This window comes from Athene noctua, chromosome 11 (genome assembly GCF_965140245.1).
Source record: "Athene noctua chromosome 11, bAthNoc1.hap1.1, whole genome shotgun sequence".
Taxonomy (NCBI): Eukaryota; Metazoa; Chordata; class Aves; order Strigiformes; family Strigidae; genus Athene; species Athene noctua.
This window is the reverse complement of record NC_134047.1, coordinates 12,985,781-13,127,321: the sequence shown is the minus strand read 5'-3', so window position 1 is coordinate 13,127,321 and position 141,541 is coordinate 12,985,781. Positions and strand designations below refer to the sequence as shown.

General features: G+C 45.1%; 5 protein-coding genes across 17 annotated transcripts; 2 read left to right on the top strand and 3 right to left on the bottom strand.

Moving 5' to 3' along the window:
- The first annotated feature begins 12,856 nt into the window (after positions 1-12,856).
- Positions 12,857-21,252, top strand: LOC141964417 (endothelin receptor type B-like). The gene is made up of 7 exons (XM_074914765.1): positions 12,857-13,570; positions 16,736-16,848; positions 17,329-17,533; positions 18,237-18,386; positions 19,148-19,281; positions 19,928-20,036; positions 20,970-21,252. The coding sequence occupies exons 1-7, from the start codon at positions 13,073-13,075 to the stop codon at positions 21,117-21,119; spliced, it is 1,359 nt and encodes a 452-aa protein (XP_074770866.1). The 5' UTR covers positions 12,857-13,072; the 3' UTR covers positions 21,120-21,252.
- A 5,729-nt stretch (positions 21,253-26,981) lies between these two features.
- On the bottom strand, positions 26,982-35,620 carry LOC141964418 (DNA-directed RNA polymerases I and III subunit RPAC2-like). The gene is made up of 5 exons (XM_074914766.1): positions 35,552-35,620; positions 30,422-30,519; positions 28,676-28,752; positions 27,513-27,595; positions 26,982-27,178 (listed from the first exon to the last, which is right to left on the bottom strand). Exons 1-5 carry the CDS (start codon positions 35,588-35,590, stop codon positions 27,131-27,133), a joined length of 345 nt encoding a protein of 114 aa, XP_074770867.1. The 5' UTR covers positions 35,591-35,620; the 3' UTR covers positions 26,982-27,130.
- A 32-nt stretch (positions 35,621-35,652) lies between these two features.
- VAMP7 (vesicle associated membrane protein 7) lies at positions 35,653-59,555 on the top strand. Of its 2 annotated transcripts, XM_074914763.1 has the most exons (8): positions 35,653-35,733; positions 42,655-42,813; positions 45,992-46,049; positions 46,637-46,774; positions 51,666-51,756; positions 52,359-52,426; positions 54,417-54,509; positions 55,212-59,555. In XM_074914763.1, exons 2-8 carry the CDS (start codon positions 42,668-42,670, stop codon positions 55,278-55,280), a joined length of 663 nt encoding a protein of 220 aa, XP_074770864.1. In that variant the 5' UTR covers positions 35,653-35,733; positions 42,655-42,667; the 3' UTR covers positions 55,281-59,555. The 2 variants fall into 2 exon arrangements, with proteins under 2 accessions (XP_074770864.1, XP_074770865.1); XM_074914764.1 differs by lacking the exons at positions 35,653-35,733; positions 45,992-46,049 and having other exon boundaries at positions 42,668-42,748.
- A 121-nt stretch (positions 59,556-59,676) lies between these two features.
- Positions 59,677-84,043, bottom strand: LOC141964415 (SLAIN motif-containing protein-like). 3 transcript variants are annotated; one of them, XM_074914759.1, is made up of 8 exons: positions 83,339-84,043; positions 72,527-72,663; positions 69,782-69,931; positions 65,659-65,799; positions 63,281-63,598; positions 62,934-63,071; positions 62,462-62,780; positions 59,677-60,824 (listed from the first exon to the last, which is right to left on the bottom strand). In XM_074914759.1, the coding sequence occupies exons 1-8, from the start codon at positions 84,037-84,039 to the stop codon at positions 60,758-60,760; spliced, it is 1,971 nt and encodes a 656-aa protein (XP_074770860.1). In that variant the 5' UTR covers positions 84,040-84,043; the 3' UTR covers positions 59,677-60,757. The 3 variants fall into 3 exon arrangements, with proteins under 3 accessions (XP_074770860.1, XP_074770862.1, XP_074770861.1); XM_074914761.1 differs by lacking the exon at positions 62,462-62,780; XM_074914760.1 differs by lacking the exon at positions 69,782-69,931.
- Positions 84,044-88,543: 4,500 nt separating this feature from the next.
- On the bottom strand, positions 88,544-138,670 carry ZNF185 (zinc finger protein 185 with LIM domain). Of its 10 annotated transcripts, none has more exons than XM_074915041.1 (33): positions 138,560-138,670; positions 123,326-123,401; positions 120,609-120,747; positions 119,962-120,021; positions 118,368-118,406; positions 117,665-117,739; positions 116,768-116,842; positions 116,047-116,127; positions 114,924-115,007; positions 113,682-113,720; positions 112,996-113,079; positions 111,316-111,390; positions 110,584-110,664; positions 110,057-110,125; positions 108,438-108,521; positions 106,781-106,825; positions 106,236-106,391; positions 105,351-105,428; positions 104,735-104,833; positions 102,889-102,987; positions 102,169-102,282; positions 101,812-101,907; positions 100,139-100,219; positions 99,823-99,924; positions 99,199-99,357; positions 97,762-97,875; positions 97,397-97,492; positions 96,163-96,264; positions 94,610-94,678; positions 92,429-92,509; positions 91,983-92,085; positions 91,313-91,411; positions 88,544-90,484 (listed from the first exon to the last, which is right to left on the bottom strand). In XM_074915041.1, exons 2-32 carry the CDS (start codon positions 123,348-123,350, stop codon positions 91,313-91,315), a joined length of 2,703 nt encoding a protein of 900 aa, XP_074771142.1. In that variant the 5' UTR covers positions 123,351-123,401; positions 138,560-138,670; the 3' UTR covers positions 88,544-90,484. The 10 variants fall into 10 exon arrangements, with proteins under 10 accessions (XP_074771142.1, XP_074771143.1, XP_074771144.1 ...); XM_074915042.1 differs by having other exon boundaries at positions 105,351-105,434; positions 106,287-106,391; XM_074915043.1 differs by having other exon boundaries at positions 99,199-99,354; positions 105,351-105,434; positions 106,287-106,391.
- Between the last annotated feature and the right edge of the window lie 2,871 nt (positions 138,671-141,541).

The window sequence follows — 141,541 nt, the reverse complement described above, 5'->3', positions numbered from 1 at the left end:
GACAGAGATGGAGGGCATGGGGAGGCAACCAGAGCACCACAGAAGAAGAGGAGGGCAAAGAAAATGGGAGAGGAGAGATGATGCAAAGGAGCTGGAACAGGCAATGAGATGGTCACTGTGGCAGACTCCCATTCCTTCCTTAAGGTGAGCTCAGGAGCAAACTTGGATGTAGCTTCTCCCCATAGAGATAGGTCCATTCCCCCACCCCCTGATGTAGCCACAAAGTCCTCTGCCCCCTCCCTGCTCCTAGAGGCACACTTCTACCACAGGGCACCAGCCCATCATCAGGGCACCACAAAGACCAGCATCTCCCCCAAGCACAGGGAGCTAAGGGGATACCCCGGCCACCAGGACAGAGCCTCACCAGCCAGGGCCTGTCCCACAGTACCTGAGCAAGGTGAGTAAAGCAGAACAGAGAAGGCAGACAGATTCAACCAAGAGTTGAAATAATTGGGTAAGCTCATGGTGACAAGGCACAGCTTGAGATCAAGTCAGCCCATAGGCCAGGCTATGGCTCATAGCTAAGCAGTAGCATAGCTAGGACTGAGATAGAGACCTGAACTCCTAGAGCTGAACTGAAATAGGGCTCCCGGGCCTGTGGGTGGGGGGTGGAGGTCTCAGGTGAGGCTGATCAGGACCATTGAGACCAATTAGTGCCCTAAGGGTCCTGACAGTCACCTCCAGCCCAGGCTTGAATACGTTTCAGGGTAACCAGCTGCATTCATTTTGCAGGAGGACAAATGAGTGTGTACATGTCCATATACAAGGGGGGTGTAAGATGAGCCACTTAAATGATTCTTCCAGACATTTCTCTGCTGTATGACCATACCTGTATGATCTGACTCCTCTCATCTGATCACACACAAAAAAACAGAGCACAAGTAACTCTTTGTGGGATAGTTCCAAACTATCTTATTTATCTGCAGGTGATTCAGTGCTTGAAGCAGAAGTGATTATTTTTCTTTATCAGAGCTTTAAATACTACTGTTCCAGTGGCTTTGACTAGGAAGCCATCAACATGCTCTCACAGTTAGCAAAGCTATGAGGGATGGATGTCCTAATCAGTGCCTCTCTCCAGACCACAAAGATATGCTGATCACCCCAATAAGATGATTTCTTGCAGTGACACAATATCATGGGACTTCACTTTACTTTGCAGCATTAAGAAGTTAAAAGTTAGCTCCCAGGCAAAGCCATGCACTGGGATGACTTACTGCAAGATGAACAGGAAGGCTGCAAATCAAAAGCCAGGAGCAAACTCAATTTTAGCTTGGAGCTCTGGAGAATGACTTCCTATGAGTATCTCAAACTGGGAATGCTGGACCTAAAGTTACTGGTCAAAGACAGTCCCAGAGTGCACAAAGAGCCCAAAACTTGGTTGCCATTCACTTCATCTTGGGCTGACCTCTTCCATCATAGTAGCACTCTTTTGATTATACTCATTCACAAGATCTTTGCTATGCTCGAAGAAATCCATGCTTCTTAGGTTTTACCTATTAGCCTTTTCTCTTGATACTATTTGAATATTGCATGGACAGGAATAGGTTAAGTAGGAACAGGAAGGAGCAAAGGGCTGTTGAGGTTGATGACCCCTAGCTGATCCAAAGTCTAGCTAAGAGGAACAAAGGGATGTAAGAGGATGAGCCTTGGACAAATCAAAGAGATTAATCAGGTACTCAAGACAGCTAAGCTCAGTGCAAAAAAGTGATTTTTCCACACCTTAGCTTCTTGCATAGAAAATAAATTGTAGAAGCCATTAAAGTTTAGCTGCAGAGGTAAGTTTTCAGAGTGCATCCTTCCAGCAGCTCACTAAGGTAAAAGCAAAAGCTATGTGCTCTTTCTTGTGATACCATAAGGCTGTGGTATTTTGTTTCAACACAGATCTGTCTTTCTTCTCAACAAATATGATTGAAGCATTAGCAGAAGATGCTGACGGATGGTGGTCTTCAGCAGGATCTCATCCAGATGCTCTCTCAAGGACTGAAAAGTATGTCTGATTTCGAAATGAAATCTAAACTCCAGGCTGCAAATCAATTGACCAGGCTTAAAGGCAGTGTGAAGACAAAGTATCAGTCTCCTTCTCATCGATACATCAATGAGGAGTCAGTGTTTTTCTGAGCTATGGCTCCTCTGAGCTTGCCATGCACAGGACTAGTCAGTCTTGCCAAGCCACGTTCTGTGCTGCTTGTATGGAAATCAGTTAAGCACAAATGGCAGCCAAAAGCCAAATTAATTATACTGGACATGTCATCTTTAAAATGGAAGGGCAGTCTGTGAAAAATGGATCCCATGAAGCTGTTGCTTGCCTGTATGATGCTGCATTGCTGGTTGCTGCTGGATTGTACCATGGTTTAGTTCAGTAGTTTCTTCATTCTATAATTTAAGTGACCCTTAATATCAGCCTTGAAACTGAATTATGATTCAAGGACACTAGTTGACTGTACAAGAAGACTGCTATTTTCCTGGGGGTCTCTGAAGGGGGCTGGAGCCACCCTTTGTCTCCAGCAGAACAGAAAGGCCCATTCATCCCTCCGTCACATGCAGAAACATGACTGTCCCAGAATAGTGCTGCAGGATGCCTCCCCAGTGGAGTCGGGAGGAGAGGTGCCATGCGGACTTGTGTGCTCTAGGAAGAGAGCCAAGGAAAAGCTGCAGCCCTCCAAACAAGCCAAAGGGTTAAAGAGGCATTGACCGATACATTATGATTTCTGCCCTAGGCAGAGATGAGCTATTTGAGGTGCGTATTTCCTGATCTTTCTGGGTAGTTTAAGTGTGCAGAGGGGCAGACTCACTTAGGTAATGGGAGGAGGTCACTTCCCAATGCCCTTCAAAGACACCAGCTGGTAACGAACTTGTTCACTCCCACCCTGGCCCAGACCAAAGTCCCAGCCTCAGTGTCACAGTCATCTACCAAGGCATAGAAATACTTCACTGAGGTCCAGAGTTAACTTTGTGACACATGCTTGCAAGTTGGAGACATCTATACACATTACTGACCAAAACAGGGGACTACAAGCTGACTGCCCCTGAAGCAAGGTCAGAGACAGGCTGTACCCAGCCAGCCCAGCCCACCAGCTGGCTTTACCCTATCTTTCCACCCTCAGAAGCTCATGTGATCTGCCACACACTAAAGTGAAGCTGGAGAAAAAACAAGACAGCAAAACGTCCAAGTCTAATCACTACATGGCAATTTCAGCAAAGAAAGTGAGAAACAGGATCCTCAAGCAGGCTCCATAAGCAGCCTTCTCCCCCCCGAAAAGCATAAAGTAACACTTACAAATAAAACATTAAGCTTAAAAATATAAGCAAAATAAGAAAACTATATGCCTCAACAGCTGCTCATGACCTGTGTTGCTTCTGGCACCGGATCTGGTTAGAACAAAGTGCTATGGGAACATGTCTGTCCGTGTGCTATCACATCTCTATCTGCAGAGCAGACAGGTGCCAAGACTTGAGAAGCCACAGAAAGATGGGGAGGGTAACGGATCCCTAAGATGGACTCTCCAATTTGGGATGCTTAATAGGATGAAGAGAGAAGAGTCTGAATGGAGGTTTTTCTTCTCTGATCTTCTGAGTGATGAATCATCTCCAGTAAAAAAGAGTATGCAGTAAATAAAGACGTAACTTTTCTGTGGATTATCCACAGCTCTGATTCATCAAACCTTCAAGGAGTCATGGAAATGATTCTGTGGAGAAACACAGCTAATAATTTGCTTTCACACAAAGAAGGAAGAAAGTTCCCAAACAACCAGTATAGATTATCTCTACACTATTTACAAATCTTCATCTTTGAGAACAGCTAGGCTGGTCAAATTCTTATTGGCATCTTTGGCCAAATCTCAAGACAGGAAGGAGTCTAATCCATTCTTGTGCTTGGATCCACTCAGAAAAAAAGGCTGTAACAGGGTATACATATAACAGTATTTTATTGTGAACTTCTGCAGTTCTGCCATAAGTAGCAGAGATCCTACACAAATTCACTCATGATCCCTGTGAAAAGGGCTGAAAATGGATAACCACAAATGTGAATGTGTTGGAGTCAATTCTAACCCAAGGCAAATGTAGCATCTCTTCTATCATATTGCCTGGCAAATGCCAACAATAATGCTAGAAAGTTTTTCCTGCTAGGAGTCATCTAATTGTCATGGTCTTATCTTCATTACCTCTTGAAATTACGTCCTTCATTAATTTCAAGATATGTTCCTCATTGACTGAGTTCTGCTTATGCTTCAGCACTAAATTATTTTGTTATTTTCTCATATCCCAAGGGATCACTTCTGTCTTCTCACTTTACTTAGTTTAAAGACTAAGATCTATATCCAGACCAGGACAAAGTTTCTCAGAAGAGATTTACTTGCACATTCCACATTAATGAGGATTGTTTTGTCTGTGCCTCCAAGGTATCTTTGAAAAATTTCATCTTACAGGTTGGATAGAATCTCCCCATTTTGCTGTGAGGTGGTTTGTTGAGGTTGCAGTCAGGTCAGGAGTCCTTGTTGGTGTGTGGCACAGCACGATGGACTGAGCTGATTTGAGGAGTCTCTGAAGGGAGAGTTTAGGAAATAGCATTGATTTTATGAACTCTCTGAATCTTGACATCTAACCCCCTAATCCCTCTGACAAGGCAGGAAGCAGACACCGCACACAGATGCTATTGCAGCCTGGCTGGATCTTCTCCCCAGAGAGCAACAAACTTGTCCCATTGCGGGAGAGCTGAGCACGCACACGACCAATGTGATCAAGCAATGCCTGTTTATTACAACTAAGAAAGCCCTTTTATAATGTTCTCCCGCACACGTGAGCACTATGCAGTACAAGTCCTCAAGACTGGACAGTTAACTTAGCCCGTGCTTTAAACCTTCTTATGATTGGATAAAAAGTGCCACATCAACCTTGCCAGGCTTCCTGCCTTGTGTAACGTCCTCTTCCATCCCAACCCCTTCTGGGGGTTATTTGTCTCGTCGGGTTTCTCCCTCCTCATTCAGGGTCACATCCTTAGCACATTCTTGCTTGGCTGAGGCTCTTATCAGTCTTGTTCTCATGCAGGATTGCTCACATGGCCATTCTCTCGCAGAAAGTCCTCTTGAATCCCAACAGTCCCATGAATAATGTGACAAACCAAACCTGGGTTCTTACTGGTTTCTGCTCCTACCCCTGCATGCTCCCATCACATGAGTGTTTGCCAGGGTTATTTCTGGATACAGACAGGCACATACCCCAGCACTGACCAACCAGCCGGTTGGCCCCAGCAGTGGCTGAGTTCCCCTTGCCTTCCTGTTACTGGTGGTACTGGTTTGGGTTTGTCCTCTGTGGTGTGCTGCTGGGAATGCAATGGAAGATGTGTTATCTCAGAGATGTTTTTCCTTTTGAAACATTTGATCAAAACCAAGACTAAACTCACTGGAAAGAAGGAAGCATGACACAATCACACAAATCTAATTTCTTTAAAGAACAGACCAGAAATAACTATTGTAACCTCGGTTTGCCCACTTGTAGTCTGGAAATTGCTAAGGTTTGAAAGCCTGGAATTACCCCAGATGTTAGTCAAAGAAACCAGATGCTACTCCAGGATCTTAGGAATTCACAAAACCCTCAGGACAAAGGATGCTTGGGCAGCACTGGGAGAAGAAGGCACACCTTCCTAACAGAGGGGCTCTTCTTTAGCTGAGGGAGCAACTGAGAGAGAAATTTATAGCCATGAGATAGAGAAAAACAGAAAGTCCATAATTTTGGAAGCAAGAGTGTAAAGTCTCAAGATATGTCAAAAACAAAGGAAAATCAGCAGGAGAAATGCATCCAGATATTTTACCACTGTGAGTTAATCTACCCATTTCTTGTGTTACCTTAAGAGTAGTCATAATTTCCTCAAAATTCTCACTAAGAGCTTTGACTATTCTGTGTCATCAGAGTACTAAACAGTCAAATATCTATGAAAACATATTTTAAGATATAGTAACTGAAGACCAACAATGACCAACAGGGCTGAAAACATCTGGACTCCAACCTGCCATTTCCGATAGCAAGCAGCAGAAATATCTGTGCTCCAAACACAGTAAATAGGTCCCATAAACTGTGCGGGCATCTGCTCAACTCAGAAGCTTACAGAGGGTCTAAACTCAGCAATCCTGTGATTGTCCAGGAGGAAAAGTATTAACTGGGGCTGCAAGGAGGTCTGCAAATCCAGGATGGATACTGGCCTCTCCTGAGTTACACTGCCCAAAGTGATGCTTCCTGGTGTGAATGCAGAGTTTGCAGTGAAGCACAAAAATGTTGTTTCCTGTGGAAACTTGTTAATCCATGTGCTGTGAATATCTCTCCCCGTGTGCAGTTACGCAGTCAGCCCCAGTATCCCCAGCCTCAGGGTGATGGCAGTCATTTGTTTGCCTCTGAGTTTTGATGAATCGAAATTATTTGTCAGTGTTGTATTTGTTGTTTGTTTGTTGTGTAAGCTTAAGTGGTCTGTAGTCAGTCAGACAAAATGAACACATAATGCAGAAGTCTGTCTCTAGAAGTGGATCACAGCAGATTTGCTGCAAAAATCCTTCTACATAGGAGTACCTTTGCATGACTTCGCTGGCTTTTGAACTTACTAGGTTATTATAAAAAAAAAAATAATTTAATAACTTACTGCATACGCCCCAAAGTTTAAAACTTTCAATCAAGGAGTAAGAAAAAAGAAGAATAGAGTAGAAAGGAAGAAATGCTTTATCTGACATTTCTTGGGCATACTTAGTTGGCAATTACAGTTTGAAGACTGGTAATCAAAAATATAGTAAGAAAAAAGATTAGACAAGATTATGGCTTGAAGATAAAACAATATACAAATAACATGATACAACTGAGAAAAGTTCAGAGATGGACAACAAGGGTGAGCAAGGCTGTGAGATGGCTTCCTACAAGAGATCTACATTATTCCTCCCAGGGGCAGGACGCAACAGTTCCCTCTGTTGAACTTCATGAGGTTCCTGTGAGCCCATTTCTCCAGCCTGTTGAGGTCCCTAAGAATGGCAGCACAACCCTCTAGTGTATCAGAGAAACATGATCTCATTTCACGTGAGATGTCTTCAATTTGGGAAGGAGTCTGAACCTATTCCTTCTGTCCTTGTTTTGGGGCTAGAAGGGCAAAGAGATTCCTGCGTCAGAGTGAAGCTGCCTTGACTTACTATAGTTGCACCATGCCAACATGTTTCTGAGCCATCAAGGAACCCAGAGCAAGGTGATTTGGCATTTTTAAAAATAAACAGCCTGCCACATACTAAATAAATCTCCCATTCCTAAGAAGAGCTGGGTTTACAACATGTTGAGGCAAGAAACTTTCCTCTCCAAGTAGATGAGCCAAGGATGTTGGGAGAGGTTTTGTCCACAGGGGAAGAGACAGGCTGTGCAGCAACACAAATTGTGTACAGCTTTATATAGTTTGGAGAAAGACAGAAGGAGTCTCATGAAAGCAGTGCTCATGATTTTCTTTTCAAAAGCAGGTGAAGGGGAGAGGGGAGTCTCTGAGCCTGGCTGATGGGGGACTCTGGTGTGACCCTGCGGCAGCACTGGCTGCTCAGACATGAAGTGTTGTGCTCTGCACCTTGAGCAACCAGATGCTGCTCTTCAGGCAGTTCAGGATGCTCAGAAACCACAGCAAAATAAAAACAGAGCTGGCATGTGAAAAGGCACCAGTGCAACTTCTTGTAGATGGGAGCATGGTCTGAAACCTGTCCCCAGCCTGCTTCACCTAGATCAGGTCTTGGGGAGGCCACATTGGAGGGAAAAGTGTGGCTTCCCCAGCACCTCCGTAAGGATTTCTTATACAGTTTTCTCTGCTAGAAGGGAAACAGCAGCTCCCCTCTGCCTTGCTTGCAGTACTCATCTTCCTCCTGAACATTTCCTCAAAAGCTCCAGGTGGAGCAGCTGGCTTTATACACTGGGCAGAGAAGGCTTTGATGCCTCTTTTCCCCAGAGGTAGTCAGGGCTGCAGCTTCCTTCACCAAAGCAGAGCTACGGGGCTCCTCCAAGCCCATCACTACAGCATGCCAAGCAGGCACGCTGCTCTGCGGTCAGCAGCCTTCCCACAGCTCCTTCCCTCCCCCTCAAGCTTTATTTGTTTATCATTTTCATCTCCTTCACAGAGCTGTCCTGCGTTTCTCCTGCTTCGCCCTCCTCCTCCATCCCTGTCCCGCGCTCTGCCTATTGGTTGCAGGGGCTGCGCTCAGGGGGAAGCCCTGTCATTTTCTATATAACTAACTGCTCCATTCGGAGAGACCTCAGCAAGTCACGAGAGGGAAGAACCATTCCCCTGAGCACGAGCCCATACACAAAAGCAAACTCCAGGACCTACAACACTGCAGTTCTCCCAGGGCCTGCAGGACATGCCCAGCCGCCCATGCAGTGGGAAGGAGCCGTGAGAGGGAAAGAAACCGATCCCAGGAGCATCAAAAGTTTGTGGTCACAAGGAAGGTAATGCAACTCCAATGAAAAGCTTTGCTGTTCCATGCACTAATTTGCAAACAAAATGATTTCTTGCTTCAGGGTGAGGTTTTTGCATGTTTTTCAGATCCCTGCCCCCCCGCCTCTAGCCCCACTCTGGTGGAGGCGTTGAATGGACCACGGTGCCTGAGTAAAGTCCATGTGGGCAGGGAGAGGGTGCATGGGAAGAAATCCAGCACACCTCTGGGGGGAAGGTCCTTCTGCTTATGGACCAGGTTGGGTTCAGGTTAAGAAAGCAGCTGGGGATGTGGTATTATCATCTACCTTTCTCCTTTCTTTCCCCCACCCATAGCATTTTTGCTGCAAGAGATGTTTATCTGCAGAAAAGGTCTCTTTTATGTTTGGCAATGCTAGTCTGGCAGGAGAGCACAAGAGGAACTGCTCTTCAAGGCAGCCTGCCTTGCTGCAGGCAGGACAGCAGGCAGTGTGCCGTGGTGGGAGAGGCTGGCTGGAGATAAGGACTCCGCCTGGGATGTGGTCGGCTCTCCTGGGCTCCCCAGCAAGAGGAATCCTGAGCCTCCCAGCCCGCATATGGCACCTTTCAGAGAGCAGCAGGCTGTGGAGGGTTATGGCAGTGGTTTTCAGTCTTGTCTTCTCTCTGGGAATCATTCTCTTGTGTACATGTCATGAATCCAGTGGTTTCAGCTGCAGTTTGGACTCAGGACAATGTAAAGGGCATTTCCAGTTTCATGCATCTACGCTATTTGCTAACAGAAGGGCCCCAGCCAGGCAGGTGGCATGGGGATGGCCCCTTCAGGCAACAAGTCACTTTCCCAGATGATCAGCAACATAAGCAAAGCTCAGAGGATTTTGGATCTAGCAGTGCAAGCTTTGGCTTCACATCTGCTAGGCACTGAACAAATTTCTTGATGCTCCCTTGCCTCAGTTTCCCCCACAACTGAGGAAGGGTTATGCTTTCAAGCACTCTGAGATGTGAGAGGCAGCATGGAGGGCAAGAAGTAAATGGACTGTTTAAGAGGAGAAAGCAATGCTTTCCTTTTACTGAATTGCTGGATTTTAAGGCAAGATGGGGGAGAAGTGTTTTTTTTCTCAGTGCTTTACAGCTGCACTGTGGAGGGGATGGACAGGATCCAGTGAGCTGTGTCCTGTGATACTCACATGAGTTCTTCTGCCAAATACCCAGGGGCTGAACAGCCACATCAGGATCTGTAGTCCCACATTGGGGACAGCAGGTAAGAGCAGCCCACTGCTGCAGAGTGCACAGGACAAAACTTTCCAGGGATGCTCTGGTATCCTTCTGTCAGCTGCCAACTCGAGAAGCCACCATCTTTCTCCAAGCCCCTGGAGACCCCCGAGTGGCACACACTGCCATCCAAAGATGCTCCCTGTAGGCTGTCCAGACCCTCATGGATCCCAGGCAGGAATTCTGAGCTGGGTCCACACTCTACTATAAGCTGCAATCCTGTGGGCATAGTGGGGAGGAGAGGAGGGCGTTGGCCAGGGCAGTCACCCATGAGAGCCAGGGGCAGGACAGAGGTGAGGAGCTTAGCAAGGGTGCAGGCTAAAGTCCCTGCACTGAGCCAGAGCAGGGATTTGCACCCAGAGTCACGTTTGTGGTCCTTGAGGTTATTTGTCCATTCTCTCCCTTCCTTTCTACCCCCCATTCCCAACATAGCTGGGTGCCCAGCACCTGAGCAGGAGTCACAGCTGAGAATAACATCAAAACAGGTCAGAGCAAAGTCCACCGTGACCAGCTGTCTCCAGGACAGCAGTTGGAGCAGATGCTTAGGTATAATAATATCAGGAAGAAGGTGGTGTCAGAGAAGTTTCTCTTCTCACAAGGTCCCACATTTGGCAATTAGCTGATTAGGGATGTGCTGAGATCAGGCAGGGTACCAGGACTTCTGTAGCCACCAAGGACCAAGATTGTTCCAGTAAGCATTCCTCTCCACACACTGACTGGTGACAACTTTGTGAATCCTCAGCTTTGATCAGTGTGTCTCTAAAGGGTCTTTTGTGGAAGGAGGCTTCTCCTTGTCTAGACTCCTTAATAATCAGCTATTCTAGTGCATAGCTTAGTCCTTTCTCATAGTATTTTATACTGGTTATCCAAGGCGACAAGCTGGCATCCCACCATCCCCTCAGGAAATTAGCTCTGCCCCTGCAGGAGGGACAGTGTGGGCTGAGGGTTTCCCCAGTTTTCAGATCTCATACACCTGCAGGTATCCCTCAGTGATGGAATACCTACATACCTCTGAGAAAAGGGTGTTTACAGGCCAGATACGGGTTGTTCCCCAACCACCACATGGAGACTCCTTTAAATGCTCTTCAAGTCATTGAAAACTGCTCTTTTTCTTTCAGCCAGAGGCAGGCAGATAACTTAATAGTGCCTGTTCTGGCTCACACCAATGCAGCTTGTCCACAAGATAAATTAGCAAAGCTGTTTGAGTCTGCACAGATAAAAGGCACAGAGAAAACACAAGATTGCTAAGCACCAGGCATGAATATTTTAGCAGATAGAAGCATGCTTATAGTGAGCTGAAAAGTGATGTGATCTTTAACTTTCCTGTGGTGAAACCGTATCTAAGGTGCCATTATAAGGATTCAAACTAGAAAAGAAACATCTTTAATTAAAATGTGGTTGTTTTAACAGAACTGAAAACTTAATTCTCTAGTTCATGAGGTCTAAACTGTGATTGAAGGGATTTGGTTATTTTATCGCCTATATTTATTTGACATGTAACTGGGAATAAATTTTAGGCTTCCTTCTAATGCTGCTTGTTTACAATGTAAAGTACTAAGGACTTGACCGAAGGACATAAGAGGGTCAGGAAGGTCTAAGCCTGATTTAGATTTTCTGGCAAGAGAAGCAGGGTGAAACTGAGAAAAGAGTAGGTCTGTCTAGGTTGGTTTGTTGGAAAAGAATCCAACTTCATGCTGAGTATACCTGAAGTCTTCCAAACAAGCAGAAAGGCACAGACATTTCTACAAAGTCTGGCCTGAGCCCATGTACATGAGGAATGCACAGCTCTATCTAGAGAAGCTGTGATTATACCTGGTAGGACTCATGGTTGGCTTGGCCATGCCTTCCCAGAGTGGGAACAGCACGCTCCCACTGTATATGCATTGCTGGTCCTGGGGTCCCCCCAGTCCTGGGCAAGGGGAACTGAACTACAACCTAGGAGTGCCTTGGTTGAATGGTCCTGGGGAGCAGATCCCCAGGGTACAGCTAATTTGGGCTCAGATCCGAATTCTGCCTGGTGGAGTCAGAGTGGAAGATGAAGTCCCATCTCTAATCCCAGACAGGCACCCTGATCCCTGCCTAACTGGCTCCTCTGGAGCAGAGCACAACCCAGGGAAGCCCCAAAAGGCTCCTGTTTCTAGTCTAGGCACATTAATTTTTTCTTCCCTTCAAAGCTATAAAGTTTCATAGTTTGAGAAACATGTTCTTCATCCGCTCTAACTAGGAGACTCAAGATCAGTCACTGTCTGGGGCACAGACAGTGCTGGGACAGACTGGCAGGGTACTGACAGCTTCTACTCCCTCTCTGGGCTCACTTTCAACTGGTGGCCATGTCTGAATCATCTAGAAGCCCCTTCCACAAATACACATCATGCCAGGACAGGGCTACAGCCATCCGCAGCTTTCTCATGTGGTTGTTGAGCAGCAGCTTAGCTAGTCCTGCCTGAAAGCATTGCCTGAGATTTGCAAAGCAGAACCCACTCTGGTGATATTTATTAGTAGTGCTCCAGCCTTGGTGAGCTTGAGAGACTTTTTACTGTCCTCAGCAGTCAAAACTGCAAAGAACACAGGGAGATTTATATCCCTGGGTATTACGTTAAATGGGCACAGTGGATACGGAAAGGAAGTGGTTCAATTAACAATGATAAGGATGGGAAAGGAGGGGCTGTACTTCTCGAACATAAATTGGAATAGATGTCAGGTATCAATACGACATTTCTGGAAAAACCCTTGTAGTATTTTCCCATCATGGTTCCCAGCAAGAATGCGCTGAGCCTTTTCACTTTGCACTGAAAGATGGCACATGGCAGCCCATGGGATCTGCTGCAGATTGAGATGTTAGCGTGGCTCCAGTTTTCTCACGGCACAAACTGGAAGAAAAGGTCTGCTGGTTCTGTGGACCCCAAGACAGGGTTTGCAGAATCACCCAGATGTGCAGGTGTCAGCAGGGCAGGTGCTACTTCAGACAGTCAGGAACTAAATGACAAGTGCAGTGAGGGCATAAAAGTCAGGTTTGCCATGTGAGCAGCAATGCCAAGTTCAGAAGGTGCAGTAGCTGATTCAACACCCCTATTTGAGAAAAGGCAGGTGCCCTCATTTGCTGAAATACTATGTAAGAGGCGTAAGAGACTGTTTGTTTTCCTTTTAGTTTGTTTTACAGACAAGCATGTTTAATTTTAGCAGTAAAGACTCCCACCCACAGGGATCAGTTGCTTTAGACTGGGTAGGATCTAATCTGGCGTTATTTCTGAATACTGTGATGACAGACTTCCTCCAACAATTCCTTGCATTCAGTCTCATCTTGTTCCTCCTTTCCCTGCTTACCAAGTGCTCTCCATTTTCCCTTTCTTCATCTGCAGATCCTGACCAAGACCCAAGCAAGGACGTCCCATGAGCATTATGAGGACTTCCACAGCCAGCTTTGCCGTTCGGTCCTCCATGGCCAGAATCCCAGCTCCCACTGCTCTAGCCATTTTCCTGACTTGCCTCTTCTCTGCGGCACACAGCCAGACTCCAAGGGCTTTCCAGGAGAGCACTGTCCCCTTTGAGGTGCTTAGCCAGGAGCAGGCTTACAGTCTGGTCCATTCAAGCCTGTTACAGGATGCCAAGCTGTCAAACCACTCGGAGAGCCTCCCCAGGAGCACCAGCTCTGAGCCACCCCTGCTGCCCGTGTGTGTGAAGCCTGCAGATATCAGACACATCTTCAAGTACATCAACACCATCGTGTCCTGCACCATCTTCATAGTAGGGATCATCGGGAACTCCACGCTCCTGAGGATCATTTACAAGAACAAGTGCATGAGGAATGGGCCAAATGTCCTCATTGCTAGCTTGGCACTTGGAGACCTTCTCTACATCCTCATTGCTCTGCCCATCAACGTATATAAGGTACGAGTGCTGCGGCCACCTGGCGATTGCAGGGATGGTGTCTGCTCCCACCTGCCTTGGTGCCCTGAGGGATATCTATCCTCTGTTCTTTATTGAAGGCCCTATTTTTGCAAGGGAGAGGGGGAGGGTGTTTCTGATCTCCAAAGGAGGATGAAAACAGACAAAAAGCTCAGAGTACATTCTTGGGAAAGCAGAGGTGTTCTCAGCTACAGCTGTGTTATGCACATGAACACACAAGCACACAACCTTCCAGATCTTTTAAATCTCATCTAAAATCACAAGAAAAGAATCACTTGCAGTCTCCTAACATTACAACCTGATGTTTATTTCATCTGAGCAAATTATTGTTCTTGTGCACTGGGGACACTTCTGCCAGCACAGTTCACTTGATCAGCCTCAAGGAAGTCTTTTTTATTCTAGCTAAACATGAAGACTCATCCAGGAACAAGGAAGAGGGTTGTATTATAAAATGGGGACTTCTTTCAGAGACACTGTCCCCTAAAATAGAGAGAAGAAACACAACAAATAATGAGGAGAACCTGAGCTCTGCATGGTGCACTGGGGCAGAGAGTGCCAGGCAGATGTGAGCAGTACACCTGAGACCCCAGTTAAGAGCAGAAGGTGTGTTATGACACCTGGGAGGTGTCTCTGGGATATTGCAGATCTTTCTCACCCGCTGCTTGTGACAGGTTTTGGTGGGCTGGAGCCAGAGGTTTCTATGAAGGGTTGGAGAGATGCTGTGGGGTGAAGGAGTTGGAGCTCAGCCAGATTTGTTTGTCAAAGGGAAACTTGAGCTTGAAAAGTGCCAAGGGGGTCCTGGGTTGAGCAGGCTGGGTGGAGTGGGAGAAGTCAGAGAAATCTGAAGTAGGAAGAAGGTGCATATAATTAGACAGTGAGAACAACCAGGTGTGTCTGGCAGAGGGTCTCGAATCACTGACAATAGATACACTTCGAGTGAAAATGGACTGAAAACTATAAAGGGTTTTTAGCTCAAAACAAACAGGTTCTCCATGATCCCAACAGTCCCCACTGTTACAAGAATACGGATCCATGCAGAGGGTTTCACTCACGTGCAAGCAAACAGACTAGCTTGGGGCCAGCAGCACTGACACTGTGTAGGTTGTAGGTGTAGGTTGCCCCCCTACACCCACAGGGTACAGCCCATCTCTGCTTTCACCCAACGGGCCCCCTTTGCTTGGAATAAGGCACAATTTGTTCTGCCTGAGAGAACAGTCTGGGAAACACAGCTGCAATGTTAGCAGCTCTCCCAGGGATCACCTCTACTCTTCACCCGTTGCACAGGCAGAGGTTGTAGACGCAGCCCAACAAGCATGGTCATAGCTGAGCCCCTCAAAAACTTGAACAGCAACGCTCCTCCAATTTGTCCTCAGTCAAAACCAAGGCAGGAAAGATTCCCATTTTAATCCTGCTTTTGCCACACTTGATGGAAAATGCACCATCTGGCCAGGGAAAGAATTAGGGTTGTGCAATGTACGTTTAACAAGAACAGAGTAACATCAACAGCAAAATATCTGGCAGATCTCCATGAGATCTCCATGAGATCCCCATGAGATGCAAATGCTTCTCCACTTCGGGGGATCTGGACTGCAGAGTCCATCCATCATGTTTATATCACCCACAGTATTGGGGCGGTTGGATTGGTTTTAGCCTGGGTTCTCAAAGAAACAAGGCTTATAAAACAGGACTGTGAGGACATAGGTCTGACAGCCCTTCCCTTCAGGATCTGCTTGCCCACTTCTGTATTTCACAAGTCTCTGTTGTAGAAAGGTCCTATGTATCACAAAACAGGGGCATGTGGGAGCAGATGGAGGTGTGGGAATGAACCCATTGAGGAAAGCTGGCAGATAAACCAGTCACAGGCTCAATACCCAGCTCTGCATCCTGGTCAGCCAAGAACTGGGGTTGCACTGAGCTTTGTGCAGAGTTCATGGCTTAGACCAAAGGCCTCATCTACAGGACACCTGCTGTTAACACAAGCTGCTGGCTTGGAGACACACACTTGACCGTCTCTGGGAGCTGCAACTAGCACAGCTTGCTTCCAACAGAAAGAAAAGTCAAGATATTTTGTCCAGGCTAAGGACAACATCTTGCATTGGTGCTGCCTGCCTGGTCAAACCTCAAGGGCTGGGACTGCCTGCTCTGGCCACATCTACACTGACATTTTCTGATTGATGTTCAGGATTTCCCCAGGCCACCTGAGCAACCCCTCTCCCTTCTGCCCCTTTTGCTTCCAGCCACCTCCTGGAGGAGAAACTGTTGCTTGCTTGAGAAGCCCAAACTGACTATGAGCAACCTTGTCCTAAGAGTAGCCCCGTTTCCCCATGGTGTCTCAGCAGCAGATGAGAGGTGGGTGGACTCCCTGGGTTTGCAGACCAAAAAAAGGGTAGTGTTTGTTGGCTGCCTTCACTTAAGACCCTGATTTCCAGGAGAGCTTCTGTATCGATTTCTCTTGCTGCTGAGGCCAAACTAAAAAGCTTACACAGGGGGTGGTTCTGAGTAGGGGTAACCATAGGATGGGCTCCAGGTGTCATAAAAGTTGTGAACCCAGGCTCACTTTCATTCTCATGAGCGAGTGGCCTGGATTTCTCCTGCCTCTATGGCATCTTGTTCCTACCAATACCCTCAGCTTGCCCCAGCTGAGCTTGGGGCCACAGTGTATGTGTTCTATAAGAAATCTAAGTGTGGTAGAGGGTCAAAGCATGGTGAGGGCTTAGGACTAACTGGCTTTGAAAACCACCTGAAAGAAGCTGTCCCTGCTGGATTTTGGCTGTTTCAGAGAATGACACCCATTTTCCCTCTGAAAGTGATCCAAAGCCCATTGCAACATTTAGGATTCAGACTCACTCAAAACCAGCCAGGGCCTGGAGTCAAGACCCCGTGTCTGGAGTCAGGACCCGGTGTCTGGACCATCCTTCCATCTATGTGTCAACTCATCTCACAGTGAGCCCTTTGGGAAACAAATGATTCCCAGTACAACACAAAATACCGGAGAGCTCACACTGTATAATCCCATCGGAGGTAACCTCAGAGTGCTTTCAGCTGCTCTTTGTGGGCTTCTCACACACTGTGGGTAACCACCCGATATTACGGGAAGCCGGACATGCTTTCCCGAAGCAGCCTGTTAACCCTGTGGTTCTTCCCCAGCTCTTGGCAAAGGACTGGCCCTTTGGTGTGCAGGTGTGCAAGCTGGTCCCCTTCATCCAGAAGGCCTCAGTGGGCATCACAGTCCTCAGCCTTTGTGCTCTCAGCATCGACAGGTAAGAAACAACTTCTACAGCTGCATTGCCCAGCCTGACCCATATTTGACTATAGCATGACCCCTCATTGTAACCAAAAGGCAGACTGCAGAGTGGCTTGGTCCTAGGGCAAATTCAGAGATGGGGACAGCGTGCCGTCATGCAGAGTTGAAGTCCAACAGGAACTGACTCTGGTGACAGTTTAAATCCTGCTGGAAAAGGTTGAGGGGAGGATCATGATGTGCTTGAACAACTGCTGGGTGGTGGGGAAGGATGGCACCTCCTCAGTGGCAAGTGGACATTGGCCAAGGATAGCTACCATCACATTCAATCACTGAACCCCTGCTTCTTTCCCATTCCACCGAAGAGAAAGGGTCAGGGGTGGTGGAGGAAGACGTAGAGGAAAGGGCCTTTGGGGACAACTCTAACCTGCATCTTCTCAGCCCCCTCCTGACAGTTGCTTTTCTCACTCCAATCTGTTCCTGTTGGCACACTGGGCAGGTACCGAGCAGTGGCGTCCTGGAGTCGGATCCAGGGGATAGGAATCCCCATGTGGAAGGCAGTGGAGGTGATGCTGATCTGGGTGGTGGCCATTGTGCTTGCAGTCCCTGAAGCTATAGCCTTTGACATGGTGGAACTCAACTACTGGGAACGACACCTGTGGGTGTGCATGCTTGCCTCCGAACAGAAATCCAGCTTCATGATGGTATGTACTCTGCCCCACCCCAGCTGCAGCGCAAAGGAGAGGGACACAGGCAACCACCGCATCCTCCCTCCTTGGTTAGAGGCTTAGATGCTTCAGTAGACATTGTCTTCTAGTCATCAGGGTGAACACAGGGAGAGCAGTATCAGACAAAGCACAGAACACCCAGCATTGCAGCGACACGGGGCAGACTTGCTTTGAATGTGGGGCCAGAAAACAGGCAGCTGGTCTTTAAGCTGTGTTGTGTTTTCACCATTCACATCAGAAGGTCATGACACATCTCAGGAAGCTTCAGAACTTGCCATGCTGCCCCAGCAGGCCAAAGAGCATCTCCACAACCAGTCTGCATGGGTAACCTTTATCACAGGGTCAGCTAAGGGTGAGCAGGGAAAGAAGACCCTTACAAAGCATCAGAATTTATCCCACTGTGTCTGCTAAATAAGCTCCCTGCTACTGTTTCTTGCACAAGAGTGTAGATTGGACTGACAGACAGATGTACACTAGCTTTGACTTCTTTAGGTTAAACGTGTATCAGCCTCGGGGGAAGATAATCCCATGTGCACAGGAGCTGTTACACTTTCACACATCAGAAGTGTCTGATACAGACCAGCATCAGTGTCAGGGACTGGGTCAGTTCACGCCCTGGTTATGCCCCCCACCTTTCTCCAGTTTCCAAGTTTCCAGTTGCTCTTTCTTTTGCACGCAGTTCTACCGTGATGTGAAGGACTGGTGGCTTTTTGGCTTCTATTTCTGCCTCCCCTTGGTATGCACTGGCATCTTCTACACCCTCATGTCATGTGAGATGTTGAGCAAGAGAAATGGCATGAGAATTGCTCTGAATGACCACATGAAACGGGTAAGAAAACCAGAAAGGCAGAAACTCTGATATTTCCCAAAGAGGAGGGAGTGCTGTCAAAGGGGAGAACATGTATCTGTCCCTGTAAAGGATACATAGGAGCTGACACAGCCTCACAGTGGTTACTGTGCAGACATTGATGCAGACACATGCATTAAACCAGGGAGATGGGCCTTCAGCTCTACAATCTCCAGCCTCGCAGACAACCAAACCACTAGCCCAATGGCCATGGACCAGCTTGATTTCCAGTTTCTTATGACCATTTATCTCTGGCTGTGCTGTGCCAGCCCAGATCACACCAAACTGGACCAAATGCTGAAAGTGCCACATCACAGACAAGAAGTGCAGGGAAATGACTAGTTCACTGTCCCCTCCCACACTTTGCAGAATGATCCCCTGAGGCACACCAGCTGGTTGTCACAGTAATATAATGTGAAGAGTGGATGGATGAGGCCCCCATGTCCCAGAGAGTACCACCCCAGCAAAGTCACCAGAAGCAATGGTGGGAAGGGGTGTGAAGGAGTCTGGTCCATATTGTGGTGCTGGTACCCTACCCCTTTCTGAAGCCTCGATCTCTCATCATGCAGGACTTGGGACCTGCTGTTACTGCTTTTGACGCAAAACACGTGCCCAGCTGTCATCAGATTGCACAAATTACTTGAAGTGCCCTTGCTCAGCATGAGGAGATGGTGCTTTGCACCTCCCACTCTCCAATACTCAGCCAGACTATCTCTTCTCTCCCACCCACCTTCTCTTTGCAGCGTCGGGAGGTGGCCAAGACTGTGTTCTGCCTCGTGGTAATCTTTGCACTCTGCTGGCTGCCTCTCCACCTCAGCCGCATCCTCAAAAAGACCATCTATGACCAGACAGACCCCAACAGATGTGAACTGCTCAGGTAGGGGCATCAGCAGGAGGGCACCGTGCTGGGACCCTCTGTGAGCATGGGCAAAGGCTCTGCTGGGCTCATTGCTAGCTGGTGGAGTTGCCTTCCAAACACCTCGTTTCAATAGCTCCTTTCTAGATGGCATTGCTCTCCTGACAGGTACAGAAAAAGGGTGTGGGGGACCATAAGAAGAGAAAAAAATAAATTTTGAAATATATCTCTAAAGCTATGGGTTAAAGAGGTCTCCTGGGCAGAGAAACATTCTCTGTAGGGCTAAAGGGACTGTAGCAACTCTGATGGCTGTGCACGCTTTCTGCCATGTTGTAGGTGTCTGTCTCCCCCTCTCCTCTTTACCCATCATGCCAAAATCCAGTTCAGGCCAGACACCACTACTCTGCTTGAGAACATCAGAGTCACCAAGGAAAATCAGATCTCACGGTCCTGGTTTCCTCAGGAAATGCTCCTCACAAGAAAAAGTGTTGGGCAATTGTCTAGCTGCAGGAGGGCCTTCTCTGTACTCACCTCTGTGTTATCAGGCACTGGCCCTCTGTGGAAGCAGGTTTCCAGGCCAGGCAGTTGGCAAGCATTTTGGCAACCCTCCCTCACTTCTCTGTAAGCTTCCAACATGTCCACCCTCTTCTCTCCCCTCCTGCCTCAGTTTTCTCCTAGTGATGGATTACTTTGGGATCAACATGGCCTCCCTCAACTCCTGCATCAACCCTGTGGCTCTCTACTTCGTCAGCCGGAAATTCAAGAACTGCTTCCAGGTAGGGTTCACCCCTCCAGAGCTCCTGGCTACAGTGACTATTCTCAGACACTGGTCCCAGGGGCACAAGCTCTCACAGACCAGGCACAGTGCAGCCAGAGGCAGCCCCATCACCGTGGATTTCTGTGCTTACGAGATGAGGGGGAAGATGGAGAGCAGTTTGGCAAACACACCCAGCAAGCAGCAACAGAGACAGGTCTGAACCTCACAGCTCCTAGCTCCCAGACAAATGCCCCATCAGGGACACACTGGGGCTGCCAGTAACCCAAACGATTCCCCTATTTGCTCATATGCTGATCATATTTCCCCTCTCAAATTTTCCCCCTGCTACATGCCTCTCTTCCCAGCTTCAAGTACACTAGAGCTCGCTGTCCTGACAGCGGGAGGCTTTTGCCGATGCAGGACCTAGGGCACACCAAAAAAGTTCCCATCATTCTGGATCAGAAGCATCCTCACAAACCATTAGACCAGGGACTGGGATTGCTTTAAACTTCAAGACCAGGTTATTAACAGATAATTTTCAGGAGCAGTGGAACCCTGAGAAAGGAAGAGGAAGGGAAGGGAAGGGAAGGGAGGGGATGGGATGGAATGGGAAGTGATGGAAAAGGAATCACCTCCCAGCTGCTGTGGCATAAAGAAGAGTTGAGCCCAGCTAAGCACTACTTGTATTTTCTGTCCCCCAAGGACAAGAAGCCACAACTGCAAAAGGTAACCACGATTTCAGTATCTTCATTTCCAAACCACACCAGCTCTGTCTTAGAAAACCTGCTCCCAGCAGGTCTGAAGGACAGCAAGGCTCAGAAGTGCAGGCTGCATCTCCCAGTCTGGCACTGTGCAGGTTGCCTTTTCAGCATCAGTAAGAGAATAAATCCTCCTCTTTTACCCCATAGACCACACTTGTAACCTCTCTCCCCACCCTCTTGTCTCTTTGCAGTCCTGCCTGTGCTGCTGGTGCCAGAGACCAGCTCTGAGCATCACGCCGACAGATGAGAAGGGCTCTGTTGGAAAGTGGAAAGCCAACGGGCAAGAGCTTGGGCTGGACCGGAGCAGCTCCCGCCTGAGTAACAAGTACAGCTCTTCCTAAAGCCATGCTACCTGCAGGGCCGAGAAGAGAAGGCACTGTGCCAGGACAGCAGGACCCCTCCATTTCTCCCACACGGCCATTTTCTGGCTGGGCCTGAATTGTTTTTGCCTTCGTGTCATAACCCACCTGGAAGGAGCTGCAGCATTTCACAGACCCTGGGACTAGCTCTGAACACAGCCTCCGAACCATGCCGATCCGTCCTCTGGTCCAAGTCACCTCTGGAGGAGGGGGAAAGGGATTCAGATCCTTGTAGGATTTTTCATTTCCTCACAGGAAACCCAAGTGACTTATGGCTATTTTGTCTCAGGTGGAAACATGGGGCGGGGAGATGTGTGTGAAATGGGAAGGAAAGTTGAGATGCAGTCACTTTGAGGTGGATGTGGGATGAGGAGGAGAGGGAAAGGACCATGAACAACAACTTCCAGCTGAAAAAGCCAAAGAAAAGCTTTGATAACATCCCTTATCATCTCCCTCTGTTGCTGGAACAGTTTGTCTCTGGGCAAAGAGCCAGGATAAGATTCAGGCACCGTGTATGTCTGGTAGACCATCAGTGGTGTGAAATCTCCTCCTCTTCACGGTAGGGAGAACTGGGCAGTAACTTGTCTTCATTGTGTGACCAGTCTGTCCTGGGGAGCCCTAAAAGTTCCCATCTTCTTCACCTTTACCTGGGAAATCTGCCCCAGGCTCCCCACCCAGGACTGATGTTCACTCCACCTGTGTACAGCACAAGAAAGTGATTGTATGTGACCACATGGCTTAGGGGACCAGATATCCTTGGCAGAACCTAGTGACAGCATCCAGCCAAACCATTGGCTCCAGATTCCCCCTCCCCAGGGACAGGGCTAGCCAAGTGAACTCCTGGCTAGCCAGGCACCATTGCTGGCCCAAGGGGCGATCTTTCCAGGGAAGAGTTAGTAAGCCCAGGAAAGGGAAGGCAGAGGTGGCTCAAATCTGGATGAGGTTGTGACCAAGGAACCAGCCCTCACCTTTCCAATGCCCTGTATAACCTGGAAGCAGCTAATTCTGTGCCTGACATAGGAGCAAGGGAGAGGATCCAGGAGATGCGCCCTTCCAGAAGAGCATCCAGCCTTGATCCGAGGTCTCTGACAGCTGGGAAGTCCACAGCCTTCTTCAGCCACTGGCTCCTGGGAAGGGGATCCCCTGCAAGACCACAGCTCTGAAGGAAAAAAGGGGTGTCCTGCATTGTGATACCTGTAGTCTGTCTTCCCCCTGCCAACAAGGCTGAGCTCCAATGGGGCAGCGGGGCTGGACCCCCATGTGTCTTGGCCATGGCACCATGACACCAGGGTTCATGGCATTTGTAAGGGGACAGAGATGCTTGTCCTCATGGTCAAATTAAGGTGGAAAAGGCAATGGGAAAGGTTCAACCTCAGCTGAAATAGCCGGTGGAGCTATCGAACATGTGGCAAAGAGCTTTCACAAATCTACTCTTTAAAATAATCAATCCCTGAGTGCTTTTCCAGCATGTTTTTCTAAAAATCATGCTTGCATCTCTTGCCAAAACTTTAAGAATACCTGTATGAGAAAGTTTTAGTTACCAAGTTTTTGATTATTTTTCTGTTGTTTTTGAATTCTTTTCCCTCTCTTTCTTTCTTCTTTCACCTTTTCATCTTGTCATGGGAAAAAATGGAGAGGAAAAAGGGAGAAAAGACCTGCAAATAAAGCAAAATATTTTCCATGTGTTGGGGATTTTTTAGCTTAGTTTTCACTGAAATGCAAATGTTTTACAAAGAAATCACATTTCTGAAAGACAAACAGGTTTCAATGAAAACAGAAAGAATATCTAGACCAGCCCATTTTCTGTAAACTTACCTACCCACTAGAGCAGATTTCTGTATCAATTGCACAGCGTTGCTGCTGTGCTCTGCCCTAGAGCTGGCTGCATTTTGTTGGTGGACAAATGAAGTCGACAGAGAAAACTGATAAAGACTGAAATGTTCCAGCACAAACATCTTAGTAGAAGGGTATATTTAATGATTTTGCTTATAAAAAAATCTGAATTCTATATATTTCTGTATTTGTCCACATTTACAGACAAATGGATTCTGCAACTTCAAATCAACATCTCATACCACTCCAAGGATGCAGCAGTGGGTAAGCCAGTGGCACATCAAGCCCCAACACAATGTTTCACTCACATTCTGCCTGACCCCGAATTGTGGCAAATCAGTTCCAGATGGCCCTGCTCCTTGGGGGCCTCCTGCCGGGATGAGGTGAGCCCTCTCCTATGTACCAGGGCCTGCACTGCCAAGCTGCAAGCAGCTGCTACAGAGTGGTTTGCTTCAAGTTAACATCTCCACCATTGCACCTCTGTTGGTACTCCCTAAAATTCATGCACCCACCTGAGCTCTGGGTTTAGTGTGCTCAAGGGGTGCCAGGGCAGCTGTGCCGTGCTGGTGGCTGAAAAGGAAGGTGGGAAAGTCCCGTAACAGGCAGTAGTTAGGACTCTAGCAGCTAACTGGGGTCCTCTGACCCTATGGCTACAGTTTTCCTCCCACTCATCTGAAATGGCTGGTGCTTTAGTCACAGGTTGAGACAACATCTTTCTCTCTTGGGGTCCTCATTGCATTGCACAGGCCTGGAGTGCAGCCCTGGCTTGTGGAGACCCCACCATGAGAGTTACATAGGTGAGAAACACTGTGTAAGCAGGGGACTTTGCTTGCTGGGGGCTGATTTGCGTCAGTGCCCTTATAGCCTGGACAACCTGGAGAAGTCTGACAACTCCAGCGAGCAGAGGATTCTGTGGGTCAGATCTAGAGATGTGTCAGGTAAAGCTGGTAAGTCTGGGTCACAGTAGGTAATTCAAGGCCAACAGACACACTGAGCAGGGACAGCTTCAGCCCCAAATCAGCCTGGAGACAAGCTGAGGATGAGCACCCACACATGCAAGGAATGTGATTTCCTCTGTCCTGTCCACCTGTGCCCTCCTGGCACATACGTTGTCCCTCTGCTAGGCCAGATGCCAGTTTTCAGGTGGTTTGTTTCAACCTGACCCTGAAACAGCAGCCACATGGCTGCCCTTAATTAAAAAGAAATAATGCCAAATGAACTGGAGTTGTCAGAAGACAGGATCTCTTGGGCAGTGAGTCAGGAGAAGCAGCTTTCTTTAGAAACAAGATCATTCCAGATCCAGGAGGGATATGGACACCAGTTCATTGTACCAGGACATAGGGGAGGAACATTCTGTTCTCTAGAGGACTGAAATACTTGGGGACACAGGAGCCAGCTAAAATGCACTCAGTGCCCCTAAGAAGCAGAAGCATCAAACTCTGCATGTCCACAAGAGCCAAAAAGGTGAAGTAGAAAAGAAAGAAGCTTAGGAATTTAAAGCTATGGACCTGTCCCTGGCTGTTGCCATCCTCCTTGCTGCAAAATAAAGTTGGTCCCAACTGGTAAAAGTCAGCCATATCATGTTAGAACACAAGCAAAGCCTGCAGTCATGCAGTTTAGCACCTGCCAGAAGCTGAGCAAGGGTTGTCCTGTCTTTTTTACTTGCACAGAACATGGGAACTAGCATATTTAAATGCACAGCTCCCATTCATTTCAGTGAAGATTGAACCATCTTGACAATTTCCCAGTAGTGACCTTTGGTAGTGTCATAAGGAGCAGCACCCCAAACACTGAAGAGCCAGAATCCTCTCCTAAGGACAGGCAGAACAGCCAGGACCTGCTAATATTCACAAGACAGACACCAATTACAGGCACACAGGGGAATCCTTTTACCTTACTTAACCTCCTGAGCCCCAAGAGGCTAACATCTCTTTATGCTCCAAGAACAGATTTAATCACTCCTACATTAGCAGCTACACTCAGATCAACATTTTAGCCTTAAATGGTTCAAAACCAGTCTCAGATCTGCACATTATTAATATTGCAACAAACAGTCTGACATGAATTCATCCCAGCTCTGGACATTGCTATCACTTGCTGCATGTCTGTTTAACAGTGACTTCATCCTCCTTTGGTATAGCTTTCCCCCTGTGTTTTCCTCACAGACATCTTCTATTAAAACCAACATCATGAAGTTTGACCAAGTGTGAGAGGAGGGAGAGGAGAAGAGAGCTGAGATATCAGCAGCAACAGTACCCTTTTCAAGTTCTTCTACTGCACCAGCATCCAAATGGCACTTTCCCATCCCTAGAAGGTCTCCCTTAGGCTACAACCAAGACCAGGACCAGCATGTTTCAGCTCAAGGGGACAGTACTGACTATGAGACAAGAAGTGCACGTACAGCCTGGTTTTAGCCACTCATGGACATGAGGATGTGAAGACAGGTCCCTGCTGCCAGCTCCTATTGCCCTTCACAGGGGAGAACCGTACAGTTCTGGGCATTCACATGTTCCCTTGCTTTCCCAGGCACAGGAGGTCCAGAAACAGTGGTCCTTGTGGTGTGGCACAGCACGGCACGGCACAGCCCAGCCCAGCAAACATGCAGCTGGCCCATAGCATCCCCTGCACAGCGGAGGAAGTGACCAGCAGGTCAATGACCAGCTGGATTTCAAGACCTTTTTAAAAAGCTATTCTCCAAGGCACCGGGGCTGAGATTGAGCCCAGGCGCATTAGTCAGCTCCTGGTTTATTCACCCCTTCACCCTCTCCCTCCTGCCCTGGGGAAACTGCTTTCCTGCTTTTTTTATATCTCACTCTTGCTTGGACTAGGGAATTCTCCAACCAGAAAGTCCCCAGGCCTGTGCGTGCTCCTATGCAGTGGGGTGAAACACACACCGACACCCACCATGAATAGCTCCTCTTCCCCATGTGCAAGCACGCTTTAACCACCCACAGGATTCAGCATGAAGGAACCAGGCCAGACAGGATTAGCCAAAAGCAAATCCACAGCAGCTGCCTAGTATGGATGTGGGACCATGTTGGCATGGGCAGGATGAACTCTTTGCAGCAAACTGAAAGGCAAAGGAGCTTTATTATGAAATGTCAGGTTCAGCTGGCTTCTTGGCCTAACACTTGTGAACACAAACTCAGCATCAGCCTGTCAGGGAGACCAAGTCTGTGAATTTATATTTGAAAGAGTGATTTTTATAGAGAAAACCTGACATTTTACATCCTCCCTCTTATTCCTCTGTATGTTAATAAAACATGTTGGTGTCTGAAACTAAAATCTTTAGGTGTTTCTTATTAAGCAGCAGGGGGCCTGCAAAGTCTGCTAAATACTTAATTGAGTGTCAGCAGGTTCCTTTGGTAACTGCAGACCTCCAGTGAAGAGACAAGAGGTGTCCCCCCTGTGCAGAGCAAACCGGAAAGGTTCACAATCCTATGCCTGGCATAGAGCAGAAAACCCCTGCAATTTCATGCCACATTACACTCAACAAAAGGCTTTCACTTGGCTGGTTGCCAGCAGATCTGCACAAGGCCAGGGTTTCAGTGCTGTACCCTTTAAACCTGCTCACGAGGAAGTGGTCTGGGCTTGCCTTTGTCTGCATTCTTCAGGGGGTTAAAAAAGGCAAGTGTTTTTTTACTCATCGCACCCCTCAAATGAGCAGAGTATCATTTTATAGTGGTCTGCTTAAAAAGGAAGGCTGGCTATAGCTGCTGAAGTCAACTACACTGGTGCCAGTAACACAAAGGTTTACATCTGGAAAGGGTGCTGCCTCTCTAAAAGCTTGATTTCACACCACACTGAATCCCTCTGCTCCCTGTGGACTCTGGGAGAGACAAATTCTGTGCACCAGACTATCTGCAAACTCTGTCATCTGAAAATCCTGGGCAGGAAACAGCAACAACTCTTGGAGAGGGGAAGAAATAAGATGGAAGAGTGGAAGAGCTGCCTTCTAGCTAAAATTTTCCATACCCATGCTGAGCTGCACGCAGTGTCAGCTCTGCAGCATCAAACTTCGTAAACTTTATTATTAGTGAAAATACAGGTTTGCATCAAAGCGGTCATAAAAAAAGAATACAAACAAAAAAACCCACTTGACATGGGGAATTCAACACACAGAAATTACACACATCCATGGGGGCTGCCATCCCCAAATGCTACTGCATCTCTTCCTCCCTCTGGGCCCTGTATTCCTTCATGCTCTTCTGCAAACAAGAGCAAAGGACAAATGTTAAAAGCATATATGTGAGCGGCTCATATAGCACAGTGCCACCACCCTGGTCTGTGCTGTGACTTCTCCGCCCAGTGCCTGAAGTGTTGAGGGACCCGAGAAGCTCTGACAAAGCTCCAACTACTTTCAGAAGTGACTGAGCTTTACAGTCACTCCATTCCAGGCCATGCCACAGGTCAGAGAATGTCTAAAAAAATTATTAAGTTTTTCATGTCAAAAGTGCCTACAATGCAGGTCTCAGCCCATTCTTCTCCCCTCCGAGACCAAGAGATAGAAAAGGCCCCTGAGCTCTTCAGAAATAGTCTCACCTCAAAGGTGTTGAGCACGTGTTGGCAAACACCCATCAGATCGTTCAGCCCTTTCCGGAATGGCTCAACAGCAGGAAGGGCCCCTTCAGGAAAGAAAATGCGTTAGTGAAATGGGAGACAGCTTCCAAAGGGGCTGGTAGCCCTCTCCTTCACCAGTCTGAGGCAGCATGGTTGTTACCACCAGGCCCAAGGGCAGTCACCATGACGGGGAGAGGCTCTTAGACCAGGTATGTCCCTACACACCTCCCTCCTCCCAGCACACCACCAGCAGCCCAAGAGTGTGGTGTGTGGTGGTTCAGGCTGTGGCACAGGATCAGCAGACACCCTGCAGTTAGTCCTATGGGGAAGGGGTTCCCTTGGCAAGGCATGCAGCCTGAGCACTAACTATTTTTAGGAAGTTAAAGAGTCAGCAACCACCAATTAGATACTTGCTTCCAGGAAGTGGCTTCTATGTATCTGATGCTCAAGGGAACAGCCCCATGAGGAAGGAATGAAATAACACTGTCCCTCTAGGCAGCAAAGCAAGCTGTGGTGATTGCAGAGCCTGGATGTAGGGCAGTGACTGGGCATGGTGTACTGGGAGGAGCGAGTGACTCCAAGAGCCTCAGACCTGTCAGTACTATCTATTATCAGGGAACAAAGTCATCTTTGGGAGGCACGTCAAAAGATGTCACAGACTGATGGGGCTTTTCAAAAGAGCTTCACGTCATAGCCTGATGACCAAAGCTGCAAGACAGCTGAGAAGGAGAAACAGAAACAAATGATCTCACTGCAGCTATATATGTCAGGACATTCTAGCTTTGCTTTCCAATCCCCGTGCTGATTTCAGGGCAGCTGGAGCACCCATCACCTCTGTCAGCAAGCAGCAGACCTACTCTACCCCAGCACTACAGCTCAGTGCCTGCTGCCAGCCAATACAGATACCTGGGACGAGGCAAAGCTGTGAGCTCCTCAGGCCTACAGCTGGGAAACAGAAGAGCTGTAGTATAATGGCTCAGAGCAGCCTCTCTGGCTGAGAACAGGGCACAGCAGTTGCAGGTGGCTAGCAGAGAGAGAAAAGTGCTCTTCTTTATTTAAGTGACTCATGGTGAAAACCTGACATGAAAAGGGGGAATTACACAAAAAAAGGGCCCCAGACACAAAGGAAACGTGCACATCCATACCTCTGGTCTGGATCCGGAAGTTGATCTTGCTTTCAGAAGGGTGCGTGATGCAGTAGCCACAGAACTCCACATCAGGGCTGCAGGAGGGGAGAAATGAGGAGAGAGCAATGAAACCCAGGCCAGTACACAGTAAATCTTGGAAAGTCAGAGACTCAGGCCACCTCAGACCTGCGGGGGCTTAGGATGTTTCTAAAATGACTGAGGGGCTTATGGGAGGGATATGCCGAAGGAAAACTATCTGTGTAACCGTATTCACGACCCCCATCTATATCTGAGCTACAGCTAGAGATTTACAGGGGAAAGACATGGCTGGAAAGATCATAGGCACCATCCTGGCACCACCAGCAGTCCACTGACAGGTCTGCAGACTTCAAGCAGGGGATCCTGGCTGCTTGGAAACCTCACCGTACACAAACCTGTTGCAGTTCTGCTGGGCAAAAGAAGCTGACACGTCTAGGGCACTGCAAGGATTTACCAAGGTGTTTTGCAGGCTGCACAGCATTTGCCTTCATAAGCCAAGACATTGGTGAACATTTGTGTGCCCAGCAGAAAGAACAGCCCTTTGCAAGAAGCCTGCTGTTTTTCTTGTCACGGTGATTTATCAGAGGAATTCACATGACATTTGCAATGCAACTGTCACTTGAAACTGAACACTACACGGAACTTCCTGCTGTAATTCTCAGGCTTTACCAGTAGGTCTTCACAAACCCTCAGTGCTGCCCTGTTCAATAAAATCAGGCAACCAGGGTGAACCTATTTGTATATTTTGATGGAGGCATCAGAATAATTAATTACTGGCACCAATTCCTGCATCTCCATGCAAGCATCAGAGATGATCAATTTGCTTAATACTGGCTGCTCCTACCCTCTTTTCTGACAGTGCTTGTCCCAGAGGAGACACAGATACTAACCACGTGTACTTACATGGAGATGTGCACTGTTTTACCTGAAAGGGCCAAATAAGACATTCAGAAGTCTTTCACATATCAGACATTAAATTTCCTCCATAACTAACCATCAAGGAGCAGTGAGGGCTGGCTGCTCCCACAGGATGAGGAGCTGGAAGCCATGAATAGTAAGAGCTGACAGGGCAGAGGCCTCACTAGTTAGCCCTGTCCCACAGCACCCAAACAAGGGAGTAGGGGGGGGTACAGAGGTGGTAGTCAGGGTCAGTCAAGCGTCCAGATAATGAGGCAGGTTTGTGGAGATGAAGCAGGTCTGAGAACAGGCCAGGAAGTCAATCTGCAGGTCAGTGACAGGTCAGGTGAGGGTAACAAGGGTCAGATACTACCCAGTGATCACCAAACAATGGCAAGGAAGGACTGATGTCAGGTCAGAAAGTCAGTCCATGGGTCAGCATCCAGATGGAATCCACTGCCCAGTAGGCTGTACTGAAGACCCGTACTCCTACAACATAGCTCAGGAGAGACTGAAAGCCCTCCTGAGGCTTTCAAAGGGGCTCCTGGGCCCATGGGCAGGGTGTGGCTGGTCAGGCCCATTAACACTTATTTGTGCTCTCAGGGTCCTGACACTAACAGCACAAGGAAAAAGTTAATCCTATGAAGAAAAGTAGGAGGAGTCTTTGACACCATGTCTGATATAAAGACTAAGAGGGGTGCACAGAGGTAGTTTCTGATCATTTGCATTGTTCCAGCAACAACTGAGGTGCAGATCAGTAAAGAGAAGGCTAGAAAAGGAGACAGAGGTACCCTCAGTGATGCCAGATACTGTAGAGGCTCCACTTACTTCTTCATGACCATATATCGAAGGGAGTTGCCAAGTGTGTGGTCCTCATCATGCAACACAAACGTGACACAGTTTCCATCTGTTCCATCTGCCTGGACCTGCCACAAATTGGTAAAGAAAAGATGATGAGGTAATGAACACTAGCACTCGGGTGAAAAATAAACTATTGTGCTCAGCTTCACCAGAGTAACTTGGAGGGCTTGTAGGTCTGGCTGGGCCATCTCTGTGGCTCAAGTCTTGGGAACCACAGTGTAACCAAGAGCACCTTCACAGTGGAGGGAAAGTGGCAGAATTACAGACCTCAGAGAACCCTCTCCCTGGTTATCAAAGTGCCTGCACAGCCTTTCTCTTCACGGGAGAAGAGAAGCGCAAAGTAAACTGAGGCTTCAGGACCCAGGGTGGAAAGAAGCTGGGAGTGACTGCGTTGGTGTGATCCCAGGTCCCACCATCAGCCTGTGGCTAGACATGGAGAGGGACAGTCAAAAAATCCACAGGGAGGAATGCTGCCTCTCAGCAGAGAAATCTTATTGCAGCTCAAAACCAAAAAGAGCTGTAAGCCCAGATTCACACCTAGGATGAGCCTGGGGAGCCCACCAGCAAGCCTCAGGCTGCTGAGTCCCACATGTACTGAACCCCACAACGCCAGCAGCCAGCCCCTAATCTTCCTGCTGCTTTTGGCTCACGTGTCCAAAAAGAGCTTTGACACCTAATGCTTCCTGAGAAGACTGGTTTGGAATCCCCTCCAAAACCAACAAGTCACCTAATTAATTGCTTAGTTGTTAGAGGACTGCTGAGCCTCTGACCTTTCACCAGGCTCAGCGTAGGCTCTGTGGAGCCCGACATGCCCAGACAGCCCCCAGCCGCCTCCTCTCTCCGCAGCAGAGGGAGGTTTCAAGGTTAAGTGTGGAGCCAGGCTAAGATGAGTGCTGATCTCTTCACATCCTGCCTGTGGCCAACTCCTCAACCACTCCAGGAGTTTTATGACCCCTCAGTACTATCCCACTGGCAGTCCCGGGGAATTGACTCAGCAGTTCAGAAGAGAAACGCAGACTGATTTCTGCAGAGGAAGAGATCACCGAGACCTGCAGCACAACTCAAGGGCAGGCTCCCCGTGCACCAGCTATCACAGAAGGGTAGGTGTGGTGCAGCAGCCTTATTTGCTAATAAGGGAAATAAACTGAGTTGTGAATTCCAGTTAAGGCAAAAATACTTTAATGAGCTTTTCAATTCTGGGTCAGCTCTGGAAGATCATGCAAAGCCTTGGCCCCTTTAGAAAAAGTATGTCAATCCCCTTCTCATAATTTAGCATGGTTATGTCAATCCCCTTCTCATAATTTAGCATGGTTTTCCTATTTTACACTAACACCAAGAAATGCAGCCACTGTAGACCTGAAAATTAAAATTCAATTTCTGCTTTATCTAGAACCTGGTCTTCCTCTGTTTCAAAAGTCAGGACCAAGATAACTCACACTAAAAGGTGGTGAAGGGAATTGAGCAAGTCTACATCTTAAAGAGAAGGAATAGGACAAGAACAATATCAACTATGGGGTGAGGGTCTCCCTCACCTCTCAGCATCTCACCATCCACAACCAAAGTAGCGAGTCTTGGCCAGGAGTTAAAATAAGGCAGTGAGTGGCAAAACCACCTTCCCTTGGTGCGGAACAAAAATGTGTGATTTGACATGGGTCAATTGGGCAGCTAGTGGCATGGATAAGACACCCTGCCTGCTCTCCTGCTTGCCTCACCCATCACCCTCCTCCCTCTTCCCAGTAGCAGCTACTGGCCTCAGTCTCTCCTACTGTGAGGCCTTGCAAGGAAGTATCTATTAAAATTATAAGCACTAGTCATACTCTAAGATCTTGTTTTTTCTGAAGACTACAGGCTTAAACAAACGCAGACTAACTCAGGAGGCACCCACATGCCAACACAGGTCATCTGGCCCCCAGTCTGCTCCCTGAATCCAGTTGCAGGGTTAGAACTGTACCCAGGCCCCAAAATCCCAAGTTTCCCCCCCCCCCCCCCAAGACAGGTACAGCTCTGTTCATTGGGACAGTGATGCTCTTTCAAATTTGGTCACACAGCAGGAGTTATACTGTAGCTCAGGTGTAGCCCTGTGCACACAGGGGCGAAGAGGTGCTTTTCCAGACAGAGAGCAAATATTTACAGCTGAGTTACAAATGCTGCATAAAAACGATTCGAAAAATATCATAACTGGGATTTTAACACACAGTGCTGGGAGTTGCAGTGCCTTCAGACTCCTTCCCGAAGCTAAAGGAACATGTGGGTGTAGGAAGGAAGGGACAGACACACCTCTGGCACGGTGGCTGGGCCACGTTGTCAGGCTGCAGCAAGTGCCTCAGAGCAGCAATCCAGTGAATTTAAGCTGTCCCTGCCTCCTTAGGATAGTGTAAGTACCCAGGGCATTGATCTGGCAGATGAAAGCCAGAGCAGTTTTTTCACACAGACATAAGGAACACATTGTGCTGAACCTGTCTACTTCACAGAGACTCAATTTCTCTCTCCTCTTTTCTGTGAAGAGTCCTCAGATACAATTCTGGATCTCAGCAGGACCATAAGCTTTTCCACTTCTCATCAAGCCACTGGCCACCTAGTCAGGCATCCTACCTCTGGCACAGACCTGTCTGATGCTTCCGAGGACAACTCACAGATTCACCTGAAGGACAGATTCCTCCCCTGTCCCTGCAGCAATTGGGTCTGTGCCCTGAGGCAGAGGGCTGAGATTTCTCAGGGTGTTTCCAAGTCTCATCTCAGAGGTGACCAGGTATCAAACTATTCATAAAATCAGACTGGTCTGTGTTGGAAGGGACCTTGAAGATCACCTAGTTCCACCCCCCTGCCATGGGCAGGGACACTTTCCACCAGACCAGGTTGCTCCAAGCCCCGTCCAACCTGGCCTTGAACCCTGCCAAGGAAGGGGCAGCCACAGCTTCTCTGGGCAACCTGTGCCAGTGTCTCTCCATCCTCACAGGGAAGAATTTCTTCCTTATGTCTAATCTAAATCTGCCCTCTGTCATTTTAAAGCCATTACTCCTTGTCCTATCATAACATGCCCTTGTATTCATCACAAGAAAACCTGTTCACCTATGAGCCAGCTTGTAAAAAAAAACCCCTGATGCCCTGGAGTAAGGAATTCTGCTCATCTGGCATTTTTTCTCTTTGGTTACACACTGATTTGCTAGACTCTTTACCAAATTGTCCTTGTTCTTGTATTATGGTAGAGGCAGAAGGAAAAGCTGATGAAAGCTCGAGGAAGCTTCAGGGTTGATCAAATTCACTTGAGTCCCTCAGAGACAACAGAAATGGAAAAGTCTGCATCTCCCCTAAGACGATCTGGGGTACACCCTCTCAGCAAGGTCAGGAGAGGGTCCCTGTGACCTGGCCACCCATGCATCAGTCACCCTCCTCCTCTACCAGCTACATAAGCATAAGAGCTGCAATCTCGCATCATCCAGAAGCTTTCCTGCTTAGAGGGGCTGTGATTTATGATGATGAATTATTTAATGTTGTATTTGGTGTCTAGGTAGTGCTTTAGCGGAAACATTAGCACAAAACTGAAATAGATGGGATCAGCTAGACATGAAGTGGGTGGGGAACAGTCCTACAACTCACTTGTTCCTACACTGACTGCATTTCATGCATAACTTGCCCTTTCTGTCAGAATACATAGACCTTTGCTGGCCCTCATGAGTCAGTATCGCTTTCTACACAGCCTCCTGTTTTCTGTATGGTACTGCATTCCTCATCAAGCAACCTGTTGGTTTGTTGCCAAGGGACTCTTCAGTAACTGCAGGTCTTCAAAGGTGAATTTCATTCATCACATCAGACTTGCAGGATTAGGATTGGGCTTTCTAGTGCAATTGTGACTTTCAGCCTGTGGCTGGCACAACTGGGGAGAAGAATATGGCTCTAGAGAGCCTGAGAAAAGTAACTAGCAGAAGCCAGACTATTGCTAAAAGACTCTTGTGCCATTAGGAAATGTATAGGAGCTGTGGATTGAGAGACTATGGAAAACTGTTGTATTAAGCCTTCCCCAAAGGCAGCTTTTAAAACCAAGCAACTTACAGAGCCAATTTGTTTCTCCTGTACAGCTATCCTGGTGTTCAGCTCTCTCCATTTTCCACTGACAGACAGACACAGAGCAGCCGATGACCCTGTGCCAGGTCTCCCTGTCATCGTGTCTTGGTGTAACTGCCAGTGGTGAGCCTGCAACCCTGTTAGCGTGAAGCGCAGTGCCATCTAGTGCCTTCTGCTGTCTGCAGTGGCTACTGGGGATGGAAAAAGGGTCCATAAACTCCTGCCACAGGGCTCAGCAACCTGAAACAGGTCAAAGAGAGGAGAAGAGGCACACCGCGGGGCCTCCAGCTAAAAGGCAAAGCCACTCAAGGTCTGTTGTTACACACTGAGAAGCAATCATATTTAAAAAGCGAATCTTGTTTTAAAAGATGTTAGCCCTAACTAGTTTTAAAATAGGTTAATCCTGACCTCTAGCCGCATTGGTTCCCTATAGGACAACCTCAAACATCTAAACTTCAAGAAATTCAACTAAATACGTATGTATTCCTCTCTCTCCCTCCTATAGCAAGAAAGACTGCTAGCTTTCCTCAGCTTTTCTCCCCCTGCTGTTAGCAGAGACTGCAACAGAGCAGCCGCTCCATGTCAGGTAAAATCAAAATGTTTTATGGGTTGAAAAAAGCCTGGCAGGGCTGCGCGGCTCTCTAAGGGGCGACAGCTGAGGAGGGTTTAGGTTCGGATAGGAGAGGAAAGGCTGTAACGCGGGCAGGCCGCAGCGTGGGCTCTGTTTGCAAAGGGATCTTTGTGATTTCCCGCTGCCGGCACGAAGCGTCAGCCCGGGGATGCGGCTTTCCCTTGGACCTACCCTCACCGCCACCATTTACCCCGACGCCAACGCCGCACCACCCCCCGTGCTGAGGGGACCCTGCCGCTGAGCCAGGCCCGGGAAGCAGCAGGGAGGCCCCGGCTACCGCTGCCAGGGGAGAGCAGCGCCTCGGCCGAACAGGCCCGGCCCGACCCTACCCCGTCCCCCTCAGCCGCAGGCCGGCCGCACGCACCGCTCCGTCCGTTCCCTCCTTCCCTCAGGCCGTCCCTTACCGTCTCCAGCGCGGCCTTCCTCTCGCCCTCCTCCGCCATGGCCGCCGGACTCCAGCTCCCAGCAGGCACCGCGCGGCGGGGCCCCGCCGGAAGCGCGTCGCGGCGCCCGGTGCCGGGGGGCGCTTAACCGAGCGCGGCGGGCGGCGGCGCCCTGGGAGCGCTCCCTCCTGCCGCGGCGGCAGGTGAGCGGCGCCGGGGAGGGCTCTGCGGGGGGGCCCGGCCGCTTAGGAGAGCCGCCTGGCGCGCTGAGGAGAGCGGCTCTGCCGCCGGTTCCCCCCCCCCTCCCGGGGGCGGTGAGGCTGGGCCCGTAAGGCCGGGAGCGGGTGCGGTGAGGGCGGAGGAGGCTGCCCCGGTGCCGGGCCGCTGCCCGGGGGTGCTGCTGGTCGGAGGCCTCGTTCGGTGTCAGCGAGGCGAGGCGCGGCCTGGGGCTGGGTGGTGGGGGCTCGGGGGGCCGGTTGCTGGAGCGCGGGTTAGGGGGGGAAAGGCCGTAGCCGCTGCGCTGCATTAACCCCGGCGTTGCTGGTGTCACTCGAGGCAAAGGCTTGCGTGGATTTTTAAGGACTGGATAGTGATAAATCGTTACAGTTAGGCTTGCGATGGGGGGCGCTGTAAGTAAGCGTGCTTTAGGGTGTACATGTTGCCTCTCTAGAGAGCTGTGTGTTCAATAGCTGTCATATTCTGTTTCTTTTACCCTTCTAAAACATGTTATGCAGCCTTCTAGAAAAGGTGATGCAGCTGGAGGAAAAACTGGGTTAATCTTACCTAGCGATTTGGTTCTGTAATGATGAAGTGGAGGTACCTGAAGTAAGCTATGTAGACGAGAGGAAGCAGAACTTCGGTTAAGTTGGTGCAGGAATGCCGTGCTTCGCAGGCTTAAAATGAACAAATAAACTACAAGGCTTAACGTTGGGATATCCTTTAAAGTAATAGTAATTTGCAGATGCCGAGCAAGGGTTAAAGGGAAGTCTAGACTACTTTCTGCTGAAGTCACGATACTTAAACGATCTTACTGCAGTCTGGCAGTTTGCAACTTGTAGGGTTGCAACACCTACACGTATTTCATGTTTAAAGCCACTAGTAATGTGATGCCCCTTGCTTTCCATAAAAAAGGATTTCTGGAAGTATAAGCAGGAACCTCCTTCATCACTTGTTGGCACTGAGGCTGTGAATCTTCTGGTCAAGAAGAAGGACTGATGAGTCCCCCTTGGCTACCAGGGGCTGACAGGATGGGCACAGTTTTCTGGGTTCAGTTCTTGCCCCAGCTGTCTTAACTGACATCTGATAGTTTATTCTAGATTTTCAGTGAAGTCAGAGCAACAAACAAGGGATTTTGTGTCTTGCTTGAAAGTAATAAATCATCCCTACTGAGGTTTTAAACTTAATTTTGAAGACAGCCTGTGTTTCTGACATGCTTTAAGATGCTGCAGGTTTTTCTGTGCCCTTCTGTTAAATGCCATGAGAGACTGTAGGCAGCAGAATGCTGCATCTTGCAGTGTGACTTGCAATGAGTAAATAGTCATTGTGATACAAATGCAATACTCACCTTTGTGCTTCATCTCTGTTAGCTGCTTCTGGCACTGCTTAAGCAGCTCTTTGGATCCGTGGTGATTTTTGAGTGGCTGAGGAATGCAGCCTTTTCCCCCTTTCCCTCCTGATTTGGAGCCTTTCCATGCAAGGCCTACCCGATATCTCTGAGTTTTTCGTTTAGGAAAGTTTGGTGTTGACTATTTCCAGCTATTCCGTACTGTAAGTTTAGATAGGAAGACAGTTGTGATCCCTAGGTTATACAAAGGGGTGGTTTTAATTCCTGACTCTCTTGTAACTTCCGAGGAGAGATGTTCTCTAGCAGTTCAATGGATTTCTATCGCTAACAAAAGTAATACACGAGTGTTAGAGGGCTGCATGGGATACTGCTTATAGAGAGAACTATACTCCTTGTTAAATCTATTTTGTTTCATTTAATTCATTCTGCTCAAAGCTGGGGGCAGGTTCATTGCAAAGTACATGACTATTGTCTCCTAAGTAAAGCTGAGGACTGTGAATTCACTGAGTTGATTTCCTTGCTGCTGCAGGACTGTGGGATCCCACAGCGTCAGGGAGTGTCACCTTACTTGTGGTACTGTTGAACTCTCACCTCACTAATGTGAGTTCTGCAAATGTCCAACACTAAAAGAACAGAGACTTTTAGAAGTTGTCTAAACCACTTAATCCTCAGTTTAAACTTGGAGTTCTTCTACTCTGGAAATTAAGGTGTCTCTTTGCTTGAGTGGGCAGGGGGAGTGTTTGGGAATGTTTTTTTTTTTCTTTTACAGCTGTGCCTTTACGTTGGTCCTGTTCATTGAGTGACTGCAATGTGAAGAGATTGGTTCCTTGATACTGGCCAGTCACCTGATTGCTCAAGGGACTTAGTCGTGTTTGTTTATTCCTGGCTATGACCTGGTGTTGCACTGACACAGTTCTGGTTCAGTTGTTGGACTGGCCAGAGCATTGCAGATGACTGTATCTTGGTGGATCTGAAGGGATGTGATTGTATGTAAATTCCTCTTGGTTTTGTTAGCATTGGGGCAGATCAGTGTGCTGTTGCAATTGCTCACAAATTCTTTGACATGCTGCTCAGCAGATCCTCGTTGTTAGTAACACCTGAAGAGATAAGGTGTTGAGTGAGTAGAAAACAGAATAAAATGCAGTTTGTGGAGTTTGCATCTTCTGGCTAAATTAGTTGAAGCTGAAGTGTAGGATAGGGAATGACTCTAAGCTTGTAGAGAATCACTTCCTGTCCAGTGAAGGACTGGACAGTTGAATATTATTTTTCTAGTTTTTGGCTATAGATATTATTTTTTGGGGGGGAAATATTTGTGTTCTCTGCAGCCTTCTCAGACAGGAGTGAGTTTCTGTCTCTTTAATTAGGAGAAACTAGGAACAGTTGCATGGCAGTTAATAATTTCTTTTTACAAGATCAGAATCAGCTGTGTGGCTGCCCTTGTCTCTGGTGTGATAAGCATTTAACTCGAGTTATCCAAGGTTTAGTTTTGTTTCATCTTTGTCTATAAACATGTTGAGTTTGGTTGTTTGCTTGCCTTCCTTTCTGCTTCAGCTTCTTCAGGTGGAGGTAGTGGGTCCTGCAGGAAGTTCCAAGGATTTACTCATTCCTTTATGTTTTAGCTCTGAGTAGTCCCCCTTCTGCTCCGTGTCCATCTGAAATGATGTTGTGAGCATTAGGCTAAAGCTCTTGGTCTCTTCAGGGCTGTGGAGGGGGAACTTGTGATTAGTAACTTACTCAGCTTGTGTTTAGCTAGGGGTATGTAAGTCTTGGCTTAGAGCACTGGAGTCCCACTTTGACCCTCAGACTTGCACATCTGTAGCACTGTGCTTTGAAGAGCTGAGAGCAGCTTTTTAAGGCCAGAGGCAGCAAAGTATCACTGGAACCTGTGACTACTTTTCCTGCTCTAATGCAATCAACATGTGATTGATACAGCTATTTAAGGCTGGCTTAAAAAAAAAAAAAAAGGCAAGCTCTGCTAAATTGGCCATGTAAGTCTTCTGTGGCAGGATGTCAGTGCTGGAAACACTCCCAAATGGGTTTTGTCTATGCAGGTTCACCAGTCTCCGGGCTTTTCTAGATACTGCTTTCTGGAAGGCAGTTTGGATTTTCTGTAGTGGGGCAGCTCTAAAACAGTCATAAAGAAGTGATCAGGCAGGCTGGTTCAGTGGTGCTGGAGGGAGAAGGCTGTGGTTGGGCTTCTGAGAAGCTTTGCAAATGACTTGGCTCTCTGCTTGTCATGTGATGCTCTTGGTAGTTCAAGAGTTGGAAGAGATGATAGGATGCCTTGGAAGCGTGTTTTTAAACTGCTTTAAGGCATTTGCTCTGAACTGGGAGTGCTGGGACTTAGCAGGCTGTTGTATGACCCTTAATTACTCCTGTAGGAGAAGAGCAGTGTGGTGAGCAAAAGCAGCCCTAAAGCTCAAGTACTGTGAGAGTCATAACCTTGACTGGGGCTGGACAATGGTTCTGACTTGGTGGGATGTCAGCTTTGCTTCTTGAAAATATTGTTTGCTCTTCATAGTATTTCTACCTGGAAAAGAGATCCTGAACTTCTGTGAAGTGATTTCTCAGTGTTATGAATTACTTTATTGAGTCAGACTGAAGGTGGGTCTGGCTCTGTGGTGGCTGGTGGGATGCCTGAGCAAGAGTGGAAGAATAGAAGAAACTCGTGATAAAACCCTTAGGCTCCAGCAAGTGGCTGCTTGGGTAATAATTTGTTTAACAGTGATTCTTTTTCTCCATAACCTTGTGAGTTACTTTCTGAACTCATGTGAACTTTTCCTCCATGAAAACACATGCAAAGGAGCTTCAGAAGGTGCATTATGTGAAGAACTACTTCCTTCTGCTGGAACCTGTTCTTGAACTTTCTTTTAATTTTTTTATTAGTGAGTAATCACGACTTTCTTCTTTGCTTTTTATTCTTTCTCCTTGGCTATCTTTGCACTGAGGAGTTTCTTTAGTGTGAAAGGGGGGAAAACTGTTACCCTTGCTTTCCCAGATTAGGTAACTTCAATATTTTTCTTTAGGTAGACACAGACACTACTTGAGTGTAATAAGCACCACCTGTCCTTATGTTTAAAGATCATCTCCTCTTAGATGTAAAAGAATTTGGTTTTCTTCTGCAATGCTGACAGGCTGGATGCTGACAGGCCAGTTGTGAGCCTGCAAACCAGCATACCTGTAACTGTGGGAGGAAGCAAAAACAAACCTAGCTGTTTGTCACTGTTAGTACTGACATTTTTAAATGAGCTGGAGCTTGCTTCAGTCTGGAAGTGAGGGGGACAAGGCAGGGGAATGGCTGCTTGCAAACCCCAATTCCTTCACTATCTGCTGGTCTGGGCACTCTTCCCCTCTCTTCTTCCTAACAGGCTTTGTGCAAACATGTCAACTGGATATAAATCCTGTTATTTAAATCCCTGAGCCATGTAGAGGTGAGGCTGGCACCAAGGTGGGAGTGGTGGATGGGAAATGAGGTGCATGAGAACTTGGACACAGTAATTAAGGACAAGGGAAGCTGTCATACCAAAAAGAGCAGCAGGTAAATGCAACAAGTTGCCTTTGTTCTGAAAACTGGTCTTGCTCTGAGACAGTGTAAACAAGAAACAAGCTGTGCAAAGCAGCACGAGGGGCTTCCCTATCCTTGGTAGAAATAAAGGGGCATGTGTATGGGTCGGAGGAGTGCCAGTCAGGAGGAAGCAAAAGCAGAAATCTGTTTGGGGGAGCTGCTGCTGAGTGATCTGGTGTTTCCTCCCCCCTCCAGTTACTGATGCCCTTTTGTTGTGTTACTGATCAGGAAGAGCAAAGGAGAACAGCTTCTCTGGGAACTTGCATCTTGCATGGTACTATGAACTCTCTCAGGTTTTATAGAGTGTGCCTGGCTGGCTGCTCTCCTTTGAAGCAGTGTCCTTTGAGACCTCTTATTGTTCTGCCGCCCCCTTTGCTTGCTGTGATCCTTTGTCAAACTCCTCCTTTGCTGCCTCCTCCCTTCAGCGGTGCTGGCTCTGAATACCTCAGTGCTCCCAGGTAGTTGTAGCTTAGCCGTGGAGTCTGTTGTTGAGCTCTTAAAGCTGTGGAGGGTTTGGGACACTACCCAATTGTTGCTGGCCAAGCCTGAATCTGTCAAGCTCAGATGGACAAAGTGAGCCCTGATGCGGTGGGGTAGTGATTGTAGCTCAACTTCATGGCCTCATTAACAGCTCTGCATTCCTCCATCACCTCTTCCACTGTTGCCGTGATCATTTGTGCATCAGTTTGCATGAAAGCATAAGCTCTTCAGGGCAGATCTGTCCGCACAGTGCTCAGTAGGACCAATGCCTGATACAGAAGAGATCGATAGGTCACTTCAGTCGGTGCTGGAAGGGTGGAAAGTCTGGCTGGGCATAGCCTGTGTTCAGTCTTTCTGCCTGTGGTCTTCAGATCCTAAAGCTAAACCGTTGCTTTTCTGCTGTTTGTACTTATTTCTGGAAAGGTCTCCAAGCTACTTGGTTGTATTGAAATAGGTGTGTGATCTTTCCAGCCAGAATGCAGACATTTCTAGACACAAAACAAGGCAGGCAATATGAGGGCGGTCAAGTGCAAAGTGAAAAATAAGATTTTTGGGTATTGCAGGGTCAAAAGTCTTACCTAAGCCTTTCCTAAGCAGAAAAGAGGCTTATGGATGTACTGGATCAGCCAAGCAGATGTCACAGCTGTGGTCTGACATGTGGTTTCACATGTTAAGTCTTGGGTCTGTCAGTAGATTAATGTGGTGATACTTGAGCTGATCAAGTGTGTCCCTTTATATGACAGCAGGTGTGTTTTTCCAACTCTGGATACTTCACGGAAGTCTGGCCCTGAAACACACACACACTGTAACCTGTCCTGTTTGATATGTATGCAAGAGTGCTGGCTTGTAGAAATGGTGTGTTGCTGAGGGTAATCAGTTTGCAAATGTGCTGTCTTGCTTTGAGAAGTGCAGATTATTACAGAAGTCTTGGGACAACATGCACTTAATGAGTGCCTAGACTGTTAAAAGGGGATGTGTATGGTGTGACTCTAAGCAAGTGGTGGTTTTTCTACTTCAGTTTGATAGCAATCAAAGCAAAGGCCTTACCCCTAAACAGTCATGTGTTGGAGGTGGTGGGCTTGGTCTGTATAATGAGCTGCTGTTAACATAGCTGCAAGACAGTTACTTCCTTTCTGAACTGGAACTTACTGGTCACAGGCAGCTTTTTCAGTAGCAAGAAAAAACTTAAGGTCAGTTGAAGAGCAAAAAATTGTACTAATAGCTGGAAATCTAGGTGGAAACAAGGTAGGCAAAATTCATTATGGGATCACTGACTGTAGGACACAATGCAGTTGCAGTAAGAAAAAACCTTCTAGCAGTTATTGTAGTCTTGGTGTCATTCAGAACAGGGTGTCATTCAGAACAGAACCTAAAAGAGGAAATGAGAGAAGTTTTCTGATAATGGTATCCTCTCAAAGTATTGAACAAGCCTATGCCATGAGAGAATACTGTTAAGATTATGATGCTTTTTCTGCCAAAGAACACGAGTAATTCTTGCAGTGTTTTTATTTCCAGGTACTGTGAAGTCATGGCTATCCTGTTCGCTGTTGTGGCAAGGGGCACAACCATCCTTGCCAAACATGCCTGGTGTGGAGGAAACTTCCTGGAGGTGACAGAGCAGATCCTGGCGAAAATACCATCTGAAAACAACAAACTGACCTATTCACATGGGAAGTGAGTAATGTTTCTCTTCTGGGTATGGGAGGAGAGACTAGTGAGCATGCACGAGGATACGAATAAATGGAGTGTAGCCAGACTCGGATTTGGCTGTGTTAGTATGCTGATTGAATGTGCAGTCAGCACAATAGCTATTTTTTCCCCCCCAGAATTTTGCAGCATAACCAGGATTTGAATTTGGATTAAGAGGTTGATATGAAATCAAGTTTTCTATTTTTATACAACTCCAAAGTGAGTTGGAGGGTGCTCAGCTGTGAATATTAAACTGTTGGGAGTCTTTGGTATTTGGCTTGTGGAGTCTTTTGCTGTATTTCCTGAGGCTTGAACATGGCTTTAGGTAAAAATATCACCTTTCTCAGATGACTTGTGGATCCTGGTTGCTTTGAGTCATGCTGGCATATGTTATAGAGTCATCCTGAGCTATCACAAATCCTGTCTGTGGGACAGAAGGATTTTTCCCAGGCTTGCACAGATCTCGGTCAGTGTTGATAGAATGGAGGGATTAGGTGTTATATTGCCTGAGACTGTTGACTGACTGCACATGTAAAGTAGGTAAGTCAGTGTGCTGGTGTGCAAACTAAAGAAAGAACTGTGGAGAAAGCAAATTTAGAAGCGTTGGACCCTACTTCAGCTCCATCTTTGGAATTGGCAGTGTGGTTGGATTCTCACTGTTGCTCAAGCTGTTGTGTTAAAGCTGATTTGGCTGCCTGAGGATTCAAGAGATAAAAATTGGTGTAGACTTCCTGCATCCTTCCCTGGCTTGGGAGTACTAAATGTCCCTGGGGGAGAACTTTCTGAGGAGGCTGCCTGCCCTGAGGTCTAAAGTACTTTGGATGTTGTATTTTTTTTTCTACTGTAATTTTAAGGGTACAGTTATTTTCTTTTGTTTTAACTTTGTTTTGAGTGCTGTTCAACCAACTGCAGAGTTGAGTTTCAGGAGTGCCATAGTGCTATTTTTATAGGTGAACACTTGAATTGTGGTAGAGATGGCTTTGCTCTTCATTGGGGAGCACTGAGATAGGTAACTAATGCATCTGTACTTGCAAAGTATGCTGCAAAGTGTACAATATTTTTCTTGTTACTGTTTCCTTACTGAGGATTTAACAAATGTAGCAGATGATCACTGCCGTTTGTGGTTGTTCTGCTTTGCATTGTGCTGTTAAAACATACAGGTGCCATTCTGCAGCTCTGGGCACTGAGCTTAGCATCAGTGTGTCTCCTCTGCTAAAGTTAGTCTCTTCTGACAAGTCTTATATTGGTACTTTTTCTGTGATTTGGACAACCACCTCTTTTATCAGAATCTGCCAACCCTGCCTTCCCTCTAGGAGATTGGTAGGAAGAGTTCCTAGCCGTCTGTCTGGGGGATTGAATATTTTCACACACCCATGCTTGGAGCTGGCAACTTCTTCCTCCTGTCAGAAAGTAAAGTTTTTGGTTTGTGGAGCTACAGAATAGCTTTATTCTTTTTCCTTTGGCTGTGATAACTGGGGAAAACGTGAAAGCCGTGAAGCTGAGCACAAGGAGTTGTTTTTCCTGTCTGTAGGGTTTCAGGGGTTGTCCTGCCTTGCCAGGGTCCCAGCCTGCAGGGTGGAGAATTGCCCTGTTATCTGTCTGTCTAGGATCCCTTGTCCTTTTCTGAAACAGGAAAAAACTTGAGTTTCTTTTAACTTTGTTTGGACTACTTAAACTCATTTAATGACTTCTTTTTGTTTTTAAGAAAAGCTTCTGTGTCTTTTATAGAATCTTAAAGGAAAACCAGTCCTCTAGCATCAGGAGTTCTTGGGGTTATTCTGTCTCGGTTGTTAAGATTCTTCTACAAGCCACTGGGGAGCTTGTAAGGTAGTACCAGGCAAGCTTTATCTCTTTCCTCCAGGAAGGAGGGGCAGTAGTTGTGGATATGCAGGGATTTTTTTTTTTTTTTTTTTGTGAGAACAGACCTTCAGGGCAGTAAACTCTACTTCTAGCCCATCCCTAAAGCTTAATTCAGTGTTGTCTTATTTATATAATACAAAACCTGAGTTTGAAAGCTACTGAGCTGTGCCCACAGAGATCTGTACAAGGCAACTGCTGTGCAGCATGTTCATTAACTTGCTTTTATTCTGGACTTTGTACAAGGGTCTGCATGCTTACTGGGAAAACGTTTTGGAAATACACAAATGTCAAAGTGAAAGGATACACAGGTTTTTTTAGAGAAGAAAAAAGAAGTATTCATGTGGCCTTTTTGCAACTCTATTCCTATTCTGTCCTGCTGTACTTGTCAGAAGAATACATCACCTACTGGAGCATCAAATAGTGGTGAGGGGGCAGTATAATAAAAGCAACAGCTAAAGCCAGTGAGTTGAACTAGAATGCTCTGATCAGTTCTGGTTTGGGTTTAGTTGTGTATAAACTGAGGGTTGGGGTTTTTTTTCTGGTGGGCCTAAAATAACAACTTGAGATAGGAAAATACTTCTTTGAACTGATTTGCACTGTTTTTCAGGATACTGAGGGTTGCTGTTAACTAACGTTGGTGTTCACTCAGCACCACCAAAGGCATCTTCACAAGAATAGTTAACCTAGCCACATGATTTGAGCCTGTTAACGTGATTATTGTTCTAATTAATTTTCTACTGTGGTTGCTTTTGTCTCTTAGCCTTTGCGTTGAAAACTGAAGGCAGCGCAACCCACTGGTTATACAAAGAAGGCTAAAGAAGCAAATCACTGTGCCAGTGGGGGTCACTTAAAGTATTATCTCTCTGGTCATTCTGACTGCAGCTCTCGTCACATGTGAATTAGTGCATGCATGCTTGTATGCACATTGATTAGGATTAGATAAAAATCTTACCCCTGGGTATCCTGTCAAGGTTTGATTCTAAGTAGCTGGAAGAACATGGAACTAAGGTAGTTTAACAACTAAATGTCCCACAAAGTTTTTGCTAAGCATGGCATGCTGTGCAGTATGTGAGGCCGGTGATTCTTTAACATGTAGGCGGTCTCTAATTCAGTGTAGGTTATAGGAATGGAGACATTTACCTGAACAAAGGGGTATGCTGGCATCTGTGTCATTTGCTGTAGAGTAACTGGAATTTGCTCTTGTACTTCTCCAGCCCTTGAAGGCCCTGCAGGCAGCAGTGTGTTCTAGATTAGTCCTGTGGCAGTTCCAAATGACCTTTTTTCTTTCCTTTCTTCTCTGCAGTTATCTGTTTCATTACATCTGCCAAGACAGGATTATATACCTCTGCATCACAGATGATGTAAGTATTTTGGTTACAGGTGTTGCACACACAGGCTCTTTGAAGGTTTTGGCTTTTTTTGTAACTGTGTCTGTCAAAACAAATCAATAGTGGGTGCTAATCTGAGGTGTCTTTATTTCCCATTGGAATTACTGCTTGTGTTGTCATTCACATCAGTTATAGCTTTGAAGTCTAAGCCTGGAACTCAAATGCATATGAGTAATTTTGAGGTTAAGTTTCTCTCTTAGCATCCCCAGTGCAGTAGAATCTAGATGTAGAGGCTAGCCTTTAATTGTCAGTGAAATATGCATAATACTCCTCAATTCTGGAAGTGTTGAAGCAAAAACATCTCCCTCCTTGGAAGAAGGTACCAGGAACAGAATTAGAACTATGGATACCCCAGTAAAGTCTGCTGCCAAAGTCCAGGATGCTGAGGCTGAAACCTGGCTGCTGTTCAAACCCCAGGATGACCAGTCAAATCCCACAGTGCAGCGTGCCTGCTAAGAACTGATAGTTACAGTTTCTCTACAGCTGGCTACATACCCCATTATACTTCATTATTTGTGACTTGATACAGCTCTGGACATGGTCTGTTCTCTTCCTTCCAGGACTTTGAACGATCCAGAGCCTTCAACTTCCTGAATGAAATCAAGAAGAGGTTTCAGACCACATATGGCTCAAGAGCACAGACAGCCCTTCCCTATGCAATGAACAGCGAGTTCTCAAGTGTCTTAGCTGCACAGCTGGTGAGATCTGTTGCTAAATGGGATTTCCCTAACAAACCAAACTTCTCCCCAGAAATTCTTCTTTTATTTTCTTACTTGGAACTGAAGCACCATGCTGAGTCTGGGTATAAAGCCAGGGGAGTTGGCTGTTCTCCCCACACTTACCCTTCAGCTGGGTTGCTTCACAGTTTTGGTGTTAAAAATGAGTTGGGGTTAATAGTGATGCATTAACTGTTTGTACCAGGTAGCTGTGCTGGAGATTAGATCTTAACAGTAACATTTGAAATGTCAGCCTTAGTTGGAATTGCCCAACCAGTGTGAGCTAACATCACTGTTGCTAAGAGCAAGACAAACACACGTTACTGTTTCTGTTACACTCAAGTCCTGAAGTTTAGTTTCTAGTAAACCCTATTGTTTAGCTTCTAGTAAACCCTAATGGCCTTTCACTTCTCTCCTCCTTTCTTCATAGTAATTTCAGTGGCATACTGATGGAGTGTGACAGAGTGTTTGTTTGTGGTACTGCCTCATTTTCAGGAGGAAAGAAAACTGGGCTTGGATTACAATCAAGTGCTGTATACAGAACCATGGTAGACTCCAGCTTGCACAGAGGCTCTAAGGGTTTCCATTCCTGAGATAGGCAGGAGGTTAAAGAGCAAGATAAGTGACATGTGAAAGGTCCCACATTCTCTGAGTTGAAAATAGCCTTGGACCCTTCCAACTGCAAAATTAAAAGTGTGAGGGTTTTACAAAAGTGAGAGGAATATCTATTTCACCCTCAACTTGCCCTTTTCAGCTGTGGCTTCAGTGGTGTTTAGGGTGATGATGGATTCCAAGTCTGGGGGCTGCAGGAACTGTAGTCTTTGCAAGATGAGTTCCTCCACTGGTATGATTCCAGTCTGGAAGGAAGAGGAAGCCCATGTCAGTGGGGTTTGTGCAGGCACTGAACAACAGCCTCTGAAGGGTGGGGGGATGGAGCTGTGGTACGGTGCAGCGCTGCAGGCTCAGGTGTGCTGAGGAAAGCTGCTGCCAGGGAGCTGCCTGCAGCAGGACATATCTTCTTGCCCACTGCTCTCATGGGGCCTGTACCAGGTAACAGCTTGGAGTCCTGGCGGGGCTGTAGTGGCACCCCTGTCCTGTGGTGTGAGACGGGAGCAGACTGTCCTGCCTTTCCCACTGGCATCGTAGCATGTTGCTTTCAGTTGCTGGAACTGGATGGCACCGCTGTCCTGATGTGTTCTGGCTTGTGCTGTCTGATTTTGTCTCTGTTGACAGCTCAGCTAGAGCCAAGTTCTGACTGTTGTTGTTAGGGCACATACAGAACATTGTCCATCTCCTTTTTAAGAAATTTCCAGGGTTCAGAAGACTCTATTCTAGCTTCTCTCAGTCTGTTCTTGGACTCCTGAAAGGAAAGATTGGGCTGGAATCTGATTCAGATGCAGAGTGTTACACACTTATTTTGCTTCCCGAAGGAATCTGATAGAGCCTTGATGCTACCATCCCATTTTCACAGAAGAGCTTTGCTTGCTGTGTATTCCGTTTGAGGTGTGACAAAGCTCATAGCTGCCAGATGTGAGAGATTTGAAATAGTTGTATTGCTTTGTATACGGGTAGAACTTCTGAAGTATTGAAGTGCACAGCATAGTGTTTGCATTTCCCTTCAGCCCTCTATAGAAAGATGCATTTCTTAATGCGGTGTTGACTTGATGTGTAACTTGGGTCTGCAAACAACACCCTGCCTTGCTTCAGTGGGTTTTTTTTTGTGGGGGAGAGGAGGAGAAAGCAAAGAGCAGTTGCTCTAGGTGTGGAATTGGGCTACTCTTAAAATATGAGCTGTTCACGTAGTAGTGGGTGTGTTGCTGTTCGCACTTTTCCCTGGTGTTTGGTCTGCAGTGGTATACTTACAGCACCTGCAGAGAAAACAGACCTGGGGAAAGTGCAGGACTGTTGCTAGATGTAATGTCAAATTTAAATTAATGAAGTCAGATGGAAGATAGAGAAGGAATAAATAACTGCTCTGCAACTCATATTATTAATAGATTTATTAGTGCACAAAACCTCAGGCTATACTGTCTACAAGGAAGTTGTTTTGAATCTTCTGTTGAAGACTCTTAAGAGTCCTTAATTGACTACAAACAACTTCATAGCCTGAGCAATGTTGTTTTGGGGTTGTGTTTTGGGTTGGGTTTTTTTTTTCTGAGACCTCCCTTGAATTAAAGATGTCATGTCTTTGGAATACTGGCTTTCAGAGCTTGTACACAATCTGTATCAGGGGCAATGACCACTGGTGCTGTACATGTGGTGTAGGAGGTTCTCAATTTGCTTTGCTGTGGCTGGTGAGCATGTTAGTGCTGTTGCTGTTCTTTGTGAAGGGCTTGGCTTTTTTCCTGCTGGATCTACTGAAAGTTTGGTGATACTAAAGGCACAGCTGGAGAGATCCTTTGCTGGTGACCCATGAGCATCTCTTGCCTGTAAGTGTAGGTTGCACTACGGTGCAACAGTGCTGAGGTGCAGGGTGAAGCCAGGACTCCGAGGTGGGTGAAGGATGTGCACTTGCACTGTTGCTGTGTGAAGTTTGTAGTGGAGTTTTGAAAGGAGCCATTTGGTGCCCTCAGTGACTAGTGGACGTGATTTGGAGCATGTAAAGTTGCACATAGTTCATTGCAGAAACTGTTCTTCAGCTTATGCAGCAGATAGAAAGCAATGAATAATAATGCTAGTCTGGCTCCAGAAGGGCCCAATGCATTGTGTATAATAAATTAGATTAACTTCCTATGTGTGATAGGACTGAGTTTTTCTTCTCCGCCAGGCTTTGATATGTGGAGATTGAAACTTTATGAAGTGATGACTCATCAAATTGTAAACTGTTCATGGTGGGAATAAGCTTAGTGAAATTGCCTTATCGGAAGAGCCAGGCAGTCTTCAGAGCCATGGTGCTGATATTCCTCTATAAATCCCAGCATTTACATTTCTCTATACCATAAGAGGAGCTGCCTACCTTGGCTTTTGCATATTGATGGAAATCCAGGCATCAAATAATAGAAGTTAAGTGATGACAGAAAGCTCTTCCCTCAAATGGCTCTAAAACTTGCTGAGCGCCCTGCTGACCAAACTTTACATGTAGTAGAAGAGCAGGACTGTTATCTTAAGTGATTCCTATAATTTAGAGTTGAACTAGTGTGAAGCTGAGAGTGAAGGAAGAGATCATGTGGCAGTTCAGAGATCATGCTACAACTCAAGTGTAGCACACAGATAATACTGAAAAGGGAAGCTACACTCCCAGTAAAACCAGTGACCAGTTTTGATAGCATGCCAGTTCTGCACCTTTCCCAAAAAGAATAATCTCTGAGGAGAAGGGTCAAAGGAGCTGTCACATTCAGTGCTGTAACGATTAATTATGACCTGAGTATGTGGGTGATGTTAGTGTTAGAGACTCTTGCTTCCCATGTTGTCAGAAATGGGTGCAAATCAAACACTTATTCAGAAGAAAACTGTGGTCTAAGTAGCCATGTGGGTGGTTATGAAGTAGGGCAATCGGGATCTTGTCCTGGCTTCTGCTGTCAGTCTCCTTAGATGGTCTCTTGTTAAAGTGGAGATGCTTTGTGAAGGTCTTCAGATGTGATTGTAAGGGCTACAAGTTTGGAGGTAAACAATGGCTTATCTGTGAGTTTTGATATGGAGACCTATTTCCCTGGGTGAAGGTGACTTAAAGGGAGCTGGGGCTAACAGTGTTTGGCTGCAGAGGACCTGTGATGAGAGCAATGACTTAAAATCAATCCAGGAATAGCAAAACTTGGTTATTCAATGCTGACAACACCTCAGTTTTCCTGCCTTTGATTCTGCAAACACTGTGAGACTCCTTTTAACCTGGGGATGTTGGTAGTGCTTCTCTTGCCCAGCAATCTGAACTGTGCAGTCACCGAAGGTTTGCTTGTGATCCCAAAACCTGAAGAACAGTCTTTGAGCAAAGTCCCTGTTACTTCTGAAGGGAAGAGAATGAAGGGGAAGGGCTGACAGGAGTTGTGCACAGATTAGCAACATGTCCTGGTTTTTGGCTTTCTTGTATGAGACTGCAGAACAGAGTGTGCTTCTGTGGGTATCCAACAAGCTAGCAGGGGAGCTTGCTCCATACAGACACCAAGCATGCCACTGGGGTATTTAGTGTGTGCTTTTCCCACTTGCTGTGATGCACCAGAGGGATTCGATACCAGCAAAGCCGTCACACTGTAGCTAGGAGGTGGGATGTGACATCCTTCTGGGTGGGTCTTGTATGCAGCAGACTGGCTCCTGGCTGCTTGTATCCTCTCCACAGAGAGCAATTAGGCAACTCAAACTGGCTATCTTCCACATCTGCTGTGGTGTTTCCAGCTCACAGGCCCTCCTCACCTTTGCTGGAACTCCCTCTGATGCTCACCCATGGAGATGGCTGCGTGTTCTCTTGCTTGTGAAGTTGGAGGGTGCTCTTGACATGTTCTAGAGCTAAGTAGAGAAGGTCATGGAAGTGTGCTGTCTTCATAAATAGTTCAGAAATTATGTGTGAGAGTGGGGCCACTGATAGTAGCCAAGGCATTTAGTGAACCATATCTCACAGATGCTTGTCTTAACTTTCCTTCCTTGCTGCCAGTTGCTTAGACTTTCAAAGGGGGTTGTTATTTCTGGGCACTCTGAAAGTTGCAGGCACTTGGCTGCCTTTCAGCTCCTGCAGAGCAGGAGCAGGTGGGCATGTGTGATCTGTAAGTGGCTGAGAGGGGCAGATTTGTGTCTACTACCCACTTATAAATGTCTCTGGTAATTTGAAAACTCACATTTATGTCTGTGCTGTCCTGCAGTGACCAGGAGTTGCCTCTTTTTGTCTTAAGGAACTGAAGTGCAATGTCGAGGGTCTGTGTTTTCACTGACTATTCATTTGTTACAGAAATACCACTCGGAGAGCAAGGGCACTGACCAGGTGGCAGAGACGCAAGCTCAAATCGATGAACTTAAAGGAATCATGGTTCGAAACATAGGTATCTGGCTTCCCTGCGTGCAGAGCTCTGGGCCAGAATGGCAGTCCCACAGGGAGAGTTACCAAGAGCGAAGCTGATGGTGGGGCAGCTTCTCTTGCCAAAACGAACTGGTGAAGAAGGGGCTGGGGAGCTCTGAGTTTGCAAACTCGCTTGCATTGAGCTTGGCTGAGGGTGGCGTGTGGGTGTGAGGAGCACTGTTTGAGATGAACTTCCACTGCTTGTGATGGGGTGAAGCACACTCTGAATTTGGTCTGTTGGTTCACTGTGGTTCTCCTGCAGCTGATGTGAGGAAAATGCTCCTCAGTAGCTTTTTCTTTTTGGTCTGATTCTGGTTTGGATTTTGACAAGTCTGACCACTTAAAATCTAGGGTTAGATCTGGAATTGATCAGAACCGAGTCGGGTCAGTCCCAAAATGTAGCCTGTGAGATGTGAGACTGTTCCTTAAGTACTGTACCTGGCAGTCTCTGAAAGGCTGAGAACTACTTGATGTCCAATAAGCCCCTGCCAAGAGTTCCTGGCTTGCAGTTGGGCTTGGGTATTGGAAGCAGCTTTTTGCACTGGGATTCTACCTACAGATTTAGATTTTTGTCTCTTTCTCCAGACCTTGTGGCACAAAGAGGAGAGAAGCTGGAGTTGCTGATAGATAAAACAGAGAATCTTGTGGATTCGGTAAGTCTGGGGAAGAACTCAAAAATGGGAAATAGTGTTATTGCATCACTTGTGCTCATCAGGGAGCAGTGGAGGTGAAGATCAGCATCTAGAGCCACTTTTTAACAGACTGAAGCATTTAGATCTACAGGTAATCCTTCCCTGTGTCAGACACAAGTCCTGTCTTATTCCCCCCACTCCCTATTGCTGTTTCACAAGCTGCATCCTGGTCCTGCAGCTCCTTTAAGAGAATGTAGGTATCCCCTGTGTCTCTGTCCTGCTGGTACTGGTGGGGTTTGTGGGTGACTTAAATACTAGGCTGTACTGCTGGCCAAATGCTTTGCTCCCAAGGACCCACTGCCTGCTGCCCCATCCTGTTAAGGGACAATCTTCAACTTGCTCCTGTTTGCTACAACTAGGGCACAGGCTAACATGCTGCCAGCACGAGTGGTGGTGATTCTTGTCCTCATCTCTTGTGCCCAAGGCAAGGAAAACCCACTCTGTCTGGAGTAATAGGAAATCCAAACGTCTCTAAGCTGGCAAAAAGTATTCATGCTTTAGAGAGGTAGTAGAGATGCTGGAGCTTACCCAGTAGGGAATGCTGTCCTCCAGCTATCAGGTGTTTAAACCTTACTGTTTCCTCAGGGGGTGGAAAGAAGCTGTCTAACCTCAGGTAATGCTTTAGACAAATGGTCTGGAATTCCTTCAGCAATTAGGCTGAATTCCTGTATGAGCTCTCCCAAGGTGTGTTGATTCTTGGAAACCATGTAGAAAAAATGAAGGAATGGCATATGCCTCTAGTGTGAATGTCTTACAGCCTGATGGCAAGCGTCCTACGAGATCCAGGGCTGAAGGTCTCAAACATCAGAGTAATGGACTGGTTTATCACTCCTGTATGAGCTCTGACCACCAGAATATTGTACATAAACCACATGTTAGAACCCTCCTAGCAACAGTGGCAAGGGCCCCCTTTTGGGAGGTCAGTCTGTAGAAGCTGGTGGTCAGAGGAGAACTAGCCTGGGCTGAGGTGAGGGGTGTTTGTATCCAGAAGTCTGCTTCCATGTCTAGAAACTGCACGGCTGATCAAGAGAAGTGCTCCCGAAGTACAGGTGGTGGCTGAGCATGGGAGTCGGCTTGAGGTCAGAATTACAGTTCGTAGGGATGCAGTTCTGCCTGGTGGAGCCTTGTCTGGAAGAGTTGAGGGCTGGTTTGTGGGGAAAACCTGAAAATAACCACCAGAGTGTGCTGCTGAGTTGGCTTGCCGCAGCCTTTCTCCAGGCAGGCATAGCCTTGCATGAGCTGCTCGGGGAAAGCATGTGAAAATAGGTGCACTGATACAGCTTGGTGGGTGTTTGAGGTCATTGAGTGACCAAAACCTGTTTGGAGTGGGTAGAACTGGAGGATGCATAGAGGAGACTTGCAACAGGACAACGACAAGCTTTCCATAAAATGCAGCAAGCCTAAATACTGAAGGAGAGTTCTAACGTTAAAGGACTTGTCTCTGTGGGGCTTCTGTGAAGAGTAACAGTGTGGGTTGTCTCACTTTGGCAGGTGTATTTACGCTAATCAAGTTGCATGTAATGTGTTGGTGATTAGATCAGTAGTTCCATAAATATTTTGGAGTGCTTCAATTCCCAAAAGGTTGGCAGTCAAATGAGAACCCAACCAATTGTACTCTAAGGTAAACTAATCCTTGTGGGCAGCCTACTGACCTGGTGGTCTTCTGTGTTTAATTCTCCCAAGCTGAGCATGGGAAGGCACAACCCTGAGCTGGTTCTGGATTTACTCTTACACTTATCTTGCCTCTGAAGTAGTGTGGGAGAACTTTCTCTTGATGCCTGTTCAGTTTTGTTTTAGTGTAACTGCGGGAGTTAAATGGCTCTGGAAGAGGTAACGGCAGTGGTTTGGGTTATTAGGGTGGTAGTAGCTGGGAAAAGCCTCTTCATCTTTGGCTGTAGCTTCCTCTGCAGCAGGTTCAGGAATTAATTACTTGTTTTACTTTCTCTTGTAGTCAGTCACTTTCAAAACTACCAGCAGGAACCTTGCTAGAGCCATGTGTATGAAGAACCTCAAGCTTACCATCGTCATCATCATTGTATCAATTGTAAGTATGGAGCACAATAACCTTTAGCTCTTAAGTCAGGCTTAACTACTGGAAAGTGCCAATAGCATATTGCTGTCTTTAGAACTGCAGTACTCATCTCTGTGCCTGGAAGGGCCTTAGCTGTAAAACAGGTGTTTTAATGGTCTTGTGTGAGGAGAGACAAGCATTGTGCCAGGCAGCTTTTCTTGTCAAGGCAATAGGAAAAGCTTCCCAGACAGTTCTGTCTGCCTTCTACATGCCTTGTCATAGGCAGCTGCCTTGCTAGCTCTGTTAGAAGCGGAGGTATTGGGTGTATGGCTACTCTATCTGTAATGGCTTTTTAGGCCTTAGTCCTTTTGGTATCGTGTTACTTAACTTTGAGGTAGCTTTTCTCGCTGTGACGATGTACCTCCAGCCTGTAATCAGTGCAAACAGCGCTAATGCGAGGCTGCTGAAGTGTAGTTGCAGGTTAGATCTGTGAAGTGCTTTGTCACCACCAAACTCTCATTTGTGTCTTGCTGGAGGACAGTTCTCATCCCCACATTGCTGCAGGATGTGGAGGAAGTGGCACTGGCACAAAGTTCCGTGGGGCATTTGATGAGTTATTTAGGGCTTTGATAACCGTGGGCTTCCAAGCTTGTGTTTGGATTGCCAGGCCAGTCAGCAGTTGACAGAGTGACAGAAGTATAATTCTCTACTGAAGTGGCTGCTTTCTTTCTCCAGGTTATCATCTATATCATTCTCTCAGCTGCCTGTGGTGGGCTTGCATGGCCAAGCTGTGTGCAGAAGTAACTGGAGGCAGCTGGTGCTGGTCACTTGGAGATGAGAATCACAGGAGTGTGAAGAAGCAACCTACAGATAACTCTTAATCTTTCACTACTGACACCTTCTCATTCTTCCATCCCTCCAGGACTTCAGACTTTTTTGCCTTATCACCCTGAACAGGCCCAGCTGGTCACTGCTCTGCAGCTGGACCCTCAAGAACGGGCTGGTTTAAATTACTTGAAGGGATGTTTTTTGTTTATTTTTCTGTCCCAACTACAGCCTTCTCAGCTGGGTGGGCAGTACGTCCAGCTCTGGAGGGTTATGTGCATGCTCGTCCGTGTAGCTTTGCACTTCCATGTGAGCGTGCGGGTGAACAGCATTGCTAGCAGCTGTCCTACCCTGTGGATGGTGGCAGAGGGTCGTTCAGGGTGGGCTGAGCCAAATAATGGTGGAGGTACAAGATAAGTGTATGTGAATTTCCACTATCTACAAATATTGGAGATCCAGGTGCCTCTCCCTGCATGTCTGGCCTCATGTAGTGTTTCAATACATAGAGGTTGCAAGTGTAATAGTGGTAGCACCAAAAAGAATGGCTTTTGGGCTGGGGCTTTGGGCACTGTGTGATGGGGGTGCTGTTTCTGGATGAAATCTCCCTGTTCCTGGAGGTCTTTCTGCAGGCGGTAGGAGGGTGTTGGGTCACCTCAGCATTTTGAAATGGCTGCCTCTTCATCCTCACTTCTTCCTCATCTCCCCCCGCCTTAATTTGTGGCTAAATCAATACAGTAAAGGAGATGGTTGTGTATAGTTAAGGTTGCAGTAATGTATCTGCTTTCTCATGTTATTTCTCCTCTTCTTCTTTTGAGGGTGGACTAAAATGAATACTAATGTTATCACTTTGCTAAGGTGACATTGGGGGCCAATCTGTTGATCTGGCTTGATAAGGTGTCAGGTAGCTGCTGCTTGTGCCTCTACTCAGAAGGTGTGTGCTAAAAACTGAGGACAGAAGGGACAAAAGGTTGGAGCTGAGGGATGGTTACTTTCTCTATTGTCTGAAGAAAGGTTCTTTCAGAGGGTGTAGTAATGTTTACTCCTCTGAAAAGAAAAAAACCAAACCCCAAACCAAACCCAAGGCTAATAACCAAATGTAGGATCAGATGTGCTGATGACATGTGGCTATTGGAGGATGGGCTCCTTGGCCTACTTCTGGAAGCAGCGACTGCTGTATTTCTGTCCCAGGTGGACATCAGCCATCAGGCCAGTCCTGGTGGGCAGGAGCCAAAGCTGCTGTTGTGAGGGGTGTAGGGACTTCTGTCTCGTATCTCACAGGCTTTGTCCAAGAGAAGGAACGGAAACAACTGAAAGCTCATAAAAGCCTCAGATGCTCTCTAAAGGAAGCTGCATCTCCTTGGCCCAGGGAAGTGGCTTCTGATGGTGGAAGCTGCCAAGGTAGGGGAAGGGGAGGCTTCGATGGTGACTCGACTGAAGCATGGGGTTGGTGCCATGGGCTCACATGTGCCCTGCAGCATGGGCTTGCCCCAGGCTATGATGCAAAGCTGCTGCTCCTTCACATGCTTTTTTTTCTTGGTGTGTTTTGTTGACCTTGGAGCTTTCCAGCAGCTGCCAGATAAAGAGTTCTTCCACAAACATGCTTATTTGGATTTGTCTTCTGCTAGGCTGAAATTTAACTAAGAGTAACCAGATCTTGATATCCAGAAGTGTCAGTGGTTCTGCTCAGCACTGTGGGCACTGGCCTCTGTTTCCCTTTGTGTTAATTGAAAGCTTAGAGAAAGACATCCTTCCTCTTACCTCCTCCTCCTCCCACCATCCCCAGTTCAGTGTACAGTTGTGCATGTTTTAGGAATTGTTGATGTTACTGTGTTCATTTCTATGATTTGTCTTATGTACAAATAATTTTTAAAGAAAATACTTCCTTTCCTTTTAAAGGATGCACTGAGGCATTAGTGTAAAAACAAAGGTAACTTGATTTAAATAAAATTACTGTACAGAAAGATTTCCTTAGTTTTGTGAAAAGTGGGTCTAGCACTAGATGTAGTTTAGGAAAAAAACAGTGTGTAGCTGGGGCTATGGGTCACCCTGTATAACACTGTGCTCCAGGCTTGGTGTCACCCTTCATGGCTGCTTGGAGAGGTCACGGGTGGAAGTCCTGCTGTGGAATCGTTTCCATGATGGCCATGTAAAACCTCTCAGCTTTGGGAGGCTTTTGACTTTGTTTCTTGTGTCATGACTTGACAGCAGCCTGTTTCTGGTGGTGGAAAGAATCTGCTTCTCCCTGGTGTGGACTCGGTGTCTGTGAGTGCCTGGGACAAAGGGATGCTGAGGGACACAGGGGACATGGTGTGAGTGGGGAGGATATGAAAGGAGGATTGAGGACACAGGCAGGGAAGGGTGTTACTACTGGGAAGCTTAAGGAAAGTCTATGGAAAAACTTTTAAAGGCACTTTTCAGTGATATAAAACCCATCTTGAGGGAAATCCCCAGTGCTGGATGCCTTTCCTCTTTGCTAGTTGTAACTGGGAAGAACCTGCTTTGCTAGAAGAGGTTATTGCACAGACTGATTCACTGCTCCCTGTCTTGCACTGGACTCTCGCTGTAAAAATGCTGTAGCCTTTCATCTACCTCAGGAATGTTAAATACTGATGTCGTATTAGGTTTTTGAAGCAGGCTGATGCATCACTATGAGGGAATTGGATTTCCTCTTAAACTTGTGGAAACTGAGTTCAGTTGATTGTTATCTTGGTTTGAGGCAAAGCTGCATTCTAATGATATCTGCTAGGGCTCAGGATGATGTAGAATATAAAAGTCTGATGGAAGGTCACTTGGTGTGAGAACAGCTTAGAGAAATGAAACGATAAAAATTTAACATCTCATTAGTATGATAGTTCTTGCAGAGCTGGGTTTTGCAATTAATGTTCCTGATCTATGGCCCAAAAGCAAACAGGTGGCCCTCTCCCCAAGGGGGACAGCCATCTTCAAGTGCTTGTCCCTCTCAGATTGGTATTTGAAATGCCCAGGTATTCAAGCAGAAGAGCTAACCTTGGAAGAAGGCCCTGGTTAACCTTGCTGCTTACTTTTAAGCCTCTGTGTATCCAGATCTGTATTGCTGTAGACATCCCTTCTGCAGTTCTTCATAGAAACAGGATCACATGCCTGATAAGCTTTAACTGGAATACAACCTTGAACTATTTAAACATTTTACTTTTCCAGACAGTTTTTGTTCTTTACATAGCATTAAATATCTGTTAGGCATCCATTAAATAGTAGCAGCTGTCTCAACTTAGGAGGCTGCAGAGAAATGCACTGCCTGGAAAATGTACCTCTGGAATATAGACCATATAAAGACAAAACTCTTAGAGAATAAACTCAAATAGAGAAATCAATCTGAAGTGGGGCTGGTCTTTCCTCTTTCTGTACATAGGGAAGGTAAATAAGTTCAATGGGACTAGGTTCCAGCTCTTCCACAGGCAGGAATATTTGCCAAGAACCTTCTCCATAAAGAAAAAGCCTCACCAGGACAGTGCTGTAAACCTGCAAAGCTCTATCAGGGGGTAGCAAGAAGCCTATTGGTGTAAAACTGGTTATGTCTGACACTTGCTTAGGGGAGGGAGGTGTTTATATAGCCCCAGTTCCATCTCTGCCTCTTCTCTCAACTGTAATGGTGCTCATAACCTTGGCCCTTTCAGCAAGATTTACAAAGCTGAAGAGGGTTATTTCAACTTCAGGAAAATAATGGTATACAGCTCTAAGAAGTTTGTAGTAAGATACTGATATTCCTTAGAATGAGCAAATGGAATTTGACAGGAGAAACCCTTGCTACTTTTCAGTTACTGGCTTACAGGTGCATCTCTTGAGGTGACCAACCCCACCCTTGGTCTCAAAGCTTCCACACCCGGTGCTGAAAGCTCCTGTGGTGTGATGACTACTGCACACAGGGCTGAGAAGAGTCAGCTACTCCCACAGCCAGTCCTGGGCCAGGATTATCCTTCTAGGCAAAATCACTCTAGTACAGGAACATACACATGAGCTAGGCTGAAACAGCAATTTGATACTAACTGTCTTTTGCTTTAGAAAGGAGAAAAAAAGCTTGATGCAGTGATCTCTGCTGTAAAGCACCCTGCAGAGCTTCCTAGTTGCAAGTGTTGTTTCCCATAGTTTGTTCTGCTTTGGTCACTTGTGGATGTTCTCCTGGAAAACATGTGAACCAAGTGTGTGAATTAAGTTTTTCTTTGCTAACACCCACCTCATTCTTAGGAAATCCCTGGAGATTAAAGGTGACTATCAATACTTGCATCGTAAGAGACTTCCTCTGTCACCCTCTACCTGTGCAGAAGCTGACTGCTGTATGGCTGGGCCTGTCCAGAAAAGCCTCCTTCCTAGCACAAAAACCACTCAAGTCAAACTTGCTGTTTGAATAAAGCAGATCTATTTCAGCACCATAACATTTTATTAAACTACACTATCAAAATCACATTGATGGCAGGGAGAATGTTGCTATCAGTGCATATTTTCTGTACTAAGACTGTATTCATAGCATCCAGCACTCACTGAGGAAAGGACACTGAAACAGAATCCTTCATAGCCAAAGAGACAGTAGAAAACTTCTACAAAAATCAGGACAGTTAGGGGTGACTTGAGAGAGATCAAAGGGAAACACTTCAAGCCAAATCAGTCAGGGGGGACTATTTTAAAAAAAGTTTTACCAGTGTTTGTTAGCTTCCTCATATGAGATATGAAGATGCTGATGAACAGTTGTTTCTAAATAGCATCCCCTGTCCCTGCAACTGCCTGTTCACAAACCCACACAAATATTGTGTACTGTTCCTTCACTTGCGAACTGTGATGCACACACTTGACTACAACAGCTTGAAGTGTACTACAGTTATAAAAACCTGCTTCATCTTCTAGAACAAACAATAAAAAGTAGCAGAAATTACTTCTGTATAGAATGTAAAAAACCAAAACCAAATAGTTGAGTTTCAGACATATTAAAGTACATCAGGTGGAATTTTAAAAGTCTTACTTCTAACATCTATATAGCTATTTCTAGACTTCCCCCAGCCACTGCTACGCAACACCATAGCAACAGCTCAGAGCTGCTTTCTGGCACAAACAAGACAACCAGCAGCCTTTTTAAGCAAGCAGCCTCAGGAGCAGGTCACAAGTTTTTTGTGACAAACCTTCCAAAGGGCCACAAGTAGAAGTTTAGATGAAATAAGGCTATTTTCAGTCTTCGTGTGAAGACTCATATTTCAGTAACATTTTGAATGTTGGAAATACAGTAAAGCAGTTGTCTGTTCCACCACTAAGAGGTCAGGCTCTGGGCAGAACAGAGGTGAGTGTAGTTTGCATTCGAGAGGAACTATATACACATCAGTCTGCAGTGTGATGGGGCTCTTGAGTTTCCTTTCCAAATAATGTTCTTACACCCAGCCAGCTGGGGGTCTGCTTCACGGAGGTGTTTGGCAGTACATCAGCATTCTGGGTTGTCAGTAACACCCATCCTTCCAGGAATCATCCTCAGGGGCCTGAGTGGTTTGTGCTGACTGGAGAAACCTGGTTTGAGACACAAAGAAAAGAGTCACTGTTTCCTGCAGCTGCTGAAGTCCCCAGCAAGTTGTTGCTGTACAGAGGAATGCTTGTTGGAGGTTTTAGTTCACACTGGGCTTCTGCAACGTCTCTCTTTTGACAATGTCAACATCTGCCTGCCTTTGGTAAACTGCTGCAGTCACACATGCACAGCCTGCACATCCCCTGCACCAGGCCAGCAGAACAGACACAGCAGCAGCCATTTTGAGAAATGAAGTGACTATTACTGGGTTCTTAAGCAGGGACATATTTATCCTGCTCCACTAAGTTGTTAACACTGTTGTGGGTTTTTCCCATGTCTGAGTCCAAGAGAACTATTTTTCCTTGCAAATATGACTAAACACATGAAAAAGTCAGGTAGAGTACTACTACAAATTAAAAAATTCCCTTTTGAGTATTTCTCATTTAAGTAGGTAACAGTTCAATTTATTCAAGGCTACAACAAGACATTAAAAGAAAAAAAAAATCAAGTACTTCTGCTTCTTAGTCTAACACTGAATCAACTTCCCTCGATCACAGACGTTTACACTATGATTGTAGTGTAAGCAACTGTCAAAAATAGCTTTTGGCAACATGGTAGTGTATTTCACACACATGAAAGCCCAGCAGGTGCCTTAAAGACAATGGGCTAAGAACACATTTTACTAAAATAGCATTAAGCACTCTGCATATAGTTGTTACACGCACCTTAAAGAGTAAGGCCTCTAAAGAGACTGAATTGTCAAACTAAACATCTGTTGCTTAGGCTATCTACAAACTTCAGATATCCACTGTCTAAATCAGATCAGAGCAAAAATTGTAAGTTTTTTGAAACCATTATATATGCTCTGCTTTCTCCCTGTTGTATGAAGAAGTTACTATAATGATACAGAATCATTCTTAAGACAAGCCTTGTTAATTTGTCCTATTTTTCTAACCACTGTAGTAGGCCCACCTACAGTCCTAACTAAAGACTAAGGAAGAAAAAAGCCCACCAAGCTTATTTTACCAGTAGCAAAATTAGAGGCACCAAAGTAGGTCATCTGGGAAGATTATTATATTAACAGTAAAGAGAGTTTATTAGTCCTTTAGAAGAGTTTTTTCCCTTCCCAAAACCAGATGTATGCACCAAATAAATATGTGCCATAAGGTTAATTCCTTATAGAAATAAGTTCGAGTCTATGCCTCTTCATTTTCCTGCATAATTAGCTGTAAGAAAAATGTTTTTTTTCTTAAACAGATGGAATACCAAAGTATTGAATGGTTTGGTCACAGATTACATGGTGAAAAGGGGTATTTTGTCCAGAAGCTGCTGCGTCCCAGCCTGTCAGTTCACATACAGTCACAGAATTTTCTTTACCACAGAATGGTAAAGAAACTGCAACCCTTTGCTCCTTGACTGGGGGCAAAGTACTTAACATCCATAGATCTTCCAGCTAAGTACTACAATTTCTTTAAGAGCTCTCACACCACAACCCTACATCGAAAGTTAATCAGCTAACCCAACTCTACACCTGTGTCACATTTTAAAACCAGAGATGAACATCACTTTATAAAAAAGCATTTCTAATCTGTGAAATAAAGGCAGTCATTTAAGTCTGTGAGGCATGAAGCCTCACGCTTACCTCTTGGATGGTGGTGTTGGCTTGCTCTTGGACACCGAGATTCCTCCAACAGATGTGCGTGCTTTAATGGGTGAATTTTTTGCCACAGTGACCATATTACTGCTTCTGGTAGTACAACTGCCACTGGAAGAGCCTGTACTAAGTGAAGATGCCTGTGGTTTTCGAACTCCGCTAACAGGACTTGCATAACTACAGGCTTTTACTGGCTGCCTGGGTGTTAGCAGAGAGTTTGTGCATGACCCCGCTTTCATTGGTTGTCGCACTGTTAAGGGAGACTGCCCAGCACTGGAGGAATACCTGAGCTTACTGGGAGCCAGACCTAGAAATGGAATAATGAAGGAATAAGCAAGTTGGCAACAGTATTTTAAGAATGTGTCAGGATACCAGGCCTTAAGGGCCTCAGGTTTAGTCAGGTCCGTTAGACAAAAGGAAATGGACTGCAGCAGTGTGTGTAGAAGATGGTTGCACTGACCTGCTGACCGTTGCTGAGTTCTTGGAATTCGACTGCTTGGCACCTGCAGGTCTGACTCCAAGCTCCGACTGCTCCGTACAGACTCCAAAGCTCGAAGGCTTGTCCTGGCCAGGTTGGGCATGCTGTGGCGCATCTCCTCTGAAATCAAGAGCAAATTCTCTTATTTGCTGCTTCTGGTAGTCATGGAGATGTATAATGGTTTAGACTATCTCTTGAAAAAAACAGGCACTTAAAAGTAGACAAGCGTGTAAACTAATCCTTAGCTTCCATTAAGTAACAGAGCTTTTGAAATGCATATGGCAAAATCATTTTCACTGACTCGTATCAACAGCTCACAACTTGCTTACCTTCGCTGTTTGCATACTTGAGCCGGTCTTGCATCGGACTTTGCACGGATCTCCTTGGGGGACGGATACGGGAAGTGGATGACCTGCCATAATCTGCATTGGAAGAAGGGGACTGACATCGGGGTGAACTGAGCGGAGATGGCGAGTATCTGTGAGTGCTACGGTACGACAGGGAGCAATCATAATCATCCTCATCCTCAAGGCTGTAGGTGTCAAACTCCTGGTCACTGTAGGTACCTCTTCGCAGGGAGTGAAGGGAGGCACTGGAACTGCGACGTGATACAGAAGCAGAGCTGGAGGCACAATCCTGACGGAGGCCTGGAGATAAGAGGGCAACATGGTTCAAAGTCATCGAACTTTAAAATAGAAATTCCTTACCCAGTTGCAAGACAAATTCAGAAGCAATGCTTTTATCAGCGATTCATTTCACCTTGGAAGGAGAGTCAAGTCAATAACTCTCTTTACTGAAGGCACTTGCAGCATATGGAATCTCTAAAATAGAACAGTGTCACCCTTATCAGTACCATTTAATTAGAGCAAAGAGTTAATATTCAAACTGACCTGAATTACTCTTTACGTCACTCACACAAGCAGCTGTGATTGTGGACTATATATTGCCATGCAATCTCTGTTAGGTTAACTAAGTACAGGAGTTCATTTTACAGTATGAATTTTTTAGTTCAATTAATTACGCACCCACCAGCATTTCAGCAGGTTGAAACAAAGATTTGAACTTCTGCCTCCATGTGAAAAAACGCCTGTTTTTCATGGACATCTACAGTGCATCTGCCTGGTTTATTTACAGGTCCTCCCCCAACTTACACCTTTATTTAAATCTTCTTGCCTAACAAAATACAAGCAACTTGTTACCAAGAACTAATTTAGTAAATGGGTTGAAAGGACTTGAGAAAAGCATCAAAGTTATGAAAAACCCTGATCTCAGTGCAGTTTCTTCATTGTAGGGATAAAAAAAATAAGCCAAGCACTCCCCACTCTTCTCCCTTCACAATGCAAATACAAAAAGCTTCCATCATTCTGAAGATGAAGCGCTTTTCATATTTCACCGGAAACTTTGTAATGTGATAGGATTCTTGACACTTTTTAAGTGATCACAAAGCATAAGAAAATACTTGAGTTTAATAAGAAAAAGGCTGTTATTTGCTTTATTCACTTTAACAGAACTTTTCTTCAGCTGCACTGAGGTGTAATAAACTGATAACAAGATCTTATGTCTTTTACTCTTTTTGGCCTCACATTCCAATTCCTAGATCATAGTATTTTTTAAATTTATAAAGGTACAGTACTAAAAGAAAGTAAATGTTCTCAAAAAAACCCCAGAGAACGTCATTCTCTATTTCCTGTAAATCAAATTAATGATTAATTTGCACAGAAAACCAGATCCAACCACTTTGTTCCACCTTGATCTTCAATTAGGACCTCATCCAAATCACACAGAAGTCAACAGAAAATTTACCAGTGATTTAATGGGAACTGGATCAGGGCCAACTGGATCCGGCAGAAAGCCACCTGTATCCTGGGCTGCACCAAGAGAAGCATCACCAGCAGGTCGAGGGAGGGGATCGTCCCTCTCTTCTCTGCTCTCGTGAGACCCCCCCTGCAGTTCTGTGTCCAGCTCTGGGGCTCCCAACACCAGAAGGACATGGACCTGCTTGAGTGGGTCCAGAGAAGGCCATGAAGATGCCCGGGGGGCTGGAGCACTGCCCCATGTGAGGTCAGGCTGAGACAGTTGGGGTTGTTCAGCCTGGAGAAGAGAAGGCTCTGGGGAGATCTTAAGAGTAGCCTTCCAGTGCTTAAAGGGGCTACAGGAGAGGTGGGGAGGGACTCCTGATCGGTGGTGTGGGGATAGGACAAGGGGTATGGTTTTAAACTGACAGAGGGCATATTTAGATTAGATATAAGGAAGAAATTCTTCCCTGTGAGTGTGGTGAGACACTGGCACAAGTTGCCCAGAGAAGCTGTGGCTGCCCCCTCCCTGACAGGGTTCAAGGCCAGGTTGGACGGGGCTTGGAGCAACCTGGGCTAGTGGAAGGTGTCCCTGCCCATGGCAGGGGGTTGGAGATAGATGATCTTTAAGGTCCCATCTAACCCAAACCATTCTGTGATTCTATGAAAATACTTTCAAGACTATCCTCTGCTTTCAGAAGTGTCATCTTGAGAATGCTGTACAACTGCTAAGTTTAAGTGGCAGTTTGGGTCTGTAGATTTTTAAAGGACACCCCTGCAAATCACAACCATTTCAAATGATCTATTAAATTATTTTTTTGTTGGGAGAAGGGGGAAAAGAAGAACAATTGGAATCCATCTACATCCCTTTACAATTCTAAAACTGTAACAAAAAGGAGATTACTGTTACGTACTTTCTTCTTGAAGGCGTGCCATAACCTGGACATCAGTCAAGTCCTGCAGTTTATATCCCATAGAGATAGAATCATCAGATGTACTCAGCTCGCTGTCCACAGACGACTGAGAGCTCAGTGCAGAATGCATGCTCAAATAACCTTTAGTAGAAGAGGGAAGAATATAAAAAGCATTCAGACATCCACATACAAAACAAGATTGAGCAGCAGAGTATTTTTTCCAGTAATAAAACCAGTGCAGTTGTGAAGTTGTATGGTTGCTAGAAATAATTGAGAAGTTAGAAGTTACTTGAGAACACAATGCTCAGTATTTTAACCTTCAATATTCAGAAGGCAGAGTGTCTTTGTGCAGGAAGAAAGTTGTGGACTTCTGTCCAGAAGGTGGCAAAGGGATGCCTGGTAATTTTGAGCTTAGAAACATACTTGGGAAGATTAGTATTCTTTCTGCCTGTTTTGAGAAAGGGGCAACTGTTGATGTAAATATTAAGCAGTGAAGTTATACAAAGTACTTGCTAGGGCACTGGTGAGCAGTCATAGGAGTAAAAGAATCCAAATGGCTTTCAGAGTACAGTACCTCAAAAATCAGTCATACAATCTGCTTCAGCAAAGTAGAGTTGACACTAGATTGCCTCCTCTTGCCTAAACCCCTGAGGTTTACCCGTTTTTTTTTTTCCTCTCATCATAAACTAAACTCTCTTACAGGGAAGGATATAGATTGTTCATACAGCAGGTCATAAAAACACCTGGAAGGATCTTTCCACCAGGGTAGTTTTTCATTAAGTCAGGCATTAGGAAGAATAACAAATAATTTTCCTTTTGAAGAATAATATTCAAAATATCATCATAAACATCATTAAGTGCAAACTTTTACCTGTTAATATTTTTCTTACGTCAAGCAAGTCAGTATTTTCCATGACATAAGAGCACTACTACTTGCTACTGAAATAGGGTGATGAGAACAAGGCATGTAACTTTAGGGTTATACTGGTACTTGTCCTTCAAGTGTGGGAGGCCTCGAAGTAGCCCTATACACAGAAATGTGGTATCACAGCTGCCTTTGGTCTTCCTCAGATACTGCTCTTCCTGGCACTTGAGATGACAGTTACTGCAGGCATCACCTAGCTGGTAGCTTATCTCCATCTGCAGGTGGCAGGCAGATGCAGGCAGTGACAGGAGAATCTTGCCACCATTCCATCCATGTTAATTTTGGCTCAGGGTAGTATCTTTGAGAGAGCGCATGCAATGCTGAGCATACCTCCATCTTCTTTTCCCATTTTATAACTACCATATTGCTTTGTTAAAAAAAACCCCAAACGTTCAAAACCAAAAATTTCTAACCAAAAACATTATTTGAAAAATTTGGGGAAACACAGAGGGATTAGTGAATGTAAAACCTCTACATGACAAACATGCTTATCTATGCTATATGTTACAAAATACCATATGCTCTTAACATAACTAAAACTCAAACATAGACACCTAAAACCATATAAATTACAGAGGTATTTTAGGAGAGAGTACATCATCACTTTAACATAATTCCAAGACAAAGTTGAAATTAGTACTACATAGATTTAGACCCACCAAAAAAAAACCAACCCACCACAATCTGACAGATCAGATAAAGCTAGTAGATACGCAAGAGCCTAAGAGCAGTTAACATTACTTTCAGCTAGAGCAGGCTTAAGAAATACAAATCCTGCTCAAGCAGGGATTTGAGATCATCGCTTAAATAAAAAGCAACAAGTAGGCTGTAGCACACCAGCTGACAAATCAAGAATGTAAGTCAGTCTCCCAAAGCATCTACATGATGCCATTCAGGATTGACTTTCACTTTAGCTCACGCAGTTTTGCCTGCTGTGTTCTAAGAAGTCTGGAAGGCAGTGTACCTACTGAACAGTTCTCAACAGTGATGCTAGAAATAAACATTTTGTCTGTTCTTGGCAAAACTTCTAAAACCCACTGCCGAGCAACCCATTCAAACAATGGTTAATTCCAGTCAGGCAGGAAAAAGCAGCAGGTTCCCAACATTATTTCTTAAACTAGTTTTGAAGAGTAGTAACCGATGACATGGAAAACACGTATTTGAAGTCCAGGCATAAAACAAATGTCTTACATGGACATTGAGCAAACTGCTTTGTACTGGTAAGCCTCAAATTCCTCATTTGAAAAGGCATAAAGGTTTTCCAGTTTCAAGATGTTTACATAACACAATGATAAAAGTGTGACTGTAGTGCAAGGGGTGCATCCATGCAGATCTGTGTTACACAAATACACACTCCAAATCAAGACACTCAGTACTAACACTGCACTGCTGTATAACATAAACCTGTTTCTCCTTCTGGTGTCAAGAAAAGACATTGTAAGCAGCTGAAATAAAGCCAACATGAGAGTAAGGATTGCACCTGTAGGATGTAGTGTAATGAATAAGCATAGGTTTCCTGCTGTAACTAACGCCTTCCTTAATAGTAAAAGTTGTATTTTTAGTGCAGCTGTGTCTTGAATACAGCTTTTTAAAAAGCAAACTTCTCAATTCAATTGTGTGTGTTTAGTTTGGTTGTTGCATTTCAAATTGCAGGTCTATTTAAAAAACAGTCAGGGAGGGGAAGAAACATTCACATTCTTTCATCAGTAAAAAACGTTGTGGTTCAACATTGCAAGATGAACTGATTATGGTTTTCATTACAGAAACTTCAAAATATACCACATCTGGATTTTGTAAAAGTTTTTTTTGTTTAGTTTTTAAGGGAAGTTACTGTTAAACATTTTTCGCTTGAACAGTAGGGAAGCTCCTTTTTTCTTAGAAATAAAATTAGATTTGAGTCAATCAAGCCGACAGTGAACTTCAAACTTGTGTTAACGCTTATACAAGCCTTTCCTATACTTGCCTTTTTATTTGGTACCCTTGACAACCTCGGGAGATTTGCTGAGTGAATGAAGAAGTCTAGAAGTTGCACACACACTTTGGTTTTACACATCAGTAAGTGTTTCTGCGTGAAAAGGTGGTTTGACATCTAGATTGCCAACCAACCTCATATTAAAAACAAGAAATTGATGTGGAGACTTTTCCCTGCAGAATTCAGCTTACAAAAATAATCAGTTCTAAGTGCATTCTTTTGTTTGCAAAATAGAGATGTGTTAATTTCTATTTACAGCAGAAAACCAGCAGATCTCAACAGCATACCTGCAGCTGTGAAAACATCCATATGCAACCCTTTTTTTTTTCCTTAAGAAAAAGGTTCATTTAACATCAAATTTTAAGCCAGGAACTGTTAAACATGCTTTATGTTTGTAAACATGCAAATTAGGATATAGCAATTTCCACAAAACACAAACAAGGAAGACTCTTTTGATAATAAAGCCAAGAGGCAAAGCATTTGTACTATGAAACTGAGCATGAACTGTATCAAGGATAAACAAAGCACTGAAAGAGCCTACATTGACTCCTTAGGTGCAGCTTAAATGCAAAGGCAGACTTGAGGCCAATGCATTTAGGAGAAGCTTCATTATCATACTTACAAAGATAGGCTTCTAACAAGGATTTTGTGTAAATTGCCTCTAAGGTAGGAAATCTTCCTGCAAACACAATTAAGTCTGATGGAAACCTTTTGTTATTTTGTGTTTAGGTCCCCACCCAGCCAATTTAAAGGCTTATCCTGGAGACTACACCTTTGTATCTTAAAGCACAAGGCTTCTTCCTGTTGCCTACATTAATCAGTATTTTCAAAAGAAACTTCACAAGCTCTCAAGCCAGAAAACTGAATCCAAGGAACTTTATAAAAAGTTAACATCTACAAGTGATAACATTATTCAAGAGTAGTATTTTCTTTGCTCCAACAGCTGCTTTCTATTTTAAGTCACTTAAAATTAGTACAATTTATAAATATATATATAGAGAGAAAGTTATAAAAACAAAACCATGGAATAACTACAAGACATTTAGAATGCAAGGACGTTTTCTCCCATGTAACAGATAAAACCTGGATCAGTAAGTGAGCAAATTAAAAGGAGAAAACCTCATGGGTGGACTTGCATCTCTTGACAACTGCTCCCTGTATCAATTAGTAATACTCCTTGCATTTTAAACACTACAGGTTTGCACTGCTCTACTGACATGCCATACCTGAGCTGCCACAGGTTAGTAGTGCTTTGTTAGTCGATTTGAGGTGCCCGGGAGAGTTTAGTGCATTGCTACAGGAGCCTGTCTCTGTATTCAAATTATGTGCGCTTGGTGATGCCAATGGACTGCAATACAGGTTTTTCCATCTACTGGCTAGAAGGAAAAATACAAAAAAGCCATAAAGGTTATCAAATTATTTTTAAAAACAAAAAGCATAAGATAAAGGCATCAGATCAAACGATTAAATACTGTAACAGATGTACTTCAAATAAGACATCTTGATGGTGTCACTAACAAGATGTAGGAAGCAAAGCAGCGCCTGTTCCCTTGCTCACTCTCCCCTTTAACTTGTTTTGTCACTTCTGAGGAATTCCAAGAATAACTACTGACAAACTTGGCTCTAAAGCAGCCATACATTTCTGAAGGTTTCAGTGCTGGTCTTCAGAGATGCATGTTTTCATAAATATCTGTCACGTCTACACCCCATCTTAAAGAACTCCATTAAACTATGTTTATGCATGCATTATTTTGAATTTTTAATGATGGAATCAAAACAGCATTAAACCACAAAAGCTGTGCCTTTAAATTAACAGGAGAGCAAATTCATTTATAAACAACAATTCTGAAATATTTATTCAGTACACAGACTCACATACAAGTTAGTGAAACAATCAAGAACAATCCAGGTAGAAAAACTTATTGGATCCATGCTTACTGAAGTTGGAAATAAGCAGCTACAACTCTAAGGAAATAACTCAGTCTGTGACCTGTATATATTCAAGGGGCTGCTGAACTGCCCACCGAAACCTTACCACTGAAAGAATAGCAGCTAAGAAAATAAAGAAGATTCACTATACTGTTTATACAGTTTTATTTCCCCCACAAATACAAGGTCATGCTATTTTAGTTAAAAAGGAGTGATAGTGTACAAATAAAGCCTGATGCATTTCAGACAAATCAAAGAGTTAATCAAATGAACCTTCATTCAAAATTTTAAGCACAAACGGTTTATAGACGTAAAAGAAATTTGTTCTCAACCTACACTGTTATCTCAAATCAGGAATTTCAAGGCTAAACTCAAAATAAGCCTGGTTACAAGCAGTGCCAAAACACTCTTAGTATGTAAACTTAAAAAAAACCCCAAAACCAAAAAACCCCAAAAAAAACCAAAAAACAGTGGCCTCTCAGATTTCAAATCACCAAGGTCAAATTACTGGTCAAACCAAAATCAAAATTGCTGCATTCACACAGTAGACAAAGCCAGACAATCCAAAACCCAGGCAGACAGCAACTTTTGTACCAAACTGGGGGTTATATTTTCAGCAGTTAGGAACATCACTGAGCTTCCAAACATTAATCCTCTCCAAAATGTCACTTTTTCAAACACTGCTAACCACAGCTTTTGTGTTTAGATGTTCACGAGTCGAACTAGACAGATGAGGTTGCAACATGTCCTGATCTACAATGCTTTTCAGTGATGAGTTGTTACAAGAAAATAGTAAAACTAGGCATTCCTCCAGCTGCGGGGTAAATCACAGCTGCCAGTATAGAAAAGTTCTGAGATATAGAAAGCTATAAAATATAGAAAAGGATTACATATTCACTTCAAACCACTCAGTGTCTTGGCTATCAGCAATTCAGCCCAGGACTTGCACATTTTACACACAAACTTGCAGGGCATTTGAAAAGAGAAAAGGTAGGATATCCACCAGATGGATTCCAGGTGATGTACTACAGATACGTAGAAACTGAGTAACCTTCTCAGTTTTGTAATGAAGTAAACTATGCAACTAACAGCTTTTACATCAGAGAAAGGCTAATATGGAATTGATCCTTCTGTGCTCTGAAAAAGGAAAACACACACAAACCTACAACCCTAGAATACCAACTACGATGGTGATACGTGACTACTGAGCAGAACGCTCTGTAGCGTTTGCATTTCAGGCAGAGTAAGGAAGGGATTTTCCCTCAGTGGTCAAGTAACACAACTGAAAGCCACCATGAAGTGCTTTTAGAGGATGATAAAACTGGAAGAAAAACTAAGATTCCAAGTGACATCACTTCTTCATGTTAAATTTTAATGTTTCATTATTGTAAGCTTTGAGCATTAGACAACTATTTTACTCAGGTAATACTACTAATAGTAAGAACAATCACCATTAGAAACACTCAACACCAGAACTTTTTACATAGGAAAAAAGCTGCAATAATAGTTTCGTGATTCTCTCCCCCACTCCCCAGAAGCACATTTTTTCTTCTATATATTTTTACATTAAAGATGTTTAGATATTAAAAAAAAAAATCAAGAGCCTGAAAACACTAAAATATATTTTAGATATTTTAATTTATTAAATATATTAAAAAAACAGAAAACAAGGTGGTCAATTTGGTAATTAATTTGAAATGCCTGTATTTGCATCTTAAAAAGATACAGAGAGGTAAAACATCACGGTTCAGTTTGTTTTGTCTATTACTTGTTATCAGCATAGCTTTCTTCATGTTTACAGAATGATCTCTTACCTTCGTTAGTTGAGGCATTACCAATGTAAACCAAAAGCAGGGAGGTTTCGATATAGTAACAGGCATGGCTGTACAAGTATGCACCAGAAGCACAGCAGCTGAAGCGCTCTCTGCAGATATTCTCCACTACAGCAACCGCAAACTTTATGTCTCCTTTTGTTTTGCTATTTCAAGTACACAAGTGGAAATAACGGACACTTGAAGCAGCAATGCTAATCGTTTACGTACCTTGATCAAGTCTGTTTATAAGAGTTCGGCAGGCTGCTTCCGTCTCCGGACTGGGATTATCCAACACCTGTCGGCACCATTTTAAAGGTGAATCCGTTTTCTGATCTGTAGTAGATTTTCTAGGGGACACATAGAGCCTTTGCAAGGATTGAAAGGAAACAGTAAAAAATGCTCATTAATTCAAAGCATACAGCCACCGAAGTGGCATTTACTTAATTATGCCTAACAGTAAGCAATAGAAAAGTTACCCAAATTAAAATCGGGTAAAAAATTAAAGCTTAAATTGTATAGTATGACTTAGAATTTACTATCACAACATTAAAATTCACTTAAAGATGGCTCACAGAGAAAATACACAGCCTCTGCAAGGCAAGGTTCAAACCTGGGCTATTGGAGTACTACTACAAGTTGGTATACTCACCATCACCTGCACTCCTGCCTCTCCCTCCACTCCCACCCCCAAAAAAACATCTCATGACAAAGACAGCAGGGGTGAGGAGGTGGTTCTGACTTGAGATTCAAGGTAATCTACTTTCAGAAGTCTAATTGTTGTACTTTCTGTTAAAAAACTCACATCTCAGGATACTGCACCTGTATTGCACTGCAGGTAACAGTTGTCTCCTATCTTCTAACAGCAGCTCTCTGAGACACTGAATGAATAGTAAGAAGTCTATTCAGATTTCAGGGATAAACCATTTAACTGGAAGATTTAGAAATTTTCAGACAGGTAGGATGTATGACCGTATGCTACCTTTTTTTTAATTGCACTTTAAGACATGTTCTCCTAAAGCCTAAGTTTTTGACAGTTCTAATACACCTACCATCATTTTGCATGTACATACAGGATTAACCTTATGTATAGACAAATGTAATCATATTATAGTCTTGGAATATTTACAACTGATTGTGTGTAAAGTAGCATCTTAACCATATTTCATAAGTAGAAAATTTCTCTCAACAAAGGTCAAAGCATATATGGGCCAGACTGAAAAGCAACTCAAGTATTTTACTTATATATCCCACATTCATATTTTTAAAGAAATCCCAACAAATAATGAGCACCCTATATTTTAACATTTTTTTTGCTATTTAGCAACATACAACTTTTGTAGGGAAAAACCAAAAATCAGTATTGTGTACATATAAAAGTTAAACAGCTTTTAATTCCTGCCTGTCACTTAGAGAAGAACACCCTCATGTAGACTAGATTTCAGTCAGTCAATAGCATGAGAGACAGGAACAGAAACAAGAAGTGCCATCATTAACAGAATCTGGCCACAGAGACAATACATTACCTGCATATAATACTACATACCTTTAACATTAAGAGTTCCAGCTAAGTTATCTTAATATGCATGTGTTAATATATTTACTGTGCTATCAATGCATTGCTACAAAGAGATGTTTAATGCAGTATCCTGCTGAAGTCCTTCAAAGGATCATAAAAAGGATTCAAGGCAGGAAAGCAAGCTCTGTGATGATGAACTTAAGGACCTGCATATGTTCAATTTTGGAAGAATCTGCGAAGTGATTACCTCTGAACTCAATAGAGAAGCAGAGAGGAGACTTCTGAAAGCAGAAACTTTATTTGATCTTGTTAATAAGGTCATAAGATTCTTCAACTTAAGTTCAAACTACTGAAGTTTTCCACAATGTAATTTCTTAGAATTAAGTGTGCCATACTAAGAAGAAGAAAACTTCCAGGTCTTTGAAGTTGTGTAGATATTGAATACCTTTCTAGAAGGGATATACTTTGAGACTACATTTTGTGGGGTGAATATACAGGAACCTGACTAAGAAGTTTAGCTGTCATTTGTGGACATGAAAACTAGCTCTTGGCTCCATCTTTCTTGATAGGCTCTGATGAGCTCTTCGCATGGCCCTCAGCCAGTACAGCTGCTACCTCTCTGCATCAAGAAAACTCACATCAACAGGCTTTACGGTTCATCTCCTGTGAGAGCAAGAGACTTCTTCCATGCACACAATCACACCACCACCTTCCTCCCAAGCATCAATCCAGCAGTGCTTCACCTAGCAAACTGCTCGAAGGTGACAAAGAGCCCTCCTGGTCACCAGCAAACTAGCTCCAGCCACACTTGATTTACACTTCTCCCAACAGCTGTCCTCACGCTGATGTAATATATTTCACCTTCATCTGTGCAAAATACAGTATTTGTGCATAAAATGATCATGAAGATTGTTTCAAGATTTCAAGGAATGTCTGCATGAATTTCAAATTGCCTCCTACTCTCTCTCCTAGCAATAACTTTTGACACTCCAGCAGCAAGATACATCAAGTCCTTCTGCTCCAGTTACTCATTCTCACACAGATGTCTCACATAATACTACTTTCTACAACAAAAATAATATAAATCATCAGTTATTTTAGTAGTTATCCTATTAGTTTTTGAAATGCCTTCATGTTAAAAAGATATAGAAACATACTACAGGACTCTCAGTTGTCAGGTGTCCTTACCCACAAAAGCAATGTTTGGCCAAGATAAAACATACAAACAACCGGGACATTTAAAATATTGTACTGGCATCAAAATGTCTGTCTAACCTATTATCCTGTCTCCTATCCTGTATCCAAGTAAGGATAAATACAGAAACCATCAAACCAAAAGCTGTACTGATGCAGAAAGCTGTTCCAGACTCCCACAGTTTTGCAGTTTGGGGCTATCAGACCAAGCATCTCTGTATGCAACAGCTCTCAACAGAATATTTTCAGTTAATCCATCTAATCCTTTTTTTTAATTAATATCTGCTTTTAGCACCCACAACACCCTATTGCAATCAGTCCCACAATGCGCCGATACATGGGGTGAAGAAGCACCTCCATTCACTTGCTCTGAAAATGTCACCTGCTATTTACTCTTGATATTGCCTGGCTCTTGGGGGATAAGATACAGGTGGAAGGCAATTATTCTCTACTACCTCTTGACATGCCACTCATGACTTGACAAATCCTAATAATATTCCTGCCGCCGGCCAGACCCATCTTTTTCAGGGAATAGATTCAGTCTCTTTAGTCATGTCTCATACAGAAGCTTTTTCATACCAAGCTTCACACAAACAACACATGAAAATAAAAAAATCCAAAAGCTAATTTGCTGTTGACAAAATAAATGCTGAGAAACATGAACACAAATATTCCTGAATGTGCAATGTTATCTTTTATAAGAGACCCCACAAGCATATCTTGCTGCATTTCTGCACGGGTAAACGAGCATCACAACCACTCAGATCCAATAAAACAGAGAAAGCAAAGTGCTCTCTCTCTGGATTTATTTTACAGTTCAGACCAAAAAAGCAGCAGTAAAACCATCAAACAAAAAAAAAAGAGGCCAATAGCCTCCTTAGGGCAGGTCACACTGTTCTTCACATATTAAGGGAGAAAATCCTGCTCTACTTCGGGAAGTAGTTGCTCCACCCAGCTCCTCCTGTGCTTCTGCCCAGGACTGTATCAGCTGAAAATAATAACACTTGTCTGATTGCTGGAACCGTTTCCACACAGAACAGGGCTACCTGCTTCCCAGGGTGTTGGAGTCCCCTGTAGTCTGCCAGAGGACACTCATTTTTTCAGCTGACAAGTCTACTGGCAAGATACGGTCTCAGTTATAATGTCACTAAACTCAAGTAAGCACAGCTCAATTTTTCAGAGCACTGCCAGGCAACTTACAAAAAAGGAGGAATTCTCGTTTGATTTCACAGTGTCAGGTTTACTATTTTCCTTCCTAAGTAGCTTTGGCGAAGGATTCAACATACTTCACAAGCTAACCTCAAAATACATGGGCACAGCTTATTCTTCTGGAGCACTGCACACCATGAGACGATAAACTAAAAACACCAGACCCACAAATATAAGTGAGTATTTTTCTGGAGACAATATTAACCAAAAGTCACCTTTTACTAGAGGATCCCCCCACCCAGTGTCATCCCCCGTTAGCCACCATGGCACAACTGCCACAGCAAGAGAGGCCAGGTTGCTACAGCATCACACTTCTAGCTGAACAAAGATAGGCTTTTGTGATAAGCTAAACTCACTCTGCTCTGTTTCAAAATATGCAGCATTTTATTTCTAGTAGTTTTATCCTCTAAGGCTGATTTGTCAGGTTAACTTAATCCAGTAAGCATTGGAAAAAATGTACTCAGGCATGCCATGAAGTATGCGTATGACCGCCAGTTTACGCATCAGCCAAAGTCTTTTGGGTTTAACAAATACCTGATTACCGAATAAGCTTTACCTTGCATTTTGTTCCCACAACTCAGCAGTCTGGGTGTAAAGCATGTTCTGTTTACATGGAAAAAGCTTTGAATATTTGCTTTTGTCTAACTACAAATGACAATTAGGAACTTAGATAGTTACAAGGCCTAATAGAAAATTCAGAAAGTGAACATTCAGGCATATATTCTCAATTTGATATATTGGGGGTTTGCTGCATAATTTACTAAATATGAATGAGATTTTCTTCAGCTTCTCTAAGGAAACCCTTAGATAAGGCATCTTCAGTTTCTGCTTACTAGTGTGTTTCACCTTCTCATATAAAGTATTTTATGAAAGGCACCTCTGGTAAGAGCCAAGTAGTCTTAGTTGTGCAGCAAGCACAACGTGAGATTTTTCTTCCATTATGAACATAAGCACTCAAAAATAAATCTGTGGGATTCTTCACACTTTCTGACATATTCCAGTCTACTAAAAGGAGAGCATCTTCTAGAGGTACTATTGTTCTTTTGGGGTCAGTGTCACAGGAGGATTTACAGGAGTTAATGGCCACTATTGTCTGATTTTGAAAATAATGCTTTAAATAAAAACCCCCAAGAATCTAGAAAATACTATGACAACTTTCAACCTGCACACTGCACTGAAAAAAAAAAAAAAAAAAAAAAGCATCCTCAGTTTAGTAACACATCAGATCAATTATAAAAATGCAAGACAGCATCGCCTGAGAATTTAAGAGCCTAATCATACAGAATATTTGCACTAGTAAATCTATGGATCGTAAGAGGAGAATTGAGGCTGCAGAAAGCTCTGTAACTAGTACATTAGTAAATTAAACTGCAAGTAAAATGAACCTCAGTTTAAGACACGTGCTTGGTTTATTATACATCTTCCACAGCACTTAGCACCAGTAGCTACAGCAGTACCAGAAATGACAGACATTACATTGGTTTTCAAACCTTTGAGTTATATATGTCAATGCAAGAGGAAGGAAACCTGAGGCAGCTAAATATGTTTAGAACAATTTACGTTTATAAGATACACCTCCATAAAACGCTGAGAAGGCAGCTAAATTGTTCGGTAAAGTGTGTATTTCAATCAGGTAATGCAGTTATCTTCCTTTACATATCAGACTCCAGAGAGTTGATTTTCAGATTTATTACTGTGCTTATGCTGTTCCAATCTCAAATCTAAATACTACTGTTGAACAGAAATACCAATACTGGCAATACAGTGCTGAGGAAGGCAACAGTGAAATAATACTGTCCAGGTCTTGAAATAATAGAAACATTAAAGGAAAAAATGAGAAAAATCCTGTGGGAAATACTACACATAAAAACATTATAGTATTAGCCCAAGTAGAGGTTTGAGCCTTTATTCCCAAGAAGCAGAAATTGGAAAGAGAGAAAAAAGAATTGTAGTGCAAAATCCAGAAGCACCACCACATTTTCATGTCTATCTAGTGACTAATCCTGCTGAACAAAATAGCAAAAATCTAGTCACCAAGTCACAGAAGCTCTAAACATCGCATTAGCTTAATCTCGTGCCACAGCCAATAGTCTGTGAGATGATCAAAAGGCACCTTGCGGGACAACTTAAGAGTCATATTATACGTAGACTGCACAAGGGTGCTGAGCAGTGCCTGTAGCAATCTTGCTGCAGCAACATAAAAAGTCTTTCCCCCTTTCACTCTGTCAGTGCAACTGAGCAGACAGATTACAGTGTCCACACACCTCATTTTACAGAAAGAGCCATGAGCCAGTACCTCAAGAATTCCAGTGAGAACTCAAGTCATTTTAAGCTTCCGCCATCAAAAGCGATTTAACCTAAAAGGTTGTATTTTGCACACAAGTGTCAGACAAGCTGGTAGATTTTTCCTTTCAGATTACTCTACTCCAGCACTGGCAATTACTGGCAATAAAGACTGCTGATGGTAATGCTATCTTAAAGCTGGGTTTTGAAGGAGCTCATCTACCCAGAGATTGTGCACAGCGAGGCAGACATTACACAGACCATCATAACGGCTAAACTCAGCTAGCACAAACGGGTAACACGCTATTCAAACAAACTAGACAATCAGGAAATGTTTTTGATAAGTCATCTGTACATTATTTAATGCAATAGAGCTAACGGATCCATTGTTAAAAATACCTCTAGAGGGTTTACATAAGATGATCCGTCTGAGAAACTAAGACCTTGCAAATTATTGTTTCTAAGTCATGTAGAGTCTTGTCAGCAAGGAAAAATCACAGGCAAACTACTACATGGCCTGTGGAAATGGACAAATTGATATCTAGAGAATAGGGAGTTCTCCCCCAAATTAGAGGCACAAGATGCCTTATTTTTCATGATGATATATTGGTATAATATGTGAATTTTGTGCAGAACCACATCCTCATTTGGTGGAACTTCCCCAGAAATTTTTTTCCTATCTCTGATGGTACAAGCTAACAACAATGATATCCTGCAGTATGTTGAATTAAATGCCTTAAGACATTAATATAGAAGGCCACTGGAGATGGGGCTAAGGCTGAAAACAGGAAACTCCTAAGTAGTAATTCATTTGAGCAAACCATACTACTTCTTCCTACAAAGACTATTTCAAGGGCACACTACTTGCTGTGTTGAGTTTTCAGATTCAAGGAGACAACACAACACTAAAGTGAAGGCAGCAAAACATGTTTTCAGTTGAAAGGCTTTTGGGAATGAAAACTGTGCAAGGCATGGATGTAGCAGCAAGATAGGGATTCACCTAAGTGACATGGATTCCTTCTCCTCCTCCCCCCACAAAAGCATAGCATCACGTTAGGCTGAGTAGACATGCACATTCATGTATGCACCCATCATATTTTACATGTTCTTCTAAAAGGAACTCCGCAACTTAAAAGAAACGTGAAGAAAAGGTTCATGGATTTGCTTGATTTTTATGGTGCAGTTTGGTGTTGTTTTTGTTTTTGTTTTTTTTTTTTCTAAAAAAAAGGCAGAAGAAATATGTAAAAGCTTATCTGAAGCCCTGTGTTAAACCACTGGCTGTTTTGCCACTGGAATCAAGATCTTAAGTGCCAGCAGTAACAATACTGGGGAGACATGTACAAAGGCCTCTTTCCTTACATCAAGAAGAAAACCTCAAGTTGTTCAAGCTGAGGCCTAGACAGAGAGCTTGGTACTCATACCATCAAAGGAGACAGAGGCAAAAATAGTCTAATCCAGTAAAAAGCAGAAAGAACTGAAAAAGTTTAAGGCTTTTCACTTCTGCCATTTTTTAATATCTCTTTTTCATCCAATGATACATTAATAACAACACTTTATAGTTCAGAGGGAGTTGGAATTTGAATGATTTCATCATAATTCCAAGTCAAAATTTTCTCTCCCAAGTCTTACCAGAAAAAATAACTGACAATTGGCAAAACACCAAACAAGTAGCATGGGAATGCATAACACAATGCTGAACACAAATCACTGTAGGAACAATACAAAAACCACCCCAAAAATCACAACTTAATTCTTATACACAGGGAGTACCTAAGAATGACAAACACTAAGGAAGACAAACAAGGTAACACTACTCCAAGCATACCTTGTTTGTTCCCTTCTGTAGGGGTAACAGCCTTTCTACAAACAGGTCAGCAGTCAACCTGTGCTGAAGCACAGCAGCATAAGGGAGAGAACTGGTAATGGGCAAACAGCACAGAAGTCTAAGCTAAGCATCATGCTGAACTCAACAGCACTGAAAGCCAACTTTCAGTTGATTGGGTCTCAAGGATATTTACAATTTTGAATAGCTATTTGAGAAAGCGACCTAAGAAAGCAAGTCAAGGGACAGACACCGAAGCAGTACAGAGTTACAGCTACTGCAGGTGATGCGGTACCTCATGTTTCACAGGAGTTCAGTCATTGCAATGTTGTTTTTAAAAACAAAACCTTAGACTGTGCAAATCTTGCTGAAGCCAAGGGAAACTGCACAGGAACATTTGCAAGTTTGATCCAAATAAAACCAGTAATTCCATAACAGTGCAGAAACATAGAGTATTGGCACCTGCAGAGAAAAGTAACAAATCCTCCCACCCACTCCTTTGTGCTTCCACCTTGGCCCTCCTAGGGCAATAGTTTTTGCTGTTACCACTTCAGATCAAGTGGCAAAAATGGACATGGTAGATTTACCCAGAGGTTTCAAACCTACTAAGAAGTCATGGGACATAAACACAATACCACAACAGAAATTATCCTACAGTTTGGAACTCTTAAAACTAGAATGACATGGAGATGTAAGAACTAAAGTATCTCTTTCTGAACACTTCCTGCTCCCCACCCCGTTTTAAACACTGTCACTTTAAAAAAATTACTTCTTAGTATTCTTTTAATGTGTAAAGCATCATCCCCTCTTCTAGATGATATTGAAGAGGTCAACAAATAAAAAGGACTGTGATGTTAAAAACTTATCAATTCAGCAGTAATAGGAAAAAACCAAAGCCACTGAATTTCTTGGAAATTACCAAAAATCATAAGTAACAAAGCACACATGATATGTTCCAATATTAACTACAGGTTTTTTTCCTAATGTACAATATTTTAAAAAGGGCTGTAACTGCCACATAGTAAGCTATTTGTTTTGACTAATACACTGCTCAACACATTCACGTATTACTTCCATCTAGGCAGTACAAAATTCCCCCCAGTCAGCAAAGCCACCTTATCAAAGTTGATCCTAAATCCATATAATGGTTTTAAAGGTTATTTTGTCATGTTTTGGGGTTTTTTGTCATGGTTTTGATTTGTTTTGTTTTTTTTTAAAAAGGCCAACACTCCCCCCTGCCATTGTTTTCTGGATATTGCCAATAGGAATGCATGAATATCTGCACAAACAGTACACAAAAGACACGTGCTTATGAAGAGAATTTAAGGTATTTGGCAATAAGCACTGCCATACACTACTGACTGTACACACATTATTCATTTCTTACTTCCAGTTTAGCTGACAAGCTCTAGAACAAGAAGTCATCATAAAAATGGCTTCTTGGTTTACCAAGTTTGACAAGAGGCAGACAAATCAGACTGAAGCAATGCAACATGATCAAAGGTCATTTATAATAGAACTTGCACAAGAGCTATGTAATATCACCTTTATTTAAGCTCCTCGGAGTGCTTCTTTTTAATGTGTTAGCCTATATTAACCAAATTTAACAAGAAAACAGAGGTATCAAAAACAAGAAGATCCCACAAGGTATAGTAAAAAGGGTACCTGGTAAAGAAGAATGACCTTATTAGCCACCAACTCAAAGAAGGGTTAATAAACTGAGCCTCTGGGTGCAGAGTCTCTCCTGACTGCACTGGACAGTATTCACTGTGTAAATCTCAGACTCCATCTGGTTTCTTTACCAAGTCACTATAGTTTGCAGAATCTCTCATGTCACAGGTTATATTAACATGAATATAAAACTAGCTGTTTTCATTAACATGGAAATAATGAAGCTTGTCTTCCAAATTTAACTTGTTAAATGTGTTTCTCCCCCCCCCCCCTTTTTTTTTTTTTTCAGAAATCTGCTCAAAATGCTGTTTAGATATACTAGAGTTTCAGTGATCGAGTCAGAAACAGTATTTGGGTTTTAAAAGAAAGCTTGCAAAGAAAAAGACCCCATGTTTTTAATATAACCTTGAATTTAGACTGGAGCTGACGTAATTATGTTACTGAGCTCCATTCCATTAACAAAAGCTTACCTTCACTTACAACAGCTAATGAATTTTTAGAGTTTAATATTTGTTTTGTATTCAGAAACCATTCTGCAATGCTGTCTTCACTGCCAGATTAATCTCTAGCTACACAGTTTTGAAACACAATTTACAGACCCCTGAAGCTATCCTACCAAGTCTTAAAATTAAGAACTCTAGGTAAATCTCAAGTCACAGCTATTGCATGAGCTGGAATTAGTCTCAAACTTTAACTAGCTTTAGAAGGGTAAGAGAAATTAATCTTCTGATGTATAAAACAAGTTCTAAACAAGGCTGCTGGTGAAGCAGAGAGTCCTACAAAGTAAGGTCAGTTAAGGATTACATCATTGATCTGTTTCAGTTCATGTCTCTAAACAAAAGAAACAGGTTAACTGCAAAGAAATGGTATTCAGGAAATGAAAATTGTGTCTTCTCGGATACTAGCAAAAGCCACAAAGTCCAGATGGTCTAAGGTCTCAGTTTGTGTTTCACAAATTTCTTACCTTAATACAGTATTTGACAGTTATGTACAAAGTTTCAAAACTCCATTATTCATCATCTGTGTGCATTATACATAAATAAACTAACAGGGAAAGGAACCTTTCTGTACTTGCTACAGCAGCACCTGAAGAAAGGGGTAAAAGACAAGCTGTACAGCTAAACTGATTTTTTTTTTTTTTTTAAATAATGCTCTGGCACAGTGGTCTTAAAAATAAGAACAGCTGATAATCAAAACCACATTATTGATGCTAACAATCAAAGCACTGTATATGTTACTTTATACCCTTAAAAATTATTGCACACCTAAACACAGAAACTCCCAATCACAGCAGTGTAAGTTCCATATATTACTAATAAGGTTTTAGATGTTTTGAGATACATACCAGCTATCATCTTCTTCACTGCAATTTTCAAGTTCTAACACTTTGACTTCATCCAGATCTGTGTTATTTGAAAGACTTTCTAGATCTCCACATTTTTCACTGGGATTTTGTTCATTTATTTTAACTGAGGAATCAATATCTGCAATGACCAAGTTTCCCATAAGCTCTGTGCTGTTACTTGTATCCGTACGTGAAGAACATCTAATGTTATCATCGGTCTTCATTTCCACCTCACACGTGCTGGAAGACAATTCCTCAGTGGCACTGTTGCAACTGTACTGCATTTGGGCACCTATGTCTTTTTTTAAGCAGTTGTTCGCTCCTTCCTCCCTTCTTATTTTGCTTAATTGGTTGTGCAGATCTGCCATGATTTGCTTCTCAGTTATCGCATTGATGCTATTATTAATTTCCATTCCATTAAGACCAGAGTCAGGGTTATCCACACCAGCATGGATCTCACTCTGCATGTTTGTCCCAAGCATACCCCTGCTACCCTTCGTTCTCGGGTGCTGATTCTCAATCTCCAGTCTCCTCACTAGTTCCCGCAGCTTTCGCACCTCCTCGAGCTCTGGGCCAACCGCCTCGGATGCCGGCTCCGTGTCAGGGCCCATGGCAGAGTTCTCTGTTGAGTCTCGTCCTAAGTCAGGCTCCAGAGCATGATCCTGCTGTATTAGCGGGGCGCTTCCAGGCACTACCATCATCCAAAGCACACAGTTTCACTGCAAGACACAAAAAACATATAAAAGCTCCACAAAGGTGCACAATATTTCAAGCAAACTGCAATTAAAGACCAAAAATTCTGAAGTTTATAAGCATAAACTAATTATACTGGGGTACAGGGCAGCTGAATTTAACCAAAATCTATTGAAAAAGAGCAACTGAAATTAGAAGGAAACATTTCAACACAAATTACTAATTTTAAACAGTTAGGATGTGCAACTATTATGCTACAAATTAGACTGTATAAAAGGAAGTTGATTTAATCACACACACAATAGTTTAGTTTCCATCTGTTTACAAACAAAATACATGAGAAAAGCACTGATTGAGCAAAGTCAGGAAACATAATTAACAAGGTGCTGACGTCAGACAATGACAGCATTAAGAAAATGGTAAAAACATCCTTTGTTCGTTACCAGACTTATCCTGGAAAAGCAGAAAAAATTTGAAAACATTTCTGTATCAACATATACCAAAGACTAACGACAGTGACTAATGACAGGAACTGCACTTACTGTGGCACATGAAAATAAGCATACCTAATGTCTTTACTGGCATATTTTCTTGTTACAACTGAAAAGAGAGAGGCAAGTTCCCTGATGCAAATAGCAAAAAACCCCAGAAAAACACATAGATAAAGATATCGCACCATAGGTTACTTAAGTTTCATAAAACGAAACCCTCTCTCTGCTTTTCCTGTCTTAATTGCTGCCATTCATCCTGTGGTTGTGTTGACCAAGGAAGAGTGTGCAGAGCACTGTCACTCAGGCAGCTTTGAACCGCACAGGTATTCAGGCTCCCAAAAGCCATAAAATAATGCAAATGCACTTAACATACAGTTTTACAACACTTACGAAATAATAAGCCAACACTGATTTTTCCCTATGCTAGTGATTTACATGAATTTTAAGTTATAGTGGGTGCACTCATTTCTGAATGGACTCTTCATTGAAAAGCCTCTAATAGGAGAGTAATGTTCCACAGAGCAAGTAAAAAGGACTCCCCTAAAAAAATTATAAATCTTTTCTATTTTGCAGAAGGAGGGCAAATAGATAGACTGACAGAAGAGGGAGTTAGACAACACAGCCAATTCAAAGTTTAAAGGATTTGATGCAGGCATTACAACTAAATTTGAACCCTGATTTTATGTGGCTGTAGATGTTCTTCCCCCTTCCCTCTGCTGTCTGAAAATTTCCCGTTTTTAAGGCCTAACTGCCAGCAGGTACAAGAAACCACAAAAATTAGATGTCACACAAAGAAAGCATGGTTAAAAATACAGATATCCCCCCATACACACCTTGGCATCTCCCTATTTACTTAGTTGTTTCTAACAGCAGTAGCTGAGAACATTTCCTAAAAAATACAGTTTCGGTTTAGTGGTGGATTTTTTTTTTTTTTACTTGACAGGGGCTTTTAAATTTTGGTCTTCTACATACAAGATGAAAATCTGAGGCTTACATTTGAATTAAAAATGAACATGGAAGCACTTACGAAGAGCTGTAGGTGAACAGAGCTGACTGTAGCACACTTTAACCACAGCTTTCAAAATCACGCCTATAGGAAGCACTGCTGAAGTCATTTTGACTTGGGGAAAAGAAATTTAATTCGTAGTTACCAAGCAATCCAATTCCTACTCATATGCCCGCTTCAAAAAAATCTCCTTGCATGCATTCTCACTCCTACGAAATTATCCGATCTCTCGACGAGTAAGGAAACTAGCATGATTTTCAAAGACATTTCAAAGCTATTGCTCGGTAACTTGCTGAGGATGCACCAGCAGGGAGTTTAAGAGTTCTACTGTCAAAGCAAAACACAAAGACTCAAGGCGGAGGGGGGGGAAGCAATGAGGTCTCTCACCCGAAAAATCAGTTTCCCTCCAAGGCTGAGGAGCAGCAAAAACTGCATTTTCCTTCACACGGGGGGAACAGATTAAAACAGTTGAGCCTTTTCCCACGATCAGTAAGTCTAAAAACCACCCAAATAAGGATATAGGAAGGGAAAAAATATAAATCTATAAAACTTAATTTCATTGTATAATGGACTCGAGGGAAAAAAAGAAAAAAAAAAAAAGAAGGAAGCCACATTTCAAGCCGTTACTGTGTCGGAGACAATAATTTGGACTTTTTCAAAAAGACATCCGGGTTTCTAACGGCAGGTTAACGGGTTCTCCTCAGCGGACGAGCTGCAGCCGGAGGGGAACAAACGCCTCCTGCGCGCCCCCCGCCCCCAGCCGGGGTTCCCGCCGCCCTTCCTCCCGCCCGGCCACCAACTGCCCCCGCCGCGGGCAGGCGGCGAACTGAAGCGGCCCAGCCCCGACCCCGGCCCCCGCTCGGCCGGGAGTCCCGGAGCGTGGACAGCTCCCGGTGCGCGGGCACGGACGGGGCCGGCCGCGCTGAGGGAGGAACCGGGGGCGAGGAGGAGGAGGGTGAGGGCGGGGAGACGGCTGCAGCCGGCTGCGGGTGCTGTGGGGAGAGCGGGGCCGCAGGAGGAGGCTGCGGTGCGGGTGGGAGCCCCACGGGTGGGGGCGGTGTCCTGCCTGAGGCGCGGGGCGAGCGCCTGGGGCGCGAGGGACCGGAGGGGCGAGGGCGCGACCCTCCCGGGGCGCTGCGGGGGGCGAGGGCGCGGCCAGCCCACGCCAAGCCGAGGGCTCCGGCCACCGCCGACCCTTCCCTTCCCCGCACACGGTACCTGCGGCGGCCGCCGATGGACGGACAGATGCCGGGCGCCCGCTCCGCCGCCGCCTTTCTCCGGCGCCGTCTGGAGCCTCGCTCGCAAACGGCGGGAGGGACCCGCCGCCGCCGCCGCCGCGCGCGCATTCGGGCCCCGCCCCCTCTCTCCCGACGCCGCCGCGCGCGCGTGCCCGCTCGGGGCGGGGCGCTGGGTCTGCGCGTGCGCGGCGGCGGGTCCGCGGTGCCGGGGGAGCGCGCCCGGCCCCGGCCCCGGTCCCGCACGGGGGTTCGCAGCCAGCCGGGCTGCGCCCGCCCTCCCCGCGGCACAGGGCTCAAGGCGCGGCTGCCGGCCGTGACCGGGCGCTTGCCCGCGGCCTCCTCCCGCGGGGCCCCGCGGCCGGGCCCGGCGCTGCCCTCCGCTCCCGTGTGTGGGCAAAGCGCGGCGTGCGCCGGGACGGGAGGCTGCCGGCGGGGCTGTGCTCTCGGGCTAGGGCTTGCCAAGGCTCTCTGGGGAAGAGCCCCGAGTGGCAGGGCTTGGTGAGTGGGGGGAAAGGGATCTCCCCTTGTGCGTACGGTCTGGAAAGGAAACACAGGTGAGCCGGGATGTCCCAGAGCTGTGGTAAGTGTAACATCTCCTCGGGCCATGGTTTCATCAGGTGACAAAGACGTTGTTAGCCTTCCCACATCCTCCAAAACGTGTACACAAATACAGCCTTTGGCACGTTTTGATAAGCATTAGATACTTTCTTCCAGTCTTCAAGGACGGGTCCTATAAGCAGAAGCAATTTTTTTTGGCCTGAACACCAAATCTAGCACTGGCAGTCGTGAAAGTTGTTCTGGGAAGGTTTAGTTGTGCAAAAGATGGTGTCTCCAGAAGCACAGAGCTCTGCAGCTTCAGTGCAGGGATGGGTTTGCCCCCACTTCTGCTCGGTCACTAGCACCACATCTTGTAGCCTTTACACGTTTTAACTGATTACACACAACATAATCTGGTTGAGGTTTGTCCCCTCAATCAGCAGGTTCCCTAGTGAAATAAGATCTTTTTCACATTTATGGAAAATATATGACCTCATTCATTATGTAGGAGAAATCTGTGCAATGACCCCTTTTCTGCAGATACCAAATATCTGGAGATACCAGCAAACAGGAATATTTACCTTTTCAAAGAATTCATTCCTTTTTTGTTCAGGAGGGTGGAGCAGGGAGGAGTAGGTAAGCAATTCTCCAAAGTTCAGGCCAAAACAAAGCGTATAATTTTTAGAACAGCTGCAGGTTCCTTTTGAGTGATACATGTCTTTGTGGGAGGAAGAAAAATGGCATCGAACCATTTGTGCTGATGCCACACACAGGTGTCAGCAGGACGGCAGTTCTCAGCCTGGTCCCGGGAAACGTGGGAAGAAGGGACAGGCAGGAGCTCCACGAGCAGGACTCCAGACCCCTGTCCGGACACAGACAGGGGGATTTTTCAGATTGGGGCCCACTAGCATGCTTAGGACAGTGTGCTGCAGATCAAGGCTCCTTTTCCCCAGGTAACAGCAGGTTAACCAGACTTAAATTATGTGGAAAGTATCAAATTGCATATTTGCTGAGCCAATTTGCTGAACCCAGCCCCTCCTCTGAGAACAACCTTTCTCCTTGGTACTATTTCTTCTCTCTTATTGCCACATCCTCCAACAAAGCATTCGGTGACTCTACTGATGGGTCATGCCCATAGGCCACCAAAAAGCAAAAAATGGCAGAGACCATCAGATCAAAGGGCACCCAACAGGAACGTGTTACACGGCGACACAGGCAAGGAATCTGCACATGAGCTAGGACTGTTTATTAGAGCTGTATACCAAGGTTAAACAATCGCTGCAGGGAAACGCAGTGCTGAGGAGAGATGGTGCAAAACATACAACAGACAAATCCCGTTCCCTGTAAGGCCATGTACCCATCAGGAACTCTGGAATCAGTGAATACGTTATTTCAGCAGATCATCTTCTGAAAGTGTTTCTGTAGTTACGGGGCCATCTGTTTCAGTGTTTTAAACAATCCCCCATTGACCGTGGTATAACGGGACATGTAACAGCTGCTGTACCAGTCATTCCCCACCCTGGTACAGGTACCACTGGCCATGGTTTTCAGAAATGAGTTATTTGGGGAGATGAGAAGCTTTGTGACCATCTTCTGTTCAGAAAGTAACGTCTCTAGCATCTTGGTAATTTAGAAATGTAGGCAGCCAAAATCAGTAGTCAGTTTTGAAAACCACGTCTTGGTGACTACCAGGTTTTCAGGTCCCTTGGTTGCTCCATGCACACTCAAAATGGAGCTGCCCCATCCCCTGTCACAGTCATGGCTCTAAGGTCTCAACCTGAAGCTTGCCAGTAGCAGAATTTTTACTGCTTTCAGCTGGAGTTCCCCTCACAGAGTTGCTTCTGAGGTCATGCCTACAGTTTGGTTAAATAACCAGTACAGTGGCCTAAAAAAAGCTAAGTAGCACTTGTGCTGTAAAACACTAACTTGCTAAGCTTTTGCATGCATGCCAGCTTCCATCACTAAGCGCATAAAGAATTATCTAGCTAACAATAGTCTGTATTAGGGCTTTGGCCATCACCTATTTCCATATAAGAGCTACCACAGAACTGACTTGGGGGCTTTGCAGACATTCCTAATGCTCTCAAAGAGAAAATAACTTTCTGGACACATTCAGGGCTGTACTTCTAAGGCAGAGAGCTGGCTTTCAGGTTTTGGTATTCAGCTTTCTCAACGTCTCAGCGTCTGAATTAAGGGCTAAAATTATGCGATTCTGACTTTTAGTACGTACAGCATCTGGTAGAAGTTCAATTTTGTGAGTGAGCATTTGTGATGTAAATAATCTACAGCAATAAGAGAGGCATTACAGCAAGCCTTGTCGAGGTGGGGGGAAATTCAGATTTCAGTCAAGCAGTCAGTGCTCCTTGTCAGGAGAGGCAATTGAGATACCTATTCTCTGGCACATTTTGTATGGCCACAAGACACCTACCATCAGAGGCCGAGTTAAACTACCAGGTGAAAGAGAGTGTTATCTTCCCAAACAGACAGCAGACACACATGCTGCTGCAGCAACCCACTAGGGAGTAGGCAGGAAAGGGAAATTAAAGCTGACACGCAATTAGAGTAAAGTGAGTCTGCAAGTGCTCCTGAAAACCCATGGAAAGCAAATGGAAATCAGGCAGAAGCTATTTCTAGGCAAAATTTGGGGGTGAGAGAAGCAGAAATAGGCTTTTGCTAAGAACTAAATTCAAACCCTCCCAAGAATCCAAATTTAGTGCTTAACACTTCTTGTATCTGCTTGCTTTGTGCCAGCTCACACACACTAAGCTGCAGCCTGATTGCAGAAATTAAAGAAAAAAAAATAATCCAGAAAGGTTTCTCACAATTAGCTTAGCTAGACGTAAGGAGCTCTGCCTGACTTCCAACACGGGGAGCACTCTGGAATCTTAATGAAGTTAAAGACAGGCAGAGGGGCTCAGCACCTTTGGAAAATCAGCCCACTTGTCTTTGTAGATGACACTGCTTTATCTTGTTAACATTGGCACTTGTCTTGTATGCAGCTGACAGCATAAACTAGTGGATGTTAAACTCATTCATTGTGATGAGGCAGTGAGAGGGAAAATAACTCAAGGGAAGGGAGAAGCAGGAATTCTGCTATCTTAACCAGTCAGGAACTGCAAGATATTCTGATATGTGCTGGAGAAGAGTTTTCACTGGCTGTCTTCTCCAGCTTTGCAAAACCCTGCAAGCAAATAGAGAGAAGGTGGGTACCACACAAAATACTGCATTACAGAGGTCAGCAGAGCAAACGAACATGGAGGAATGGGACGAAAAAGGCTAGCCAGTCACATTGCATTAAGAGGCAAACAAAGCAGCCACGTATGCAGTGAGTCAGGTGCCTGTTTCCCTCCTTCTCTCCGTCATGAGACAGAGGGAGGAAAGGAGACCTCTTTTTATATCAGGGCAGTGTCAGGGTTTCTGGTTGCCACTGTGGTGACTCCTGCCCCATCCAGATAATCAGATAAATCATATGTCCCATATCCAACATAATTCCTTGTTGATCTGTTGACAGAGCATACAACTCTAGTTTTCCCAGTGATTTTCATCTGAAAGAATCTTCACATAATGCAGTAACTGCATTTGCCACTGACACGCTGCCTCCTTGCTGGAGGAATGTTACAGCTGCCAACAGCACCCAGCCCCCTGCAGCAGGTTAGCCCAGGAGGCAAGGAGGACCTCTTTACCTTCAGAGAGGGCTCGCAACCTCTAAGGGACATTTCTCTCATCACTCAAACCAGCCCTCTGCTTGTCTTCCCCACATGAAGCTACTACCGCCTATTTATCACATTATGGCCAGAGGTTCCGGCTCTAACCAAGACCCCTGGGACCAGCTCTAGCACGTTTCTAGCTAATTCTGGAACACGAGTCACTGCTTCCCACTAAAAAGCCACAGGAAAATCTCTGTATGGGTCACTCAGTAGCTGTGAGGGTTAAATGCTCTTCACTCAGCAAACTCCATGAGCATTCTCATCCAGCCATTTCTTCTGACACTGTAAAGGGGCACACTCACCTAGAAGAGTTTTTCGTAGCACTTGTCACAGTGGACAATGTCCCTGTGGATGAATATTTTATCCAGAAGATTTCCCATTCCTTTGTGGCAAATTCCACACTGCCAAAGGGAAAACAAGGTGGTTGGACAGTAACCAAAGCACCATGCAGTAATGACAGCGTGGAGGGGGCAGAGAAACAAACAGTCTGTATCATTTTATAAAGGTGTGAGGATGCAAAGCAGTGACCTTTGAGGCTAAACTTTTCTACAACAGACAAAGGCCACTGCAGGCTTCCTCCTCCCACACTCACCATTTCCACAGATTTACTTGCAAGCTTTGCAAGGTTTGAGAGATTCAGCAAGGCTTGCACTGGGGCGTAAAGGCCACAAAGCAGCAAGTCTGCCACAAGGACAGGGGCCTGAGGAAAGAGGGTGCTGCTATTCTATCAGATGTCAATAAAGAATTCTTCTTGTTCTAATACACATTTATTTGAGGAGCTAAAAAACTTTGGGGGACACAACCACCACCTGTGACTGTATGACTTTGTCCCTATGTGTATGCAAGCATTTGGCACACACTACACATTACTCTGAAAGTCTGGGAACAGAATTTGCACCAAGATTCCTCCTCCCACCACTCCATTTCACAGCAGCATATAGAAGGCAGTCAGCAATTAAGGGTTTTTTTTACCCTGAAACAGTATTCGTGGCAGCAAATGTTAAGATGCTCTATTATGATCTTAGGGCAGTCTCGGATCTCACGGCTGCAGTAGCTGCAAACAGGCTCACTGGACCTGTGAAGGAACAGGAGATTGAATTCCTCTGTAACACAAACTGGTACCAGAGGTTTCTTACCCAACGCCAGCACCGCTCTCCAGGAGCTACCTGCTTCTACATGTGTTTGACTGTGTCAAGTGACAGTACAGAAGGACATGTGTTATCCTGGGGATGCAGAGACCACAACAGCAGGGCAGTACAGACCTTAAAAGTCAATGTCACTATATTTTCCAAAGATCATTTACACTTCATGCTGTTATTTCACCAAATAGATACCAATATTCTAAAAAAGCAAAACCTTAAAGTCATTTCTGTTTAACAGTTTGCTGAAATCCCCAAGGCAGCCCTGAACTGTCCTACCTCTGCAGGGGAGCAGTGGACAGGTAGCTGTGGTGGCCGTAGGTTGCTCTCTCCAAATCAGTCAAATCCACAAGGCTGCCACTGGAGACAAAGGGAAATATCAGCACTTGACAACGATATATGGGAAGAGCATCTCAGATGGAATCATTAATCATTAACCTGATGTTAAGTCCTAACTGCAACGTCCCAGCTGCCTGTTCCTTGGAGGGAAGGGTGGTTCTTCCTAACCAGCTCTGAAAAGCATTTCCCTAATAGAGAGGGCCACACTGATTGATGGAGCAGGGCTGTCAGCAGCGATATCTCCATCTTTGCTGTATTTGTGCTGTAGTTTCTCCATAGGGGTGGCAGTACCCTGCTCCCTGCCCCACATCACAATCACTGTGTCTCAGGCCAGACCCAGAGCTGACTCTGGGCTCAGGCTGGCAGCTAAGGTTTGCAAGGAGTAGGCAACTCCAAGGGCAAGCAGAGACATCACAGAGCTGGCAGGCCCAGCACCTAACTTCAGAACACTGAAAAATGTGTCTGGCTGCTGCTGTCACCACGAGGAGAGGCAGGATGTGGGCAGCGTGGCTGGGAAACTGCGGCACACACCTGAAATGGGGCCCCTTCAAGACTGAGGCTGAGGGAGACGGCACAGGCACACGGCAGCCCTGCCCCACAGGCTCTCCCACCCCGTCACCCTCTGTGCCAGGAGGAGCAGAGGGTGTCAGGAATTGGTGCTGTTAGTCCCATGTGAGGGTCTGGCAAATGCAGCTCAGGAGGGGATAAGACCTAACAGCCATGCCAAAGCAAAAGGAAAGGTACTGCTCCCTCTTGCTCTCTCCCTCCTCCAGTATGTTCCCAACCACATGCTCCCACCCCCTTACTCCTTGCCAGCCATCAGACCCCTCTGTGAGCCAGGTTGTCTTAATAAAATAGCAGAAAAAGCAAGACTGGGTAGGCTGGGAGCAGGGATAAAATTAGGGGCAGCAGGAGAGGAGAAGGGGAAGCAAGGACTCCCTTATCAGTGAGAGCCCCAGCTGCTTTGGCTCTGCTGTCCATGGGCCCACAGCATGCTGTCCCACAGGCCTGGAGTTGGGCCACACACAGGCTGTGACCCAGACTGTGGGCACCAACGTATTTTCCACTGGTTGCTAGATGAGACTGGCAAAGTCCTGTGCTGGCTGCGGGACAGGCAACCTGTGAAATCCTGCCTCCAATACACTCATCAGTAAAACTTCTCTGGCCTCACTGGGGTCCTGATGTTTACAAATGGACCCTACAAATAACTATTTTCACTGCTTGCTAAACTCCCAAATCCTGAGCTGTTATGCAGGGAAAGGCACGGAACACATCCTTAGTCTCACACAGCTGAGTGTTCCCTCTCTGCCTTCTGTTTGCCTGTGTTTTTTAGACACTGCAGCAATACGCTTATCTTTGGTTGCTGACATCTGCTTTGCCGACCTACAGGAAAGGCTTGAGATTTATGGAGTCTGTAATCAGCTACCACAGTAATGCCAACACAGCACTGAGGGAGGATAAATGCCAGCAGGAAAGCCTCAAACCGAGTGTTAACTGGCTGCCACATCAATGTAAGCACGATGCACATGGGGCCAAATTCTGCTCTCAGTCACACTGGTGTCAATCTGGAGTAGCTTTACTTAGTTAACTCTGAGCAGAATATAAAAGAATGAAGATTTAAGCTTGGAAATGGGATCTTTTAACTTTTTCTAACTCACAAATAACTTTTGAGTGAGAACCCTCAACCTCCACATTTTTCCCACCGATTGCAATCGCTTGTTTATGTGTGCAAATACACAGTGAAACCTGACAGTGCTAAATATGCATCCTAAAAAACTGCAGTGTAGTGTTTTCATCCCGTCACCCGCCTTAGAGGCCAACTCACTTGGCGTGGGGTTTACTCCTCCATGAGGAGCTGTGAGGCAGAAGTCACAACGGGACTAGACAGCACAGTGACAGCAGAGTCTATGTCCCCAAAGCAGCACTGCTGTCTTAGCAAAACTCTCTGCCCACCCAATGTAATAATCCCTCCAGGGCTAATTAGCTGAGGCATAATGGCATGCTGACGCAGTGTGAGTTCCAGCTCGGGAGCTTGCTTGGTGTGTGTTAGCTGGCAAAGCCATACGCTGTTGCTCTGCACACGTATGTAGACACATGTCTGTCTCTGGACACTCCTCATACCTGCCGTAGCGTGGGGAGGCTGATGACTCGCTGCTGTTCACATACTCCTTCACAAAGAGGACCCCTTTTCTAGGAACGGATGGAAATAGAACGAGAAGCATTTGCATTAGAAAAGACTGGAGCTAATGAGAGACAGCACAAGGGACACATGCGTGCACTTGGACACATAACGCATGCATGAAAAGGCACAGAGTGAGATGCTGTTGTTCTTGAACAAATACCAAGTATCAAGCATTGTTACAAAATAACACCTAATGTACCCCTCTAATTAACCCACCAAAAAAAATCAAGTTAATTAAAAAGAATGGGATTGATAATATAACTCTTTCATCCAGTTATCCCCTGTTTTGCAAGGATAAGTCTTTTTCAAATCATGTCAGGATTATGCACACAATAAGTATTTAGAAAGCTTGTGGTTCTGCCCATTAACATTAAAACCCTACTGGCACAGCAGTACTTACAGTGACTATTTTGTTACTGGAATATCTCCAACGTTTCCATCCATTATAAATTGCTACTGGTTTGTTTCAGGGATGTTTCTGCTTACAGAGCTGACCTTTCTTGCATATTACTCCCTCTTTAAAATTCTGATTTCAAAATTACATGCCCCCATCTGTCTGTCTGTCTACAGCGCTGTCACAGATTGAGGGGAGACACTGTGCCCACCGGCTCTCTTCCCAGAGCCATGAAATGAACTAATCAGGCTTTTTCTCCATGGTGCATTTTCACTGCTGCCTATAAGCTATGATTAATCCTCTCTTCTTACATGAGCAAACTAAGCCATGTCACAGCTAAGGAAAGAAAAAAAAGAAAATATTTTTTTTTAACTTAGCATAGACTCTTCCCATGTCAAGTGTTTCAGATGAGAGTCTCCTACTTAGACAGGTATTCTGATAAGCAAGTTGTAGCAAGGCCAGGAGGACCCAAATCTTGCCAATCAAAGCCTGTGCTGCCTTCTCACCACTTTCAAAGCCCCTCCATAAATTGTGTAAAACTGCGCAGCAGTTTTCACCTCTGAGGCAGAGCCTGTGGAAATCACAAATCCCAGGATACAGCTGAGTTGACAGCTGCATGGTGACAGGCCGCTATCTTCTGCAATACGTGACAGATAAGGGTCATGTGCCAGCCCCACCAAAATCTGATACACTTGCTGTAGACTGCTCACTTGCTTATGATTGACAACAAGGCAAAGAGTCTTCCAAGAGCTCCACACCTCTGATGAGTGTGTATGGCATGAGGAACTCCATCATGTCCCTCCAGCTACAGTGTCTTATGGAAGATTTACGATTTTGCTACACTAAAGAGAAAAGACTCAACTCATACAGTGAGCTACATCCTGGTCTTTAAAAAAAAGAACGTGGAGAAAAGTACCCAGCTCATCTCTCCCTTTTGGGTGGCTCTGGCCACCATAGCAATGTCTGTGCTCTTAGCCAGAAGAAATGTCCCGTGGCCCAGATGCCAAGTGGCAAAGCCTAGCTTGTCTTCACCAAACGGGATGGCTGCATGCAAAACCTGTATTGCAGCAGGAGGATCACGACCACCCATCTCTTTACCCGGCAGTGCTGGAATCAGGCTGGTACCCAGAGGCTGCTGGGCTGTTATGCGGTAAGGTGGCAATCGGACTGCAGATCCTCTCACTCGAGCTTGAGAGAAGCCTGAGAAGAGAGAGAAAAGTCCGTGGGCACTGGAAACATGAGCCATGACATGATCCAAGCTGGCAGGCAAGAAAAGACCTACCCCTACTGCTAGGAGGGTAGTTTGGGAGGGTGGAATATTAAGGCCCTTAACCATACAGATTAATTCATCTTTATCACAGACCAAAAAGGCTCCTTTATTTTTTTACATCTGACACATAACAGTACTACTTCCCTGGAGAAGTGCTTTGGAAAAGTCTCATTTATAGGGCCATGGGAGAAAAGATCAAACAAGATCTTCATATAAGTACAGACCATAAGTGAATCATGTAGCCTGAATGGGAGCACCTGTGGAGAGAAATCGCACACTACCTATTGCAGGAGGGGAGGAGACGGGGACATATGGCCAAAGTTCAGCATAACTATTCCCAACTTAATAATGTCAAAAGCTGCAGAAGGGAGAAAGCAGCAAAACTGGCTACTGAAATGTCTTTGGAAAACAGCTTTGCCTATCCACTCAGCAGAGACCTCTTAAGTTTGCCTTGCAGGGATGAAGCTGATCTTGCCTGGAGCCAGTCCTGTTCACACCCACAACATACTTCTCTTTACAGATCCAACACTGAGACCTACACTGGTGCCTCCTCATCGTGTCAGACTGCATGTGGATGGACTGTCACTGCCATGAAAGACTGCAGAAAGCTCAGGGCAGTGGTATTGCATATTGGATACCTCCTACCCCTTCCAACAGCCTTGTTCTGGGGCCAGTTCAGTCATTTAATAATTAACATTCTGGAGACAGTGATCTTCTCTCCCAATGTTTTGCTTTTACCTCTTTTTTTTTCTGTATCCTCTGCAAAGGCCAATTTCTGGTCAAGGGAGGGTAGCCAGGAACCATCCCTTCATCTCCTGTCACTCTGTTCTGGTACCCCACACAGTGTAAAATCTCCAGAGACCAGAGATGGATGTATCACAGACCCTGTGCTGGGTAGCTTTTGCTAGGAATGACTTAAGAGTAGTTCTGTGTCTCTAGATCACCCATGCACTCCCTGGAAACCATTCAACTCTTTTTCAGCTCTTGGCTTTGCTTCCTAGCTTCTCTTAAACAGCAGTTTCGTGAAGGTTTCCCTCACAACCATCAAGACTACCCATTTACCTGGTGCTGTTATAGTTTAAGCTGTCCATGTAGAACGGCACCCTGTGGCTTCTCTGGGAAATGGACATGGTGGTATCTCTGGGAAGGGAGTCGTGGCTATGAAAGGAAGTGATACAGTCTCAAGCACTGAACTTGAGCACATGAGGGATTCTCACAAGTGGTGAGAACTGGCTAAACGTCTCCCTGCTTAGCATCAAAATCACCCACACACCACAGCCATCCGCCCAAACAGCACCTCACTGCACATGCTTAGATCCAGGGAACTAGTGAGAAGTGGGTCAGGAGACTCCAGATACTGAATAAAGGTAGCAGTGGGGTGTTCTTTCAGTTAACAGTCTGGATCATCCCACCCTTTGACTTCTTACCGTCCAGCTGTGGGGTTAAATTCACAGTGCCCCCTGGCACTAGTGCTGTCATATCTGCTGTTCCTAGGGCTGCTTCTCACATCATAAACTCTCCCTTCGTAATCTGGGGTAGGTCTGGCAAGGAAGCACAAAGCCCTGATTACATTGTACCAGGAGTCACTGGAGTCCCCACATTGGCTAATGTTTTGTCTCGGCAGTCACTATCATGATGCATTCTCCCTTTGCTCTGCCCATTTCTCCTGTGCTGTTTCTGCAGCTGCAGCATGCATATGAAGCTCTGAGGCTAGGAAAGCAGACTCAAAATCTAATGCTTGAGAGTAAAGCCAAAGCAGTTCATAAATGGATATATCTTCAATATTGTTTCCTTCCCCAGCGCTCACCAAAACCACCACTGCACCATCTGCACATGTGAACGGCTGACCAGCTGGCCCATCTGGGTGTCAGACCTGCACATTTCACTTTTCCAAGACAGAACTCATTATTGGAATGGCTTTAACCTGTGGGCAGAGCTCAGGCTCTTTCAATAGAGAAAATGAGCTTATAGCTTATGGTCATCCTTTTCTTGCAAGTGCCCCAGGGCACAGATTATGTTTATATTGTATATCAGCACTTTGATCCTGATTAAAGCTTCAGGCAACTGTATAACTTAATGTTAAACAATGCTGCAAAACACTGCAAATCAATGCCGCATTAAAGAGAGAAAGAAGAACAAGCTAAGCTCATCATAAGATGAGAAAAACCCTGCTCCTGGTAAGACATGCATTTGGTCTATGATATAAACCCAAGGGCAGGAATGAAGCATGAGTTTCTTGCACTGCAGACAGACATGTCAGCATCACACAGTGCTGGGAAAGTGATAACAGACTATGAAGTACAATAAAGGCCTGTCCTATTTTTTTCTAGTCCTAGTCTGCAAATGCCTCCAAAAGCAAATGAGAGCTTTGCAACACCAACATTCTGAAAAATGCTAGAAGAGGTGAAGGTTACATTCAGATCACATGAATGTAGATATATAGAAATAGTAGCTGTAAGTGTACAACTTGTTTTTCATGTCATTAAGGGTCATGAGAAATAAAATACAGACTGCTCCTGAATCACCATCTCTGTAGTTAGACAGAAGAAGCAGATGTGGTCTCTACACATCTGTCAGGTTTCCAGGCACTGTGTAGTGGTCTGAATACAACCTGCCAAGAACTCTCCAGTGTTACAGATCAGTTATGAACTCAGATCTCCTGAATCTCTTCTTCAGCCCTTCAGGTCCAAAAATTATCTTGTTCCATGTGTTGTGAGGCCTGGCAATACTGTTGTTCCCCCTGGGAACAAAATCCTGTTCTCACTTCTTGATGCAGTGATCGTACAACCTGGACCAGAGTTTCTGTCTAATATTTCTGTGCCAGCAGCTTTGCCTGTCTCTGCATCCCATCCCCAAACCCTTACCTTCTGGTGCTGAATGCTTGGCTGTCTACATAGGATGGTATCCTGTGACTGGGTGCTGACATGCTGCTGTTAAAAGGCTGGCGGTCCATGTGCAGTGGCATGAGATGCTGGATCTCATATGCACTGAGAGCACTCTCTTTTGAGCTGAAGTTAGACCTGCTAAAGAATTAGAGCCAATTTGACCATAAAGCCAATGACTGTATTTGCTATAACCAGCTCACACAAGTATTCAGAATTTGCTGGGGCTGGATCATGTTTCTTTCTACTGGCAATAAGGAAAACCTGGGACACCACGCTGTTAATAACTTCTTCAGGTCAGGGGAAATGGCAGAGGTCTGTACTACTTCCCCTCACCTACATGAGTTGAATTCTCAGCACAATGAAGTGCTGCATGATTCGGCAGTCATCTAAGTTAATTTGATAACCAAAATGAAATACGAACCCTATTTGGGTGGAATCCTAAACCTAATATTCCTTTTGTCAGTATCATTTGATGAGCATACACTGGGCAAATTTATATAGTTCCAGGACATCAGCCAGGTCTGTATCAAGAAGCAGGAATGGCAAAGGATGAGGATCTGAGAGCCATTGATGGGAAGAAACAAAGGGATAGTCCCACTGTACCTGTCTGCCATGGGGTTAGGCTCCTTGTGTCTCCAGTCTCCTGGGCTCTCGTGGTGACTCTCTGTGATGGGGCCGATTTGTTCTTCATAGGTTGGAGTGATTCTGGTCAGGGAGGAAAAAGCGCTGTCAGCAGCTTTAGCACTTGTGTCTAAACCTGTCCATTGTGGTGAGTACATGCAGTAACACCATGATTATGTTGGTTTCAGAATTCACTAGCCAAGAAATGAGCATTTGTAATGCCTTTGAACAGGGCAACAGGGAGGACAGAAGATGTGGGAGGCAGCAGTAAAGCATGCCTGGTGCCCTGGCTCCGTACCTCTCCTGGCAGGGGTCAGCTCCATGGGCACACTGCGTCTCTGGAGCAGCAAAGCTGCTTGCTCTAGGTAGGTGGGTGGACCTGCCAAGACAGAGATCATTATAGTCTGCAGAAGTGTCACTGCACACAGAATTACTGTAGGATGTGGGTGCAGCCCCTGGTGATTCTCCTGCCTCAAGAAAAGTACAATATCCCTGCACAGGAATATGCCAGATAACCCAAACAGAAGTGAAAAAAAATAATAGAGGAAAAATACAGATCTCTTAAAAAATAACGCTGAAAGGAAAGAAAAATAAAGTTCCTGATGAGTCTCGGTTACCTGTTTACTCTTTCCAAACCTGACATTTTAACTTTGGTCATTTAGTTATGACCATTATGGGTTATCCAGTACCTCTACATTACATTTCAGATAGCTAAGAGCGTGAGCTGGCCTCATTTGGGTAGCACCTCAGAAGTGTATCCACTAAATAAACCCCCTGCAGAGCCACCCTGGATTTCTACCTGTCTCTACATTAATTTAGGGAAAAGTTTGTTCACTTCTTCTATCTGGTTTTGTATCTTTGTGCATACCAACCCCTCTGGGAATACTGATACCCTGTAGAAAATCTGAATCTGGCTTAGATTCCTACATCAAAACTTCATTTAATTAGAATTCAAGAAATTAATTCTCAAAATGCTTTCAAAGATCCGAGCCTGAAAGATTAAGGTTGATGAAAGAGGAGGCTGCCCTTACACTAGCTACTAGTTGAGGGCTCCCCTTCACCAGCATTAATTTGATCCCTGCACGTTCTCTAACAAGGTAAGCCAGAAAACAATTGGTACAGTCATCCAAGTGAAAGCAAGACAATTAATTTTCATTCCTCTGCAACAAAGGTACCTTAAATTCTGACTTCTGGCAAAACACTAATGTTCGCTGAGCTACAGATTGCCATTCAGGTTGGGATGTTCTAAGTGCCTAAAGAAGACATATTTGTCCAGGAGCTCAGACTCAAAATCAATTTACTGAAAAGAGCAGGAGATAACTCCCAAGTTCTTCAGTGGAGTGATGTTGCAGAAGCACTCCTACTTTGGTAAGTCTGATTCGAAGTCCCTGCACCTGGAAGCACTAAGACTCTCAGATAAGGACTCTATATTTTTCTTGGTAACTTGGTAAGCTTGAGGGCTTATCCAAAAGAAGTCCATGGACTGGGAGAGGCATGGAGTGGGCAACAGATGGAGTTTTATCCATCTTGGTCACTTTGCTGGGGGATACTGGAGAGAAAGTGTAAGTTTTCTCTCTGTAACATCTTCCTACATCAGTCTAACTTCCACTCACATCCCTGGGGACTGGGAACAGCTCCTTCTGCCTCCCTGCATGAAGAACAACTACAATTTGGAGTATTTGTGGTACATCCAGGGTAGCTCCATTCCTCAGAAGAACCCAGGACAGGACACTGACACCATTGCTCTCTCCCTGCTGCTTTTCCCCTTCCTGAGCTCCCTCCTCCACAGTCCTCATTAACCCCACCCTCTGCTGTCCCACCACTCACTATGTATCTCCATGCACTCATGAGGAGAGCCCAGCCTGGTGACTCCTAACCCCAAACAGTATCCTCAGTCCCTTCTCCAGAACCACCTGCAGTAAATACCCCATGTCCTCTCATCAGAAAAAACAGGCCTGTTATTTCTCTTGCCTTCTTGAAGCGAATTCTTCACTCTGCATACAGGATGATATCCCCTTGTTAATGTCCACGCTCCCGCTAGTGCTGTCCTTGGAGCATGGCATGGACCTGGGGGAGAAGAGCAGTCTGGTTTACAAGTTGATTTGAAGATGGCTTGCTCTCTGAAACATATGCATGAGGAAGCCCAGTTTGACCAAAAGCCTCAATTCTTCAAATTTAGGCAGAAAAGACAGATAAAAGCAAAGAAATCAGGTACAAAAGGGGAGCCTGGGGAATATTTTATCAGCATATGTATGTGGGGGAAGATGGGCAAGGAGTTAATTCTCATCCTACAGGAAAAGGTAGGGGGATAATTATCTGTTTCTTTACCCAGTCATGCTGGGTTCATGTTCAGTATGTTCCTTTGACCTGGGAGGCTCTGAGCAGACATCATGGTCAGGAGGTTCTTGTCCCTTCTCAGTATGGCTGTTTGAGTCCAAAACCCTAAAATAAAGATCTGTGTTTAACGCAGTGGAGAAAACACATGCTAGGGTAGGTAGACATCCATTCCCTAGACAGGAGCTATCAGGCAGGAGACACTGTTTGGCCGGAGCTATTCCAAACTGCCCTGGTACCAGATCTGATGGCAAACAAATCCCATTCTAGCTTGCAGGATCACAGCCTTTCATGTCAGAATTTCTCAGACTGACAGATGCTTCTAACACCTCAGGACACACTCAATGCATGATTTTGTCGCATTCATAAATGCTTGGGTAGTACTTGCTGACATCTCTGGGCAGCAGAAGCTACTGCCTGCCACTCTAGTACTAAGGGAACCATGCTGATGCCAAAGGACCTATGTCACATGCTGTCAGTGCAGAAACTGTCTCTTGGACTTCACACACCACGTGAGTGAGTCTGGCTCATCCAACTGACATTTTCTGTCAATATGGGTGGGATTCCCTGCTGTAATGTGCCATTATAAAGTCCTCACTCCTGGGTGCAAAGCAGAGGAGCTGTTCTGTGGCCTTAGTTACACTGGGAACAGAATAAGACATGAAGAATTATGAAGTGAATAGATATCGTGGGTGAGTCCTACTGGCCACTTACCCTTCTTGGATCAGCTCTGGTTTATAGCCATCTGTGGCCCACGTGCTCTCGTGCCCCCTTTCTCTAGGGGTGTTCTCCTCTTTGAAATCTTGGGAAGACCTGGCAAAGAAAGAGAAATCCCACTTGTGGCCGCCAGGCACAAACACGTGAAAGCTCAGTTCAATGCACGCTGAGAAGAAAGAAAGTCCCAAGGCTTCGGTTGAGGATATTCCAAGGGCTAAGCTGTAACAGCACAATGAAGCACTAACTATCCCAGCACAAAGCACTGCTTAACTCCTTGTAATCCAATGGATGTGCAACATTTTTACATGTTGCTTTCTAGCATGAAGGTAGACTTGCAGAGTATTGGGTTATTTATTGTGGCTATATCATACATCAGGATGTGTATGACAGGACAGACATCACATCCCTACAGTGTCTGATAATACCGAGGTAGAATTTGAAATGTTCCTCCCTGTCCAATATTCTGAAGTTTTTTTGTAGCCAGACTCACTCACTCAGTGTATCCAGTGATACCACTCAACAGAGTTTCATCTCCCCTTGCCTTTCTAGCTCAAACTCTCTTTTCTCAGGATGCATGTTGACTTTGCATTGGAGCTTTGTAGTAATGACACTGATGTCTCTGAGAAGAGCTGGACCTGCTGAAGTAGTAGTCATTCCAGCATGCTAAGTACAGAGGTAGACTCTGAGGGAATTGCTTAGGAAATGGCTGTGTTGGAGCTTTGCTTTATGAGACTCAACACTCAACAGCTCCATTTAGCTCTACCTTTTCCCCTGGAATGGGAAGGGCCAGGGGAACAATACTGTTCCAAAAAGGAGTATTAGCCAAAAAATCCTAACCTAAGTCATGCCAGCAAGGAAGGATGTAAAGACATGGATGTCCAAACAATGTTAGACTGAGAAATGTGGCCTACTCCTAGTCCTGCCACTAATTCAGGATGCAATTCAGCCATCCATGCACAGCTGGCATCTGAAATAGGCATTCAATGGAGATGTCTAAAAGGTGTGGGATAAAGTATTCAGCATCTCTAGAAGGATCTTCTCACCTGTAACAATAGAGGGAATCTGAACAACTACTGCAGAGGAAAACCTCTTTCCTCAGCAGACTCCTGACTGGGGAGTCAAGTGACTCCTCCCTCACAGTGTCTTTTGGCAAAACACTTTTTAGCTCATTGGGTTTATGTTTGCTTATCTGGTGCGATAGGCACCCCTCTGGGGGAGTACTGTGGCTGCCTCCACTAAGGTTTTAGGGTATACAGTGCTGTAGAAGTGATGATGATGATAGTTGCTTGGCTGTTTTTCCTGTGAGTTTTGAGAGACCTTTCCCATCTCTGCACTCCCAAAGTACTCTAAAGCTGTAGCAGTCCGCACAAAAGGACTTCCAGCAGTGCACCCCAACTGTTCTACTGCCCCAGCTCCTATCTGGCTCCACGCCTGGGGCTCCTCCCTGCAGAAGATGAGAGAGAAGCAGCTGGTGATGCACACTCATGTCCCACCCCAGGACTGGTACAGACATCTGTCCAGACTCATAAGCACAGGACAGGTGGAGCCAAAGGGAGATCAGAGCTGAACTGTGCCACATGCAGCAAGGCCAGGGGCTGCTGGGAAGAAACTGGGAATTGTTAAATGCATTTGCTGTGTGGTTAGTCTTCAGTGAGCATGGTAGGGAATTTACTACTTCAATGCATGCTGGAGAGAGGAGCAATTTAGAGCTGCTTAGACAAATGCCCCTTAATATGCTGCTGTTCTTGTGCTTGATATTTCCTGAGCAATCAATATTTCCAAGACTTTCAACAATGAGAAAGAATGTATTAGCAAACATGTGGTTAGCACCCCAGGTCCTTACATCGCTTCATTCCAGTAAGGCTGGCTGTATGCTGGGACCTCGGGACCTGTGTATCTGCTCTCTTGGGTGCTGCTTCTCTCCTCGTAGCCCAAGACAGATCTGATAATCAAAGAAAGGCCCATTACATCTTTAAAAAGTAGCACATGAATCATTGCACTACTGAATACTATCTACTCACCAGGCAAGGCTTGTGACAATCTCTACCATTCACTGTCCTGCACCAGGATTTTTCTCTAGAGACCATATTTAGACTACAGTTGCATTTTAATATATTTCAGCTGCCTTTCAGCTCCCTTGCTGCCACTCCAGCATCACTGTAGAATTTCACTGGATTATCAGCAAATAAGAAGGTAGTGACTGAACCCCACCAAGCACAGAAGACCAAGAGGATAAAAAAGCTGGGGTGCTTGGGTCATATCAAAGAAGATGGAGGACTGATACAACACAAATCTCTTGGTTTATTTTGCAAGCTGTGCTTTAAACCTCAGCATGCTTGCCTTCATCCTTGGGACAAAAGCTGTGAAAAGAAGGCTCTTTCTGTGCCTACCCATTCAGATTTCCCTTAATATCACTCCCAGTATCATTCATACTCCCACTAAATTTACTCTGCTCTTACCCTTTATAGGAATATTTGGTGTCCTCCAGGTGCACAGGGGTGCTTTCAGTAGGAGGAGAAGGGACATCAGACTGCAGGCTAGACCTGTAAAAAAAAGGAATCTACAGCTTGGTAGCTTGCCAAAGGCTTCAAGGGGGACTTGTATGAAATAACAACACTATGCTTTATACAACACCAGAAAACAGAAAGTAATTTTCTCACAGAACTCATTTTTCTTCAGAGAAAACATTTTCACTATCTCTAATCAAGAAGAATAGAGGCTGTTAGTGGAACTAATGCAGTTACTTAGCCTCAATTCACACATGTCTTGGCTGAATACATGACTTTTCTGGCCTGTCACCTGGGACAAAGCACAGTATGAATAATCTTGGGGAAGACGTTCCTATATTACTAGCAGCAGCTCTAGGTCTTGGGTTTTACACCATCTTACTAGGAACCTTGTGATCCTCCTCACCTCAGCTGGGAGATTTGAAGACATCATTTTCTCACCCCAAGTCCTTTGGTAAGCCAAGACATGGAGTCAAGTCCCAAAATAATGGACTAAAGCAAGCAAAGAAAGCAATTTCAGAGAGATTAGTGTGTTTGGTGTCAACAGCAGCAATTCTTTCCTGACTCTGCGCCTCTGACATTGTCAGGGGAGCAGGCAAGCTCTAAAAAGCATGTGGAATAGAGACACTTTTGAGATCAATGCTAAAAGCAATGATAAAGCTGCTGTATCTGCTTCCAGGCTGCTTCTGTAGAAAGAAGTTCATGTGTAACAGTGAACAGAAAGAATGCTGTTGCCACTGTTTAGCCACCTGGGACTTTCTGCCTCTCCTTGCTTTGTTACCCAGTTTGGATTCTGCTTCCAACTCTACTCTGGACAAGTTACTTATTCTCCCTCACCCCATCTGCCCTCTGAGAGCAGCATTGTGAGTACCAACACCAGACCCTGACCTTGCAGGTTCAGACTTCGCATCATCCAGGTAGTGAGAGGTCTCGTACTGACAGTGCAGCTTGTCTGTAGCGTCTGCAGGTCTGTCTCTGCAAACAGAGTTGGACCTGGTAAGAGAGGGAGATTCGTGGGTCACAGAAGGAAGTTTAGCAAGTTGGAGAACAGAGCAAGAAGCAAAAACATCAAACATGAAATTTCCCTGTCTCCAACATAACATCTTTTCCTTCTTCCTGCTTAGCTCAGTAAATTTCCTGCAGTAGACCCAAAGGACAGAACCATAAATCCAACAAACTCATGCTAGTGCAAGGAAAGAAGCTGAAAGATCTCAGTCCATTTTGAGCTGGTGGATCAGGTCCCACCCCCCCTTTATAAGTGCATGCAAGTGCTGCTCCCAGAATCTGTTCGTTAGGGCGGTACCAGGTCAGGAAAAGACCCCTCTCACTCTAAAATCAAGAAGAAAAAGTGAATTTTACACTGTTAATAGGTTTACACTTACTCTGGGGGGAAAAATCCATTGTTGGCTTCTGCGTGTTCAGCATAACTGCAAAGGAGAGACACCAACTTTAGAAAGCATTTTTGTTTGGTTTGGGTAATGTTTTACAATTATTTTCTTATAATAAAAGAGGGGAGGAAATCCCTAAAACTTTCCAGAGATGTTCCTCCGTTAATTTCTCCAGGTAAAACAGCAAGAAACTTTGGGGAAATTCAGTGTGTATGAAGTACAAAAGGAGCATTTAGTAACTCTGATCATCATCAACATATGACAGATGCCACCGGTATGGAGTCAGCTGCACACTCAAGCCAGGACTCTTCCAGGAACAGTGGGATGTCCTACAGCCCACAGCTGCAACACAGGCACCTCCATCTGCACACACAGAAGGGAAGGAACGGTGCTGACAGCCTCTGGCTTGTCTCAGGGGAGCTGACAAAATGGGGAACTTCAGGTGTCTTGATCCAAAATTGTATGTTTCTGTTTTCTTGTTTCCAGGCTGTGGGCAGTGAATAGTCCATGAGTGAACAGCTCTCACCAAACTTCTCTTCTGCATACCACAGGGGCAATGCCTTTCTTCCCTCACTTCCACTTTCTCAGGCAGGACACAAACACAGCCACTGATCTCTGCAGTTTGCAACCTTTAAGAGATTCTCACATCAATAATTTTTTCCAGTGGGGGTGCAGCCCAGAAAAGCTGTGAAATGGACTGCCACAGGGACTGCCACAGTAGAACAGGGAGGAACGGAGTTATTTTAGTCACCTTCAGTGAATCGCTGAGAAGTACCCTCAGCCTCACAGAGGCTTCTAGATCAAATTAAATCAGTGTTTTCTAGAGAGGGAGGTGTGTCTCCATCAAGGTCCACTGACAGCGATGAAGAGCAGCACAGTATGGAGCCCAAGCTAAGGAGATTCACTGGCTATCAGCTTGGTTGCATGACAGAAAAGTTGGTGCCCACGTGAGGGGCAGGATCCTGCCAAAGACAGGTCCTGGGGGGCTGGGGGCAGGAGATTCTCAGACACACAAAGGGCAAGAAGAGCAGTGATGGAGGATTTCATCTGGAGACCACAACCAGCTCAGCTACACTGCTTCCTGTGATTATGGGATCTTTAACTACTTTCCACAGTACTTTAGAGACAGGACACAAATATTCCTCATCACTGAACCTTTTGGATTGCCAGACAGTTTACAGCATGTGTAATTCCCTTTGGGTTTTGGGGTTTGGGGTTTGGTTTGGATTTTTTAGGGGGTCTCTTGTTGCAAAACTAGATAGGTAGGTGGAGGCTGGAGGCCTAGAGAGACATTGAGTGTGAATCTCTATATACTGTAAAAATAAATTACATTCCAGAATTGGTTTACATTTGGGAATAAACCTGGAAAATACATAAATGATGCAGAAAAGTGATTACTTTTTGGTATCATAGAAACTAAAGAAAAAAACTGCAATAAAATATCAAACAATTTTATTGATGAGGGTAGCATTTTCTTTTTTCCCCCTCTTCTTAAATAAAATTTTAGAGAAACTGCTGCAGTTCTGCAAATCACAGATTGAACTGTGTTTTTTCATCCGTAAATATTCATTCAGAGATTCCAGTCAGCTCAAGAGCAGCAGTTTATGGTTTGTGCAATGCTCAAGTCAATAGAATTTTACACTAACTCTACCTTCCATTCGTGGAAACCATGGTTGCTCTGGGGGCCAGTTCATCCCATGGGAACGGTTCAGACTTTTCCTTCAGAGGCTTGTCACTAGAAAAAGGAAAATGCCAGTGAGATATGACCCGACAGCATCTATATTGTATCATCCTACAGCAGCCTACTATCATTTAATTAGGAGGAGCACAAAATGGGGTTAACTCAATACATTGGGATAGGAAGGGCCAGCCTTCTGAGAACAGTGGGCCTGACTGCCATTCATGGGTTAGAGGGACGTGTTGCTCCCTGCAGCGAGGTACTGCTAACCCCTTTGCTTGGGTGAGCACAACTACCCTACAACAGTTGTTCACTCTCTGCTCATGGGCCAGAAGGGGCTTCCTACAGATCCACCAGCTGGGGTCTACATCCGTCTTTCACTCCCCTGACCTGTCAAGCTGTGTGTCTGTCTCCTTCCTTCACCGCCAATTACTCCCTCTCCAGTTTTAGGTGGTTTAAGTAATGAGGCATCCTCTAATTTCTCTGGGAGACTGACTCACAATTAGGAGCAGCTATGTGACCCCAATGACCCCAAGCACAATGAGTGCGTTGTAATCAGGCTGGCCCTGCAGTGACATACAAGGATATATTTATGGGCCTCAATTGAACAACCATGACAATAGTCCAGCCTCTACCTTTTCTCAAGCATTCTAGACTTTGTTTCAGCCTGAGATAACAGTTTGGAAACATTTCTAGTTTTATCTTCACTGATGGAGGTGGAGAATGAGTTGCAGGTTTTTTTGTATATGCTACAGAAACTCATTTGGTGAATCCAAGCCTTCTACAGCTGCTTAAAACAGAACAGAGTAAAAGGTGAGGCCACATGTACAGCTCTGCTACTTCAGTCTAGACACAGCCAAAAATCCAGGGTGGTAACACTGAAAACAAAAAGAGCCCTGATAATATGGGTTATATTTTAAAACTATGATATGCTCCTGAGTACAGTCCAGAGGATAAACACTACCAGACAGAACTGAACAAGGAGGGAGTCATCTCTCTCTCAGAAAGGCCAGAAGCTTCCCTGCCCTCAACAGTAAGTTCCCCATCTACCTGTGCAGCTACACAGTGTCAGAGCTCTGCCTCTTAATGTGTCCAGCACCTGTACCCATGCCTTTAGGTTCCAAATCAATTCCTTCTTTCTTAGGTTTTCCTCCATACGACAGAGCTTTTTACACTTTCCCATTGTTCAGCCACCCCTTCAGACTTTCTACAGGGTGCAGAGGGCCACAACCAATGTTAGCAGGTGGAAGCAACTGAAGTTGAACACACCCCTTGCAGGTGGAAGAAGCTCCCCAGGGAACAGCAGTAGGAGGGCAATCGGAGAAGTAAAAAAAACCCCAACAAATGCATAAAGTAGAATCTTTAGGGACTGAGCCAGAAAGGAGAACCCTTGAGGGAGGTGAAGGAAGAGTATAGAAAACTGACAAGTTGCTGCTTAGCCAGCAGATGATGCTCTTGGAGTGCAGCCCAGGACCATGACTGGAGAGATCCCATCTGTTTGAGACCACTTGCAGGTATATACTATTTCTGAGCAAAAATCAGGGTTATGCCTTATGTTCAGCAGCACAGATCAGCCTTTCTCAACTTCTTACCCATCCCCATGCTGTGACACAGTTTCAGATGAGGATTTCCCATTAGGGGGCTGTCTGTTTTCACCATTTCTGCAAGCAAAACAGCAAGAACAATTAGATGGGGAGACGAAGGGACACAATGTGAGGCACAGGAACTGTATGGAAAGGTGCTTGTTGGAAGTGTGCTACGTACAGAGCAGGGATTGGATTAAAATAAAAGCCTGATCTGTTTAGAAGACAGAAAGGTCTGCAGTTTTGGGGCTCATATTATCTTCTGAAAGAACTGAGTAATGTTCAAGCTGTGGGAGGCCCTCAACTTCCATCTGGGTAGATTTCCTCCCAGATTGCTAATGCTTTTGTAAAGTGGTGCTTTCTTAGATCCCCTGTGCTATAGTATTTATTGTTCCATGACTGCACTGCGTCCAGAACAATCACGTGTATCTGAGGAAAATACCACCAAGCAGAGCGAGACTTTCCAGTGCAGCAGGAGAGTCTCTCCTTGCTATCCTTAGCGGGGCTTTAGGATAATGCAGGGCCAAAAGACCTACCTGACTTCAGTAGAAGTGGAGATTTTCTCTGAAGTTTCACTCAAGGATGTGGTTGTTTGGATCTTGCTGCCTGTTTCAGGGCTGCAAGAGAAGGCAAAAGAAAAAGCTGTTATTCCTGAACAAACCAGCTCCCCACTGTAGCTGGCCAAAATCTTCCTGCACTGAAGTGTTCCTTTCTGTGAATAAATAAAATGGAAAACAAACAGCACTGTTTTCAATACATTTGCTTACAAAGTCGCCTTATCAGAAGCAATTCTTGAATTAAAAACACTGATACTGCCAGGAATATCTCCCTTCTGCCAATGATACACAAAGAATAACAGAACAAGGTCAGTAACCAAAGTGCTGTTTGCAGGGCTATGGAAAACTATTTCAACAGTTTTTATACTATAGTCATGAATTAAATCAAACAAAGTTGAAAGCAACTGAAAATGATTCCCCTACATATATCTGGTGAGAAAGAACATGTTTGGGTTTTTTCCTTTCAGGTTTGGAGCACTTCTATCAGGATGTTGTCAGATCCCTGCAGGACATAACATGGATTTCAGACATAAAACCTTTTTTTAAAACAGCTGCCTGCACCTAAGAAAAGTCTCCCATGTACAAGGCTGACAAATTTGCTTAATTTCACCTCCCAGAGGTGCCCACAGAAGTCTCTGACCTTCAGCTACATGTGGCCTGATACAGCTGCAAAGAATGTCCCAGACATCCTGGCTGTGCTGTAACACGTACCTGGAGGGAGATACTGCTGTTGTCTGTGGCTCATTCCAGGAAGACCCAGTGGTGGTTTTTCTTAGCCCATTAGTACTGACAAAAAAACCCCAAACAAGTAAAAAAGCATTAAAGACAGAAGATTTTTTAGGTGCCTTCTCCTGTGGGGGGACACATCCTGCTTTCTGGCCCACAGTTCACATCTGCTCCCTGGGCAGTGAAGCCAAACCCTGCTGTGCAAGGACTCACATGCAGCTGTCCCTATGCACTGCTGCACGCATGTGACTAGTATCTGCCTTTCTGCTGAAATACTCAAGTCTTTAGAAACTGGCTTTTCCTATTTAACACAGCTGGAGCTGTTTCTATCCCCCGTGTTTGAGTTTGCATTAAAAATCAACTTCCTCAAATGTATAGATTAAAGCTCAGTGCATTCACAAAACTGATTTCACTATGCGCACGTGTGTAATATGTGAGGAAGGGAGGGTAACTACTTCCCAGCCCTGCCTCAAACCTGCACCTCAATAGCACAAAATTGCTACCAAAATTCATGAGGCAGCTCCTTCATCCTGAAAATAAAGCATTTCAGGCTGAAAGGCCCCATTTATTGGACTCCCTGCTGAGCCCACTAAGGACCGGAGTAGCAGAGAAGCTAATAATGCTGCTGCCTGGCATCAAGCCACCCCTCAGAGCAGGAATAGAGAGCCGAATCCCAAATTAAATGAATCTGCTTGAAAACAGAGAAGGATTTTTGCTCCTAGGGCAAACATTTCCATTTCAGCCAAACATTTTTGCATACTGGTCTCACTGAGCACCACACTACGTGCCAACTGTTCCTGACCAGTATGGTCTAAGGGAGGATGTCACCACTGCCCCTTTACACCAGAGAGCCTGTCCCCAGGTCTCGCACACCACAGCAAGAATGCTTCATCTTGTCTGTCATGGCTGCGTATGGCTCTGCCTATACTTGGGCTTCAGAGTGAAAGGGGCTGAGGGCTTGAAAAGAAGCTAACATTTCCCATCAAAGCAAAGATCAATTTAAAAATAATGAACCTCTCAAACCTCTCCGGTCACACCTATCTGTTGCCATCACAGTAGAATAATTAAATCTAAAGTCTAATGAAAGCAGAGAGCTGGCTCAGGGGACTGGAAATAATGAGATATCGAGTATTTCATGTCTAGGTGATAGGGTCAGTTCACGCAGCCAAGTTTGCTAGTAAAAGAAAATCATTACTATCTGATGGCTGCTCCAACTCCTCCTGTGAGTTGTTTTTCCAGAAGTGCTGCCAGGCTCATTCCTGTGGCATACGAGCACCTTGTGAAGGCAGGACTGATTGGGCTGTGAAGTGTGATCAGGAGAGGGGCTCAGTGGCAGGTTTACATTGTACAACTCACATTAGAGTTGGCCTGTACTTAAACGTAGTTTGTCACCCCCCAGGTGACAGGGCTGTCAGTTGGGTACTTTATGACACTCTGGCCCTGTCCCTAAGTTAGCTGATGTAATTTTTCACTTTGGATCTTTCCCTTTTTGCAAGAAGGGAGCAATCAGGATTTTCTGAGAAGTCCCTTTTGAAAAACCTCCATCTCTAGTTGTGTTCAGATAGCTGCTACCTTGCAGATAAATGCAGTTGTCTGTAAAGATGGCAAAGCAGTGTGCCCTAAATCAAAGACAGTCAACACACTACTCCAGGATGAAGTAAATACCTGTTGTCATCTGGTGTAAACCTGCATGAACCAGACACAGTTGGACTCCTCCTCTGCTGGCCCTCCTCTTCTTCTATCTCAATTCTTTCAAAAGGCAAAAAGAGAGACATATATCACATTGTTTCCTACTTCCCACTGCTAGCTAATCCAGGCTGTTAATTCTTGTTTTCCCTTAAGCTATGTTTTCCCTCTGTTTCCCCTAGAGGCAGATTTTTCCTGCTCCTTATGCTCCCTGTGCTCTGGTACTGGTGAGCATCTCAACTAGCTGAATGAAGTGCGATCAGTGACATTTTGCTGTCACAGTCACTTTACAAATAGCTCCAGCTGAATGCTTAAATTCCAGAGTGCTCTAGGCATCATTTCCCTTGCGTACCAACTGCTTTAGAAGTTAAATGCCTGTAGCCTGAAGAGTATTCACCCTGCTGGCCCTGGAAGAAGAAAGGCAGTGAATGAGTCTCTCTGTTTCAGGTTGCCCATAACCCAAAGCATCATCAGTACTGTATTCTTGGTGTTTACAACACTGTGGGCTCTCAAAAGCCAGTGTGATTCAACCCAGAGCATATTTTTTAAGGGAAGTGTCCCTCCTCTGCTTTGAAATACTTGGGGATCCCCTATCCCAGCATTTAACAGCAGTCCTGACACAGATGCACCACCCCAGCAGTACTTCCAGAGGGTCAGTGACCTACCTCTTGGCAAACAAGGGTGGAAATTCTTGTGTTGGGCTGCTGTAAAGGAAGCATAAAGGCAACAGTTAGAAGTTTGGAGGTAAAGACACACCTTGGGCAGGGGCAGCTCCCACAGAGTCTCTGACCCATAAATGACCCATATGCTGCAAAGCATTGAAGGGTCATGTAACACCATTTGGATGGAGCTGACAGTGACTGGGTGTGTTAAACCTGTGCAAATTACAGAGCAGAGGAAATAAAAATAGGAAGAGCAGCTACTTAAAACATGTGAAGTAAAGAACCCTCCCCAAAGGGCCTTTTTAATTCTGTACCTTCCTGATGGCTGTTTTTCTTCCTGCATACAAACCTGCCTCCCTCTGTACCACATGATACTCGGTGCACCAAAGGAACCAGCAGCCAGTGCAAACACCCTTAATGTCCTTACAAATCCTACCCAAGCACTCCTCTTACTCTGGGCATAGCTGTGCTGCTGGTGCATCCCCTCCCTGCTTCCTCCTGCACTAGCAACCCCCTGGTGCCTCATTGTGTTACCCTGTTACATCAAGAGGAAAAAGATTCATAGTGAAAGCGAGCTGCAAAAAAGTCACTATCATGACTCCTGGGAGATCAGAGACCTTGGAAATCTGGGTTTTTTCCCTCTCAGGGAAGAGACGGACAACAGAGCCTTGAACTCCAGTAGCTCCCACACATCCTTCACATTCCTGCGACACTTCTACACATTACTGTTAGGTTCTTTTTCCCCACAAAACTTTTGAAGCTGCAACTAAGATCAGGATCTTGTAGATCTAGCTATTGTTCAACCACAATATAAAGGCAAACTCTGCTGCAAAAAGCTGATCCATATTGGATGTGGTTTATATTTGTTCTGATTTTCCCCTTGAATGCAACAAAACTGTGTATTCTGTGTATAAAACTGGAGAAGTATTAAGAACCGAGTCTGAAAATGGAAGTCTTTAACGTGGGTCACAGGGAATTAAGGACTATCATGCTTTTTCTATTTCTGAAATGTCATCCCTCTCAGTAAGGAAGACTTCCCGAGGCTCTTGGAGGATTTCCCCAATTCTGCAGAAACCTGCAGATATCGTTGGCACTCCTGGAGAGACAACAGCTATGTCTTCTCCGCTCAGTGGAAAGATACCCATCACCTTCCGAGAGTCTTGGGTCAGGCCACCACCCCTGTGAGATCATCTTCAATGGCCTCTTCGCTGTCTCCTGCCCCTTGCTTGCACGCTGAAGACTCACCCATTGCTTTTCTTGGCCGCTGAGAGGACGTAAGCACGTTCCCTGCTGGCAGTGCGTCTCAGGACACTGTTGGCCGCCTCTGTCCTGGAAGGGAGGGAAGGGGTCACATTCTGCTCATGCTGTTAGTGGCTGCTGGCTGCAGCCTTGAAGATGCACTAGGTGAACAACCCAGTGAAGGCTTGTGCTAATCCCAACAGAGCTTCCATGCTCTGGGGAGCAGAATCCAGCCAGAGGTAAGAGGAGTAACAGTTACTTATCTTTTTCTCTATTAACATTCACACCAGGCCACAGCACTTTCACATGGATTTAAAGCATCAGGAAAAAACCCCACAACCTTCCTCTTCCAGAAGGGCAGAGAGAGTTCTCCTTTTTGAGATCTGGACTGTTGCAATATTGTATAACTCATGACAAAAGAATGGGACACAGGCTTTGTGGCTGACCTGCTACATGGACTGCACATGTCTATACAGACATCAGTACCACCAGATGGACCAAGGGAAAAGTGCAGATCTCTGAAAGGACTTTCATTGGTTCATACCCGGTGGGCAAATTACCAAGTTTTCATTTGTAAAACTCTTGTATCTGAGGAAAAGTATCTTCAGAAACTTGACTGAAAGCAACGAGGATGCTGTCTGCAGCAGATGCTGATCTATCACACAGACAAAACACATTCTACTCCTGGGATGAGAATGAGACACCTGTCTGGACCTGGACTTAGATGCAAGTCCCCAAGTGGTCCAGACTCAAAGGTGCACACGGGGGCTGTGAGAGGTGGGCTCCTCCCTTTACTGCCAGGCTATTTGTACGTCTCTATCTTTTCACATAGACACTATGCAGCTGATGGATTCCACAACCCATTTCCAGCTGCCAAATTAATTGGGGTATGCTGTCAGGTTGAATCATGTCAGGCTTTTAATTATATTTTGTTAGGAGTGCAGTCGCTTGTGGGCATAGATGCGCTCTGTGTAGAGATATCTGCTTATTATTATTTTATTGCAATCAGCCCTAATGGCTCAGCTGTAATAATCATCAAACTGACCCTCCCAGTAATGAACAGTTAAACTGAAGTAAGTCCACTTGTCACTGCCCCTGCAAGAAAAAGGTGGTTACCTGGAGGGCATACCTCTTTTTATGTTCATCTGGAGTAAAAGGCACATCTTCCTCATCCAAGTCCATGGATTTTTGCTTGACATTATATGGAGCTCTGAATAGGAAGCGAGGGAGAGAGCCAAGGTAAGGAAGCTGCCTCTGTAGACTGTTGCAGAGGCAGCACAAGCAAAACCCAAGGTAAATCCAAGGACAAGGCATGTAGAAATTGGTTCAGACCCTAGAAGTGTTGCACACAAGTGTGGAAGACACATATTTTTCATGTGCACTGGGGCACATGTGTCCCCATAGGATTTTGTTGACTTAGTATAGGGGTTAAGCCTAGAGGCTGGTTGATAATAACTGCTTAGCTGCAGTTCAGATTAGAGCCATGGTCTTTGACACGAAAAGCTGTGTAGGAAATGTCAGCAGTGCCGTTCTGCCACAAGACCCCTCCTTTCTCCTGGTTTCAGAAAAGCCGGCAATGCTGCAAACCAAGTCCCCACGATGCACCCTCCAATTTTTGCCTTAATTCCTACCAAGTGATAAAATTCACTCCATACTAAGGCCATTTCCAGTTCAAGGAACACCTTAAGGCCCACACAGGCCCGGAGGTAGCACTGGGAACTGCTTCAGTGTCTAGTGAGAACTCTGCTATGCCTGGCCTGGCATGAAGTGCAGGTGACTTCATCACTGAGACTGAAGTGCTGCTGAGCCTGTGCACAGACAGAAAGTGATGGTCCCCTTTGCACACTCACAGTTTCTTGTAATCTTCAGTGGTCATCCTGTAGCCAGAGGAAGAACGGCACAGGCTGCGTCCCTTCATGGCAGTGCTGCGGACGGCACAAATCACATCTGTTAACGTGACCCTCCTGAGCTCTCACCCCTTGCCACCCTCCTTACCAGGTGAGCTCAAGCTCCGCTTGATGGATCCCAAATATCCACTCTCTGAATTCAATGTTATTTAATGCAAGGGCAGCATTTTCCTTCTTTTCACAGCCTTCGACTAGGATTTGAGGTCTGCTTTGCTTCACCAGGGCCACTATGAGTTGTCAGAGCTAGTATGGGCATACCCTTCTGTGAGATGGTGCTACTCTGCTCCAGGATTGGCCAGTGAGAAGGAAGAACACACCTTGTGGCATCATCCTTCTCTCCAGATGAATCAAAATAGGGGGAAAAAATGGGGTTTCAAAAGGTTTCACTTGAGGGGCAACAAAGCATCTGCTTAGATCAGAGCCATGCTTACATCTTACTTACTAGAATTAAATGTAAGTGCCTCTCATAAGACAGGCTTCAAAAAAACCCAAGCCACATTAAAAACATCAAAATGAAGTGTTACAGCTTTGCAGGGTTTCCTTGTGATTTGTCCCCCACCCAAAAGTATTTGCCAGATTAAACCAAACCCACAAGTACTTTCACAGCCAACTGCCGTCCCATACTCTGGTGAGGAAAATACAGTTTGATGCCTTGTCTTTTTCCCATGTCTGCTGAGTGGATCTGTTAAATGAACAGCCATGTCTTCCAGCAATTAGCAGGGATTTAGTAGAGCACAGTGGAAGCCCAGAAGCACTGGCCAAAGTAAGAGAATGACTGCTAGAGATATGTACAATATTTAAAAGCTCATTTTCATGAAGAAGAGGAAGCCACACACATACCTCTTCTGTGCTTCATTAGAAGATGAAGAATCTGGCACAGAAGAGGTCTTATCGATGGTTCTTGTGAACACCCCTCTAGGGAGAAAAGAGACGTGTTAAATTTTTTGCCAGACAGAGTTAACTAAAATTAAGAGACTTGCAGCCACTCTTTGGCCTAACAGTGTCTGTGTGTCCTGTCAGGAGGAAGGTGCTGGCTCAGGACACCAAGAATTAGTGTTTTCTTGGGAGAGTCACCCTGAGAAAAATCCCATTATCCTACTCCCTGGCTGTAGACAACGCAGTAAAATCAGCCTGCACACAGGTTTGGGTGTGATATCAAGGGCTTGCCAACCTGTTTAGGATTATGGTGGCATCAGAGCCCCTGTGGGCAACAGCCCATGTGTCAGAGGAAGCTGAAGTGCACAAGCCCCATCACTGGTGCTGTGCTGATCACAAGGATGGTGGAACATTTTCACAGAACAATAACCCTTCTATGTGTGATCATTGTATCATACAGAGGAGATCTGATTTTCTATTAACATCACCATCAGACTCCTTGTTAAACAAAATACTCAGGATTATCTTTTCACCAAGGTACTCCCTGAGTATTGTAATTTTCCTAACCAATAAGAGAAGCCAAGAGACAGTAATATTTTTCATGCTTGTTCCTCCTGATCTAGTTCTCCTTCCCCTACAGCACAAATATATGCCACTCCATACCAACCTGATGAGGTAACCGGATTGAGGCTTGGAGGCAGAAGACCTGTGCAAAGAAGAGACATTAGTGAATTAAGCAACATGGGGAAAACAACAGCAGCAGAACATGTCTGTAAAGCCAAAAATCTAGCTAAATGGGCCTTGAGTGATATATTAGCTGTTGCACCAAAGTTAAACTTGGAAGAATTCTTTAAAAATTAATAGTCATCATATCAAGCTCTATAAAATATTTTTATCAGAAAAGTGAATTTTTGAGTTAGCCAGCTAAAATTAACCATGCTGACAATGTTTTCTGGCTGAAAATTAAGTCCCCAGATTGATGGCACAGAGAGAGGAAATTAGATATAGCAGAGATCCTGGTTGTTTTATCACAGGAAAACATCATCTGCACACTAACTTCTCTGAGGGTCCATTCTCAGGAAGGGAGGGCAGCATTGCTCCCCTGGAGGGAAAGGAAAGGGATACAATTAGGCAGGGATCTGGCCCCTTGCACCGGGGCAGGAGGAAACATCCCTGGAACCTGCTTCAAGCTGTCTTGCAGATATATTCCTGAGAGCAAGGTGGGGACCAGCATGGGCCTCAAGGACCTCGTTCCCATCAAATGAGTTCAGACAGGTTCCCTTCACCCCTGCCCAGATACCACCCCCTCTTTTCCTGTCTTTCTGGGTGCTCTTAGGATCACAAAATAATTCAGTAAGAAATCTCAGCACATCTCTGGTCTAACCAGCAGGGAAGCTGAGAAGTTGTCCAGCTTGGCATATGAATGCCTGTTCTCACTTTGAAGTATAAACAGATCCTGAGTGTCCTGGATTCCCTGTCACTCACCTTCTGCTAACTTCAGACCCTCACACATTGGTGTGAAGATGCTCCTTCAGATGCCATATTTTAAATGTCACAAACGTCTCTGTTTTTACTTATACTGATAAAGCACTATGCTGCAGAGGGAGGGCAGAAGGAGGTAGGTCATGGCAGGGAAATCCTCCTGTTTAATTGCAACAGAAAGTAACAAGAGCTGGCAGAGAAGGGACAAGAAGCAGGAAACTGTTCATGGGAGAGGGCAATAGTCTCCCAGCAGTGGCACTGCAGGTAGCAAAGAGCTCTCACATATGCCTAAACCCTTTCCAACACTTTTATATTTTAGGACACTAGTCCTACAAGTTCCTGGATTCCTGAAGTGCCCTCATGCTCTGGCTCTGAAGCAAATTCAGCTCTTTCACAAGGTTTCACTTGCTCTGAGGAGCCCCCAGGCTCAGAGCATACAGTTGTTGCACCAGCACAGGAGCTGATGTGCACCAGTAATCTCGTGGGATCACGGGCTTGAAGGCATCCAGTCATCTGCATTAAAGACATCAATCCATCTATTCATCCATCCAGACTTTGCAGGAGATAAGCCATGCTTTCTACAAGTTGACAGTTTGTAAGACATTATACTGAACAATGCAAACTCTCCTCAAGGACTACATTTTTCAACGCAGTCACATCAGTAAGTGGGTATGAAGAAGTGAAGAAAGAGCAGACTTTTGTGAAAAAACAGTGAAAGCATGCATCAACCCCATGAGATAACACAGAAGGGAAGCAACAAGATGGGTCCCCAGAATTACCTGTCACTCTGGGGAGCAATAGGTGTTGAGGCTGGGGATCCCCCACCAGCTCGTCCAGACCTGAGTAAAGAGAAAACACAATGACGTAATTAACTTCTGATTTTGCTGAGCTGCCTTGATGGACACAACAGTTATGCTTTTGGAGACAGCTGTTAAGAGAAGACCAATTTGGCCTTAGTTTTGTTTCTAATTACAGAGAAACTGGTGCAGATTGTGGTGTTCCCCGGTACAGGGGTGGCTGTGTGACACAGCCCTGCGAGCTGCAGGGGGAGATGCGGACCTGGCTGTTTTATCACTTAAACACCCTCCCATCAAGGTCTTCCCCTTCGTTTGGCACTCCAGAGATGGTGAAACACATCTGGCTTCAAAAAACTTTCAAGTTCTCCTGAGACTTCAAATCTGCATGTGCTGCTGGATTCCCAGCTCCCAGGAAAGGCCATTTTTCAGAGCTTCTCCCCAGCCTGCATTTATAAAATATAAACTGGAGCACTGCTTCCCTTTGGCAGTGTCATTTCCTGGCATCATAGGGACGCCAGAACATGGTAGCACCACACGTGCTTCTTCAGACTAGAGAACAGAGTACGCATGGGAGGTTGATGATGGAAAAGGAAGAGAGAAGAGGAGCATTCCTCAGTGGCCACACTTACAGTGGGATGTTCTTCTTCTCATCCTCAGAGTCCGAGTTATGGTGGTGGATCCAGCTCTTATCTCCTTTCAGGGTGGTGCGAACCTTCATCTGCTTAATGATCCTCCTGCGGTCTTCATCCGTGGGTGGAATGACACGTCCTAGGAGAGGTAGAGGGAAAGGCAGGAGGAGAGGAGAAGTGTTGCTGAGAAAGGGCAAGAATTCAGTGTCAGCAGGTGAGCCGACGTAAATCTCAGAGAGCAGGGAGCCCAGGTCTCCTTTCAGTCACAAGTTCAAACACTGAATGAGTCTTTTGCCACTTCCGATGAAAGATGGAAACAAGCAGTTATCCAAACTTCAGAATCAATTTACCCTGATATATCACTTTCTCTACAGAGATTCACCGAGTTTCTTCTCTCCTTTCAGGGGACTGTTTAACATTAATGAATCATTTTGTCTCAGGAAGAACAAAGACATTCAGTGGGTGGTCTAATTACGTATTTACAAAGCAGTGTTTCCTCTGGCATTTACCATCACATTAGCACTAGTGTAAGATTTTTTTGGTTTGTGGGAGAGGATGATATGTCTAGAGCATGAAGGTAAGCCAAGAGTTGGGAGTCAGAGGTAAGCCATAAAATGCAAACACCTAGCTGTCAGTTTTTTCTGGTGGCCTGTCAGAGTTGGAGAAGACACCTCCTTTAGCTCCTCATTTCCACATTTCCATTACAAAGTTCAGTTTCAAAAACATATTCTCAAACCATATCTTCCTAAAGTGTGGTTCTGGCCCAAATCTGGAAATGTCCTATTCTGCATGGTCTCTGCTGTCCAACAGCAATTCTGCCACCATCCTCATTCTGCTCCTTGTCTCTGTTCAGGCAATGAACCATAACTACCTTTTCTGGTCAAGAAAATCAGAAATGGCAATTAAAACATAAAATTAAAATGTAGGAAATTGCAGAAGTCACAGATTACAAGTTGGTAAGTCCTCGCAATGGGAAAAAGAGTGGGTGAAAAAAGCACAGGTTAATGGGGAGGAGTATTAAAGCCGAAAGTATTGTGAGCAGGCAGGGAAGGAGATGGAAGGCTAGGGAAGGGGAAACAGTCTCTCACAAGGGAAGGAAATGTACAGGTGACTGATGTGAAGGGCTTCAGGCATCCTTGATTGCAGCTGGATATATATTTTTTTTTTAAAAAAAAAAAAGGTGTTTTAACTAGGAAATTCCCCATCCAGCATTTTCAACAGAGAGAAATAGATATTTTCCTATGGGAAAATTGTAAGATGAAGATCAGATAAGGAAATCTCCTTTTCTATGTATTTCTGACTATATTCCACCATTTGCCATTTTGGAAATGACTCATAAAGGCTGAAAACATGAAGCCTTCTCTCCTTGTCACACTTGGACTGATACAGCTCAGGTGTTTAAGAGACACCAAAAAGTTATTGCAGCTTTACAACTTCTTATCATCCAAGCCAAGGAAACTGCCTGCTGCACACCCTTAGCTTGTGGCAAACATGAAACTATTCAATTTAGCTACTAGGAAAGGAACATCAGCTAAGTCTCTGTATCTTGTGCTCATGACGGGCTGTAAGGCTGCCCAGAAATAGTTATCACTAAGCAGTTGACATGCAGTAAATTGATTAATCTCTGACACACGGTCATGTGCTTCAAGGATATGTTATGTAGTAGAGGTAGGATTTTTTTTGTTTTTTAAACAAGTGATCATATTGGATCCTCTCTAAGACAGCTATAGCAATGAAGAGAATGTCTTTCCTCATGTGTAAATAGCAGTAGCAGTTAAAAGGCACAGGTATGTGGTGCCACATCTACTTCAGGGTGCAGTTTAGGGACCAGCAGTAACACACCTCATGGGGAACACCTGGAAAAGGAAGGGCTGCTTTTCTTTTCTTAGCACTGAAATTGAAAATTAAATCTATTGCCTACTGGAAATGAATAAGGCATTTCCACTTTTCTCCACATTACCATTTCAGGTTAACCTCAGATTTGGAAGCATCATCCCATCTATTCACATATAAAGGTCTCGTAAGCATCTGTTGCTTAAAAATTAAATCTCAAGAGTCTGCCAAAGAACCTTACATCTTGGGCATGGTCCTGGGACAACTCAGAGCAGCTCATAGCACTAGTATGATTTTTTTCACACTCTTTGATAATAAGGAGCTTATTAATTATAAGAATTAATAACTGACATTATTAGTAGTTTATTAATAATAAAAGCAGTCTTCTCATTACTGTATGGATATTGCACACTGCACAGGGGTGGTCTGCAGCCCACAGACTTCTGTTTTTACTCCTAGAAGGGACAAGAGGCTGTGGGTAGACAAAGATACAGGGAAGCCATTCTGGTCAGCTGCTGCATTGGCTGCTAATTGCTGCTGTATTTTCAGTAGACATTTCAAAGATAATTTTAAGGATGGTCTTGAAAAGAGAATAATATGGGAGTTTATTAGTCCTTTGCTCATCTCAAAACTTTAGCCAGGCTATAAGCTCTTCAGCTTTCTAAACATTCATGGATACTGAAATTATAGCCAAATGCATGTAAGTTTGGAGCTGCAGGTTGGAGAAGGTCCCAGATAAGGAAGAGGTGTCCTCTACCCTTGGACACACTGCACTGGTGGAGTTGAGCAGAGATGTCACAGCAGATACAACTGAGCAAAGAGTGCAAAGGAAAACCATAACAGTGGACAGATTACTAACAGCTTGGGGTGGGGAAAGGAGTTACCTTTACTGACACCCAGGGACATCATGGTTCTTGGAAGTGCTTTCCCCTTCAGTTACTGTTTGAAGACAACAAGCCCCTGGAAGAAATGAAAAAGGGGAAAAGCAGATTAGCAGTTTTGATATAAAAAACTTTGAAGTTATGTGGAAGGGAGAGCATCAGAACAGTGTCACAGGCATGGAGCATGGTGAGACTATGGCATATATACTAGAGTTGTGATTCCTCCCCATGCCACGTGCTGTCAGCATCAAGGATAGGAAATATCAAATGGGTGTGTTCTCCACACCAGTAAATTTTCAGATTGGCCATGAGAGATGCATCTTTCCAGGTCTGGGAGGAAAGTGGTGAAGGAGACCCTAGCAAAAGTGTTCAGAGCCACTCAGGTGGGACAGACCTTCTTGAGTCTAGAGAACTCAGAGCAGCTGAGGTGCTTGGGTGAACCTTGGCATTTTTGTCAAGTGTGAGTAAAACATAAGGGCTCTTTACAGATTTCAGTCAGCAGAGATATCTGTTATTCCCCCAAGATACAGCAGAGAGAACATCTGACTGCCTGTTAGTTCTTGCTGCTGATGGCAGCTGGGCCCCTCCTTCAAATGCCCACAGTAAAGCAGCAAGGAGAAACTCTTGGACATACAACTTCAGAGACACTCTGAGATGAGGAATTTGCAGAGCACTAATTGTTTAGTGCTTAACTGAATCAAAACCAACCACAAACTAAAAGTCAGGAAGAAAGTTTGGTTGTTTCAGAGTCTGACAAGAGAAATTTTTAATTTGTAAATAAACAAACAAACGCAAAACCACTCATTGTTTTGAGATTAGAACCCAGGTTAATTCAGCACCAGATTACATGTTTATCAGAAATGTTTCTTTTCTTTATTCACTCTCAAAAGTTTTTCATGTAAGATGTGGGATGAGCCCTTGTTTCAGAGAAGAAAATCAAGGGCAACTTCCAGCTTTTATAACCCTACACTCTCTCCTTGCCAAAACTATCTGCTGAACCTGGATTCTTAAGTGACTATGCTACTCATTAATAAAAATGCCCAACCCTATTTGGGAGCCTGTGAATCTAAAATTAGGTTGCTATTATCTACTGGTGGGCTTGTCCCTGCAATATTGCTGCGAAGCCACATGCCTGTAAGGAATGCCGAGTGCTGATCTCATAGCATTGCTTCTTGGCAAAGTCTACACCTTTGGCTTGTCTCAGCTGAAGATCTACCTACTGCATATCCACTCCTCATCCAGTTTGCACTGAGATTGTGAACAACCTCTCAGCTATTACCCCAAGGCTCCCTCTCCCTTTTGAAAACACTCCCAAACATTAATTCAGCTTTCACCATAAGCAGACAGCCCACCTCTTTTCTTATCCTTCCCACATCCCCCTTCCCACGCAAATTTAATTAACCCTGATATTTAGAGAGAAATTAAAACATTGTCCTAGATATCCATGAAGAGCTTCTAAATACTTCTAAAGCTGTGCAGGAGCACAGCTGACAGATTGTAATCTGGCAATTTTGGATTAAAAAGAAATCACAGCATCTTGGACCTTCACATAGAGAAGTCATGTGGCTTCATTACCAACAATATCCGAGTGAAGCAGATTCAGACCACAGCTAGCTTGTTAACTGCAATTCAGAGGTACATTTTTTCCTCTCTTCTCCTTATTAAATTCCTATTTAAGTATTTAATTTCCTATTCCAGGACAAAATAAAGATGAAGCAAGTGAAGGATGAGAAGCAGTGGAAAAGAACTATCCCAAGAGTTTGATACAGCCCTGATCTGGGGCAAATCATGGCAGAAGTAGATATAGGCTACACGCTGTCATATAATGGAGGTATTTGGAAGCTGGAGAGCTGTGACCTATCTAGCAGCATAACTGAGAAGTGATTAGCCCCCCAGCCCAGATCTTTTAGAGGAATAAGCAGAGATTTATGAACACATAGGAAAGATTCTCAGGAAGGGCTGGAGAGAGGGCTGGGACAAGGTGCAGGACTGAACTCCACTCTCAGTAACACACTGCAGCTCTGCCTGGCACAGACTGCAGGTATCACGCACCAGCCCTGTAAGAAACAACCTCTCCATTTATTGCTTAAACAGAAACTTTGCTTCTTACTCACACAATTCCCCTAACAAATACACTCAAAAGGAAGGGAAGCCGCGAAGGGTGGCACTCAGCATGTGTATAAAAACATGCCAGAAACTACACACTGGCCAAGCCTTTTCCTCTGGCGCTACCTTCCCTTTTCCCAGCTCACATCATCCTGGGAGGGACCGCAGCAAACACTGTCGTACTCCACTGATATTTCTGGCTTGACAAACAGGCGTTGGAACATGTCGGTGGTGCTCATCGGGCTTGGTTTTGGGGGATTGACAAATGTTTTCTGCCAGCCTGCTTTTTCCAGCTATGAATCACGCGATGGCAGCAGCAGCCCGGCCGCTCCAGGTCAGGCCTGCTGCTGCACTGGATGGTACACCTGCGCAGCGCGACCCAGCTAACCACTGGGGGTTAGAGCCGGCTCTCCTCCTGCCCCACACCATAACAAAGGAGTCCAGAGTGAAGCTTTCAGCAAATCTTCTGAGACAGGTGCAGAGGAATGCAAAGGTCCTTCTGCGAGAGTTGGAGCAGCTCTTTGTTTCCTTATAGCATCATTTCCTCTTTCATTAATGAAGGCTATCAAGTAGCTGGTTTTATCTTTCACCTGAGGATCAAGGCAACACAGCCTAAACAAGGTCACCAGAAGCTGAGTGGGTTCAACAAGAAAAGAGCAATTCAAGTACCCTATTTCTTGCCCATATTTTTTAATCACCTGCTGTAGGCTCCTGTTGACCACAGGATACTGGCCTTGGTAAACTTTCGGGTGATCTTATGTATACTTAGTGCCTACTCAGTGACCAGAACATTAAGAGACAAATCAACCCAGGTTATACCATGAATCCTGCAGTTAGAATAACTCAGCATTTCTTGGATGAGAAATGAAAAGCTCATTTTCTTGTTTCAGTGCTAGCTGGCAGTGATATCTGGCAGATAAACTGACATTTATGGATGCCAAGATAGTCGCTGTGATGAAGAAACAAGAACAAGAGAGATACATGGGACCCACTAACCCAAATCAAAGAAAGACAGATCAGCAAACTACTATCAGGAAAAATGCTCACATCTTCCTCATAAGTGTATTTGTCCCTGTTTTGATATTCCAGCAGTTGGTGGTTAGAATAAGAAACAATAGACACAGCTTCTCAAGGTGTAGTAAGACCACATCCCAGTCCATCTGCTCAAACTATACTGCTGTGCAGAAAGAAGCACAGGATTTATGGGGCCAATGAGGATTAACAAGAGGGTATCTGGCTCTAAAGCACTGATATAACCTTTCTGGGAAAGAAAGTGCTTTTTTACTGCTCCAAGGACAGTTTAGAAATTGAAACAGCTTCCCTTCTTTGGCAAAATTTGAGTTTAGGCTTCAACACGTGCTATGGAACCTCAAAACATGTTTCAAAGCATTTTTGCTTTTCTATTCAAATTTTCGTGAGTCTGCAGTGCACTAAATCTCAAAGACCGCAGTTCTAGATGTGGAGAGGGTGTGTTCAACTGTCAGTACTTGCCTACTATTATTCCCATGAAAGGTTGTGACAAGCCAACATGGATCACTTCCAAAATCTTCCTTAACAAAATGTTGCTAGGGAATGTGTTTCTTCAGAAATGTGCTTTTATGTTACTGGAACCTCCATGTGTGATGTTAAGTTACAAGGGCAAAAAGTGGTTTTGTTGGTATAGCTTATTTGGGAATAATTAGCTACAGCCATAGGATACAACAATTTCATCTATTGATATAGAAACAAATGCACTTGCCTAGCGCTGGAACAGACCATAGCTGATACCAACGGCTTTGCTTCACACCTGGAGAACAAGAACATTATGTGCCACTTGAATCAAGCTTGGAGATCTGAACTCAACAAGCGAGGGTAAAACAGTGATACTCAAAAAACTTTGCATGGTTTGCAATTCCTCAGTTCTGAGCATCTCCAGAATTTAGGTAATACAAATGCTGTTTCTGCCAGTGGGTAAATCCCATGCTTCACCAGAGTGGGTAGTATTTCTGGAGGTTTTACTATCCAAAAGCAACGTTCCACCTTGTGAAAGTCATTTAGAAGCCTGTGAGCATGGCCTGTGAGTTTGGGAGCAAAGAAAAACCTCTCTTCTGGCAGTGCTGAGGGATATCTGCCAATCTCTGGGGCTGGCTGTGAGCATAGTCTCCAGCTATACACCACTGAAACTATTTTTTTCAGGACAGATTCTCAAAAAAGCCCCAGAAGAAACCCTTTCCTCTATGCAAGATGCCAGAGACATGTTCCCCAGCCTCCTCTTGCCAGCACAACTCAAACATTAGCCCAGCACCTCGCACTTGTGGCAAAATGAGAGATAAAAGGAAAAAAACTCAGTTCAGATGACTCACCATGGCCCAAAAATTATGCTTCCGGAGAGGAAACAGAGCAATGGATCCCTCTGTGTTTTGGGCACTCCAAATCCCCGTGTCTACAGCATTCTATTGCTGACAAAGAGCACTCTGCATGCACAGGAACTTCCAGACCTGCAGCACCACAGAAATGCGTGTAGCACTGGAGAGGAGCATGACAGCAAACAACTCACTTCCTCTTTTACCGGTATGCAAAGGTGGCTGTCCCCTGAAAACCTCTGGGATTCTTATCTCCATTTGCCAACAAGCAGGTCTCAGATTTTGAGGCACTGGTTAAAGACAAGCAGGTACAGCTGAAGGGTTTGTAACCTTTCCCACTCTTGACCCCCACACAGCCCCCAACCAGCTCTGTCCTTCATTGTCTGTCCTCTCTCCATCTCTCCATCACTGCACAATCACATTTTCTTTTTTTTTTTTTAAATCCTATCCACACTGACTTCCCCATGTCTATAATCACCTGTTTCCAAACAGACAGCAGAAAGCTCTTGTCACTGTGCTTATAAAATGTGAAGATCTCCATCTCTCATGTAGACCAAAACCTCTTCTGCCTCAAACTAGATCCACCCCTTCCCTCTTGACTTAGAGTTAAAAATAAGCTCTGCCAGGCTGGACACACCTTTTTGTCCTCTGTTTATTCATCACCTAATAGAAAATGCTTTTGCTGTGTGACTAGGAACATCTCTATTATAAAAGGGCATACAGTAAGTCACCAAGTCACTCTGTTTTAGATACCAGAGCTGTTCAGGAATATAGATTTTCTCCCAAACATTCACTACAAATATAAAATCTGGGACAAAAAAAAATACATTTAAATAAATATCCCTGTTCCCTCCCTATTTATACAGAAGGTTTTCGCTTCAGAAGTCCAGTGGGAGCCCTTTGGTGCCAACTGCCTCCTATTAAGTGTCTGCACACCACCAGTGCAATAGGCCCTTGATCTTAATTGGCACCCTTGGGTGCCATCGTTATGTAAATGAGCAATAATCCTTCTTCGCTTCCTAATCCAAACAGTTACTGCAGGCTCTGTTGCACTGTTAAGCATTGCCCAGTTTACTCTGAAATGGCCGCACTTTGAAGGATGATTCCCTTAACACACTTTCCCTGGACAACCTTACAGAGCTGCCTCAGGCTTAATGTTTTCAAAGGGCCCTGGGATCCTGAAATAAAGACAAGATTGGCTTTGAAAAACACCAGCTCTGGGAGGCAACTCCCCTCTGGAAACAGTCACAGAAAGTAAGGAGTTGCATCTGGCTGCAGACAGACACCCATTTATTTCTTTTGCTGCTGAGTAGATTGAGGCTGCACTTGTACCACGGACTTCCCGGGTACCCTGTTCATGTCTGTGCTCCTGCCCTGACTCCTTACTGAAAGAAAGCCAGTGCAGGCACTGTATTTCTCCCAGTTATATACTGACTTCCATGTGGACAGAACCCTGGTACTTGGCCTTACAGGGAACTGTGGTGTATGACACTAGGTCTTTTACCTGGACAATGAGAGAGATGGGACCACCATGAATTTGTGAGCATGCCCTGCTAGAGACATATCAAACGGGCTATAAAAAAAACCCACCTGACTGACCATTGTGCCTAAACCTGCCCGTTGGAGTGACTCCTTCCTCAGCAGGGACAGCTGGGCATTGCTACAGGCAATACTTGAGACATGTCCATCCATGACCTACCTGTCAAATACAAAGTCTAGAGAAAATTTCTAGGTAACGAGGGACAGAATTCAGTTCTTCCTGCACCTTCTTCCAGACATGTCCTGAGCTAAAATAATTTAGATTTCATCTATTTTAAAAGGTCTGTGACCCACAGAGCCACGTGTACTGTGCATGTAGAGCTCAACGGGGTGCAAATTCAAGTACCACCTAATTTCATGCCAGTTCACAGTAATGTTTGTGGGTTATAAACACTGCAGTACATGCAGTGCACAGACACTTAGACCAAGAATACATAAGCTGAATCCTTTCTGTGGCTGAATCTGTAGTTAGACATAAATACATTAAACTTTTTCTATTCTACATACTTCCTTTCTGTTTGGACTCAGTACTGAGTCATTGCATGTTGGTATTTCTGCATATGCAGCTCTGAATGGGTGTTTCAAATGGTACACAACACTGGGACTTGTGTTCTTCCAGCAAGCACCAAGAATAGTATTTGGAGAGCATTTTGGTTTTGTTGTTTTTTCTCAAAAAAAAAATATTTGGAGAAAAAAATACTGTTAAAAATGTGCCAATTTCACCACACTTCTAACCTTAAACCAAAATGAAGATATAAGTGTCTTACTTGCAGAAGGACAGGGCTCTGCAAGAAACCTCTTAGCTAGGAACAGTAGAGGAAACCAGGGAACCTCTAAGAGCTGTCCCAGTAAGTACCAATGCCAGTGACACTGGACACAGGGGTTATTAATGTCTGTGGCCATGAGAATCAAACCCCAAACCTACAGAGCAAACACACCTAACTGCAAAAGACCCCTCGTGGGCTGAATCAAACCAGTTACTGAATTTCTGAAGAAATAGCTTCCTAAAAGCCCATATGTGTAACAAGGTTTAATGGGAGGTAACAGAATCAAAGCGATTCTGTGTCCCAGGGTAAATGCCTACAGAATTTTCATCTTCTGATCCTTAAAACCCCCAGGGTCCTGCAGACAGCTTACAAGAACAAGCCCTTACTGAAAATAAGTTTGGAATGGCTACAGCTGGGATGTTTAGTCCAGGTGTATCCATAGGAAAAGTAGTCTGCAGCCTGGAAAAAGCTACCAAAAAAACCAAACAAACACAGGTTCCCTCTCTAATGAAGGAAAGAGCCCTGAGCCATTCAATGAATGACTGGGAGCCTGTTACATAGAGGCAGCACCACGGTTATAAGAGGGGTTAAGACTGCCTTAGCTTGAGGGAAGGAAAACCAAGTCCCCAGGTGCCATCTGAGTCTATTTAATAAAGAGGATAAAAAGAGAGGCCTAACACACTACGTGGTGCCACACAGTGCCCAGAGAAAACACCTGCCTCTTTGTTGAGAGATGTTGATGAGGCCAGCATCAGCAAGCAGAGCCAGTGGCATCGCCCATCTCGGGTTTGTGTCCTGCACAAAGATATCCTTTAGGGGCCTTGAATCATGCCCTGCTGCTGGCATTTAAGGAGGGGGCATTCCTCTCTGCATTCCATAATCTGCTTTTTCAGTGTAGCAGCGCGTTGTTAAGAGGAGTGGGAAATTAGTGAGTTATGGGCTTACTCATTTCTCAGGCATCATTAAGGAACCAGCAAAAGATGGAAGATTTTTTTATTCACTGAGCATTTCCAGCACAGAAAAAGGTCGATCTGGTTTGACATGAGAACACAGCTTGCAGCAAACAGAAGAATTCAGACTAGATCATGACAAATCAGCCAAAGGATATGGTTACATGCTATGCTGCTATGTATGTTTTAAATTAAATTAAATGAAAATTGAGGGAAAATCCCACATTGTTTCAAAACATAAAACTAAAATGCTTCATTACAAAAGGCTTAAGTAAGCCTTTTGTTCAAAGTTTTAACTTCTTTCTTCTTGGGAACAAAAGAGTGAAAATTGCATGTACTTTTGAACGGGTTCAGTATTGCTAAGTCTGAAGAAAAAAAAAGGAACTGTGCAAGTCTAACCACAGAGCTGTATCAGGTTCTCACTGCCAGTCCAAATTCACAAGGCAAAGCAGCTGCCAGCTACATCCTCCCCAAAGTATTCCAGATGTCTCCTTCACCACAATCCTAGCCAAAAATCCAACACAAAAGCCCCTGAGAAGACCCCTCCCCTATTAACATTCACCAAATACTCTACCTACAGCCCAAGCTTGGAATTCAGCGTATATCTTCACATGATCCTAAGGACATACCTGCATGCAGCTGGCCTCTGCTCTACCCCTCCGATGGATGCATCTCCCTGCCACCCTCTGCTCTTAAGCAAGAGGTGAAGCTTTATCTTTTGCTACAGGAATGGTGTTCTCCCAGCTGCTGACTGGGAGCAGCACATCATGGGAGTGTTTTACAGGAATACCCTGTGGTGGTCTGCTTGTGCCCTCAATAGAGTCTGTGGTGAAATCCTACCCCAGCAGCAGAGTTGGAACAGTCTGTTGAAAATTGGATCTTCTGTACGTGCTTTGCTGCCAGCACTGGATGCCAGGTGAGCAGAGGGGCAAGCATGGACCACTCAGTGATACTGCTCCAAACTGGGATCCTCCTACAACAGGGTAAATAGACAACTCTGCTCTTCCAAACCTTTCACTTTGTCCTCTTGGCTTGCTGTAGGCTGCTTCACTCCATTTTCAGTGGTGGTGTGCTGCTTAGGCCTGACACCACTGTTATGTCTTTCATCTGTTCCCTCCTTGTTTCTCAGACCTGTCCTTCCCTCTTGCTGGCTCTGCCCACAGCCAAGATTCAGACAGGCTGGCACCTTACTGAGGCTCTGACTTGACAAGATGTTTCCAGCATGCATCGTAACAGCAGAGAAACAGGGAAAACTGAAATTGCCATCAATGCCTTGGTCCTACATGGGGGAGAACATGTCATGGATGAACAGAGCAATCATCTCCTCTCCCCAAGTTCTCACGAGCCCTTTATGAGTCAGTAGCTGACCAGCTTCCAGGCGATTAAACCCAAATTGCCTCTCCCCTCCCTGCGATAGCAGGTCTCGGGTATGTAGCACAGGTGGAGCTATGTACTGGGTATGCTGGAGAAGGTGAGGTTGATCATCTGAGTGATATTACTGGGAGAACCTCTGTCACGAAGCTGGGTTTCCTTCTCCATCAGTTATGCAGGCCTGATTTCAGGGAGTGGCAGGGATGAATTTGGCTCAGTTATGAGAGTTTACAATCTCCTTAATTCTGCAGAGCACCTCACAAGCCAGAGGTATCTCCAGGCCTGCCCCCCTCACCCCTTCCTGCTTCTCTCTCTATCCCTTCCCTATAAGCAGCATCAAGATAGAGGAAACTGGACGCCCATCCCTAGGCAGTATGAATACATGACAGCTAGATACTCTTTCTGATATTTGAAATTATCTACAGTCCAGCTCAGATGCACATTTCTAGTACAATATGGCCAAAATACTCCCACCGCAAGTCCCTCAAATTTATATGCTGGCTGACTGCAACTAGTGGTCAGCTTTCAAACACTGGTCTCTGGGATATAGCACTGGGATGTCCCAGGCAACAGGAGACCCATAAAAATGGGTGTTACGCTGGCTAAATTCCTGCTGACAAAGCATCCAACATGAGCACCTCAGCACAAGAAATAAATGTGCTGCCTGCACAAGAGTGAAATACTACTAGCCTGTGATCTGAGAGTGCATGCTTCAAGTGGAGCTGCTAGCTAAATCCATGCTAACTACCTCTACAAAAGCCCTGATTTTCAAAGGCACAGAGCACCACCAAGACCCTTGACAATCATGGCCTTCAAATTCACATGCAGTTTATGTTCACCTCTAGGAACCCCTGCACAAGCACCTTTGCTACAGAGCTAGAACAGGCCAAGAGCCCTCACTTTGGAACCATCTGCTGACTGCAGGCAGGAAGGGCATGGTGCCTGCTGATATGCTGCCTCCCACTGAAGACACTAACTGAAGATCCTCATCACGTGAATGAGAGCAATTACAAGGTATTTAATAAGGAAAGGGGAGCTGAAACCTTGTTTAGATTTTAATCTTCAGGGTGTGTCCGTCTGCAGGCAGCCAGCCAGCTCAGTTCTCCTTCTGCACCATCCTGGGTGCTACAGTGGTCCCTGTCCTGCCTTTGGTTTTTCAATGCACTTTGGTTTTTTTCAAGAGGCTTCAAGGTATGCCACTGCTGCTAATGGGATAAAGAGTGTCTGTCTCTCAGCAGCACTTCAGAGCAGCTCTGAAAACCTTCACCATGCCAAGCAAGCAGGTGGCTGTGCTACACTAAACAAGCTGAAGAGCTCCGTTTGGCTGCCCAGGGGCAGGCAATACACACACACCCCATCATAGTGGTACCAGCAGAGGAGCCAAGAGGTGGCTCAGGCACCACAAACTCCGTTCTTACCCTCAGCAGGGAGCGATCCCTGCAGATCACAGCCCGTGGGCTGAACAAAGGACTAACTGCAGTTGTGCTCATCTGTCCCCATGGCCACTGCTCTCCCCAAGGCCATGGAGGCCGCAGCTGGCCTTGGGAGAGGGTGATGTCTCCTTGCCCATTCACACAGTCCTCTGAGAAGGAGCTGATATACAGCCAGACCAGCAGTCTTTGCTAATAAATTCTTCAAGTGCCTGAAATCAGCAGCCCATCGCTTAATTGGGAATGATTCTGCCTTCCATGTAAGCCACTTAAAAAGACGTAATTACACCCCAGGAGATGAAACACTTACTATTCTTTAAAAGCTGACTGCAGCTCCTATTACCTGCAAACGCACAGAAAAAAAACCTGGCAGCCATCCTCCTTTTTGATGGCTCAACTGCAACTTTAAAATGTTAATAACAATTTTTTTAGCCTGCTGTTGTCAGGAGTTTGTAGGGCACTTGTGGTAATAGCCCCTTTGCGCCTAATAGCCACCTTGCCCTCTGTTCGTCTTGGTGATGAGCTGGATCCAACGTTGGACCTAGTTCTGAGGACTAAATGAATGCCCTGGGAAAGGAAGCTGAGCTGCTTTGATCCTGTAAATACAGCTTTCCTGGAGAGCGCCACAGGGTGCCTTTAGACTCCTGAACTATCCGCACAGCCCAGGCCGGCCACCGAGTTCATGTTACAGCCCTCCTGTTCCCAGTGCCTCGCTCCCCGCTCTCAGGACAGGATCGCCCTTTGATGTCCAAGGCACCAGGCTCACTTTACTGTGCTGGTCCCTGTGAGAGCTGCACGGCGAGATGCTCTGTGCCAGGAAATGCTGTGTCAGTCAGATGTTGTCTGGACAGGTACCCCAGAGCTGACCCAGGCACTCCTGCCTTCCCTAGTCCCTGCAACAGGGAGTTAAACTCTTAATGACCTTTCTGTTGAGATAGCAATAGACAGCAAACTGTGTCCTAAACCAGTGTTACTCTCCTTCAGCCCAATGTCTACGTGGCATCACTTACGTGACCAACTGCAAAGCAATTCTGTCCCGCCTACAGTGATCCAGGACCTGCAGCCAGCAGCTCTGGGCTCTGCTGCCTGCTAGCAGAGACCACCCGTGCTGTCACACTGCTTTCCAAGGAGCTCTCACATGTTTCTCCTGTTCCTGGGTAGAAGCACAGAACTCATTCCACCAGCTAGAAACTTGTGTGCTAATGGAGGACTCAGCCAGCGAACTGAGTGCTGGCCCTCAGCCGCAAACAGGACTGAGGTCAGTCATGCGGAAGAATATCCTGGTTTAATGATAATTGATGCCTATTCTGACCTTCACGGCCCTCAAATTAAAATGTATTTAAAGCTTGCAAAATGTTTGAACCTTCTTCATTTGAACCTCTCTAATTCTGCTGAGAATTTTGTTATCTAGACCTAAATCAGGGTCCAAGTCCCTACTCTCCAGCCCATATGGTGAAAGATGGGACCTTGGTTTAACATTCAGCAGAACAAGCCCAGCTTTCATAAACTGACAGGAAGGAGGAGGATCAGGGAGAGAAAGCTTCTCCAACATAGGTCAGATGCAGCCACCAGACACCCTGTGCCAGAAAGGCAGTATTCAGGTTGCAGGATTGCTAATCCAGATCTGTGCACTGTCAAACTCCCTCCAGTGATCTGGATTAGGCGTGGGCACATACTTGCATTTCTCTTGCATTACCCAGAGCACACAATGCAAACTTTGTGCCAGTGTTATGCTTTTATGTCAGCTGTTACCTGATCTGCTGTGAAGTGAAAGCAACCCCGGGTAGACTGTACCTGATCTAGCCCTGCCAGAACAAAGTTAACCCTTTAAATTCATTTGAGCAAGTTTGAACTGGTAAAGGAAGTTTGTGATGGATTAGCACTTTGTGCCCAGTGGCTGTGACATTTTTGAGCCAGCATTCTTAAAACTAGATTTATTTCACCTCTGAACTCTGACTTGAATGACATCCTGCACCTGGGAAGGATGGACACTTCCATCCCACTGTCTGCACTTGGGGAAATGAGTGGCAACAGGAATTATGCTTCAGGTTTCACACTGTGAACTCACAACCTGCAATTTAGGATCTCATCCCACCTCATGCACCCAGGTATCTGACAGTGTTTGAAGTAGGAGGTTGTCAGTCAGTCTCTGAAAGTCCAGACCCACAGCCTGAGGCACACTCCAGGACTTGGACTGAGTCTCAACGGCAAATCACACCTTGAGTCCCCAGCAACTGGATGGCTGTGGGCTTTCAAATGGGGATAAACTCATGCATAACTGCCTCCCAGCAGCAGAAAGGTTTATAATGCTAAACCCCAGCTGAAAGGTTATCCATACAGGCAGGGTGATGACTCCTCAGATTTTAGACAATGCTTAGCTTCTCTGAAGGACCAGCTTTTTACTCTTGCTTTCCCCCCTTCCATGCAGTGACTATTTAACACTGACACTGTTACACACACACTTGGGGATATTTAAGAAGCACCAATAGATTTCTAAAGTCAAGCTTGTGAATGATCAGAATGCCATAGTTGAAGCAGTCCAGGCAACCTTAAATCACCCCTTCTAGGCTTGTGAAATACAATAGCTCAGCACATGCAGAGATGCTCTAATGAGAAAGCCAGGCTACAAGAGGGGGCTCTTTTCCACAGGAACCACTGCTAGAGGTGCTTGAGAAGTCAGGTGGACTCAGGTTTGAGGAGTTAGGTGGAGGCAGGCTGGAGAGGATGAATGATTACTCTGCTGCAGGTGACATTTCATGCCTCTGCCACAGTTTATCCATGATGCTAGTCAAATAAATTAAACTGCATCACAGTCATTGAACTGCACATCCCCCTTTTTCAGGGTGGCCGACATGACCCTGAACACACACTGCAGAAGCATCAAGCACTTGCAGCTGCAGTGGAGCCTGGGTGTCTGTGCAGGATCTCTGTGAAGAGCCTCAGCCCAGCACGACAATTCCTCAGGATCTTGGTCACTGCTACCTGGGGACAGCAAATGCCCTTTCTTCCCTGAGCATGGGGAAAAGGGAGATGAAAACCTGCAACTGCCTGCACAGAACTCATTAACACGAGCAATGCAGACACATTTCAGATGTGTCAGAGAGAATGGCTGTAAAGCTGCAAATGCACAATTATAATGTCTTTTAATTCACTTGCAACCACATACCCCACAAAAAAAAATTCAGTCTGACCAGAAGAATTTGGCAAACACATGAGCTATTGAATTCAGGAAAGTGTGGCATAAACTTAATTAGAGCAGTACGCAAACCTGCCTATCCCAAGAGATCTTGGGGCCCTGTTGTGCTAGGAGCTGTACAAACCTACACAGCATGACCACCCTCAAACACAAAAACTCGCTGCTGTTACTGCCAAAAATTACTGGATCATTTTTCACTATACTAGGTATACAGTTTCATTAGTCTAATTACAAGGCATTAATTCATAATTGCTCCACTAATTTCTGTATTTGAAAAGGAAGAAGGATGTAAAGGATGTTTACCGCACCCACATGCCATTGACCTTAAGTCTTGATGTCTAAAGATGAAAGCAATGAAAGCAAGAAGGAAGGAAAAGTTTGTCTTGCTTTCAAAAGCAGAGCTTTGCATTTGTAACACAGACCCAGAAACAGAGCAGGACAGAACATCTCACTGAAGCTTCATGACATCGCAGAGACGGTATGAAGTTTTACCAAGGAAAAACAATGTTTTTGTAAAAGGAAACTACAATCTTGTCATTTGTGCAAATTGGGACTTCCAATTAAAACATGTTAAATTTGGGGGAAATTTAATGCTTTTTCTTTGGCTGGATGAATAAAATAAACTAGTCTAAATACAACACCCTGAGAGAGGACATCTCTGCTCCCCAGTTCACAGTGGCGCAACCTTTCCAGCTGAATCCAGCTCATCCTCCTGTTAGGGGCTTGTCCTGAAGCAGCCAAGGGCCGAGCAGACGGGTAGGGATGGGGAAATGGAGAAGGCATTCACTAAGCTTGGAAGTAGGATTAAGCAAGGACCAACGCAGGTGCTCATCTCCTCTGTACCAGTTTTACCACTCCTTTCCAGGGTGCTGATTTCATACTAATTCGGAGATAAACAAAATTAAGTAGAGCAGGAAAGAGAGAAAAATCTCTATCTGCAACCCTCTTCGTCTCTCAGGACATGGGTCCTGAGGAGGTGGGGTTGGAGAGGCTGAAAGTGGTGCAACTTACCCCAAGCTTCTCAAGAGTCTGTCAAGTGTCACAGGCTCAAATTTTACCCGTGTTGTCCAGACTTTGCTCACTCCTGCCCACACACAGCCTGTTCCCCAGTTATTTCACTGCCATGCCTCCTGCTCTACCTCTTAATTAGTAAATTAAGAGGGGGACAGATTTTAGAAATATGTGGGGCTATGGGCAGGGAGGGAACTCAGTGATCAGACAGGGGCAAGCAACAAACACCCATACCCAAACCTCCCCTCTTCTGCCTCATTTGTGTACTGAGACCATCCCTGTAGTACTCAAGTACCATTTTAGATCCACACTTTGGTCCAACACACTACAGAAAAGAGATTCATTTCCCTAATCAGTTCAAGTCTCCCTCATCCCCGCCAGATCCCTACATCAGCACGTTAGGAAAGGACAGCCCTCCTCTTCCTCCTCCTCCCCAGGCAGAGAGAGCAGGTGAACTCGGAGAGAAGCAGCACCCCAGCTGCCCTCTGCAAAGCTCAGAGGACCAGTCTCCCTGTCCGGCCCTACCTGCAGAGGCTCTTCAGCTGTTGCTTCCCCCCAAAAAGACCGATGCGGTGCAGTCTGCAAGCAATCTCCCGGCACTTTTGCCCCCCAAGGGCTCGCAGCGGGTATCTCCGATCCTCCCTGGCAGCAAAGGCGGTTGTGGGTGAGGCTGAGCTCTTACCTGCCGGGCGGACCGAGAGGGCTGGCTCCTGGAAGCCAAGCCTTGTTTTGAGGAGGAGACTTGGGTGTGTTTTGCCCTTCAGGGGAATCAAACAGGTTTCTCCATTCAGACGGCACGGTCTCCCCTCCCTGTAAGCTCTCCTCTACATTCCTCACATTCTCCAGCAAATGCCATGTTCCCCAGCCCTGTGCTGCAAGGGGACAGCAGAGAGCAGCTCCCCAGCTCTCACCCCACTGAATTTCTTAGGCCACGCATTGCCTGACAGGCTTGCCCCGCAGTAAGGGGGAGTGGGGTCCCCCCTGCTACATAGGTACTGGCAAACCCTTAAGTCTGAGAGAGCCACTTAACAGCAGTAGTACCCAGGTAGCATCAGGAACTGGCACTGTAATTAGCACTCGGCAGTGATTGTCTAGTTCTAACTAATTAAATGAGGTACACAAGTGTGATTATCACTATTCAGTGCAGAGGAAATTGCCAGGTACTCTCATCAGTTTATTTCCCCTTCTAATTGCTGTGGTCACCACAAGATCCCTGAGGCCCAGCTTTAGTGAGTCTCTGAATGGACACAGCAAGACCCCTGGATACACTTTTTGCCAATTCCTACCGACCTGTGGTTGGGGATGTGAGTTTAGAGAACTTCTGAGAAGTCAGGGCTTCAGCCCGGGACAGCCACAGCCTGGTAAGGAGGTGGTGATGAAACCCAACCGAGCATCTTTCAGGACATCTCCCCACCTCTGTACCTACCTGCACACACTTTCCCCAGCCCCTGTGAACTGATCAGAAGTGGTGCCAAGTCTGTAGTAGATGAGCTGCTGGAGAGAAGTGCTCCTGCGCTCTCCTTGCAGCTCTGAGACAGATCTGCTGTAGGGTGGTGGGCAAACCACCAGCAGGCTGGCTGGGATGTGCTGTAACAGGGCTAAAAACCTATCCCTGGCTCCCAGCAGCACAAGGAAGATAACGTCTAAAAAGCCCTGATGTCAACGTTGTTACTCCAATCCCAGATCTTTCTCTCTGATCTACTCATGCTGCAACACCAGCAACAGCGCAGGCTCAGCTGAGCTTTCTTCCCCAGAGGCTGCTGGTGATCCCAGCTAAGATAAGTGTAGGAGAGAAGATGTAATAGTCACAAAGCCACACCCTGAACCCAAAGTGGGCACAAAGGGGCATCCAACTCAGGAAAAATTAAAGTGGGCTGTTTAAAATGTAGCCCAGACCCTACCCTAGCAAAGCATCCTCTGCTTCAGGGCTCCAGCTGTCAGCGCAGCTTTCTTTTCAGTAACCCCTGAGTCATCCCATCGTTTGCTGAAGGTTTGTTCAGGTTCTTTGCTGAAATAAGTGACTAACAGCCTGGCCAGCCTTTCGGGTACAATAGGTCCACTGCCAAGCAAGCAGAAGGGACACCCCAGGGTCTAACAACTACGCTTTTTTTCCACTGTGAACAGACTGTTCCACAATGAATGCTCAAAATAGAATAAAAAAAAAAAAAAGAAAAAAGCACTTATTGTAAGTACCTTAAACACCAAATAAATGCATAAGGAGATCCTAAAACAATACACACAGAAGCTCAGTGTTATTTTACTAGATTCAGACAACTATTTTGTTGAACAGGCATGCATGCAGGCAAAAATATTAGTTGTCTATCAGCATTGCTCTCTTCCTCAGAAGAAAGGAACCCAGCAAAGAATTGCTTTTCTAATTAACTAAGAGGAGATAGGTGCAGTATTAAGTAACATTTTGTTATTAGCTTGAAAATACACGTCCAAGCATATATACAAAACATCCAAAGACAGGTCTTAAAGACAGGGGTGTGGTGGCAAGGTGGAACAGCAGAGAATGTATTTCTGAGCTGGCAGCTCCATCACAACAACTTGGGTGCACCAGTTGTTAGTGCAAGACAAGCTGCACAGCATGTAGCCTAGAGAGATAGAGAGAAATACCTCCACAACATGAAGTACCATTCAAACGCTGTCAAACTCAACTCTTTAAAGACTCCTCAGTCTTCAGCCTCCATGTTCAACCTTCCTGATGCCACTAAAGCCCCACTGATTAAGCACTGACCTTACACAGCCTTCCTCCAGTTCCTTCAGGAGTCAGCTCCCTTGCTACTCTAGGTAAAAGTAACAGAAGTCCCTTGCTGATCCATCTGAAGTCCCTATCAGTCCCACACGGGGTTCTCCACACTGTGCTAATCCTGCAGAGATGCTCCTGAGAGAAGAGACAAAAAGAGAGATTTTATTTCACTTAATTGAGCCATGGTTTTCTGATGCAAACACTACCTAGGTAATTTCAGCTGCTAGCTAACACAGCTGTGAGATGTAGGGCTGTTGCACAGCAGCACTTGTTGAGTGAAGGAGAGCATTTGCCTACTCACTGCTGTACATCACACTGGCCACATGCAGCTTCTTGGGAGTAAAGCAAGAGTTAGGACTTGTCTGGGAAAGCCAAAGGAGAACTATGATACTGCTACAACTGCCATGCATGGACAGCCTACACTGGAATAAAAGGGGCTTCATTCTGCTTTATCTACTCCCCCTTTCAGCTAATTTCCTATTTAAATGGGGTAGTTTAATTTTATTTAAGAAACCATGATTCACTTGTGAACTGCAGTGCTGGGGAGGGGCAGCAACACACAGCTTCTCCTTCCTCTTACATCCACGGTCCCTCCAGTGCTGAGGTACCCATGTCTCCTGCAAATGCACTGCTCCACTGGGGCAACGCCTGCACTTCAGCTGACACCTTGTATGAAAGGTACTGGTTTATCATTATGATTAAACCTGAGACCTATCCAGCAGCTCCCTCTCTCCTGTCTGTTTTAAAGCAGTGTA

Coding starts and splice junctions, on each gene's coding strand:
- LOC141964415 (XM_074914759.1), bottom strand. CDS start 84,039: ATGATGGTAGTGCCTGGAAGCGCCCCGCTAATACAGCAGGATCATGCT. Junction 72,664..83,338: donor AGTGAAGAAGATGATAGCTG/GTATGTATCTCA, acceptor ATCCTTGCAAAG/GCTCTATGTGTCCCCTAGAA. Junction 63,599..65,658: donor GGCACGCCTTCAAGAAGAAA/GTACGTAACAGT, acceptor TCTTATCTCCAG/GCCTCCGTCAGGATTGTGCC.
- ZNF185 (XM_074915041.1), bottom strand. CDS start 123,350: ATGATGTCCCTGGGTGTCAGTAAAG. Junction 97,876..99,198: donor CAAGCATTCAGCACCAGAAG/GTAAGGGTTTGG, acceptor CTTCCTTGCCAG/ACCTACCCCAGATTACGAAG. Junction 97,493..97,761: donor TTTAACCCCACAGCTGGACG/GTAAGAAGTCAA, acceptor TTCCTTTCATAG/CCACGACTCCCTTCCCAGAG.
- LOC141964417 (XM_074914765.1), top strand. CDS start 13,073: ATGAGCATTATGAGGACTTCCACAGCCAGCTTTGCCGTTCGGTCCTCC. Junction 13,571..16,735: donor TGCCCATCAACGTATATAAG/GTACGAGTGCTG, acceptor GTTCTTCCCCAG/CTCTTGGCAAAGGACTGGCC. Junction 17,534..18,236: donor AGAAATCCAGCTTCATGATG/GTATGTACTCTG, acceptor TTTTGCACGCAG/TTCTACCGTGATGTGAAGGA.
- VAMP7 (XM_074914763.1), top strand. CDS start 42,668: ATGGCTATCCTGTTCGCTGTTGTGGCAAGGGGCACAACCATCCTTGCC. Junction 46,775..51,665: donor GTGTCTTAGCTGCACAGCTG/GTGAGATCTGTT, acceptor CATTTGTTACAG/AAATACCACTCGGAGAGCAA. Junction 52,427..54,416: donor CAGAGAATCTTGTGGATTCG/GTAAGTCTGGGG, acceptor TTTCTCTTGTAG/TCAGTCACTTTCAAAACTAC.
- LOC141964418 (XM_074914766.1), bottom strand. CDS start 35,590: ATGGCGGAGGAGGGCGAGAGGAAGGCCGCGCTGGAGACG. Junction 28,753..30,421: donor CGATATATGGTCATGAAGAA/GTAAGTGGAGCC, acceptor CCCCTCCTGCAG/CCCTGATGTGGAGTTCTGTG. Junction 27,596..28,675: donor CTTCCGGATCCAGACCAGAG/GTATGGATGTGC, acceptor TCTTTCCTGAAG/GGGCCCTTCCTGCTGTTGAG.